General features: G+C 42.2%; 2 protein-coding genes across 3 annotated transcripts; both read right to left on the bottom strand.

Annotated features, from left to right (window-relative positions):
- Positions 1–12,665: 12,665 nt before the first annotated feature.
- ATG7 (autophagy related 7) lies at positions 12,666–114,476 on the bottom strand. Its single transcript, XM_035106218.3, has 18 exons — positions 114,033–114,476; positions 112,200–112,254; positions 110,220–110,337; positions 109,023–109,100; positions 108,288–108,404; positions 106,490–106,639; positions 104,637–104,725; positions 103,791–103,912; positions 102,312–102,402; positions 99,881–100,025; positions 98,751–98,909; positions 94,971–95,165; positions 93,437–93,640; positions 93,039–93,154; positions 92,827–92,902; positions 89,764–89,844; positions 68,677–68,799; positions 12,666–14,506 (listed from the first exon to the last, which is right to left on the bottom strand). Exons 1-18 carry the CDS (start codon positions 114,208–114,210, stop codon positions 14,474–14,476), a joined length of 2,130 nt encoding a protein of 709 aa, XP_034962109.2. The 5' UTR covers positions 114,211–114,476; the 3' UTR covers positions 12,666–14,473.
- A 4,074-nt stretch (positions 114,477–118,550) lies between these two features.
- HRH1 (histamine receptor H1) lies at positions 118,551–124,864 on the bottom strand. 2 transcript variants are annotated; one of them, XM_088662206.1, is made up of 2 exons: positions 124,734–124,864; positions 118,551–122,039 (listed from the first exon to the last, which is right to left on the bottom strand). In XM_088662206.1, the coding sequence occupies exon 2, from the start codon at positions 121,973–121,975 to the stop codon at positions 120,518–120,520; it is 1,458 nt and encodes a 485-aa protein (XP_088518332.1). In that variant the 5' UTR covers positions 121,976–122,039; positions 124,734–124,864; the 3' UTR covers positions 118,551–120,517. The 2 variants fall into 2 exon arrangements, with proteins under 2 accessions (XP_088518332.1, XP_088518331.1); XM_088662205.1 differs by having other exon boundaries at positions 124,726–124,856.
- Between the last annotated feature and the right edge of the window lie 2,386 nt (positions 124,865–127,250).

Below are 127,250 nucleotides of genomic sequence, written 5' to 3'. Positions count from 1 at the left end.
TTTCAAATACTGAAATGGCTTTCTCTTAATCACTCCATAGCCAATCCTTCCCCTCAACCCTCATCCACAGACTTTCTTTGCTCTTACAGCTTCTCCCAAATGGGAAGCTTCAGGGATCCAGGTGACAAAAGGTTTCCTGCTACACTCATTCCTCTTCACAACAACCTTACCCCCAATCCTTAAACCCAAGCAACAAAGCCGCAGGCCACACTTAAGGGTTCGAACCATTGTGTGAAACCCACAAAAGGAAGCCAGTCTACCTGTTAGAAACTAGTTTATTTATTTTCCAACTGGTGTTCTTGTTGAAATACCTTGTGAGACAATAGTTTTGTGGCAGAGTTTGTTTCCCTTGAAATTTAGGAACTTTCCTACAGAAGGCAATTAGAAATTAATTATTTAGAAAGCTACGCAATAAGCTGAGGTTTATTGAAATGAAGAACCATACATGCATGCACATGTATTTTACCAGTATATAAACTGGCATAGAAATACTGGGGAAATGGTCTAACAAATACCGGTACCACATAGGACCTTTCAAGGAACAGGCTTAAGCCTACCTTGCTAGTCCACCTCTCTCTGCTGCATTTCTTCAAAGGCCTAGTTTCTCAGGTAGGATAAGCATGTGTCTGGATTCCACTGCTTGCATTATAGGTACAAGCTTACCAGACAGAATGATCTGCCACAGGGTAGAATAAACATGTTAGGCGAAAGATCAGATGCAAGGGAGAGTGTCATGTTTTCTATGCACAGGAAACTGTTTGCATGTCTCATTCCCTCACCTTCAGTTTGAAGTGGTAGAATCCAGGTACACAACTTCATTTACCATTTGTGAGAACTAGGGACTGAGGGAGAGAGTTTTGCAAGAGACAAAAATGGCAAAACTCATCCTATATATAATAAAGTGCAAGTGTCTCTGCGTCCAGTCCCTGTGTCCGTGGGATTGCGCTACTGCGCATGTGCCCCACGGACTGCCGTTGGGACTTGGAGCACAGAGACTTCGGACGGGATAAACCAGGACCGTGAGAGAGATTACATGCTTGCATATACACAACTATACAAAAAAAAAGTGTGCGGCTTCCCCTTGCCTCTGCTGCGCTGTGGAAGGATCTCTCTCTTCCCCTCGTTTCTTGTCCGTTAGAGGCGAAGGAGAGGAGGCAGGCGTGTGCCAGGGAAAGGGAGGGTAGGTGGGTGTGGATAGAGAGCGCGCGTGAGCTGCAAGTGATGCTGCTGCTGGGCTGAAGGATCATTTAGCCGTTACTGAGGGGCGAAAGCAGGAGAGCGGGCGCACCTACGGGGAAGGGGGAATGAGTCCCTGGAAGTGTGTGTGGATTTTTTTTGGGGGGGGGGTGGAAGGGCTGCTGCAACTGGGACCAGCGAGGGGAGAGAGAGAAAAGAGGAGTAGAAAAAAGAGGGTGGGAAATGGGGAGGGAGAGGGGAAGCTGAGGAGGCAGCTGGCTGGGGTGGGGGCCGGGGAAGGGACTGAGTGAGGTGGTGAGGTGGGTGAGTCACGGGGGGGGGCACCCCGCTAATTAATTCTAGCACCCGTTAATTTAACGGGCTTCATGATACTAGTTCTTCTATATTTTCCTACCCCCTTCCACTTTTGGGGTGCAAATATAAGAAACAGTGAAAAACAAAAGGGGAACATGAAGGATCCATTTCCTCAAACACTCCTTTTCTACTCAGAATGCTCTGGCATTGAATCATTTTTGCTTTATCCATCTGGCAAAACATGCCCCTTTCTTCCCCTGACTCAAATTGGCCAACTTGTATGATTGGTTGCCAGTCAGTGCCTTGATGCCTTGACCTTCCGTAAGTCTGTCCTGAACATTTGGTTAATTGTCTGCTTTGAATGCATACTATAAAAAAGATGAAGCACGGGATAACAGCACCTCTACTCCACAGACTCAAAAGCATAAACAGCAGTATTGCAGATGAACATGGAGATTGCAAAGAACATGGAGATGAGAGTACAAATCAGCACAGAATCATTTTGTTTTGTTTGAGACTCCCTAGACCTGTTGCAAGCTATCAAGGATCCATTTCTCGCAGAACACAATCTTCCAACTTTTTACCAACACAATCAGGAGGCCACTTCATAACATAATACTCTTCTAGAATTTCATAATTCGCTGACTTTGATTGAGTATTCATATCCAGCTAACAAATTTCTCTGTTAGCTGCACAGGCGTGGGAGGAATTCTAAACAGAGATTCTGGATGCTCACATAGAACTGAGGTGGAAAAATAGCATTTCTCCTACAATAGGCTACTTTTAATTTATGACAAAGCTGTTACTCAGTTCCAGAAAGTGCACATTGCATCCGATTAACACAACATCATTTCAGCCCCTCTCGTGATGGATGACGGGCTACACTCACTGTACATTGTTGGTCTGTTACTAAAACCGTCACATTGATTTTGATATAAAGCACCCTTCATAAGGGACATTTGTCATCTCATTTGCATGCTTCCTACATTTCTTATTTTTAAAAGCCCTTGCATCTGCACGCCCTGCTCTTTTTACATTCCCTTACTCTGGTTCTAAACATGTGATGCAGAACGTAGTTACTGACCTTTCCTCTCATGTAATTGTAATTTTGATACAAAAGCAACTATCTAGGATATCCAGTATACAAGGAAGACCGGGAGGACTCCAAGCAGGCTGATGTTATTAAGAGGTAAGGTTGCCATGGGAACAACATACTTGAACAGAGCTCTACTCCAGACATAGGGAACCTTTGGCCCTCCAGATATTGAACTACAACTCCCATCAGCCCTGCCCTGCGTGGCCCATGGTCAAGCCTGATACGAGTTTCATTATTTATTTAATACAATATACCACTTATCTGACATTTTTGTTTTGTTTTTTGTTTTACCAAGTTGTATTCTAGTAACATCAGGAGGAACAGAAGTTTCCTACGCCTGCTCTTTATTCAGGCTCATGGTGGTAGTGGCCAAACACTCACCAGACACATATAAATATGCATTCTTGATACCCTACGTTTGCAAAGGTGACTGCTGTTATAATGGAATACAAGAATGCTAAAAATGTGTCCTCGTTTCAATGATCCTTCCAAAACAAACAACAAACCCAAAAGTTAGCAACTTAAACCTCGTCATCTGGTGAACTGGGTTCGCATCTCACATGCAGCTGCTGGGTGACTTTGGGCTAGTCACACTTCTCTGAAGTCTCTCAGCCTCACTCACCTCACAGAGTGTTTGTTGTGGGGGAGGAAGGGAAATGAGAATGTTAGCCGTTTTGAGACTCCTTAGGGTAGTGATAAAGCGGGATATCAAATCCAAACTCCTCCTCCTCCTCCTCCTCCTCCTCCTCCTCCTTCTCTCTCTCTCTCTCTCACACACACACACCTGAAGTTTTGCTTCAGGACTCTGGACCTTTATTCTTAAAAAGAAGGTAAGCAACAGCTGTGTGTGAATAATCACAATAGTAATGGAGCACACACAAGCAAAAGTAGTACAAAAGAAAGAAAAGAAAAAGAAGATAAAAGTGACATAAACAGAATACACCACCCAATGCCAACTTGTGTGAACGAAGCAACCATCAAAATGGAAGAAGCTCACATTCAGGACTGTATACCTGCATATCTTAACACCTGCATTTATTAATATTTCAATCAATACATGAATATATGAATCAACAGCTCCACTGTGTCCGCAGCATAGCAGCCCTCTGAAGATGGACATTGAGTAGTCCTACTCAAAAGTATTTCAATCTACCCTGCACTGAAAACCAGGAGGAAAAAGACACTGGGGGTTGATGGAAAGTCATATGGAAGGGTGATTCAGATAATGATAAAACATACAGATATACCTCCATTTCCAAAATTAAGTTGCATTAGCACAACCTGGCGTTGTTAGGGGGAGGCTGGTGTTTTAGATATTAATTTATTACATTTTGATGACTTTTTAACAATTTTGATTGTCTAAATTTCACTGCAAGTCACCTAGTTGCCTAACACAGGCTGCTAATAGGCACCCTCTAACACTGGGGGTTTCAACCAGTGTGCCGCGACACACTGGGGTATCTTGAATGATAGTCGGGGTGTCCCTCTTTCATTCCCTCCCTCCTCTGATGCCCTCTTGCATTTCTGCCTCCCAAAGGCTTGCACAGCTGTTTGTTGCAGCTGCCCTGGCTACAAGCTCCCCTGCTGAATGGTGTCTCTGGGGCTGGTCAGGTGTGCTTCCCAGGCCCCTTTGGGGCAAGGGGGGCAGCTCACTGACCAGGGGCAGCAGCTTCAGCTGTCCAGAGGACTCTCACGGAGAGGGGAGAGGAGGCTGAGGGAAGACTCCATAAGGGAGGGTATTTGAAAAGGGGTGAGGGGCTGCCAGCTCTGCAGGCAAGGGATGATATAACTGGGCTCCTGAGCCCCACAGGGGTGCCACAGGAAGAATGTAGTTGTTAAAGGGAACCGTGGACCCCAAAACGTTGAAAAACCTCTGCTCTAACAAATCACCACGACTACCAACAAACAGAACCTGGAATGATGATGAATTGGCCAAAGTGCAAAGAAGCACACTCAGGTTGTTGGGGCAGACAGTGGCCTTCGTCTGCATCCAACTGATGTTCCCTAAGTGCCCAACTTTACTTTCTTATTAAAAACTGGTTGACATTCACTTCTACAGGGGAGAATAAAAGGGTCGCTCTTACTTGAGGTGGGAGGAAAGTACATCTCTTGCTGCATCTTCACCCTTGTCCTGCCTGTCCTAAGTGGCAGTATTTTTATTTATTGTGCTTGAACAGCAGCATATCACTTCCTTTGAAGTCCAGGCATAGTTACTGACATTTTTAATCTAGCCATTTGATGCTATTTTTCATCGTAGTCTTAATCATAAGAGAGCCAACTGCTGTCATTCCGTGAGGCAGCTAAATTAAGCCACAGCTATCAATTCTTGGCACCGGTGCTGGAACTTCAGCAGCAACAAAGACAATCTGCCCTTGTACACAGTATTTTATCGCATGATGCTGTTTGTTCCACTCCTCTCTCTCGCTCCCACCCCCACCCCACCCCCATTGCCAGCAAGCCAGTGGTTAAAGTCTCTTGAGCACAATCACAATTGGAATTTATTGTTGCAAATGTATTCCCAGTCAGCAAATAACAGTAAAGTCTGAAGCTGTTAATAGCCTTGCTCTTCAAAACAAAGTCACAGACATGATCTTCCCCTGAATTTTTAAGCCAAACAATTTCACCCACAGTGCTATCTAATGTTTGCATTATCAAAGGGAATGGAGTCTACCTCAACCTTGTCACACAGGACCTTGGTCTCTTGGTCCCACCATTTCTATAAGACAAACTGTAGGGTATCTTCCTCCTGTTCTCTTCAAATGCAAAAAGAGTACTTGAGATGCCCACATGAAGAACCTGACCACATTGGTCAGAGGTCACTCCTGCAAAAGAGAGGGGAAGGGCTAGGTTTTAAAGTCATTGGGCTGTGTTTTGTTATAGTATTTCTGTTGGACCTTGCCCTCTTCCTAATATATTCTTAATACAGTCTCATCATTGGATTAGTGGAGCTTCTGTGTGTTTGCCAGTCTCAGGATCTGGGAATCCCCACGTGCCTAAATAGCTATGGGTTCCACGTTATTGGAAGGCCAAAACCAGAGTCAGTAAAGCTAGGAATGTGCTCTATTGTCAGGGAGAAGCAGAGGCCCAGAGAGCTGGCTCTATACACAGCATAAATTGCAAGGCTGAAGCCGCAAGGGGTGTTAAGTCTGGGATACCAGGATTTAACAATTAATCATGTCTGGCCATTCCCCACCCCCCTTGTTTTTGGGGCTGTAGGTCACAAAAAGTGTGGTGGTGGCAGTAACCACCGGATAGTAAGACTCACTGGAAACACTGCATGGCTGTCGTGTTGCAGTTGGACAAGGAAAGTAGGGCGAGTGGCTTCCTCTTCGCCACAAACACAAGGCCTCTTAAAACATTTGTACTTTTCTGCACTGTGTTTACAACATACTGTTGTGCAACTGTGAAGAACAGGCATTCTTGCCTCTATATGCCACTCTTAAGTCAAGCACTGGTAAGAAACCCAGGCCTGCACACAGTTTACCCGATGGCTCAAAAATGTAAGTGGAAATAGTCAAGTTTTCTTTTAAATCTGCTTGGCACTGACCCAGTGACAGGGGCTTCTTGATGCTGGTGCCTCCTTTTATGGAAAGGCCTTCCTACTGAGGTGTGCCTCCCTCTCATTAACATTCAGGAGGAATATAAAAACATTTCTTTGTGCAGATGGTTAAGGTACTGTTCCCACAATCTTTAAAATATTAGCATTGAGAGTATGTGACCATTTCAAAATATTTTAAAAGTTTTAAAATGTTTTTAATTATGTGTGTGTGTGTGTGTGTATGTGTACAGTTTAACTACGCACTGTATGAAGTACCAGTACTTTTGAGCAGCAACCAGCTTCCTGTCCTTGTGTCCTCATTCTTACATAACGGCACCACATCGCTTTTCAGCTCCTCATTCACCAGGTCGGCGGTTCAAATCCCCGCAACGGGGGGAGCTCCTGTTGCTCAGTCCCAGCTCCTGCCAACCTAGCAGTTCGAAAGCACATCAAAGTGCAAGTAGATAAATAGGGAAGGTAAACGGCGTTTCCGTGTGCTGCTCTGGTTTGCCAGAAGCAGCTTTGTCATGCTGGCTACATGACCTGGAAGCTGTACGCTGGCTCCCTCGGCTAATAATGCGAGATGAGCGCCACAACCCCAGAGTCGGTCATGACTGGACCTAATGGGTCAGGAGTCCCTTTACCTTTACTATCTGATAGCACAAGCAGTTGCTGCTCTTCTCACACCCCACTGCAGCCTTGGATCATCAGATATGGCTTTGAGGAAATGAAGCAGGCCCAAGCACAGCTTCCCTATGGCAAGAATTCAGGTGCTTCATCTGACTGGTTGGCAACAGAAATTCTGAGAGTGAGCTGCTCTAGTCTGTCGCAACTATTCTTTTCTGCTCCTCTGCATATCCAAAATTCCCCAACCCCTTCTTAGCCATTATTTCAAATACCTTGCAATTTGAGTTGCTTTCCTCACCAAGTCCTTTCCCAACTTTGGCAAGGAAAGGGCATTTAAAAAATACTTATCTGCCAATGAATAGGCCTCTGCCTCTCTTTATATCTCAGGATCACACACGCAAATGCATAAGCACACACACACACACACACACACACACGCACACACAGCTAGTCACATATTTATCTCACAAATAACTAAAATAATTGCATTAGAAATATAACTTCGGCACCGAAGTGCACGTTGGCAAACAATGAGCCCAAGGTTAATTTCCACAGAGAGTGAGCTGGCTTTAAAAATACGTTTGCCATATATTAAGCATGTTTCCACTAGCAGTTCTTAATTTGCTGCTCCACACCCATAGCTAGACCATACTGGTTTGATTTCAAAACCATTCTAGCAGTGAGATGCCCTCCCTGTCCTCAGGTTATGCCAACCTAGAATCTTGTGGCCCTGTCTGCTGGTGCTAGGAAAGCACATGTTCTGTGCCTGGGAACACTTCTCCAGTGATGAATTCTTAGCACCTTTACAAAATTATTATCCTTGAGGATAATCTTTGTGGCAAGTTACAGGAGTTGGCCTGATTTCAAAGTAGTTTACATTTGTACCGTAGGCATGGGTCATCTCTCGAAAAGGACACTAACAGCTTTCAAAACAGTTTTCCAGTATTTACAGATATGGTTGACGTATTATGGGGAAGCATGCAATCAAAACATGACTCTCATCTAACGGTGAAAGTTGAAAGATAAATGACCAATAACTTTCTATAGACCTTAAAGTACAAGATACATGAACCGAATATGGGCAGAGGTGTGGCTCACTCCTGACTTCAATTCGCATTTGAAGGATATAGTGGCAATGCAACGCCATGGTCATAGTGGGACAAAGGCACAAACAGTGGTTAGTTGTGGACCTAGGCGATGTGGGGGTGCCCACACAATGATACATTAAGACGTAGGACAACAATTCTGAGATTAAATCAGGCTTCGACTTTATTGACTACAGAAGGTTTCAGCATGTACTGAGAAATCAACTAGCCCAATTGCTGACTGGTGGTTGGTAGGGGTTGACCAAGGCTCAGGGTCACCCTACGATGTGCATCATATCTGCACAACCCTTATGATCTCGGACACGTCAGGCCTGAGCTGGCCGTCTGGACATGCAGCACCCCATCAAGGTCTTTTACAGCGATGCCCCATAACTACAGAGCAAGAAACTGCACTGGCCAAGATTCGGCCATGTGGTGCCACAGTCCAATGTTAACTCTTAAATATCATTTACTGGAATGTATTTATTCGTTTGCTCTGCCTGGACCTCCTTCCAAGGAGTTCAGTGGCTTACATACAATTCAAAGCTAGGCAGCTCTTAAGCCTGAGTCATTTATCAGGAGAACTGCTGCATATGCTTTGAGACTGGGGTGGCTAACATGCAGTCCTCCAGATAGAAATAACACAAGCTCCCATCAGCCTCTTTATGCATGGCCAGTGGCCAAGAATGAGGAGAGCTGTAAGTTCAGCAACAGAGGGGGGCAGGTGTTGCTGGACTACTGTGTTATACCATTCTTGTGCCCTGGTACAAACTGAGTCAAATTTGATGGCTAGAGATTTGAGCTGTAGACCAGCTGCTCCGCTATTCTTTCAAGTTAGGTTTTAGTTTGTCCCTGAAATTATATTTATGGATGCCCTCCTTCCCATTGCTTGAACTATTGAGAGCTAGAGGCCACCATGCCATATATATTATGGAGAAATTGTATACTGTAAGTTATGCAGAAAGAGTCCTCAGCATCAACTACCTTCAGAAAAAAAAATGGGAAAAAAGGATATTGGAAAGGAGAGGTGTGTGCATATGTATGTATGTATGTATGTATGTATGTATGTATGTATGTATGCATGCATATACTTGAATGTAAGGTAAAGGTAAAGGGACCCCTGACCATTAGGTCCAGTCGTGACCGACTCTGGGGTTGCGCGCTCATCTCGCATTATTAGCCAAGGGAGCCGGCGTATAGCTTCCAGGTCATGTGGCCAGCATGACAAAGCCGCTTCTGGCAAACCAGAGCAGCACATGGAAACGCCGTTTACCTTCCCGCTGTAGCGGTTCCTATTTATCTACTTGCATTTTGACGTGCTTTTGAACTGCTAGGTTGGCAGGAGCTGGGACCAAGCAACGGGAGCTCACCCCGTCACAGGGATTCGAACCGCCGACCTTCTGATCAGCAAGCCCTAGGCTCAGTGGTTTAACCCACCGCACCACCTGGGTCCCTCACTACTTGAATGTAGTGAGATCCTAATGGCAAATTGGATATCTGCCTTCTACTCATTTTATGGCCAAACTGTTTATTTTGGGAGAGGAGAGGAAGAGGCAAGGAAAGAAAAATCCTGCATCTTTAGCCTAGTTAAAAAGTGCTCAATATATAATCTAGCAGAGTCCCTATTTTGAAACAAATAAAGTAAACACCGAGAGAGAGCTATAACAGAGTTGTAAATGCACTGTGTATTGAATGGCTGCCAGAAAATCCCAACTTGTTTGTTTTTAGAGGCCCCTTGTTACATAAGAAACCACTTGGTAAAAGTTACGGCAACCTTGATTCAACCAATGAAGAAGAACTACGCATATATGCCAAGCAATCTGCATCCACACAGCAGCCAAATTGGGGAGGCCAACAACCTTCTCAGTGAAAGTGCTCTGTAAATACTATCAGTAACAGAAGTAACCTTGATTTGTACAATGCATTAAGTGAGAGTTCACCGAGATATGCTGAATGAGCCTATTTATTGTGTGTGTGTGGGGGGGGGTGTGCAGTATTTTTTGGGAATCCATATCTATAGAAAATGGTTCCGCTTTAGCTTCTACCCCAAACATAAAGGTAAAGGGACCCCTGACCATTAGGTCCAGTCGTGACCGACTCTTGGGTTGCGCGCTCATCTCGCATTATTGGCCGAGGGAGCCGGCGTATAGCTTCCAGGTCATGTGGCCAGCATGACAAAGCTGCTTCTGGCAAACCAGAGCAGCACATGGAAACGCCGTTTACCTTCCTGCTGTAGCGGTACCTATTTATCTACTTGCATTTTGACGTGCTTTCGAACTGCTAGGTTGGCAGGAGCTGGGTCCAAGCAACGGGAGCTCACCCCGTCATAGGGATTCGAACCTCCGACCTTCTGATCAGCAAGCCCTAGGCTCAGTGGTTTAACCACAGCGCCACCTGGGTCCCACCCCAAACATACCTAAGGGCTAATTCACACACTGAGGGAGTAGTTATAGTCAGTGCATATAATACACGTTCACGTTAGCAGGGATGCAAAGCAGCAGCTAAATGCATATGGTAGGAAGTCCCACATCGAGACTCACCTGAGCCACAGACAAACTTTGTTACCTGGCCTCAGGCCACTGTCTGAAAGATGAGGATAACACTACTAATCAACCTTACAGGCCTACTTTAAGAATAACTGAATTAATGGTTAGGAACAACACTCAAAAGTGCCAATGCCAAGGATGCTGAAACTCCAGTCATTTCACACAATTATTTTGTTGTTGCGCGACACAGTTTATCAACTTGGCTGACCTAGACAAAGGACTTAAAAGTATTAGGCAATATTCTGCCCTCTGTGACACTTGTGCAACTGCAGTATTATTACAGTCTGAGTAATATCACTGTGTAGTTTAGCCTTTGTTCTACAGGTACCCTATGGAGATATTGCCTTTGGGCTTGCCCAACAGTCTGTGCACACATGTGTAGCAGTAATGTCTACCTAAGATAAATATTGAGGATGTTAGAAATGACTCCTATCACATCCTAAATCCTTTCCAGTATGCACAGCACTCATGGTGTACGAAAAATAACCACCTTGTCTTGGAAAAGACATATAACTGCAAAAAAAACCAAACCAAACAAAAATAGAGAGCTGTGAGAGCTCTTAGCAACTGAATTCAATCCACTCCTGTATAAGAGTGCTTGAAACAACAAAAGTTGTCTGAATGTCCCCCCAAAAGTTTGGGTGGGACAGCATCTACCTAGAGAAGCATTATGTTTTAAGTTTTAAGGTTCCCTGCCTTGCTCCCACATCAACAGTGGTGTCAGCAATCACGCCAATGCCAGCTTCTTCTCACTTGCTTCCCTGAGATGCAGGGAGCAGTTTAATGCGAAACTGGTTGCTTAAATCTCACCCGCTGCTCTTGCAGGAACAACAATGCCCCTCTCCCCACCTGAATTCATGCCTGATTACAGAACTGAAGCAGCTCTGGTCACCTTGATGGATGACCTTTATTGAGAGAGGGATGGGGGAGAGCAACTCTGCTAATTCTCTCAACGGCATTCAGTACCATTGACCATGATATCCTTCTGGAGTGGCTCAGTGGGCTAGGAGTCTATGGTGAGACAGTCATTCTGCTTCTACCTCTCCAGAAATCAGAGTTGGATGGCTTTTCCTTAACACCACTGAAGTTCTGCTGTAGGGTTGCCCATAATTCTTTCTTGTTATTTTAACATACTTTATGAAACTTACATAAATGGCTGTCAACTATTAAGACCTTTGGCGGGGAGGCCTTCTTGAGTATACAGCAGTTGGCCAGTTTTTGGTATGCAGCAACACGAGACAGGGCCTTCACAACAGTGCCCCCACCATTATGGAGTTCCCTCCCTTCCTGAATTTTTTATGTCAGCCAAGAATGAATCTGTGTGCCCGGGCCTTTCTTATCTTGCTGGTTTTAGCTGATTTTGTATTTCTGGATGTGTTTGAAAATGCTATTGTGTATTGCGAACTTGAAAGCACGTCAAAGTGCAAGTAGATAAATAGGTACCGCTCCAGCGGGAAGGTAAACGACGTTTCGGTGCGCTGCTCTGGTTCGCCAGAAGTGGCTTTGTCATGCTGGCCACATGACCTGGAAGCTGTACGCGTGCTCCCTCGGCCAATAATGCGAGATGAGCGTGCAACCCCAGAGTCGGTCACGACTGGACCTAATGGTCATAGAATCATAGAATAGAATCATAGAATCATAGAGTCATAGAATCAGGGGTCCCTATACCTTACCTATTGCGAACTTGAAATTTTATTGTGACCTGCTCAGGCAGGAAAGAACACGTTAAGTAATACTTATTAAAATGATAATTAAATGAAGACACAATTAACTTGGCAACACTAGTGCAGACTGATGCAGAGTATGAAGGCCTTTGGTCTAGGGCAGGGATGTCCAACAGGTCAATTGAGAGGTTTCGGTAGGGGCTTTCATTCTCCCTAAAAAAAGCTCAATAACTTTGACCTGAACCCAAAAAAAAGTGTTGGGGGGGGGTAGATCATTGCCAGATTTTAATTCTGAAAGTAGATCGCAGTCTCTTGGGAGTTGGCCACCCCTGGTCTAGGGCAAATAACTTAATGTGGGAGCGGAGGATAACTAAAAAAGACTCCTCCTTTTGGCTGTCCTGAATCCCCTACCTTTCAGCTTAATTGTATGACTTCTGGTTCCATTGTTATGACAATATAATAATAATAATCAAGACTTTTACTTTTGGGCAATCATGCCAGCAAAAACACACCCATTCATTCCCCAGAGCTCAAATTTCAAGTTCCTCCACAATCAAACTACAACAGTAGATGGTGGTGCCAGAAGTCTGTCTATGCAAAGAAGGCAGTGAGTAAAAGTACTTGGAAGTTCTTTTAATGTACATTTCATTCATTAGAATAAAATCTTTCATTATGTTTTCCTCAATTAAGTGCTTAAAACATTTTACAAAGGGGGGGGGGACACCTAGAAGCAAGCGTACAAGCAAGCAAGCAAGAGCGCCATTCTGGTTTGTAAGGGGAGAGGAAAACACAATAAAGTTAAACAACAGAAGGTTTTCTAAGTCACAGTGGAGTACTTCTGCACAGCACAGACATCTGGGAAGCATATGTACAGGAAGCAAGCTCAGTCTTATACAACTCTAAGTTACTGGAATTACTAAGCAAGGAAACATCGTATTACCCTGTGCTTAAAATGTCATATATAGCTAAAACTCTCGGAGGGGAAAAACAATTGACAAATTCAATCTTGATAATCCAAGCGTCAAGACAGACATTCATTGGAGAGTATTCCTGGGACCCCGAGCTGTTTTGGACTCTCAGCTAATCAAGACTGTAGAATTTCAAAACAGAGTTTCCTGTTTCACTATCTACAAATGACGTCTGTGCTGGTGACTCAGTGCAATCTGTGGAGTACTAAATTTTCCCAGTGTTGAGTTCTAGTCTGTCATCAGAGATGCTTAATTTCCTCAGCAAGTAGTGCCTGAAGGCCATTATGCAATTTCATTATTTTAAATTAAAAGATTGCACTTGCATACACATGAGAACCTGTACTTCCTATTTCTGCTATTGCTAACGTACAGATTCTAAGTGTTGAGATTTTTAAAAAATGCACACCCCTTCCCAAGAGCTAGATTAACTCACTAGATAGAAAAATGTAAGACGAAATAAACAGGGGTTTTGTAATTAGTAGAAATAAGAAATCAAGTAGAGACAAGATTCAGTGAGCAATGTACAGATTAAAAGTATGCTGTTAACATGATATGCCATAATCTGGCTACTTTGAGCCTCTCCAGATTTGTGACTGTAACCAGATACAATTTGAGAAAGTAGTCCAATGGCAAAGGGCACAAAATGCTAGCATGAAGATTCTGCACAGCTGTTTCATTGTTTATGTGCTGACAAAGAAGATAAAATAATACTTGAATTAAAAACAGTAAATAACATAGATTCCCTTATTATTATTTAATTTCGTTATACTTTAGAGGCTCGTGGCATAGATTTGGTGTTGGTGGGCAATCACCTCGCTATGGAGCAGCAGAGATGAACTATTAGTATTGGAAGGAAGAAAATCATACGCTATCAACTACCATTTTTAAAAAAGGCACTAAAAGTTGATAATATATATAGTGTTGTCATATACAGAAAGGACAAGGTTGGAAGCAGAATAACCAGAGGAAATGTCTTTTTGAGAGACTAAACATGTGTACCCCATCATTCTATTTATTCTCAATGTGACTAATTTCTTATTGTCTACCTCAGAGACAAGGATACATTGGCCATAAATCCCTGAAGTGTCTCAAAAGGCATAATTTGTTCAGAATGTTTACTTAAAAGAAAAAGTCAAACTGGGAGAAAAATAAACAAAGAAGTTTTCTTCAGAGGTATTTTAAATATAAGCTATATTTAGAAGCTGAAAAAATAGAGAGATTTTAATTTCAACTCTCTTATATATATTTCACACACAATAGAAAGAGAAATTACACTCACGGTACAAGTGGCTTGAATTGCAATACTGTCCCATCCCAATAAAAGTTGTGCACCGTAAGTGTTTCTATTTACAACAGCCACAGTTAAGTAAGCAATCATTAATTTGTCATATGACTGACAAAAAAACCCACACCAACACACCCTGAAGTGGGTCATCTTTCACTTCATTCACTGAGCTTTCAGAGTGTTTCATCATCGCTCATGTCCCAGATCTGAAATGGAAAAAGGAAGAAAAATGCTGTTCAGTATCTTCAGTGCTCTTTCATATCATTCATACAATTGGCAATTTCAGGTGTGGCATAACATAGAGAGCCTTTCTTACATTAAATTATGAGGCAGCAAACGCCAGAACTTTTACGTTACTACTACTACTACTATTGCTACTACTACTAACTTTTTTACCCAACCATCACCAGGGAGTTACAACAATTTACAATTAAAACTTTAAACAGGAGTTAAAATACAGTACGGATGAACAGGAATAGGGTGGGCCCTGAAAACACACATCTCAGGTATCAAAGGCCAGGGTAAAGAGGTGTCTCTTCAGCATCTGTTGGAGGTTATACAGGGAAGAAGCCAGAAGTACCTCTGAGGTGGGAGAATCCCACCATTTCAGGACTGCCACAGAGAACATTTGACCCTAAACTTCTGAGGGAAGCGAAACTACCATGAGGCACTATTTTTTTTTAAAAAAAAGACTGGGTGGGGAAGCTACTTGCAGGCTATCCAATATACCATGCTTGGGCATGCTATGAGAACGATACATAAACCAAGCTGAAACACAAAACAATATTTTTCTAAATTCAAGGTAAACCAGTCTGAAGATTTATTAGAAAAGAGGCAGGTGGAGAATCATCCTGTCCAACATGTAAGATAAATATGCCAACTCACAAACAATAAGAAAGAAGTAATCCATTAAGAAAGAAGTAATCCAAATGTAATCCATTTTTGAAAAATTGACAGAATCTAAAACATGTATTCTCCTCTTCATATGGAAACTTATTAGATCTGTAATGTTATTTCAAACAAGTAGCTTGGTAATTAAAGGTGTTATATTGAAAATCCTTCAAATTAGTTTTTTTTTAAATCTACAGCACATACACCCCCCAAAAAGGCAGAGCTTCCCAAACTGTTCATACTGTATCTATATCTATATCTATATCTATATCTATCTATCTATCTATCTATCTACCTATCTACCTATCTATCTATCTAATCTATCTATATATATAAATGTAAACTGGCCATGTGGGTGTGTCTCCACTTTTCTCCGAAACTGCTTGACCGCTTGAGTTCAAATTTGGACACAACATCCCATGCGAATATGAGAGTGACCCCATACTGTTTCCTTATACAGATGTCACACCTACGCCATGTAAAACCCAAAAAACCCAGTGTTCCAGAACTCACAACTCACCCTAAAGTGCATGCTGGGAAAAAGAAGTCAGAAGCTGTGTCTCCGAGGGCAGGGCCAAATCATGACATCACCCCCAGACATGCTATAACCACCAAAACGGCCAATACCCCTCAAAGGCCGACCACAGGAGAAAGCCCTAACCCCACCACCGTCGCACCCACCCCATGAGCTAACCCACCCCCCTGTTTCAAACCCCCTGTTTCCGCCACCACAAACCGGACCTGCACTTCAACAACCCTGCAAGGCAGGCCAGGCCACTGACGCAGGCCGAACCCCACCCGTCCACGACACAGCAACCCCGAGCCAGCTGCCGCCACAAACCGCACCTTGCTGCCGTTGCAAAAACCAAGCAAGGCAACCCAGGCCCCACAGTCGGTGCTGCCGCCGCTGCCACAAACTGGACCTCGCTGTCACTGCAACAACCCCACGAGGCACACCAAGCCCCGAAGGCGCCGCTGCCTCCCCCGACACAGGCCGCCCCCTGCCCCACCAGGGGAGTCACAGGGATGAGCCGAGGGGTGAGGGGAGGGGGGGTCCAGGGAGGGGGTGGGGCCAGTCACAGGGATGTGCTGGGGGATGGGGGGAGGAGGGGTCCCGATACCTCATGGGTCGGGACAGAGTGGGGGGGGAGTCACAGTGATGAGCCACAGCAACGCGTGACTGGGCCAGCTAGTGAATTAATATAACTGATGAAATGCAAGTAGATATTTCACGCTCACTTTGCCTGGACATTTATTTGCCAGTTATGCCTGCTGCCTTGGAAATTATGGGGCTTGGAGGCAGTGAGGCTCATAATCCATAAGGAATCCTCCTCCCTCCAGTCTTGTTGAAAGTACGAGTAGCTAACTTTCCTTTCTAGAATGGAACTGATCCGGATGAACAATGTGCTCTCTTACAATATACTTGATTCCACCTCATCTCATGGCAACACATACCCAGCTGGAAATACTGTGTGGAAGCCAAAAAGGAATGGAAAAGAAAGATTGTATTTTTCTTGTGCTTAATATTTTAGTTCCATGCTTTGATCATTTGCAGGCGGGAATTTTGTTAGCTGTACACCCCCAAGCTATGCTTTATACAGTATAAATATGATTTTTTAAAAAAAAAATATGGTTAAGTAAGGAAGCACAAAGAAATCAACATAACGCATACAACCGTTTTTTCAAGAGCAAAAGAAGATGTGCTCAAAAGGGAGCTTGTACTTACTAAACCACAGTGCTACTTTACTATTACACTACATGCATGTATCAATTGTAGAGGGAGTATTCAGAATTACGTGTGCTTCAACTTTGGTGCCAAAGCTGGGCTCTCTTGGAATTTGAATGAAATTCCTTGGATGGGAATGTTATTCAATTTTGAAGAACTGGTTTTAAAAAGCTGTATTTTGAGAGGCTGAACCTAGACAAACCTCTCGATTTAAAAGACTGTTGCCTTTTCAATTATCAGATTCTGCAGCAGCCTACCTCAATCTAGTGCCTTCAAAATGTTTTGAACTGGTTCCGGTTTCCGCCTGCAGGAATGGCGGACCTGTTTTCCATCTCTCTGACCTTCGTAAGGAATTTGGCGGTTGCTAGGGGAGTAAATGGCAACCCCCTACCCTCTCCGGGGGTTACGGAGAGGGGCCGCTGGCCCGCGATGCCCCCAGACCCACTCCGACTGTTTTTGGAGTGGGGGGAGCTTGGGCTGAGCACTTACGACGGCCAGGACTCCCGGACGCTAATCTGCATGGCGGGGATTTCCATGGTTAAAGAAGATAATTAGGCTTAAATCTATGGACATACTTCAGAAGGAGGGGAAGAAGCGCTGTTTACTGCTGAGAATTTTATGCTGCTGAGCGAGAGGAGTCAAAGAATGTACGGCATCTGGAAGAAGGATTGATGGGGACGGAGCGATAAGGGAAGCAAGTTTTTATTTTTTCTTCATATTGTTGCCTCGTATCTTCCCGGACGCGATGTCCTGGCTTGTTTGGAGTGAAAGAGAAGCAAAAGACTGTGTGAGTTGAACTTTGTTAGCTGTTGTTACTGAGCATATTTCTTAAAGATGTGAAGTTGCCGATGAGAAAAGCCCCCCCCTAGTCAGACGGAAGGAGTTCTGGACGCGTTCGGAGGATTTATGAGCTGTGACGCACTTTAAATTGGAGCAGCGACCTGAAGCTAAGTTCAGCTATAGGGCAAGGAGATCCATTAATTTACCAAGAGTTCATGGTTGGATGTTTGGGTCTCCTGCCTGAAAAAGCTGTAAATTCTATAAAGATAAATAAATCGTAAATCTTCATGGCTATGAGAGAAAATGAAAGTGATTTGAGCCTTTTAAGATGGCGCTGCTACTCCGTCGCAACAGGGAGCTCCACTAAGAAGATTTATGGGGAGGCTGGACTGATTAACTCACACAGGAGAAAGAACATCTGTGAAACTTCGTTTGACATTTATCTCAGCAGCTGGAACAATCGGATGAAAGTGGAAAACATCTAGGTGACTGTAAGGGGAAGATTTGGAATATTATGAGCTTGGAGGACGATTTGAACTTTAGAAATAAGACGGCAGTGGACAGTTGCGAGGAATTCCCAATTTCTTGAAGCATGGGAACCCAAAAATAAATTATTTAGATGATTTGGCATAACATTCGGTTTGATTGATATATATATGTGTATAATTTGAAATATTGAATGTGATATAATTGGTTTTAATTGGAAAATTAATAAAAATATTTTTTAAAAAAAAACAAAAACAAAATGTTTTGAACTGGAACTCCCATCAGCTCCAGCCAGCATGACCATTTGGAAGGCACTAGGAAAGGCTTGCCCTACAGTAACCAAAGAATTTAAACTAGGTATGTAGAGACTTTGCAAATAGAACAAATACTCAAGGCTGACCTTGCAATCTGCCAACACTGCCGTTCTCTAATGTGGAGATAGCCACCATGGTGCTCCCCAGATTTTGCTGGATTACAGCTGCCATGTTGGGGTTCAGTTGGTAGTTTGCAAGAGGCAGTTAAACTGATGCTTATTGCTCAAGACTATGTAACTTGCGAGGTTTCAGTTACAACAATTTGCTGTCACATTTGGCTTTTATATGATTCAGTAAAATACGAAAAGGTCAAAATATAGCAGATCATTTTGTGGGACATTCCATTCAAATTTATTGGTCCATAGTTCTAGGCCAATGGGGTTCATCATATTAGTGAGAATGTGGCAACTGGTTGGAGAGAATAAAAGGGCAGGATAAGCACCGTAAAAGGGTTAGTCTTTGATATACACAGTATCTCTTCACTGTCTCAAACAACTTAAGCAGCAGCAAGATTCCAGAGATGGGATAGGAACTGAGAAATCACTAGATTGCTATAGGCAACAGATGAAGCAGCAAACAACTTAAAGCTGAAATAACAGAAGGCAGAAGCTAAGAAGGATCCCAAGTGGGGAAGAAGAGTCCAGCAGCTGTCATTTTGAAGACCAGAAGTCAGTGTGTCAGTGGTTGGCAACTGACATCTGGTAAAGACTTCAGTAAAGCTTGTAAGGTAACTGTGGCGAAGAAAACCTGATCAGAGAAAGAACTAATAATAATAATAATAATAATAATAATAATAATAATAATAATAATTTATTTATACCCCACCCATCTGGCTGGGTTTCCCCAGCCACTCTGGGCGGCTTCCAACAGAAAAATAAAACACAATAATATATTAAACATTAAAAGCCTCCCTGAACAGGGCTGTCTTCAGATGTCTTCTAAAAGTCTGGTAGTTGTTTTCCTCTTTGACATCTGTTGGGAGGGCGTTCCACAGGGCAGGTGCCACCACCGAGAAGGCCCTCTGCCTGGTTCCCTGCAACTTGGCATCTTGCAATGAGGGAACCGCCAGAAGGCCCTCGGTGCTGGACCTCAGTGTCCGGGCAGAATAATGGAGGTGGAGACGCTCCTTCAGGTATACTGGACCGAGGCCATTTAGGGCTTTAAAGGTAAGCACCAACACTTTGAATTGTGCTCGGAAACATACTGGGAACTGAGGCAAAGCTATACATAATTTCAGGAGAGATCATGAACAGGGAAATCATAAGCTCGATGCCAAATTAAAGCTAGTCTGTAAGAAAAGAATACACTTGAGCAGAATACATGAATGTTCCAGTTAGGTACAGGCTTTTAAATATTAACTTGGGGTTTAAATTTCAGGTTCATATTAAGCTCATGCAGGACTACATATGTATCTACTACCCCCGTATGTGTGAAATTATCTTGTACAACAGGAAGGAGATAAAAACAGGGCTTTGCCCTTTCTTTTCCTATTCATTCACAGCTAAAAACAATTCTAGGTGAACCAAATGTTTTTATGCGGAACAATGAAGACTTTTCACCTGCTTCCTGCAACAAAGCTGCCTGAAAACAATTACTAACTAAAGCAGAAGTGGGAAAACATATATCTTTTTTTTTTTTTTTTCCCATTTAAAAAGTAAACTTTATTGAATCATTTTTAAAAGCATGTACAATAAAATTATATGTTCACAAAATCCAAACAACAAATATGAAAATAAAACCACTTCCCAACTCTTAACGTGTCGCTTATTTCTCCTATTCACTATATTCTTGCGTTGTCATTTCTCCATTTATATCATATTAATATAAATCCCTTTCCTTTTCACTTGATTCTTTTAACAAAAAACCCCTATTCTCTTCTAACCTAAACAGACCCTTAACTCCGTTTGGATATTCTTCTTCCTAAAATATTCTTCCACATATTCCCACTTTTTAATCAGTTTCTGTTTCGATACATTTCTAATTACGGCAGTCATTTTGTCAAGATTCATAAATTCAACTAGCTTTATCTGCCAATCTGCTACCCCTGGTGCCTCTTCCTTTTTCCAATTCTGACCTATCAATAATCGTGCTGCTGCACATCCATAAAGAAAAATGTCTCTTCTATCCTTAGGGAGGTTTTCTGGAAGCAAACTTAATAAAAAATATTCCGGTTTTCTTTTAAAAGTGACTTTCACTATTTTTTTTAATTCCTCATAGACCTCCCCCCAAAATTTTTTAATTTTTATGCAACCCCACCAGCAATGCATATAATCCCCTATCCTGTTACTGCACTTCCAACAATTTTTATCGGTATTTTTATATATTTTGGCAATCTTATCCGGAGTGAGGTGCCAACGATAAAGCATTTTCAGCATATTTTCTTTGATTCCTTCGCAGGCCGTGAATTTCATTGTTCTCTTAAACAAATTTTCCCATTGTACTTTATAGATTGGTTTGCCCAGATCCTGTGCCCATTTAATCATAACACACTTTATTTCCTCATCTTTTAATTCCCATTCCAAAAGATATTTATAAATTTTGGATAATAATTTGGTCTTATTGTCAATTATTAATTCCTGAATCTTGGATTTCCCTTTAGGGAACCCTTTGACTTTATGCTCCTTAAAAAGGCTTTGAACTTGGATATATTGCAGCCAACTAGCACAATTTGACCTAATCTGCTCATATGATTTCAATATTAATTGGTCTCCTTTCTTTTCTAATACGTCTTGATAAGTTAGACAATTTCTCTTTTGGATTTTCCCTCCCACTGCTGTCATTTCTAGTGGGGAAGCCCACCACGGGATTTGAGGTTCCAATAGATTCCTGAACTCCAACCAATTTTTAAATAAAGTTTTCTTTAAAACATGATCTGAAAATTGTTTAAATTTATTTCCCTCTCCCTGAACCAGGTAAGTATGCCAACCAGATGTATTTCTAAATCCCTCCACCGTCAATATTTCCTCATCTTCCAATACAAACCATTCCTTGAGCCAGCAAAGGCAGGCGGATGCATGGTAAAGCCTAAGATCTGGAACCCCCCAACCCCCTCTTTCTTTAATATCCGTAAGCAATTTGTACTGTATCCTTGGTTTTTTCCCCATCCAAATGAAATTACTTAAATCCCTCCTCCAATTATCGAAAATTTCCTTTTTACCTACTATAGGCAGCATCTGAAATAAGAACAGCATCTTTGGGAGTATTGACATTTTAATTGCCGCAATTCTTCCTGAAAATGAGAGTTTCAAATCTTTCCATCGGTCAATATCCTTTTTAATCTCCTTCCAAACTCTTCCATAATTATTTTCAAATAAATTTATATTATTTATGCCAATTACAATGCCCAAATATTTGAATTTTTTTACTATCTCCCATCCTAAAGATTTCTCCAAATTATCCAATTCATTTCCCTTTATATTTTTGACCATCACCTTAGTTTTTTTCCCATTGATTCTAAGCCCCGATATCTCCTCAAAATTTTTTAGAACTTCCCTCAAGCCTTTAATCGTTTCCTCTGGATCTTCTACCATTACCAACATATCATCCGCGAAAGCGCTGATCTTATATTCTTTCCCCTTAACTTTAATTCCTTTAATTTCTTTGTCTTCCTTGATATCAATTAACAGGAATTCAATTGACAGGACAAACAGCAACGGGGAGAGGGGGCACCCCTGCCTCGTTCCTCTTCCTATCTCAAATTCCTCCAACACCTCCCCGTTTAAAATTAACTTTGCAAATTGTTTACTATATATCGAATTGATTCCTTCAAAAAATCTCCCATTTATGCCATATGTCTCTAGCGATTTCTTCATAAACGTCCAACATAATGAATCAAAGGCTTTTTCGATATCAAGGAAGACAAAGCCCGCTTTTTTCCCCGGGGTCCAGTCTAGGTATTCTATCAGATCCAAAAGGATTCTTATATTTCTAGACATCATTCTTCCTGGTAAAAATCCTTGCTGATTCTTCCCTATGATTCTGACCAAAATCTTTTTTAATCTACTAGCCAAGATATCCGCATAAATTTTGTAATCTGTATTAAGAAGAGAAATCGGCCTGAAATTTCCTACCTGCTTAAATTCCTCCTCATCTTTCGGAATCAAAGTCACATATGCCTCCTGCCACGTCCTTGGCACCGAGCCTCCTTCTAAGATACCATTCACCAATTTTTGATATACCCCTCCTAATTCTTCTTTAAAAATTTTATAATGCTGGCTTGAAATGCCATCTGTCCCAGGGGACTTGCCTGATTTAGCTTTATTAATAGCATCATGTATTTCCTGTAATGTCACAGGGTTATTAAGTGCTTCTCTTTCTTCCTCCGTGATTATTTCTCTCCTCCTTTCCCTGAAATAATTATTTAATTTTTCTTCATTTATCCTGCCTTTATCATATAATTTTTTATAATATTTAATAAAGCATTTTTGAATATCTTCTATTTTTGTTAACCTTACCTCACCATCCTTAATCCCACTAACTATCCTTTCCTTTTGGATCTTTCTTAATTTCCATCCTAATAGTTTCCCCGTCTTATCTCCCCACTCAAAATTTCTTTGTTTAGCCCATTTAATCTTGTTTTCTATTTCCTGGCCTATCAATGCAGAGAGCTCCTTCTGTAATATTTTAATTCTCACCCCCAACTCTTTATTATTTGGATCGTCAACTAATTCTTCCTCTTTCTTACCAATTTCTTTCTTTATCTCTTCTATGTTTTTCTCTCTTTCTCTTTTTATTCTGCTCTTTTGTTGGATATACAGTCCCCTAACAAAGGCCTTCCCCGCATCCCATACTGTTGTTATATCTACTTCTTCTGAAATATTATTTTTATAGAATTCTTTTAACAGTTCTTTCATTTTTTTTACAAATGCCTCATCGTTTAAAATCCTCTCATCCATCCTCCACCTATTAAATTTCATATTTTTCCCTTTAATTTTTGTCATAATTGGGTTATGATCAGTTATTGATTTAATCATTATTGCGCATTTATTTGCTTTCTGAATTAAGCCAGGTGTTAGCCAAATCATATCAATTCTAGATGCTGATCTTTTAGCATGGGAAAAATAAGTAAATTTCTTCTCAGTCGGGTTATCCCTTCTCCAGATATCTACAAATTCATAATTCTTAATCAGATTTAGAAAATTTTCTGGTAACTTCCCTCTATCCTTTTTCCTTTCCCTTCTATTTGATCTATCTAGTTCTGGTTGTGTTACCCCGTTAAAATCTCCTAATAAGATTATTTCCTCATCCATAATATACTCTCCCATCTTTTCTCCCAATTTTTTAAAGAAATCTTTTTTACAACCGTTTGGCGCGTAGATATTTATCACTACTACATTCTTATCTGGGATAGTTAGTCTCACTCCCACCATCCTACCCTCCTCATCCTGAAATAATTTCTCCGATTTGATATTTTGTCTGACATAGATTACTACCCCCTTTTTCTTTTTCTTATTGCATGAAAAAAATTCCGTTCCTAATCTTTTATTGACTAATATTCTCTCGTGTTTTTTAGAAATATGGGTTTCTTGGAGCGCAATAACATTCCAATTATTCTTTTTCAATATGCGTTCTATCTTGTTACGTTTACACTTATTATTTAACCCGTTGGTATTCCAAGAAACAATATTAAGATCCATTACTTTATTAAATTTCACACAAAAAAGATTTCTAAAAAATATTTCTACATAGGCAGATTATTCTCTCGAAACAGCTTTAATACAAAGTAGAATGAATTTTTCTAAAGAAGAGGTTATGATCCAGTTTGGCACTTCTGCTATTACTCTCAGGGTTACTTGTACACCTAAACTTACAAAGAAGAAAATTCAACAGATCAGATTATCAGTTCAGACTATTTTTGCTAATCTCCCATTCAATCATTCAAGTTCGTCTCCCCCTTCCTCCCCTTCCTTAAAGAGCTCTTTCCTGTTTCTATTACAGAATCTCTCCGCTTCTTCCACCGATCGGAATGTTCTTTTTCTACCTTTAAATACAAAGGTGAGCCCCTCGGGATACTCCCAAGCAAACCAAATACCCTGTTTTGTTAGGGCCTCTGTCAAGTCTTTGTAAGCCTGTCTTTTCATTCTGAACCTTCTGGGTATCTCCCTAAATATAGCTATTGTCCTTCCTTCTATAGTTAGATTTTCCTGTTTTTTCTTTTGGAAGATTTTATCTTTCAGAAATATGGAATTCAAAATTAACATGCAGTCTCCTGGCCCCTTAATATTCTTTGCTCTATCAATTCTTATTCTGTACACTTTCTCAATATCCATTGCTAAGTCCTCCTCCTTCACTTGCAGCCATTCAGCCAGTCCTTTAATTATCTTCTCTTCTACTTGTTCACCCGCAGTCTCCGGTACGCCTCTCATCCTCAGATGCAGTTCTTTTTGCTTCATCTCCAGAAGCGCAATTTGGTCCGCTAAGTCCTCCTGTATCTTCTTTCTCTTTTTTTCCTCTTCTTCGTCTTTTTCTCTTGCGGCCTTCATTTCTTTGTTTTCCATTGTCACTTTCTTTATGGCTTCCTCCTGTTTGTTCATTTTAACACTTAAGTCCTTAACCGCTTTATCCAGCTCTTTGTTTTTCCCATGCAGTTCCTTTATTTGGCCAGACAGATCTGCGATCATTTTAGAATTTCCTTCAATTTTAGATTGGAGATTGTATTCCACAGCGTCTAATTTCTCATTTATAGACTTATTCATTTCTGTTATAAGCTCCTTTATGTCCGACAGAGCATCGTTGTCACCTGGTGTAGTCATAGATTGTCTCCTTTGTTGACTTCCTGCCATTGTTGTCGCAGACCCTTGCTGTTCTTTATATTTTTTCAAAGGCATGCTCTGCTGTACAATCTCCTTCCTTTAAGTCTATCTCTCAAATGCTTTCTGCTAGTTTAAGTCCCTTAGTTTGACAGATTCCCCTTTATTCTCTTCCTTGGGAGTCCCCTCTCCCACCTTTAGAAAATCATTCTCTTTGCTTCAGTCTGCTTCAGAAGGGATCAGCGACAAGAGTGGGGGGGGGAGCTCTCCAGCGACACAGATCTTTTTTCTTTTATGGCAGCTTGCCAACAGTTCAGGTCACAGCGTTCCCTCCCACACCTCTCAGCTGTAATCCTAGCTGTGCAAGCCGTGTGAGTTGTCACGTCGCCTTCGCTTTCCCCCCTCTCCTCCTCCTCTTTCTCTCCGTTCTTCCCCCTCCTCTTCTCTGCTCAATGAGAGTCTTTTTAGCAGAGCCTGGCACTCCTCCAAGTCTCCATTTTGAAACAAGTTAAAACAAAGATCTTGGCTCAGTTATTTGGGGGTTATTCCTTTTATATTATATATTTCCTCGCTCTTCTGTTACCCCCCGTAATCAGTCCGTGGTCTGAAGCACAATTTTACTAACGATCCGCAGGGCTATCGATCGCAAGTCTCTAGCGACACATTAAAAAAGTTCCTTCGACTCTTCCCCCCGACCCGTGCAGTAATTATAGCCCTTTTAAAATGTTCTCCTCCAACTCACGGGACGGAATTTCCTATTTTTCCTTCAGCCGAAGAGCTCTGGTGCTTGCTAGGTGGATCTCTGGGGCGCCGCGTCTGCAGTTACTTTGTAGCGATCGCTGCTCTTACCGCCGCTACCGCCGAAGTCGCGTCTGGCTCCTCTCCGCCGCTTTCACCTTTTAGGGGTGCCGCGACAGAGTTCCGCCACTCTACGCCGCTTTTGTTATCTCGGCAGGGGCCCCGTACCTCTGCCTTTCTATGTGGGGGGTTTTCGGGCGCCAAACGCCCGTGGGAAAACATATATCAAGAGTAAGAAAACTTTAGCAATTCAGCACAAAGAACTAAATGTAAGGTTAAGGGCATGTGTATATTACAAAATTATTTATTAATGTAGAATACATCTATAATAAGCATTTTCTTCTCTTCATGCATTACATGTTCCTATAACTTTGTGTATAGGAACTTCTGAAGTAAGATGATAAGGAGTGCATTCCTGGGTCTGGCGAAGGTCAACAGAATTCTGCATCTCCAACCACAGCCAGCTCAAGGCCGCTCACTGTCCAGACTGTATGGGTAAAAATGACTACACTGAATATATAAAGAATGAAATGATAAAGAGAAAGGTATGTTAGATTGTTACCAGGTGCACTAATTGCCCAGAGTAGCATTCATATTAAAGGCAATGTCAGAAAAGACTTCGTGAAGAGTCTGCAGGTTTTTAACAGCACAGCAGCTAACAAGATTACAGTATTGTGCCTTTCCTGAACTTGTTAAGCTTCTGTCCATCTTTCACTGCATCAGTTTACTCCCAAGTTTACAAATTTCCTTACTCCAAATTCAACATTTGTTCCCTTTATCTCACATCTTCCTCCTTTCCCCTTATTTTTTTTAAAGATTCTTTCATTTGGAATTTTTGCAGCTAAACATGCAGACCTTGTTTCTCCACATTCAAAATATCCTGTGGGGAGCTGGCAGAGCAGTTTGACTTTACCTCCCAAAGCCATACTCCACTGCCTCTTGAGGCAGAAGGATGCCAGCAATACTTGGGTGAATATGGAATGTTAAGCCAAACCATGGGAAAGTGTGAGTGCCTAAGTATGTGAATACTCACAGTCAGAGGCACTAACTCCTGAAAAAGATTGTGTGGGGCCCAACATGGCATCCTGACACCACGTGTGCAACATCACAAGGAGCCGGAGGGAGGAATCGAATGGGGTGGTCCCCATCCCCCCCCCTCCCGCTGCCATGCAAGAAAAGGACAAGGAAGTTGCCCCAGCCAGTGGTGGTGAGATGTCAGTCACCGAAGCAGCACCATGCCCTCTTCTGCTCTCGGAACAATGGGGGGCAGCCACCTCAAAAAAACATTGGGGGTCCCAAAGTGCCTCAGCCCCTAGGAGTTGGCACCTATGCTCACAGTAAAAGCAGCAGGTGCTTCTCTGTCCACCAGTCCTCCTGCTGCTGCAATGCTACTCTGAGCAAAGTCATGGTGTGGCTTAGTGTTAATCCCATTTTACTGTGAGTGCCTGTGCATTCCTATTTAGTCTTGGTTTGGCTTAGTGTTATGTGCAAACCAGGCCATCATCTGCTGGGTTTTAATTATTACCTGGATGACAATTGCATACATCCAATTGTATCTTTATTTACAATCTTTTTAATCTAACTACAACACAAAATCAACTTTTCTTTTATGGAAGTGCATCTGTCACTTGAAGCATGTTGCTATGTGCACTTTGCACAATCTGCATTATAATAGGCCTTGCCTAAAGAATCATAAAATCATAGAACGGAAGGGGCCATGACGACCATCTAGTTCAGGGGTCCCCAAACTTATGTCGCCGAGGGCCGGTGCCGCCAGCGCCAATCGCCCTTTGGGCCGGAGCACGTGGGAGCATGCACCCATAAGCATGTGCACACGTGATTTCCAGCACACTTCCGGGTCACCGGAACACCAGAAATAGCTTGTGCGCATGCACATGGGCTTCCTTTGACCCAGGAGCGCGCCGGAAATGACGCTTGTGCATGCACACAAGCTATTTTCGACGCTCCAGCGACCCGGAAGTGGGCAGCCACGCCGTTAAGAGCAGGAGGCAGCAGTGGGCGGCGGGGGGTGCCGGGGACCGCATAAAAGTGCCTCACGGGCCGCATCCGGACCCCGGGCCTTAGTTTGGGGAAGCCTGATCTAGTTCAACCACCTGCAATATAGGAATCTTTCACTCAATGTGGAGCTCAAACCCAGAACCCTGAAAGTAAGAGTCTCATGCTCTACTGACTGAGCCATCCTTCAGGAGTATAAATGGTTTGTCCCACTTATACATATATACTGAGTCATGACACTCTCATTTATCTTATAAAGGCTGCATTTATGGCTCTCTGCTGCTCACTTAACTGTATCAATGCTAATTCTATGTTCAAGACACATTTGCTAGCAAGATTATTCAACTGATGCTTATTCAAGCAGAAAACATTCCTGCTAGATAGAAGTCAACTCCTGAGCATTATAGTTTATCTTTTTTTAAAAAAAGGTCTGAATGAATGACATATTAAAAGTTTCATACCTTCCTTTTGTATATGAAGTGCTAGGTGTCTGTTGATGATGAACTAAACTTAGGGTAGCCAAGATTGTGCTCTCCATAAGCAATATCTGCATAATTCTAATCTATACAACATTTAAAAATGGAATTAATCCTGAAATGTTTTCCTTTAGAGAGAAGTGAACAAAGCTTGAAGATTTCCTTGAGTGTCAAGTAATATTTAGATGTATTTATGAGAAAACTGTAAATGTTGCAAAATATTTTCCCACAAAGGAAAACTTATCATAAAACAAGGGAGGTGTCCAGTGCTGGTTATTGTGATTTCAAGACGAAATCATGCACAGTACAATTCTAAAGATCTGAGAGGAGGAGATGAAGGCGTTGGTATTTAAAGGATCTGACGTTTCCTCTCTTCAACTCACCGAAGCAGAAATGACTTCTTCAGCAACATGTGCTATAACATATGCTATAGAGCAGTCAGAACTGCAGAGTATGCTGCAGATGTGAGTCAGTACCTTAAAGGCTTCCAAATTGCTTACAAGCCAAACAGCTTGTTTTGGCTCTCAACACTGTCTCCCCTTATGGGACCTACTTTGATCTTTCTAAGCTATTATACAAATGCAATTACATTCATTTTATGGGATCAACAGGGACTAGAGAAAGAGCACACTAATCCCAGTGTGAGTGATGGTGTGAGAAGCTACTTTTTGTAATATGAATCGAGGGCTGCAAATATCTTTAGCGCGTTCCCAAAATGGGACTGTGCCGCAAAGCTGCAAAATGAATTCTCTCCATAAAGCATCTTAATACAGCCAGCAGATATATAGTACAAGTAAGATTCCTGGCCCCTTCTTTCATAAATGCCCTCAATTTCTTTCTTAAATTTGCTCCAAACCTTTACAAAAATAAAGAACCTAATGTTCAGAAAAATGTGCTCTTATGACTATATCTCTTTCCTAAGAGTTGAAATTGTTACGTTTATTTATCTGAACACAACCCACCAAAAGCCAGGCAACAGAAGATAATGCAGACAATGTGATTTATATGAGTGATTAGAAGGCATAGCTGTGGTTTATCATAGTGCTACTTACTGGAAGGCTAACAACACAACATTCACCTTTTAATAATGCTGCAGAATTGCCATTTTGAATAACCTAAGGTTTTTAAAAGAACTTTCTCTATTATTATTTTTTACGTACTACAACCACCATTTAATGTTTAAGGACATGGCATCCTGTTGCACAACTTTGAAGCCCAACAATGGCTGGAGGCCCACAGGTTCCTCCTCACTGCTGCTCTTAAAGCAGGTATCGTCAGCCTCTTCAGACCCAGAACCCTCTTTTCATCCAAACTTGCACTTGGAGATCATATATTCACCATATATTTGCATGGTGGTAGTGCTCCTGTTGTAACCCACCTTGGATCAGGCTTTGAGCCACTGTTGAAGACCAGCTGAAGACCAGTACTCTAAAGCAGTCAGGGATCATCTCCAGCCCACTCTTCAGCTCCAAGCAAAGAAGACGGACAAGGGAAACCTATCTGTCGTGCTGCAATTTGAAGGTGCTGTCTAAAGAGCTATGCCACCTGGAAGGAAAACCTCTTGCTGTCCTCTGAAGCCTGGAGCCAAGGAGACACCACATGGTGGCTGCTGCTTCTACCAACCAATTCAATCCACTAATGGGGTCTGAAGTGAAAGTTACTGAGCAGGAAAATATCTTGGGAGTAGTAGTGGGTGGCTCAATGCAAATATCAACCCACTGTGCAGAAACCTGTGGATTATTATTGATGATGATGATGATGATGAATAATCTTATTAGTTGCTCACTTCCTAAGTCTGTGTCTCAAAGTAGAGGAGGGAGAAAGATTGTTTTCTGCTGCTCCAGAGAAGTGGACAAGGAGGAATGGATTCAAACTACAAGAAAGAAGATTCCACCTAAACATTAGGAAGAACTTCCTGACAGTAAGAGCTGTTTGGCAGTGGAATTTGCTACCAAGGAGTGTGGTGGAGTCTCCTTCTTTGGAGGTCTTTAAGCAGAGGCTTGACAGGCATATGTCAAGAATGCTTTGATGGTGTTTCCTGCTTGGCAGGGGGTTGGACTGGATGGCCCATGTGGTCTCTTCCAACTCTATGATTCTATGAAAGTAGTGAGGCCTTGAGTGGTTGTCCTTAATTTGAGGGTACTAAATAGAATAACAGGCAGCAATAATGGATGCTCTGTCTTGGTTGGCACCATGATTCAGGACCCAATTTCTAAATTCACACCTACTAAAGGAGATTATAAGCCCTAGGTTTATCTTGACACTTTTGTGCCCAATCTCCTATCCTTAGTTGCTCCAACTAGCAGAGCTAGGTGAGAATATGGTCCCTCAAAGGTATTTAGTCTATGCCATTATCTAAACTAGATCAATTCTGACTGCTATTGAGGGGATACCCTACTGAGCACTAAGATGAGCCGACTGAGTCCCAGGAGGAAGCCCCCCATAAATTAATTCTTCCCCAAATTTCAGCACCGTAAAGCATTTGTGCAATATTCTTTGACACATAGATCTTAAGGGCAGATCTTAAGCTGTCCCCTCTCAACTGGAAAAAACCTCTATAACTGCCCAGTAGAATGGGCAAGCTTGCAATATTAGGTAAAGGTAAAGGGATCCCTGACCATTAGGTCCAGTCGTGACCGACTCTGGGGTTGTGGCACTCATCTCGCATTATTGGCCGAGGGAGCTGGCGAGCTTCCAGGTCATGTGGCCAGCGTGACAAAGCTGTTTCTGGCGAACTAGAGAAGCACACGGAAATGGCGTTTACCTTCATGCTGTAGCGGTACCTATTTATCTACTTGCACTTTGACATGCTTCCGAACTGCTAGGTTGGCAGGAGCTGGGACCGAGCAACGGGAGCTCACCCTGTCGCGGGGATTCAAACCGCCGACCTTCTGATCGGCAAGCCCTAGGCTCTGTGGTTTAACCAACAGCGCCACCTCTATAACTGCCCAGTAGAATGGGCAAGCTTGCAATATTAGTGTCAGTCAAATTAGGAGTTAAAAATATTCTGGGCTGGGTTAATAAGGAATAAACTCATGCTCATCATGAAGGCCACCAGGGCCAAGAATTCCTAAGCCCTTTCCCCTAACTATAAGAAACTGGGGTTGCTAGAGGGGGATTTCTAAGCCCAACAACTAAAAAGTAAATGAGGCAGTGAAGTGGTCCAAAGATGTATTGCGTGTGGGGGGGAGGTGCCTATCTTCTGTTTTCACCCCCAGTGCATGTATGTACAAGAACTGTAAATTATCATTTGTGTTTTTTTGTTTTGCTCCATGTCATGAGCTTTTTCAGGAAGAAATTGTGAATGTGTTGGATTTAAATACAGGGAGACAAGATTGTACTGTATAGCTATAATACGAGGCCTTGGGCTGGCAAATTCCTCAGTCCAAAGTAAACAGACTACAAGAACAGCTCTGATCATCTCTCTCTTTACTTTGGCACCATTTAACTCACTTCCCTAAATATAGATCTTGTTTTGTGTAAACTGGCCAGTTCTTGCTACACTGTCCATTAAAAAGATATACTCTGCTGTTCAACTCCATATATGCGCATCTGATTCTAAGCCCATCTCAGCTACACACAACTATTTAGCCAAATGGTTTTTTTTTTTTTAAAAAAAAATCATTTTCATCTCTTGCTTAGGAAGAACTAAAAGTGCAGAATTCATTTCTCCAGGCCAGCTAACCATTTACAAAACAAGCCAAGGAAAATTGAAGTTTAGAGGTAAAAAAGAATACACAGTATTAATAGCATGAGGATGAAGAAAGTTTAGCTGTACTTGCCAGCCATTACAGAGTACACAAACTGGTCTCCCGAGATTCCACAGTGGCAACATTTTACTTTTAACCAGAGATTTAAAGAGACATTTAATTTTCTCTTTGGCATCGTAACTAGTTGAAAGATATTTTTAGGACACAGTCATCAACTGTACAACCTCCATTTATTTCAGCGTGGATTTTGAATTCATCTCACAGAAGTTAATGGATGTTCCAAATTAGCAAATCTCAAGAATATTTTGATACAAATATAAATATTCTTGCAAGAGGCATCTATTTTCACGAATCATAACAATACAGTATTTTTTTTAAAAATTAAGTCTTTGGGAAAAAAGCAAAATAATCAGTTTTGCAATGAGAATCCCTATGTACTGACATCTGCATCTGTAAGATAAATGGCTGCATTTATTCCTCTTTGAGCAACAAAGTCAATGTTAGGTGTATGGTTTTAAAACCTGAATAATTTGAGGCTGCTGTTTGGTTTATTCTAATTTTCCCCCACTAAGACTTCCTAACAGCTTGCAGGTGCAGTTATAAAGGCTTGTCCTTGGCTTGTCCAAGAACATTAAGAGATATTAGGGAACATCTTCCTGATATTTTGGGTGTTAACCAGCGAACAATTTTAAACAAAAATCCTGGAAGGATGGATGGCCAGATGGCTAATTAGGTGACAAGCAGTGGGAGCTCAGCTGAACAATTACAGGAAAATCAACAGTTGTCATTATGATAAAGGACGGCTTCAGAGTTCGTTATTGAAGTCATATTCCCAAAGGCTGTGTAGGGGGGAATTTACTTCTGAACATAGTCCTTTAATATTGCTGTGTCTGTTTTGGCCTGAAGCTACATATTAGAAATGATAAAAGAAGTTCTTTCATACAGTTTTAAAATCAGAGCAGTTGCACTGCCAGTATCAACATGACAGAATGCCTTTGGCTACAAAGAGAGAAAGCTCTGTAAGTAGTACCAGACAAGTGTGAACAGAAACTTTCCTAGCCAATCAAAGCACAAGCCTTATCTCATCTCTCACGGTTTTCTACCTTTTTAGATTTTAGGCGGATTTAGTAACTGTTGCTTTGGCAGCAATTACAGAACAAGTTCAGCACAATTATTCTATCGTCAGAAGATGGGAGTTTTGTTTTCAGGGCCTTTTCTTCGGTCAGTTCTGTGCCAATGTAACCAGCGCACTTGCTGCATAGTCTGCGAAAGGAAGTTACGCAGCAAGGGAACTCCGTAAATAATGTTTCCTTCAGATGGGAAAAGGTAACGTTTTTGCTGCACTGTGGATAAAAAACATTGTTCTCCATTTTCCTCCATTGAAACTTGAAAATAAGGGCTGAATATTAGGGGTAACAATTTTTTGCTGTAACAAAAAGGTAGACCATGTGCTGCATGGGCAATATTGGGACCTCTCTGAACATTTTTGCTGCACTATTTGCTTTCTCAGGTAAAAGAGGTTGGATATGATGAGGGTGAGCAAATTGTTCAAGCAGTGAATCCAAATACAGTATTTGCAAAGATTAGTTGCAGCTCTGCTACTTTTATGAAGATTGCAGCCTACAACTGGTAGGCATACTGCATTTATTGCACAATATTCTTATTATGAAATTAGTACACACAACTGAATCAGAATCATTATAATTATGAATAATTACACACACACACACACACACACATTAGTTCCACTGTTTCCCACCCTTCGGCAATTTTTTAATGCTTCATTTTCAAATTTTATATCTGCACTTATTCAGGTTAATCAACTCCTCTGCCCCATTGCCACAATGTAATAATAATAATAATAATAATAATAATAATAATAATAATAAACAGGGCTGCCTTCAGATGTCTTATAAAAGTCCGATAGTTGTTTATTTCTTTGACATCTGATGGGAGGGTGTTCCACAGGGCGGGTGCCACTACCGAGAAGGCCCTCTGCCTGGTTCCCTGTAACTTGGCTTCTTGCAGTGAGGGAACCGCCAGAAGACCCTTGGTGCTGGATCTCAGGGTCTGGGCTGAACGATGGAGGTGGAGACGCTCCTTCAGATATACTGGGCTGAGGCCGTTTAGGGCTTTAAAGGTCAGCACCAACACTTTGAATTGTGCTCGGAAACATACTGGGAGCCAATGTAGGTCTTTCAGGACCAGTGTTATTTGGTCTTGGCGGCCACTCCCAGTCACTAGTCTAGCTGCCGCATTCTGGATTGGTTGTGGTTTCCGGGTCACCTTCAAAGGTAGCCCCGTGTAGAGTGCATTGCAGTAGTCCAAGTGGGAGATAACCAGAGCATGCACCACTCTGGCAAAACAGTCCATGGGCAGGTACGGTCTCAGCCTGCATACCAGATGGAGCTGGTAGACAGCTGCCCTGGACACAGAAATGACCTACTGTGAGTCCAATGGACAGCTGTGAGTCCAAAATGACTCCCAGGCTGCACACCTGCTCCTTCAGGGCTACAGTTGCTCCATTCAGGACCATGGAGTCCCCCACACTCGCCTGCCCCCTGTCCCCCAGAAACAGTACTTCTGTCTTCTCAGGATTCAACCTCAATCTGTTAGCCGCCATCCATCCTCCAACCGCCTCAAGACACTCACACAGGACCTTCACTGCCTTTACTGGTTCTGATTTAAAAGAGAGGTAGAGCTGGGTATCATCCGCATACTGAAGAACACCCAGTCCAAACCCCCTGATGATCTCTCCCAGCGGCTTCATGTATATGTTAAAAAGCATGGGGGAGAGGACAGAACCCTGAGGTACCTCACAAGTGAGAACCCAGGGGTCACCCATCCCCCAACACCACTTTCTGAACACGGCCCAGGAGGAAGGAGCAGAACCACTGTATAACAGTGCCCCCAGCTCCCTGCTCCTCTAGACGGTCCAGAAGAATCTTATGGTCGATGATATCAAAGGCCGCTGAGAGATCCAGCAGAACTAGGAAACAGCTTTCACCTTTGTCCCTAGCGTGACGGCAGTTTCAGTCCCAGGATGAGGCCTGAATCCCAACTGGAAGGGATCCAAATGGTCCGCATCCTCCAGGTGTGCTTGGAGTTGTTCAGCAACCACCCACTCAATCACTTTGCCCAAGATTGGAAGATTTGAGACTGGGCAATAGTTGGCCATAATGGCCGGGTCTAAAGATTTTTTTAAAAAAGAAGCGGTTTAACAACCGCCTCTTTCAAAGGGTCTGGGAAGGCTCCCTCACAGAGAGAAGCATTCACCACCCCACGGAGCCGATAGCTCAGCCCTTCCCGGCTCGCTTTTATTAGGCAGGATGGGCAAGGATCAAGGAGACAGGTGGTCGGTTTCACTTGTCCAAGCAGCCTGTCCACATCCTTGGAGGTAACAGATTGGAGCTGATCCCATGCAAATTCCCCAGCCATGGTGTAATCCTGGGTTATTTCAATAAACCGTTTTGTAAATCGGGGTAGTTAATTTGCTGAACAACTTCCTCCTCCCACACCAGCCTGCTTGCCCAGTAAAGTTGGTTGGGACAAAAAGGAAGGCCTTCCTTGGCAGCTGCACCAGTTTTATGGAACATCTTGCCCTGTGAGATTCAGATAGCTCCATCTTCAACTCTCAGACTTTTTCAATTCCTCAAGGCTTTTAATTTGTCAGGCTGAGTTTGTGGAGAACGGTGTTTTATCTGATGTGCCTGCTCTTTTAAGTTTGATAATACTGTTGTTAAAGTTTTAATTTGGGGTTGTTATTGTGTGATGTTTATCTCACCAGTAGAATTTTACATTGTGCTTTCAATTGATGGAAGTCAGCCTGGTGTACTACATGCATATCATATAAAAATAGAAGCTTTTCTTTTGAGGGGGGAAGGATGGGGAAGGATTAACTCTGCTCTGCCAATCCGATTTCCACCCCCTATTTGAGATTTTTTTCATACCAAAAGGTGGGGGGGGTAGTCCTTTGTTAGGACATTCAGAGTTGAGAAGTTTCATCCCAAACTAAACATTTTAAAATCTTGCCCATCAATGTAATGAAAAGGATGAAAAAAACAAAACCACAAACTACCATTAATACAATCTTCAATTTAAATAATTCTATTTTACACAGTTGAATACCACCACCACCACATGTACAATTTTATCCCAACAACACTACTTAACAGCAACTGATTTATAAAAACAGACTTCATAAAAGAGGTTTGTTAGTGACAAGACCATGCCATGTATTCTAGTTTTCATATACAGTGGTACCTCGGTTTATGAACACAATTGGTTCCGGAAGTCTGTTCATAAACTGAAGCGTTCATAAACTGAAGCGAACTTTTCCATTGAAAGTAATGGAAAGTGGATTAATCCGTTCCAGACAGTCCGCGGGGTACTTAAACTGAAGCGTTCATAAACTGAAGCGAAATTTCCCATTGAAAGTAATGGAAAGTGGATTAATCCGTTCCAGACGGGTCCGCGGAGTACTCAACCTGAAGCGTACTTAACCCGAAGCATGGGTGTAATTGGTTCCGGAAGTCTGTTCATAAACTGAAGCGTTCATAAACTGAAGCGAACTTTCCCATTGAAAGTAATGGAAAGTGAATTAATCCGTTCCAGATGGGTCCGCGGTGTTCATAAACCGAAAATTCATAAACCGAGGTGTTCATAAACCGAGGTTCCACTGTATTCCTTTGCTCTGGCAGATGTTTTGTTGGGTGTGGGTCACCCTGCAGTTTTTAATATTCTTTAAAGTCTCGTTTCAACATGTTTATGAAGAATTAAAGTTGTACTTTCCTTATAATCTCTCTTCCTCTGTGATCTCAATGAATGAATGATGTGTGACTTAATTTGCCAAGCTTTTGATTTCCATCATCTTGGATGAGATCATAGCTTTCTGATCATAACATTTATTTCCAAGTTTACAGGTGAAAAAACTACCAGCCAGTATTGAAATATTCTCATATGTGATAAAATCCTACCTTTTGAAAAGCCTTTTCCTTCACAAATTGTTTCACCTCAAATTACATACCGATATATCCCGTAGAATGCAATTAGTTCTATGACTTCATTATGGACACTTTAAAAAGTAAAAAGTTATGAAGGTGATGATTTTATGCTCCAGCTTTCTATAAAAGTACACTAGGTGGCTACAACGCTGAACAGTCTAGAAGGCAGCATGTCAAAAAAGGAAACAATGTGAATAGGATTTGATAATGCAAGTTACTTATGGCATCTCATAGACTCAGAATTGTACAATTGGAATGCCAACCCCCTGCAATATTTTGAGTACAGTGGTACCTCGGGTTGCGGACCCGATCTGTTCCGAGGTGCCATTCGCATGTGTGAAAGCGCGATAGAGCACTTCTGCGCTTGTGCGCAGAACACTTCTACGCATGTGCAAAGCGCGCAGAACACTTCTGCGCATGCATGCGCGACGGAACCCAGAAGTAAACATTTCTGGGTCCGCCATGTTCGCAACCCAGAAAAACACAACCCGCAGCGGACACAACCCGAGGTATGACTGTACCAGTGATTGCAACGCAGTCTGCCTACTTCCTGTTCAATATCACTGAATTCCAGTACAAGCAATTAAAATGGTTCATGGGAATCAGACTACAGGCGACCCCCGTTTTGTGTGCACTCAAAAACCGTGCAACCATGCATGCACAGGTTGTTTTCAGACCCGGAAGACGATGTAACGGGTTTATTTACGCAATGACCCAGAATGCAGCCCCCATGCAAATCAGGAGGTGCCTGTATGCTTTTTGAAAAAACAAACTACCGTATTTTTCCATGTATAAGATGTTCCCTATTTTTTTGAACCCAAAATTAAGAAAATGAAACCCTAAAATAAAGGATGATTGGCGGTGGCAAGTTGTTGATCTTTTTGGGGGCAATCGCCCTCAAAGTTTCCAGCGTGAGGTGCATGCAGTGCACTGTGGTGCAAAAGCAAAGGCGGTGACTGGGGCACCACACGCTCCCCCTTGGTGGCAGCTGCTGCCGCGGGGAATCAGGCTCCCAGGCAGGATGCCAAGGAAGAGCCGGGGGAAAGCAGCGGCCGCTCTGCGTTGGGCCATGCCACTGAGCAAACTGAGTTGAGGAAGGTGGCGAATGGGCTGGGGGCAGGGTGTGAGTTTGAGAGGGGAAGAGGAAGAAAAGGAAAGGAGGGCAAAGGAGAGGTAACTGAGGCAGCTGCTCTCGATCTGGTGGTCAAGCCAGAGGGGCTTCAGGAGGTGAGCCAGTTGCCAGCATGCAGCCCGGGGGGGGGGAGGCAGTAGAAGGGACTGCCTCAGACCGTCAAAGCCAAAATCCTGGGCATATGTTTAAATATTATAAACATTAAACATTCCCCCAGAGGCCCATGTTCATGTACAAGATGACCCCCATTTTTAATTTTTTAAAATCTTTTGCAAAAAAAACACCTTGTCTCATACACAGTATTTAGCATTCTAGACTGCTTTTCAAATGCTCAAAACTGGCTTAGTTACATTAATAATCCTTATAAAAGTAGGTCAGGTATTGTATTACCTTCCATAGTGTATGGCAAAATGGACGAGAGGGATACATAGTGATTTGTTATAAGGTTACCTGGCAAGCTTATGGCTGAAGTGAGATTTGAGCTAGGAACTTCCAGGCTCACATGTCATTTTCTTAGCTACATGAATTTTCAAACCTATTTAGTTCTTAAAACAACAACATTTGTACCACATTTTTCCAAATCTGCTCAAGGAAAGGAATGTGGAGCAGAGCCCTTGATGGTGATAATCTCAGCCGGCAGTTAGTCACATGGTGGGAGAAATGTCATTCTGAGCTATGTTCACATCTGAGTCATGAAGAGCTTTAAGGATCAATACCTGTGCCTTGAATTGAGTTTGGAGCCTCATGGGGAAGTTGGCACAGGACTTCTGCCTGTCTATGTCAGGCTGTACTAACTGCAGCTTCTGAAAGTCTTCCAAGGCAATCTCATGCAGAGCGAATTGGAGTAGCCATCCCTTCAGGTTGCAGAGACACAGGGAACTATGCAAGGATTGGGTATTGACTTGGAACAAAGGTATGCCAGTTCAACTGAAGGAAAGCACCGCAGGTTAACACTGCCACCTGCTTATCCTGCAAAAAGGAATGGACTTGGGAGTTTTGAGTCACTACCGGTATGTACCTGTTCCAAGAAGTGGCAAACGTACACAGCTGAACAGTGCACATTCATCTGACCACAGCCTCCAGGCACTGATTCAGGGCTGCTCCGGGCTAATCAGATATGAAATACAGAGCTTGATGTCATCAGCATATTGTAGTTAACAACGGTAATCTCCATATTTTGTAAATCCCATATTATAAATATATGTATATTTTCCCCAAGTACTGTACACATTTTTGAATCTACAAATTTAAATTGCTCCCTTCCTTCGTGAAGCCGTTATTCCGGTCGACACCACAATTTTTCAATTAAATTAGGTCATGTGCACAAGGGCTTGGAAACAATAGAGGGTGGCGTTTCCTGGAATAGGGTGTTGCATGACACAGTTGGAAGCACCAAGCCCATGTACACTCTCCCCCTCATTGCAGTGTTAAATCACACAGCTCAACCTTCAGAGAAGAACTAGGAGCAGACACAATTATGTTAGAACTGGGTCACAGGGAATGGAAAGTTCATTTTGGAGCCCAAATAATATAGTTTAATATAGCCAATTTCAATTGTATCAAACTTTAGTATGTTAAACTACACTAAATTAGCTACAGAATTGTTCAGATGGTTACATAATTAGAAGTTACTGATGTTTTTCAGAATGCCATAAGAGTACAAGCCAATATCTTGACAAATGAAGACGTAAACCTTTTTATATGTTATATTTATAAATGTATTAGATCCTGAGTTGCACTTCTGAAGACAAAAGGGACCCTTTGAAATCCCTGCTAACAAAAGCAGGAGATACAGTTTTCACAATCTGCATCCCATGTCATTCCCCAGGTTTTCTCGGATGAGAAATATCATCTTAGTCCAATTTCAATCCAGATCTAGCAATAGAATGGAGGCAGCTCTGTCAGCCCCCCTATGCTAAGAACTGAACAAGTGGTGCAATTTCTGTTGGCTCATGACTTCTGATATCAATCGACCATTGGGATGAGAGTTGGACGTTGGGGGAAAAAAGGAGGTGCCCTGGGCACCTTATAGCTGTCCTTTGGCATAAGTCTTGAAGTTTCCAGAAAGGAGGACTGGTAGATAATAACACATCACTATTACACTATTAAACTTTTTTGTTTTGTTTTGCCAATTTCAAATTTCACTTCAAAGCTACTAGTAATATATTAATACAAAGCTTGCCATATCAAGCATCACCTTACAAATGATGTTCACAAGATTGTGTGTTCTGGAAATGGGCAGAGACTTCCTGTGGTGCGGTTAAGTAATATTAGCTCTTGCTCTTAACCGTTTTACAGCAACTCCCCTCCCTCATCTTCAGCAACAAGTTTGTCTCTTATTTCCAGTTCCAGAGAAGTCACTGCCTCCACCCTTTAGGGACTTCCCTAGAAAAGGCAGACACCTCCTGCTCATATGCAATACTAGCATAGACAACATTATATCTCAGCAGACGAATGGCCTAAGCCAATACACACAGACCAGAAATATATAAGGAAATTTCCACCTAGGGATTTATCAGTGCAGTGCTATCCAAAGGGTGGGTTTTCATAGATCTGCATCCTACAAGGACACTACTTTCTGCAAACACTCCTTCCTACCAAAGGCTGCTGAGGCAGAGGAAGGTTCGTCAGTCTTTCAATGACAAGTGGAAGCTCTGCAAATATCTTGGAAGGCTGCAGAGGTCACTAGTGCCTATGGGGAATGGGGCTGCAATTCCTCCTGGGAGTGATCTCCACAATATCTGGTAGGCCTCAATAACATTTCTTAAATCAACATGAGATTGAAGATGTTGAAACCCTGCATCCCTGGAATTTACTTTCAAAGGAAAATATGGTTCCTTATTAATATTAATTGCTGACCATCTGAGAGGCTGTCCATCATAGAGGACCTTAGAACAGACATAGCCAATGTGGCTTCAGATGTTGTTGGGCTACAATTCCCATCTTCCTTGACTACTGATCCTGTCAGCTGGGAAGATGGGAGGTACAGTCCAGCAACCTATGGAGGTCACCACTGTGCCATTCCTTAAGAGCAGGCATCCCCAAACTTCGGCCCTCCAGATGTTTTGTACTACAATTCCCATCTTCCCCAACCACTGGTCCTGTTAGCTAGGGATCATGGGAGTTGTAGGCCAAAACATCTGGAGGACCGCAGTTTGGGGATGCCTGCTTAAGAGACTTCTCTCATCTTGAAAATTTTATCTTGTCCTTTTAATCTGAAAGACACACACATCTGCTCCACTGGGGTAGATTTGATTGGTATCCTTGGCCAAGACTATTTTTACAAGGAGATGGTTCTGCAATGATTTCCAACTTCCATTCTTCTGGCAGACCTCCATTCTTCTGTAACAATTATATCATTGTTTTCATGATATACCAATTTATAGAATTTAACTGCAGAATTATCTGAGTTGGGTATTGATTGCAAACAGATTAAACCTTCCTCAATAAGAGTCCTTTAAAGAGTTTGCCTTTAAAGAATTATTCTTTTTACATCTTGATCCTAATTAGAAATTGAACTGTAGTGCAGCTGTTCCAAGATTTGATTAATCTACAAATTGGAAGAAACAACAAGAGACTGTAATAAAGAGAAGAATAATGAGCAGGTATAAATAAATTGTTTCTGTTAGCAATGCAAAATGAAATCAAGACCACTGCCTGGAAGGTTATTTAATTTAATTAAACTGAAGGCCAAACATTCTTAATATAAGCTCATAAAATGCAACATTAAATTTTTCCTTTAAGCAGGGAAAAATAAAACTGTTTCAAAGCCAAAGGAAATGGGAATTTTCTGATCCAAATATCAATGACATCCAAGATATTTAATTAGGAAATTCTATATAAAGGAAAGTTGCAAGCAAGAAAAACAACTACCCCCAGATTTTTAGCTTTCCTTCTACTTAAGGCAACTGAAATAAAAGTCTTCAAAATTCAGCCTAGTATGTGCCTTGCTCAGAGCTTAAAAGGAGATTGGTTTGAACTCATGTTTAGTTCTCCTGTCATAAAATATCATTACAGACTCTGTTAATGCAAAAGGCTGAAACTCAATGCACTTCAGGAATATTATAAACATGCAGAAATTCTAGCATCTCTCTTCAAGTTTGGATATGGGCTCTTTCTTGATGGTTTATTTTTTGCGGGGAGACATTTGTGAACAACAAATATCCTCACGGAGTTACATTATCCAAACTGCATCTTAATGAGGGATTGCAGACATCCCATATTTTACTAGACTGCCCTACACTCAGGGCCGGCTCTAGGTAGACCCCCGGTGGCGCGGTGTGGTAGGGCGCCGGGCCGGTAGGCAGGGTGCCGCACGGCGAAGCCGCGTGGAAACCATGCTGCACCCTGCGAGGGCGGGGACGCCGGAGCGATCTCTGCCCCTCAGCACCAGGGCGTGTGACCTGCTCGAGACTGCCCTGCCTACACTGGAACCTTTGCAGGAAACAGTGTCCCATCTCACAAGGGACAAGAATAGTCCTACAGGCCAAGGAAGTAGAAAGTATCATACCAACCAAAGTGATAGAAGCTGTGCCAGAATGCTGCAACACTTCAGTCTATGTACCGGTAGTTACTGGTTTTAAATTGCAAAGATATTGTACACAGCTTCCATACCCTCCTTTGTCTATTTCTTTCTCTTAGGCTATACCGCCTCCCTCCTGTACTGTTTTAGAAAGAAAATAAGATCCAGTTTACTACTTGATTTATAATTTACAAAGAAGTCAGCAACATTGCCAGTAGCTCTGCGTTTCCATTCATGCTTTTCCAAAGCAAAGACATAAAACTGTATGTCTCTGAATAATAGTTGCTTGGGTTGAGAGCCAGTGTGGTTAAAAGCGGTAGACTTGTAATCTGGGGAACCGGGTTCGTGTCTCCGCTCCTCCACATGCAGCTGCTGGGTGACCTTGGGCTAGTCACACTTCTCTGAAGTCTCTCAGCCCCACCCACCTCACAGGGTGTCTGTTGTGGGGGAGGAGGGGAAAGGAGATTGTTAGCCGCTTTGAAACTCCTTCGGGTAGCGATAAAGCGGGATATCAAATCCAAACTCTTCTTCTTCTTCTTGGGTTCATGAGCAGGAGAGTGCTATTCCCCTCATGTCTTGTTTCACATCAGCATCTGGTTGGCCACTGTGAGAATGCTCAACTCAATGGGCTTTTGGTCCGATCAAGCAGGATCTTTCATTCTTTTCTGTTCAGGGCTTGCAACAGCTAGATCAGGGGTAGGAAAATTAAGGCCAGGGGGCCAGATGTGGCCCAATTGCCTTCTCAATCCAGCCCATGGACGGTCCGGAATCAGCGAGTTTTTACATGAGTAGAATGTGTCCTTTTATTTAAAATGCATCTCTGGGTTATTGGTGGGGCATAAATATTCGTTCATATTCCCCCCCCCCCAAAAAAATAGTCCGCCCCCACACAAGGTCTGAGGGACAGTGGACTGGCCCCCTCCTGAAAAAGATTGCTGACCCCTGACCCAGATCAACGTCAGCATAAGATTTGTCTAATCTAGTTGTTCAAACTGGAAAACCATGGAACTGAACAAATACCATGTTGGCGACATGTAAATATATATAAATGTCTGTATATCACATATATATAAATATATAATAAATGCCTGTATATCACAGAAAAACTGCAGCATCCGCTGGGTGGAAGAAGCCCTCAATTAGCCCATAGTCGTCTTTGAAAGCAGGCATAAATAATAAGTAATGTCTGGGATATGAGATTTCATTCTTCTTGGATTCACTGGCTATTTATTTAGTTTTTGATGACATCCTACCACTATATTTGCTTCAAAGTCTTTCTGAAAGTTTGGGTTCATGCTTCCACAGTGACCTCAGTTTTCTTCACATTGCTGTCTACTTTGTAGTTTCAAATCAAAAGCAGCCTTACATTATGATTTCTTGTATCTGCTCATTTGGCGTATATTATTTCCCCCAGCCATTTGATATGATTCAAATTTTCCAAAGGAAAAAAAATTAAGTGAAGGAAAATCGTAACATTAAGGCTTAATAAATGCCCATATCTTAAGCAGCACAAAAGAAGGCTGAGTAGACCAAGCTCTTGGCAGACTGCGATGTTCCCTGCACCCACTGTCAACAGCAGTCTCTCCAGCTTTCAGTATTATGTACTTTAAATGTGTTTATCTTCCATTTCTTTTGGGAGGAAAGGATGGTTATAGCGCAGCGAAACAAATGGCCATATTCAATAAACGTATCACAATACAAAAGCCTAAAAATATTAGAAATATAGATTAAACTACAATAGAGTCTGAAAACACTGGCCTAAATAAAAATGACTCATTCCTAAACCCTTTGAAGATGTTATTTACTGACTTCCTTGTGGAAGTATCTGCATTGTACCTAACACAGGACTTGAAGGTTAAGACTAGCACTTGCAGTAGTTTCAGGTTAGATCTCACTTGGCATAAGAAGACGGGTCACAACTTGCAATGAAGGCTGTCCCACACATAGGAAATATTACTTGTAGTGGTTACAAAATTTTCTGGGCTACCTTAGTGAGCACATTTGAAATTTTGACATGTGGGGAGGAACAACTCCTAAGGTTCCCAGTTGTTAAGGGCTTTATCAGTTAAGGTCAGCACCTTGAATTGACTCTGGAAACTCACCAGCACCCAGTGCAAATCATGTAGAACCAGTGTGGCACATTTACCTTTTCATACAAATCAGAGAATACCTTTGACTTACATAGAATTCAGTGCTTACTCCAACTTCAACAGAAAATAGTTTATAACAAATATCCTCTTCACAAGGATGTCAGTAGACTGCTTCAATATAATACTCTAAAGTAAAGTTTCTGAAAAATGTAGTCTGCTTAATTTTGGACTGCTTGCTAATGATGAAGGGGCTCAACAGGTATAAGCTAATATGAAGGACCAAGGCAGGGCAAGCATTGCGAGTATTTTTCCCTTTTTATCTTGGCTTCTGGACAAGGGACAAAGCTTCCCTAGAATCAGAGAAAACCATGGCGAGGAAAATCACAGAGAAAACAAATGTGGGCATACTGAGGGTGATGGCATACTAATTTCTGATTCCAGAAGCCAGGATAAAAAGGAAAAAATACTAGAACGAAGGTTTGCTGTGAAATGAGAAAGAAAAGAAAAGAAGCATGTTGAAGTGAACCATCATTATTGTACCATCACAAGTATTAATAAACTGTTTATGCAGAACAATTTAAAGGAATGGCAGATATCACAAACGGTAGAAATTGTGATTCTGTGCCCAGTAATGCTACTCCCCATTGATTTGTTGGGGTTCATAATAAATATGTGTCACAATTAATAGAAACTGGGGGATAAAAAACTATCATAGAAATTACTTCATATCTAAAATTAATCGTGAACACTAAAATAATGAAAATATTAGATATGAGTAGAAGTAGGCAATGGTTCAGTACAGTTAACTGTACTGTAATTTTGAAGTAATATCAGTTACTACATCTTCAACATATGGAAAACATCCCGCTATATATTTCCATTTCCTCTGACCTGACAGTACAGCTGAAAAACTCATCAACAAACAATAACGGCAAAGAGCCTGAATGGAAAGGTACGTAAGTGAAGCTTAAACTAGAGTAGAGGAATAGTAAAACTTCTAGCTTGCAAATAGAAGTGTGTATGCAGTAAGGGATAGGTATTCTGGCTAGACTTAGTGGAGAAAATGTATGAACAATTTGCTGTATAAAAAGGTTTTCAATCTATTAGTCCTTCTAGCAATATAGAATATCTGGAGCCATAAATGCATACCTCCCATTCAATCTAAGAATGATTACTATGAAAAACTTTTTAAATAACAGATTTTCCTTCTCCCTGCTCTTTTAGATTCTTCCAACGAAAGCAGTCTATAGCTACCGTACTATAGTGGTAGGAAGTTACTCAACGATACACTAGAACCCATCATGCTTGTGGGTTGATTTTGCGTGGGTGCTTTGTTCTAGGTACCAGACAAGATACAATACATAGTAGTATCACTCCCGTGTTACCTTGGTGCTAGGTCTGAATGGCCATGGACTGCATGTTGATTTGAGAAACATGTACTCCTGCTTCCGCTTCTTAAGACAATGCCTGCACGCTGATACTTATGAAGAGGAGTATTTCCCATGACCCATTTTCAAGGGGTACTCAGTTCACGGTAGTTTGCTTTAAAGGATCATCATGTACACAAAAGAGAAAAGGAGACGGCTTATCCAAGAATGAAACAATAATTAAAGTGCCTTCAAAGAATTCATAAGCCTGTGGCCAGTTCTGAGCACCAGTTTCAGAAAAGGGGTATTGATAAAACTAGAATGTTTCCAGAGAAGGACAATGAAAAAGGTGAGGAACCTGGAGACAAAGTCCTATGGGAGAAAGGTTGAAGGAGTTGGGTGCCTTCAATCTAGAGAACATGCAATAAGATTGCCATATTCAAATATTTGAAAGTGGGTTGGACAGTAGGATTCTAAAGCATAGCAGTCAGATTGTACCAAAAGGATTTTATAAAGAAAATAAAAAATTAAAAGCATTTGAGAAAACAATAGTGCAATCCCATCTGAAGGTATTATGCACTAAATGGTGGCCTTTAAGAGGGGCGACCTATCTTATATCCCATTCCAGTTTGAAACGTGAACTAAAAACACACCCTGGAATATTATTTCCATGATCCAAGTTAAAATAGCAACGGCATGTAGAAAGGCACTTTCAATGGTTGCCCCACCAACTATAGAACTATTCCCTATTTGTAACTAAGAATGAAGCAGTTATCAGAACATTCCCAAGGTATCGCTTGATGGCCAGGGCTATGGTCACCCAAGTTGTTTGCCACCATTCATTTCTTCAAACAAAGAACCCAAAATTGAATGGATATTTTAACATTTGTATCTCCTCTTCAACCCCTGTGGCAGAGCTGTCTAAGACCAGGATAAAAGGATAGCATTCAACATCGCACAAGGCTTCCACCTGTGCTACAGAACTTCCCCTTCTTTCTCCCTAATTTGCTCTGGAGGGACCCTCAACGCTCTGGAGCATATCGGAATGGGTGCAGGGGGAGGAGGGAGAGGAGGGGGAAGTTATGCTGAGCAGGCTGAAGCCAGTTCTGCTTGCACACGGACACCACTAGTTAAAATTCAAAATCCTGTAAATATACTGAAGCAATAAAAACACCACAGCTGTTTGGAACTGGCTGCAAATAAATCCTTGGGTGGGCAGCAGAAGAGGTCATAAGAGCTTTGGGGATCTTCAACGCAATCTTATTCTTTTAGTGTTGTTTTCTTTTCTGTTATTAAGGGAATAACTTTGATAAACAAAGTTTAAGCAGAAAGCTTACTAACCTAAACTACTAAATTTAACTTCTGCTGTAGATTGCATCTTCTCTGCATATTTGTTTGATGTGGCTAAACGTTTTGAAGAGGTTATGCAAGTGGCAAGTATTTTTTTTAAAATACATACAGCAAGCCAGTTATTTGTTACAGAACATTAACATGAGAGTCATTCTGTAAGATACCCTACTGTGAAGGGGCACTAAAGGAGTTCCACTAAACAAACTTTGAATAAAGACTTTTCTGTTCTCTTCTATGAGAGGGAACTGATAAACCTCTAGTCATTGGAAATGACTGCGCAATGCTTGAATTACACACACATGCATGTACTGTGATGCATTATCACATGATACTTTACTTTTCCAAGAATAACCTAATAAAATGAAAATACTTCATAACCATGAACTTTTGAGTCTTAAAAGTTAGTTATTTGGCAGTCTCTAATGAGATTTAAAATCTTAATTGTTTACTGAAGGAGATTATTAAATAAGCTGTTTTCCTTTAATGCCAACACTTTTCCAAAAATATATTTTTAAAAACCTACTATATGTATTTTATTTACTATGGGCCAAATGAATTTCGCATATGTGAGAAGAAAATTGGCATCAACCACATGTGAAATAAACTCTTGGCAGGCAAAGTACAACTGCTTGCCATTTAGAAGATTGGATTCAGGAGAAATGCCTTTTATTTTTTCTCAAATCAGGAAACTTAGCAGAAGTAAAACGGAAGTGACTTTTCAGGTAATGCTCTGTAGCAAAGTTGTATCATCCTGAAGGCCTCATTTACTTAACTTTACTCCAATCATCAGCTCACTGTGAAGATTCTATGCCAGCTTAAATACAAAGAGAGGAAATCGTGAAACATCGCTCTCATTGATGGAGCATTTGCAAATTGAGGGTTGCCCTTCCCATTTGTCAGTAAAAACAATGATTCACAACATCCCAACAGACGATTATATTGTCATGCCTTCCCCAATTCCAAGAAGTGGGGAGTTTAAGGGGTTTCCTTTGTCTGGGTTTTGTTTCCTTTGTAAGGAGTTCATGTGAGTATATATTAGGAGAAGAAAGTACCTTTTTAAAAATTACTCAAAACAGTATATGGTTTAGTTATTTAATTATTTATTGTTACAGTTCTCCAACAACTTCTGAGAATCGGCCAATCTCAGTCAGAAGTAAACTAGAAGAAAAGCTTTAATAGTGCACGTAACAGAGGGAGAGTATATAACTGTGCACCTTTAGAGGCAAGCAGTTCAGCAGTTACTTTTTGCCATGGTAACCTAGAGCCAAAGCAAAATTGTGTGCATAAACCTGTATATCTCACTTTTCCTTTTCCTTGCTGTTTTCATTAACTTTTTAAGGTCCTGGCAGATTGTCAGGCAGATGTTTTCACTTTGCATTGCTATTTCAGCACCAACCACGCAATCCAGAACAGTTAAGACTAAAAAATTTATGAAAACTACCTTGCATTTGATTTTCTGCATCTTCCAAGGTAGATTGTTTAGGGCAGGTAAGAACAAGGGCATGACAACAGCTAATGGTGGCTAGTTGGATTATAGGAATTGTCTACTAAAACTTTCATTCTGATTTGCATTCATTGACTTTTACTGAAACCTGCTTTTCAGTTGCAACACACATTCAAAACAAAGCATGCTTGTAAAAGCTTAAAAAGAAAAACTGCATCCCTTAATGCTCACTTTCCAGCAAAGTGTTCAAGTGGCAGAATGCCAGGAGAAATCCTGAATCCTTTTGCTCCTCTGCACACGATCCCTCCTGACCATTTCCAATAGGGAAATTTGATGTGTGAACTAGCAGTTGTTGCTACATACTGTATATGCACTGAAATATACACTGCTGAAATGTTCATAGTGATTCCAATGCCTTAAGAGTGACCCTGGCAATCTGAAGAGAAGTAGCAGATTGTGCCAGCGTCTTATTACATCAGTAAGTGTGTGCCAATGGAACAAAAAAGGACGATGCCACAAGCAAGAGGGGAAAATCTAGGGAGAGAAAAGGAATTCTTCAAAACTGGTATAAGGCCCCCCAAAAAGCTGAAGGCTCAGTGTGTGTGTGTGTGTGTGTGTGTGTGTGTGTGTGTGTGTGTGTGAGAGAGAGAGAGAGAGAGAGAGAGAGAGAGAGAGGGGGAGAGGGAGAGAGAGAGAGAAAACAGGAGGCTGGGGAATTAGGGCGTGTAGAATTTTTCAACTTTCAAAAATAAGGAGTGAAGAAATTTGCAAAAATTAAGTTTCACCCCCTAAAATGACACACCCTACTGGGGGATGTCCAAATTAGCTACCCCAACTTAAGAAGAGGCACCCCTTTGAATAGATGCTGTATTTAATGCAAGGATACCCCACTTGTAATCCAACAACATCTGGTGGGCCACAATTTCCAACCCCTCTCAGAACTAGTGATGCTGGCTGGCACTGATGGGAATTGGAGTCCAACAACGACAACTCAAGGACTATTGACTCTCCTCTCCTGTTTTATGAGGATGAAACAAAACTGTTTTAGGTGAAGTATTCATTGAACATGGGTGCTAATGTTACTTCTTCTTTTAAAAAAACCACCCTTGCCACCTGAAATTTATGCTCAAAAGTATGTTACAGAGAAAGAGGGGAAAAACTTGCACAGCACAAAAGCCAAACTAAAAATGAACACAAACCCATTTACAACACACTTACTACAAAGATAAGAAAGCATATAGTGGAACCTCGGTTTAAGAACACCTCGGTTTACGAATTTTCGGTTTACGAACGCTGCGGACCCATCTGGAACGGATTAATTCACTTTCCATTACTTTCAATTGGAAAGTTCGCTTCAGTTTATGAACGCTTCAGTTTATGAACAGACTTCCGGAACCAATTACACCCATGCTTCGGGTTAAGTACGCTTCAGGTTGAGTACTCCGCGGACCGGTCTGGAACGGATTAATCCACTTTCCATTACTTTCAATGGGAAAGTTCGCTTCACTTTATAAACGCTTCAGTTTATGAACAGACTTTCGGAACCAATTGTGTTCATAAAGCGAGGTACCACTGTATATAATTTAACCAGAAGATGTCAAGAGTTAAATTCCATCAAGAAACAGAAAACTTGGTCAGTGACAAGAAAATATTTAAGGAGGCATTCCAAACTCAAGGTGCCGTATATTCCGGCGTGTAAGACGACTGGGCGTATAAGGCGACACCCCCCCTTTCCAGTTAAAATAGAGTTTGGGATATATTCGCTGTATAAGAAATACAATCCGCCGTATAAGACGACCCCCAACTTTTGAGAAGATTTTCCTGGGTAAAAGAGTAGTCTTATACGCAGGAATATACAGTACCACACTAGAGCCTAGTAACTATCCTCTTAACTTCTGAAGTTGGGGTTTCTTGAATAAAGATTTTGTTGCTGATCCCATATATACTTGCCTACACATTGAGAAGATTGTTCTTCACGTAACAAGGTCATATATAGGACAACACCAGCACTTTGACTTGCGTACAAGTGTTTTTAAACAATACACACCAGAATTTGATTGTCACATTCCTACCTAGAGGTAGCTTATACATTCCGTTCATAGGTTGCATACACAACATAAAATACATGGTGGCAGTCTTCCTTGAACAATACCAAGGCATGGGATGAAACGCACATCCCCACACTAAATCTGCCCAGAAAGGTCTCCTAATCCTGCATGGGAGACTGCAGCGGAAGGGGAAGCCAACCGAGGGGATATAGCTTCCAAAACTTAAGAACATAAGAGCTTTACTGAATCAGACCAAACCTGTCCAAACCTGTCCAGCATTCTGCCTTTTACAGTGGCCAACCAGAAGCCTCTGGACATCTCAGGGGCAGGACATGAAGGCAAAAGCCCTTTCCTACTGTTGCTCTCCAGCAACTCCCTGAACCTGGAGGTAGCAGATAGCCATCAGAATTAGTAGCCATTGGTTAGGGTGGTCAGGTGTCCCCCTACTACACCAGAAAACCTGCTATGTCCTGTCCTGGTGTTCTCTTTTGCTATTTGCCTAGTATTGAAAGGGGGCCAGTGGGAGGTAGTCTTGTTTGTCTGTCTCTAATTGCTTTACAAATGGAAGCAGGTGGCGCTGTGGGTTAAACCACTGAGCCTAGGGCTTGCTGATCAGAAGGTCGGTGGTTCGAATCCCTGTGACGGGGTGAGCTCCCGTTGCTCGGTCCCAGCTCCTGCCAACCTAGCAGTTCGAAAGCACGTCAAAGTGCAAGTTGATGATACATGTTTATCATCTCACTTTAATGGCCGAGGGAGCCGGCATACAGCTTCCAGGTCATGTGGCCAGCATGACTAAGCTGCTTCTGGCAAACCAGAGCAGTGCACGGAAATGCCGTTTATCTTCCCACCGGAGCGGTACTTATTTATCTGCTTGCACTTTGACGTGCTTTCAAACTGCTAGGTTGGTAGGAATATACAGAAATATATGTGCTGTGTAATACATTTATATGGATTCAACCTTCTGTTTAAGTAAGTGTTCAAAGGAACTTATACTGACCAAAACTTAAAATTCCCCTCTGGTCATATACAAGTTTAATAATAATTAGAGCTGCTAATTTGAGACTGAAGATGTTGAATGATATAATTAGAGCAGAATTCACTGGGTTATCTTGAAGACAAATAGTGTAGTAACACTTTTGACATATTAAAGCATTTTTTGGGGGGAAGAGGCTTTTTCGTTTCTTTCACAATCTGAATTGCCAACATTCCTTCACCCAGAAACAAGACCTTTCATGAACATCACAGTGAATGAGGGAAGGGAGATGGGGCAGGATTACTGCAACACAGTAAATTGCTGCAATTACCGTAGCATGTTTTCTAAAAGGTCAGGGATATTAACATTAGTATACAGCATGATGCCTTTGGGCTTACCTTGGAAAAGAGTAGCTGACAAATTATTTAAAATAAAATAGAAAAATTCCTTCCAGTTGCACCTTAGAGACCAACTAAGTTTGTCATTGGTATGAGCTTTCGTGTGCATGCACACTTCTTCAGATACACTGAAACAGAAGCCACCAGACCCTTATACATAGTGGGAAGTGGGAGGGTGGGGAGGGGTATTACTCAGAAGGGTGGTGGGAATGGGTGATTGGCTGATAGGTGTGGTAAACCTGTGGACGACTGTTAACGACTGCAATTGGTCTTGCAGGAAAAAGCAAGGGGTGAGATGGCTAAAAATAGCTTTATCATTTATAATGATAAAAGAATCCAATGTCTCTATTTAGACCAGGTCTCTCCATGGTTTTAAGTTGGTAATAAGTTGCAATTCACCAACTTCTCTTTCTAGTCTATTTCTGAAATTCTTTTGTAACAAGACAGCTACTTTGAGATCTTGTGTAGAATGTTCTGAAATCAGGAATCACAAGACAGAGAAACCAGTAGGAGAACACTTCAATCTCCCAAGACATTCTATACAAGATCTCAAAGTAGCTGTCTTATTACAAAAAAATTCAGAAAATCCGCCTCTCGTCTGTCCCCTCACCAGCAGAAGCTGCCAATCACCCGCCCAATTGCCGCAGCGTCAGCAAATCAACAGCACCCATTGACGCACCAACCAATAACACACACAATAGCTGCTAACGGCTACGGCAGCAACCAATCAAATGCACTACCATGTATAAGACAACCCCCATTGTTTAGCATGATTTTTAAAGAAACAAACCTAGTCTTATACACGGAAAAGTACGGTACTTTATTTTATCTGTTGTGAATCCTCCAGCATCCAGCTTCAGGGGATGGCCAAAAGTTCAAGTACTATGTAAGAGAGAGGCCGATCTTTCTCCACGCCCCTTGCATAATTTTATAAATCGCCTTACTTTCCGGCTTTCCACAGCCAGAAATAACTCCACAGGACTATTTCGGCTTGGAAAGGTAGCTGTCATTGCAATGCAGTTCTTTTTCCAGCTGTCAGAGATAGGAGAGAGGTGGGTCAGAAAGTAAAAGGTGAAGTTGACATAAAAGTATCCCAGGTGCCTAAAGGGTGCTCTCTCCCCTTCTCCCTCCCCTCTCCAGAGGGTACCAAATTTTACCAGTTTTATTTTAGAAGTAAAAACAGTATCTTAAATATGATTTTTCCCCATCTCCTGGCTCAGTGTTAGGAAGCATCCTGTGAGTTGTGAAAGATACACAAACATGGTTATGCAAAATCAGGTATTTGTAAAATAAAAAAGGACAGTAAATGAGCACAGTAAATGAACTATTGCAATGCTTTATCAATTTGTGAAGCACAATATTGAGGCCTAAAATCAAACATCATCAAAATAAGAAAAAGCCTAAAAAAAGAGAGCTGAAAGACAACTTTGCCATCTCCAGGCACTAAAAAGCGGTGGTGGGGAATCTGTGATATGTGGGTCTAATTCAACCCACCAAGTCCCTCCATGAAGCCATTTCTAGCAAACTTCATCCACCCACCAGCCACATGACATCTTCTGAATCATTTGTTAAGCATTTTGTTCTGCCTCACCACTTTCCACACTTTTCCTAGGAGTAGACATATTTTACACACAATTTCCCCTAAAACTAAACATAAAATAGAAATATAAAATATATTGATTTTGTAAATATAATCCATAATATTTACATCTGTAAGTATTTAATGTTAATGTAAAATATGTACAACTCCCCCCCCCCCAAAAAAACACCAATTGCCTCTTGCCATGCCCCTAGAAAGTTGGCCAGGTTTAATTCCTCAGGCTGGAAGTGGTTTCCCACCCCTGTTTTAAAGCCACTGGCAAAAAAAGAGAAGGCAATTATATAAGGAACTCCGGAAGACGTAATAATAGGATTTCTACAGCTTCTTTTGAAACCATAAAGCTGCCAGTTAGTTACGGAATAAGTCAATGCAAATAAAAGTCTTTATAGGCTTGTTCTAAGTCTTGCACAATGACATTTCAAAATAGTCTTCTTATGCATGCTCTCACAAGTTTTTGTGCTTTTCTTTTTGCAGGAAGGAGAGAGGCAGATGGATGGCAGGTCTAAAACAACCTCTCCACAGCAAACTTCAGTGAGTGCTGATGAAAGAATTTAATGCAAATAAAATAAAATAAAAATCTTTTAGAGTGCCTTCTAAACTATGGTCCCAATCCAAAAACTTGTAAGGACAGCTGCAGACGCAGGAGCAGCAGAGAAAGTGGACTGCAGGGTGTGTGTGGAGGGGAGAGGAAGGAAAGCTCCATCTCACATTTAATATTTAATATGGTATATGACATGATATAAACAGAAACAAGTTCATATCCACATTCAGACATGGTGGGCTAACAGACTGTCAGGCTATTTTTAGGGTGGGCATTTGCTCAGTCTTGGCCCCTTGGTACCACCTATCCTATCCTATAGCCAAGGGGTCCCCTTTCATCTGTTCCCAGTGCTAGCAATTTGAAACTATTCAGAGCATTGGCTCACACTAGAGAGGAGGATGAAAATGAATTCTCTCAAATGGCTGTGCAGAAAGTAAATACAGGGGGCTTTCTCCCTTTGCAGCAGGTTGTTGTGGCAACAGTGCAGTCTTACACACACACACACACACACACACACACACACACACACACACACACACACACACACCTGCCACTGGATGTCTGAATTTCCTTCCAAGAGAAGGCAGGAGTGACTTGATTTCCCTCAGATTCAGCAGCTGCATTTGTATTGTCGTGTTTGATTCTTTCAATAAAGCAAGGCAAGGCAACCCCCACCCCACACAAAACAGAAACCTAACATACATCACAGCTCTGCCCAATAAGATACTGCATAAATGTGAGAGCTAAACTACAGTGGCTGCTGGGGTGTGTGTGTGTGTGCGAGCTGGGGGTAGGAGATAGACAGAGGTGCGGATGGACTCTAATAGCAACAATGATAATTGTATTATTTATACCCCGCCCATCTGGCTGGGTATCCCCAGCCACTCTGGGCGGCTTACAGTGCAAATAAAAACATAGTACCGTGTTTCTCATATTATAAGACATGTCTTATATTTATTTTTTCCTCAAAAAAACACACCATGGCTTATTTTCAAGGGATGTCTTATTTTTTTCCTCCTTCTCCTGCCGCGGCCAGCATTGCTGCTGCACCTATCACTATGTCTTATTTTCGGGGTATGGCTTATATTCCTTGAATGCTTAAAAATCCTGCTATGGCTTATTTTATGGGTATGTCTTAAAATATGAGAAACAGGGTAAAATGTCAAACATTTAAAACTTCCTGATACCAGGACTGCCTTCAGATGTCTTCTAGAAGATGTGTGGCTCTTTATCTCCTTGACATCTGATGGGAGGGCGTTCCACAGGGAGGTCGCCACTGCCAAGAAGCTCCTCTGCCTCATTCCCTGTGACCTCACTTCTCACAGCGAGGGACCTTCCATAAGGCCTTCGGTGCTGGACCTCAGTGTCCAGGCTGAGTGATGGGGGTGGAGACGCTCCTTTAGGTATACTGAGCCCAGGCATGAAATGAGCAAAACAGCAGCGACCCTTTACAAGTATTACAAGCCGGGAGTGATAACTCACTGGAGGAAAATCATTCCATGCTGTTATCGTGCTTCTGTCCCTTCATGTCTCTCTATTAAAACACAGGCCACATTTAAACATTCTCCATCGACCGAGACTCATTTGATTTCTCGTGTGACTTGTGCGTTTTGCACTGCTGCTGGGCTCTGCTCCATTTGGCTTCCAAACCAAACACTGTCTGCCATGGTTCTGGGCTGCCACTCTCTCCCTGTCTTTTTAGTTCCCAACAGTGGTTTCTACAGTCTCGTTTTATTTCAAGTTCAATAGTCTTCCAGAAGAATTGCTCAACTTAGCTTTGCTAACCACAAACAAACTACATGGGCTGTCCCCAAAGGCTCGGCATAAACTGAATAGGCTAACTTCTCCCAACCCAATAATTTTAGAACCAGGAATAAAAGTGTCGCCTCTCTGAAATACTGGAACCTATTGAAAGCTGTTTAGTTCTCAGGACAGGTTTTTCTTGCTGAAACCGAAATGAGAATATTTATATAGTCTACTTTGCAGCTTCAGAACCAAACTACATATTATGAGAAACCTGTGGCTTCTACCAGCAGCTCAGAGTTTCCTTGCTTCTGCCCACTTTATTGGTTATAGCTTGCAAGGGGCAGGGAAACTCTAAGCCCGATGGTTCTGTGTGATGCATTAAGGCAGGCACATGTTCCTTGTGTAACCTGCAGTTTGGGTCTTATACCATCACTTTGATAATTTGTTTCATAGTTGCCAAACAGGGATTTTTATTATTTTCATTTGGTGTTTTTTTATAAAAAAAATAGAGTTACAAGCTTGGTGGATCAGGGGAATGCTGTGGATGCAGTGAATCTCGATTACAATAAGACTTTTGAGAAAGTACCCCATGAGCTTCTTGCAGAGAGGTTAGTAAAATGTGGGCTTGAAGAGGTAACTGTTAGGTGGATTTATAACTGGTTGACTGACCAAAACCAGACAATGTTCACTAATGGTTCCTCACTATTCTGGTAAAAAGGGACAAAGGGGGTGCCTCACTGCCTCAGGGTTCTGTCTTAGGGCCTGTTGTTGTTCAACATCTTTATAAACAACTTGGATAAAGGACTTTGATGAAGTTGCTCTGGAGGACTGGGAAAGCTTCCTAACCTCATGGCATCGGAGTGAGTGTGTGGTGTGTGTGTGTGTGTGTGTGTGTGTGTGTGTGTGCGCGCGCGCAGAAATGTGTGAAAATTACCTCTCCCCCTTTCCTCCAGCAAGAATGTCTCCTGGATCAAACTCTCTTGCACAAATGAATGGAAGGAGCCTTTGAATTAACAGAAGGACATGTTTAGACCCAGTCCTATGTGTACAAAATTTGCAGCTGGCAATTGTGAGGTATGGCCCAAAGTGCATCTACATCACCATCAAAATGGAACCACCCTCCCATTTTTTACTCTAACATGAACACCTAAAGTAACTTATTTGTGTTGCTTTAGGTGTTCACATGTGTTCACATATTATGTAAACACATTTGGGTCATAAGTTTACAAGCATAGATGTCAACTATTAACAGGGCCATCTTTACCCGGGGGTGCAAGGGGTGCAGGGCACCCGGGTGCTGAATTCTGGGAGCCGCCATATGTATACCTACTGTATACCGTTCCCTCTCGATCGGCAGCAGCGAAAAGCAATGGAGCAAAAGTCCCCACCCCACCCTCCGTCGCTCTGTTACTCCGTAGTGTCAAATATTCCTGATGAGTCAGGAAACAAAAGCAGGTTTTTTCCACTGCGTCATTGTTGCAGGTTTTTAACCTTGCATTTTTCCCTTTCCTTTCCCTTTCCTCATTGCTAATCTGAACGAGACCGTAGTTCAATCTCATTTCCTCTGAAGTGTCGTGACTGACACCATTTACTTGCAGGCGGCTTTGTGTTGTGTGATTTGCATACTGTATTAAAAAGTGGGGGGATTGAAGTGCTGAGAAACCTGAGGAAAAGAGCTGCTGACAGGAGGACCACTCACACCGGGCAACGAGGCCACCAACGCCGTTTAGAACCCCCAGGCCTGGGCGAGCGAGAGGTGGGTCCTCCTACACCGCCCCTGAAGGGGCCACAGGGTGTGTGGGTTAATAACTACCAGGACCCGGCGGTGCTTGGGCACAGGAGAGGGGCCAGCCGAGCCGTTTCTGTGAGGTGCTGCTGAGGCAAAAGCTGGCGCCCAGGCTGCCTTCTCCCTGCCCTGTTCCCATCGTGCGAGGGTGGCAGCAGCGAGGCCCATCCGCCTCAGGCCACCATGGCTGCGCCTGCACAGCCCAACAACCTGAGATGGGACTTCAGCACCCAGCAGGTACCCGTGGCAAAAAAAGATGCGGCGGTAGAGCCGGAGGCTGCAGCCACGGAGCAGAGCCTCCCCCTCCATCCTCCCTCGCTTCGCATCCCTGCTGTGGGGAAGGGTCTGCATACACACAGCCACTCGCGTGAGCGACCCCCCCCCCAAAAAAAGGTCAGCAACTTTGGCTTCCCCCCTCACCAAAAAGCTCAATTAAAGTGAATTTGGGGGCAGCTAAACTAAATTTGGGGGCACTGGGTGGATATTTGCACCCCGGCGCCGCATATGCTAAAGACGGCCCTGACTATTAAAATACAATAGTCTTAAAAAGTCATCCTATTGGAAAAGCCCTGAAACATTCAGCATTAAGCGATTGCATTCACACAGGATACAGTGACTTCATTAGTATTCAAATACTCAACAGTTTACTAGATGCAGACTTGTCTCAAGAAATTTATAGCACCTTCGGGTAAAGCAACAACACTATGTGTTTATTGAAATCTACATCTGGATGTAATTTGTACAACTGCAACCAAATTTTTCTCTTCCAACTCCAAATACCTACAGGGGCCTATATACCAGGGAAGTGTTTGTCTGTATGTGGACATAGCATGCTATTATTTATGTTCTTAAATATAGCAAAAGGTTTATCTGCATGTAGTTTTGTCTTATTCATCACACGAGAATGACCAGTGTTAGAAACTGAAATCTGAAAGCTAGGAGCTAAATGGCACATTAAACCTAGGTTTGGGCGCTGCAATGGAATGTCTACGCACGCTTTTTAATAGCAAGAATACAAAGCTGAAAATGAATGGACTGCAGCTAAAATCTTATATTCATTTTTCACATGGTCTAGTCCTTATCTGAAGACTGCAAAAAACAAAGCCATGCTTTCCCTGCCCGCCCCCCTAATATTCTTATGAGGGTCCCTTCTGCAGTCCTCAGAGAGTGGCTAGAAGTGGGAAAGACAGAAAAAGATCCTCCTTTCATTCCAGCAGTGGCAATTTTAATCTGAAATCTTAGGCGCAGTACTGCTTCCAGAGCTCAGAAACTGCTTGCATTAATGAAATTCCCTGTCGCAAAGCGTGCCTAGAACAATGGGAGTTTCGAACGCTAAGAATAGCAGAAAGTGTCTCAAATGGCCTATTTAGTCTTCATTGCCCTGGAACATACTGAAAGAAGTAGAATACAATTTGCATGGAAAAGCTCAAACTCTACATCAGGAAAAATATTTTAAGTAAACTATCTATTTGGCAACCAATCCGAAAGGAATTTTAAAAGCCCAGGTGTAATAGTGTGTGTATAAGACCTAATAAAAATTTAAAGAAGAATAAAATTTAAATTATCTTGCTACCTAAGCAATAGCTGCGGTCTATCCCAAAGGCTAAAAATTGGTGGATATTCTGAAACTCAAAACTACTCAAAAGATTTATAGATTTTGCTTGCAGGCAAATAAAAATGCCGAATTTACATAGATTTAAAATCAGTGATCCCCAAAACACTTCAAACAGTTAAAAATGTATGAGACACAACATGGTTGATGCAAATATTATTATGACCAGAAAAGCATAAAGAAAGTAATTAAGTTTTTCAGAACATTTTACAACAACTTGAGAACTATAGCCTACAGTCCTACCCTGGTTTTTGAACAGCCTTGTTCTTGAACATTTTGGCTCCCAAACGCCACAAACCAGGAAGTGACTGTTCCGGTTTGTGAACTATTTTTTTGGAAGCCAAACATCCGATGGGGCTTCCACGGCTTCCTGCAGCCAATCAGAAGCTGCGCTTTGGAAATCGAATGGACTTCCGGAACGGATTCCGTTTGACTTCCAAGGTACGACTGTATTCTCCTTTGTTCTACATTTCTGATCCCCAATGGCTGATGCTTCCAAAAGGTTTTAGACTACAGCACCTGTCTAGTCATCTCAGTACTCACAACTTACGCAGGGCGCACTAGTTCACCTGCCTTTTTCTCTAGCACTCTTAAACCTCTTTCTGGGTGGCTTGTACTAACACCAAGCCTGCCTCCCTCCTCCACTAGCAGCCTCTCTTTAGAGACCAACAGTAAGCATGCTGTCCATTTCATGAAATGTCTGCATGCCCTAGGTAAAGGTAAAGGGACCCCTGACCATTAGGTCCAGTCGTGACCGACTCTGGGGTTGCGGTGCTTATCTCGCATTATTGGCCGAGGGAGCCGGCGTACAGCTTCCAGGTCATGTGGCCAGCATGACAAAGCCGCTTCTGGCGAACCAGAGCAACGCACGGAAACGCTGTTTACCTTCCCGCCGGAGCGGTCCCTATTTATCTACTTGCACTTTGATGTGCTTTCGAACTGCTAGGTGGGCAGGAGCTGGGACTGAGCAACGGGAGCTCACCCCATTGCAGGGATTCGAACCGCCAACCTTCTGATCAGCAAGCCCTAGACTGTGTGGTTTAACCCACAGCGCCGCCTGGGTCCCAATGCTATCCAGACCGAATGACTCCTTTTGGCTAATGTATCTTCTACACAATTTTTCAGGCAAACAAGTAGGTGACCCAGGAAGTAGGGATTCTTCAAGTTGTGTCAGGCTATGCCAACAAGAGTAAAACTAGTTCTGAAAATGCTGGGCAGATGCTTGAATGCCAGGCACCACTAGGCACATGCATAAAGTGGTTCACATTTTAATCTAGAATGAGTCTATCTTCTTTAAAACAGGACAAAGAAGTACCTGCAGCTAGCAGTTGTCTCCCATGAGAGTGGGAAGTTATGGGGTGGAGTATGAAGCTGGCCTCCGTCATGTTGATTCTTATAGACAAGCTGACACAGGTTCGATGAGCTCATGTACTTTTGTAAGGTGCCTGACAGGGACTGGCAGGGCTCTGAAGAGTGTGGCAAGGAGATGATTCCGGGGCAGTCGGAAAAGGAGGAGGAGGGCACACAGGTATGGGGCAGAAGAAGAAGGGGCTGTCACTAGACTCCCCACCTTCCTCTGCCCCGCTGTCTCCTAGAACCAGGAGGGGCTTGAAGTGGGAAGAACAGCAACAACCTGTCCCGAGAGGACATATAAGCTGGCAGAGGGCAGGGGCTCACCGTTGCTGCAACTGCTCCACAGGGTGAAGATCTGAGGGACAGCTGCCTAGTGGCTAGAAGTGCGTGTTCATGAGCATCTGAAGCACCTTGGGATTTGCTGTAAGTGCTTCTTTTGTCGATAAAGACATGACTCTCAGACATGTGTCTGCCTTAGCTGGGGTGGGCCAGGACAGTGGAACATGGAGCTGGCAGTGTAAAAGTTCAGTTCAAACAGGCACTCAAACCATTTGCAAAAGCTAGAAACCACCCATTATTGATCAGCTTCTATAATTTTATAGTACTTTATTACTCTTTTCAATGTATGTGGAAGCTTGCATAGAATCATAATGTAAGAAGCAGGTACTGTTTCCTGCAACATAATAAAATACTCCCGGTAAAACTACATTCCATCTTTAAAAGACAGTTTATTTTTACCGTTATAAAACGTGATGGGATAAGAACGCTATTGCTCCATGCTTCTTGCAGCATCATCTCTATAATTTTCCACTTCAGTTCTACCATCACAAGCCATAGTTACATTATCCGAAATGTGATTGTTAAAGCTTATGTTTCATTACGCTTGCAAGAGAATTTTTTTTCCTGACCAATTACCCCCTTGTGATTAGTTAGCTGTTTTATATCTTAGACGTGGGGTTATATGTCTAGGATACAAGTGACCTAGGAGGAAGGGAGGAAATACAATTAACAGCACTGCATGGTGGTTTGAGACTGTACAAAGGGTTTTACATTCTCCATATCCATTGTTTGTTTATTCCAGAAGGGCTAATTTCCTGGGAATGAACCCACAACATACATAATGCCTGCAGGGGCTTTTAAATAACTTTTGAACTACACACCATATGAAGCTAGCATTCTTTGGACTTACAGGCTTCTTGTGTATAAAAATTAAAGACAAAGCCTCAGAATTATATTTGTTTCAAGTACAATAGGAAACTTTTGTACCTTTGCTTGATAAGGAATTGTTTAGTGGGTTTTCTGAATTGATTGCAGAGTCAAGAAAATGTAAGATAATTAGAGATTAAAATGGTCTTTATTCAGAGTCAATAAGAGGTGGCAGTGATTGGTACAAATATTTAATATATGGGTAAAACTGAAGAACGAGATACTGGTAAATACAGATACCCATGTCTCAAAATGACAGCACTCACAGTATGTAGCCCAGCCTAGCAAAGCTATGATTGAGTCACACTGCTTTTAAAACCATGGGTGGGTTGGTCAAGAAAGCAAATAGAAACAACATTAAACAAGAGCTTTGTAGGATAGGAAACTATGGTTGGAGAGTTGGTTTGGTTGATAAATCAGTACTCGTGGTCTGTTCACATCTCATTTTTGCTAGTTTCAAAATAGATTCAAAAACCTGCAACTCTTATCTGGAGAGAGGTGACAGTGGGACAAAAAGAGAATGGGCTTCATGAGAATGGATGCCTCCCGCTAGATCAGGCATCCCCAAACTGCGGCCCTCCAGATGTTTTGGCCTACAACTCCCATGATCCCTAGCTAACAGGACCAGTGGTTGGGGAAGATGGGAATTGTAGTCCAAAACATCTGGAGGGCTGAAGTTTGGGGATGCCTGCTCTAGATTATTTCAGCTTCCATAAAAACTACTGGCTGTCTCCAGTTCAAACAGAAATTTTCCAGAGGAAAGAATCAACAGTGCAACATGTGAGCCCCAAGGGGCAAGATACTGGGCTCAGCGAAGCAAAAGTCTGGCTCCTGTTGCAGAGAAAAGTGTAGTAGGAGGGCATAATGCAGAGGTCTGTCCCAAAGGAAAGAATGGGAGGGTGAGGGGCTATCAGGATTTGGATATGCAGCTCTCAGGTTTAGAAATGTGGGCAGGCCCTTCGCATACAGATTAGTCACTTTTTTCGTAACTGCAATTCACTTTCATAGAGCCAAGACACAGAAAGAGGTTAAAACCATATCCCTGTAGGGTGCTTCACAACTAAGGAACAAAATTGCAAGGAATTTACAGCTCTTTAAAAGTGCCATTTATTACTCCTTCACTTTTTATATGCAAGACTGGAAAGCAGTATGCCACAACTGGCAACTGCTCGCAACATATAGCAGGTATAATAATTACACAATATATATGAGGTGAGGTGTCCACAGACGAAATAGTTTTGTGTTCTGAAAGGTGCATGAAAACTCAGAACTTTGCTAGTATGAAGAGCCTGAATTCTTCAAGGGCATTTTTAAATGCAGATTTCCTATGATTCCTTCTCTTAACATGTTTAATTATTAAAGCCTACTTTATATTATATCACTACTACTACTGCTACTATTACTATTATTATTTTAAACTCTCAAGCATCACCCAAAGCAAATCACATGTCATCAAGTGACCAAATCTTTTTCGAAGATTTGAATGGCTGACTTCCGCCCTCCAGATGTTTTGGACTACAATTCCCATAATCCCTGACCGCTGGTTCTCTTAGCTAGGGATCATGGGAGCTGTAGGCCAAAACCTCTGGAGGACCGCAGGGCTTGCCGATCAGAAGGTCGGTGGTTCGAATCCCTGTGACGGGATGAGCTCCTGTTGCTTGGTCCCAGCTCCTGCCAACCTAGCAGTTCAAAAGCACATCAAAGTGCAAGTAGATAAATACAGTGGGAAGGTAAACGGCGTTTCCGTGTGCTGCTCTGGTTCGCCAGAAGCGGCTTTGTCATGCTGGCCACATGACCTGGAAGCTGTATGCCAGCTCCCTTGGCCAATAATGCGAGATGAGGGCCGCAACCCCAGAGTAGGTCATGACTGGTCCTAATGGTCAGGGGTCCTTTACCTTTACCAACCCTAAGATTCCAAAAAAAACCCAGCCACATTACTTCCTGTAGCAATCAAACCTAGAACACAATTCTTAAGGGAAGATCAGTGTTCTGAATCAAAACTGTCAGTACTGTATTTAAATTATTGTTGATAGTGGATTTTGTTATTTTTTGTTATTAATTAATTAATTAATTAAATTTAAAATGCCCAATCTGTGTGCAGACATGTTGTGGTTGTCTTGATAACCGAGTTCTGTATCTGACGTTTATGGTCTCTAGACCAAATTAACTAAACTAAGCTAAACTATTGCTACTACTGCAAAAGCAATGTAACTTTTAAAAATGCAAACATAAATTTCAGAGAGGAGGCCATGTCTGATATACAGTAGTTGAAAGACGGGTGGGTAGGGATTTGTTGTGGTTCTTTTAAAAATAGCCATGATTGACAAATTGCAGATGTGATATTTATTTTTTCACATATTTTCAATTAACATTCCTTACTTGCTTTAAAAAGTCTCAGCACAGATTGCACATTTGAAGTTTCTCTGCACTGAAAATACACATCAGAAGACAGACTAAGCTAGAACACTTCCCCCCCCCCACTGACATGCTAATTTCCCATGTATAGGAAGGCCTCTTAAAAAAGTGGAGACACCTGATCATGTGGATCACATACATTTTAATCACACACTGACGAGGCAACAGAGGACATGGGAGAGGGGCGGGCAAAGCCAATTGTTTAAATAACAGAGTTGTAGAGGGAAGAAATATTGTTCAAAATAATAAACAACATACCAAAGTGACAGAAATAAGGAAGGGCACAAAGCATATCTCAGTAATTTTGGCCCTAGAGCAAGTTGTCTCTGTGATTTATTAGCAATACAATAATAATAATAATAATTTATTATTTATACCCTGCCCATCTGGCTGGGTTTCCCCAGCCACTCTGTTACAAATGCAACATATGGTGTTAGTGCAAAAATAGAAAAATGCACTTTGTTCCATAAATGATCAACGCAGTTATGAGATAGCAAGATGGTACATCAGAATCTCACCAATGAAATGGGGGCATATTTTTTTGTTATGTTAGGTATTAGGTATTTTGTGTTTTTATACTGTAAACAGCCGTAACAGATTTAACATACCAATTGTAAGACAAGCATAAAGATAAGCAGAATCAGACCAAAGGACTATCCAGCCCAGCATTCTGTTCCCCCAAAGGCCAACCAGATGTCTATGGAATGGCCACAGGCAGGAGATGAGGGCAATTGCCCCCTCTTGCTAGTAAAATTATATATGGCACCTTTGCCATAGACATTCTGATCTGATTATCACTTCTGAGGAAGCTACAATCCTACTGAATTGGATGAAAATGAACTGCAGCTCTACTGACAAGGATGTATCATGCATAGCTGCCAAGTTATCCCTTTTTTTCAGGGATTTTCCATTATGCTGAATAGGCTTCCTCGCGAGAAAAGGGAAAACTTGGCAGCTATGGTATCATGATCAAATTTCAAAGGAATCCAGGTGGGGGTGGTAGGTGGCTGCATTAGCAAGATTGTATTATAGTGAAGTGAAATGAAAATTCAAAATGAAACTCAATGGTAAAGAGTTGCAATATACCACATATTGATTATATGGGCACTGAAACACATTCTCTGCTGCACACACCACACCTTGCAGAACAGACGTTTTACTAGAAGGAAAATACAAGAAACTTTCTAATTACTTTTCCAGAAACAGATTTCAAGCAGCTTACTCTCAATTACTGTTCCCAACAGTTTAAATGGATTTATTCATTTCAGAGAGTTTGCAAGTTTTCTTGTTTTGTTCTTTAGTTTACGGAGAAGAGGCAGTTGGAGGGCCAAAGAAGAGGATACTATCATAAACTAAATAAGATGCCATTAGCAGAAACATGAGGGTTTTAGCAAAGAGGAAATACAATCATTTTGGAGGAAGAAATGGAGGGATGCAGAAGTAGAAAGGAGAACAGAACAAACCCAAAGACTTATACATTCATAAGTACTGATTTATATATGATATTATTACACACATGCACACTCCCTCCAACACTTTTAATATGTAAAGAATTTTAAGTCTGTTTCAAAAGTCAGATTGCATGATTCGCACAATGTGAATCTAGACAGTCTTAACCCATCTCAGCATCCTGACTAGAGACTATTACGTAATATGCTTTCTCTCTGAACTAGCTATAAACCGTAGGTATACATGGAGACAGACCACCACATCAGCTAAGGACTGGGAGAAAGCAGAAGAAGGTCCCCAAGTGAACAGCCTTCAATGCAAACAAGGCCTCTTGGGATGAAGTGGGAGTTGACCTCAACACAGCTATTGCATTATAAAGCCATGATGAAGATACAATAAAATTCCCTAGCTTTTTTTTTGTAATGACTTCCTGCTGGATTAAAACCAGATGTGAGGATAAGACATATTTACTGGCATTTTTAGGATACCTTGTCATTTCTAAACCCCTAATATAAACTTTTGGGGTTGTGGCCTTCCATTTGCACAAGGAGTTCTGCTTGCACAGCAGAACTTCCCCTTCCTCTTCTTTCTTTATACACTCCCAAAATCTGTCCCCTCAACCCCCCAATCCTCTGAAAGAAGATTTGGGGGGGCTAGGGGGGAACAGGTGGAGAGGTTCCATTGAACATGCAGAAGTCCTTACATGAATGGCTATGTTAGCAACAACCCTTGCTTGTTTCACTCGGTCAATGAATAAACTGCCATTTCAAGTTTTTGCATGCAGCCTAATCAAAAGTTATGCAAATATGTAATGGTGACCGAGAGCTCCTTTGTAAGTAGACAGGCTATTGTTTTTCACTTTAAATTGCTGGAGTAGCTCACCAAGGGGAATGCCTTGCAGAGTGGGCTAAAAAATTTGAGCAGGCAGCAACCTTGTAAATCAGAGGCATGCCTAGTTTACAATAAGTTGCTTGATCATGGTGTATCTGTAATGTTGAATCTACACAGTGAATTCTACATCTGTGATTCAGATAACTCTTCGTCTATTTCCTTTGTTGTTTCTCCTTTCCCCCCCCCTTTTACTAGCCATTTCCAAAGAAAGAGGGCTGGAGGGCCATTTCACTGGCTCTGCTAGGAAGACCAGCTCCATCAGGCTGGTCCCTCCACTGATTTTTCACCTAACAGCAGCCATTCCATCAGGCTAGAATAGAGAGAGATGGAAGCAGGGCTATTTCATTGGCTCTGTTGAGAGAACAGCTGTTTCTAGCAGAGTACTACCTTTGTCCTTTTTCTGTTTATCCATTTTATTTATTCTTAAATTTCTATCCCAGCTTTCTCTAAGGTGGGGTACATGGTTCCCCCCCTCCCCATTTAATCCTCACAACAACCCTGTGGGGTATTGTTTCTCCTGTCACATTCTCTCAGCCCCAGGTCAACCAGCAAGCTTCATGGTCAAGGGAAACCAGGCCCTAGTCCAACACTCTAACCCAGGCATCCCCAAACTTCGGCCCTCCAGATGTTTTGGACTACAATTCTCATCATCCCTGACCACTGGTCCTCTTAGCTAGGGATCATGGGAGTTGTAGGCCAAAACATCTGGAGGGCCGCAGTTTGGGGATGCCTGCTCTAAACCACTACATCACACTGGCTGATTGTAGTAGTAATGCCTCCAGACACATCTAGAGAAACTAACTGGCTGATACTTGACCCATCTCTTTTCTCAGGGGAAATAATATTTCTTTTACAGCACATTTTGAAGCTACATAGACAAAGTAGTTCTTGAGTCATGCAACAGTGGAAAAAGTTGTGGTTATCCATATTTTGAGGAGATAAATTGCACTCTAATAACTGTTCTCGGGCCATAACTTCAAACTAATTTCCTGTTACAAAAAATGTCAGACTTCAACATTAATCCACAGTTGAAAAGAGCTTTCTAAAATCATACCAAAAAAATTGAAGTTTATAATGGTCAACAGCAAAGTCAAATGCGACGTCGAATAATAAAACTGCAGCAACTACACCAGGCCAGTGTTGCCACCTGGCATTCTTAAGCAGCTGCCATGGGCCTAGCACCCAGGTAGGACGCAATGCTGATACTTGCCCTGATTCCCTTCTTCATTTTTTACCTGGCTTGACATTCCAAGCAACGCCAGACTAAGGATCAGCTTCACCATCCCATTTCCAATACTGGGCGCCAAGTACATGTTTCTGGGAAGCTTACAGCCAGGTGATGAAATAAACAACCTTCCTCCATTGTATTTTCCTTACGATTTCAAAGGAACTCTTGTGGTGGAACAGCAACTGCTACTTAATTCTCACGGTTGGTGTACACACACACACAGAGACCAGCATAAGAGTTTTTGAGTGATAGGTGTATGTATTTGAAGCACCTTACCTCAGCAGCTTGGGTCTCCTGATGCAACAGAGTCAGACCTGTGAGATCTTCCAAGAAGGAATGTGAGGAATTAAAAACCTTTGCTAAGAAATTAAAGCCTTCTCTTTCATACTGCTCAAGGACCTGCAAAACGAAAGACAAGAGGGACAGATGTTACTCCTTTTTTGTTGTTGTTCCAGAATTAAATCCCAAAACAAACTTTAACAAAACAGAACAAAACACATGGCTGTTACTAAAAGATGGACAAAATAATAAACATATAAACCACAGCCTCCTAATTTAATCTTCTATACTGTACAATATAGAAATACTTTTGCCTATGCCAAAAGTGAACAATAAAATTAATTTAGGTAAAGGGACCCCTGACCATTAGGTCCAGTCGTGACCGACTCTGGGGTTGCGCGCTCATCTCGCATTATTGGCCGCATTATTTAACACAACCTAAATACATATTGCAGTACTCGGCTTTTCAAGGATAGGCACATCACAAATGAATAATGGCGATATTCACAGCCACGTGTGAAACTCAGCATCTCCCTTGCAACCAGTGCAATTTATATACAGCTGCAGTTTGTGAAAACAACAAACATTATCTCAGTTAACTTCTGAATGAAGCAAGCCCAGAGAACAGCTCACATACAGGATATTTTACTTTAAAAAACAACAAAATTTAGGCTTCAATACATGAAGTATAAGTCTTCAAACAGTCATATACCTCCTGTTGCTTGCTTATCTCTTCATAAGTATCCAGCTAGGCCTTCCATTGCTAAAGGAGGAAACTCAGAGGAATCTCTCTCAGCTGCAACCATTCATTTGCAAATCTGCAGCCAATGTTGATTGTTTTTAGCTGACAGCATTATACAGCTAATTACACAAGGAGTCCAGCATCCTGAATCAAATCAAATGCCAGGTGTCCATCTTGTAGCACAGCTACGTAGTCAAATTGGTATTCCAGGTAACATGCATTGTAAGAATGGGGAGGCAGAAAATTGCAGTAAAATTTCCAAAGAAATAGCAGCAAGTTTTTGTGCTGCATATAAAAGCAGACACTATTGTCAGAGGTTTTCTTTGAAAGGGAGCGGGGAGGCAAATCAGTATTGACTTAAGTGTTGCTGGTTACAGGTAGGTAGCCGTGTTGGTCTGGATCGAAGTAAAATAAAAAAAATTCCTTCAGTAGCACCTTAAAGACCAACTAAGTTTTTATTTTGGTATGAGCTTTCGTGTGCATGCACACTTCTTCAGATACAGTGAAATGGAAGTTTCCAGGCACTTATGTAGAGAAGGGGTGGGGAGGGGTGGGGATGGGGAGGGGGGATCACTCAGAAGGGTGGTGGAAATGGGTGATTGACTGACTGATAGCTGTTGATGACCGCAAACGACTGCAAATGGTTTTGCATGAAAAAGCAAGGGTTGAGATGGCTGAAGATCGCTTATCATGTATAATGAGATAAGAATCCGATATCTCTGTTCAAACCAGGTCCCTCCATGGTTTTGAGCTTGGTGATAAGTTGCAATTCAGCAACTTCTCTTTCCAGTCTATTTCTGAAATTCTTTTGTAGTAAGACAGCTACTTTGAGATCTTGTATAGAATGTCCTGGGAGATTGAAGTGTTCTCCTACTGGTTTTTCTGTCTTCTGGTTCCTGATGTCAGATTTATGTCCATTTATCCTTTGGCGTAGGGTTTGGCCTGTTTGTCCAATATAGAGAGCTGAAGGGCACTGTTGGCATTTGATGGCATACACAATGTTAGAGGATGAGCAATTAAATAGTCCTGAGATGGTATGTTGGATGTTGTTGGGGCCAGTAATGGTGTTGTCTGGGTGTATGTGGCAGCAAAGTTGGCATCTGGGTTTATTGCAGGCTCTGGTACCAGTGTCCATGTTAAGTCTGGTGGTTGTATTATTGTGGGTGAGGAGTTGTTTAAGATTGGGTGGCTGTCTGTAGGCAATGAAAGGTCTTCCTCCCAGAGCTTGAGAAAGGGAGCTGTCATTGTCCAGGAGAGGCTGTAGATCTCTGATGATGCGTTGTACTGTTTTAGCTTGGGAGCTGTATGTGATGACTAGTGGTGTTCTGTTATTTTCTTTTTTGGGTCTGTCTTGCAGCAGGTTCTCTCTAGGTATCTGTCTGGCTCTGTTGATCTGTTGTTTAACTTCATCAGGTGGATATTTTAGTTCTAAAAAGGTTTGCTGTAGATCTCTTAGGTGAGATTCTCTGTCTGTAGAGTTGGAACAGATGCGGTTGTAACGTAAGGCCTGGCTGTATACGATGGATTGTTTGGTATGTTTGGGATGGTAGCTAGAAGCATGTAGATATGTTTGTCGGTCAGTTGGTTTTCTGTATAAGGTGGTGTCTATATGTCCATCCTGTATTTTTATAGTAGTGTCCAAAAAATGTATTTCTTGCATAGATTGGTTCATTGTTAGGTTGAACCAATAAGTGTTGCTGTTATCCTGTCCAGCGCTGAAGCTAAGCAGGTCTACCATTCTAAAGTGCCTGGGGGGAATGCTTGGGAACCATATGCAAGCTGCTCTCAGCATCATCAATAAATGGCCCAAAATTTGAATAAATTGTGAAAAGTTCAAGTACCACCACTATTACCTAATGTTAATTTAAAATATAATTTATCCTACCTTCAGTCATAGAAGGTGGAGTTGATTTGATCATTCCATCAATACAAACGTTTCTGATTCCCAGATGGAACAATCTCCCTTGTTTCCCCTCTGTGCACTGCTGTGAAGGTTCTCTTGAAGCCCCAGAGCAGATATGGGGGTGGGGATGGGGAAAGCTTCTGCTAGCGCACAGCGTTAGTTGAATCTGGCCCAGGGCCTCCAAGGTGACTTACAAAAGTAATCAGATGGGCACTAGGGGATTTGATCCGGGAGCAAATTCCTTAAATGCAATGCCACCATAGAGAAGGCCCTATCCCTTGTAGCCAGGGCTGTCTTAACCGTTGTCTCTAGTGGTGCACAGCGCCAGAGCCGACAAGCGGAGCAGAGCCTGTCCGAGCACCGCAGGCTCTCTTGCTGTGGGCTCTGCGCGAGTTCAGGGCCAAGTGAGGCGCTGAGGCGGCCACCTGGCTCCTCCCAGCGTGCCTGGGATTGGCATAGGGCTGTCAAGCAGCCCACTCAGCAGCCTCCATCGTTGTTGGTGCTGTGCTGAGAGAGGCTTTCTCCAGCTTCCAGTGGGGCTCCGGGGCTCCGCCCTATCCTGAAAGGAGGAGGAGGAGACAAAGGTGGCTGCAGGTGGTGGGAGGAGCCAAGGACAGTGTCCCTCCCAGCCCCACATCCCCTTTTGCTGCCTCCTGGACAGATCCTATTGCCTGGGCGGGGATCGCCGCTGATTGCACCCCCTGCCGCGCATGCCGTCCCTATGGGCGCAGTGTGCATGCCCCGCTCTATATGGGCCGCCGAGAGGCTCCTCCGCCACTGTGCCTGCCCCCCCCCACTGCTTGGCAAGAGGGATTTTTAATAGTCAGGTATGTGGTGGGATAAGATTTCTACTGAGTGCGGCTGATGAGGGTCCCCTGCTCCCCCCCCCCGCCATGAAATTAAAATGGGAGGGCGAGCCGTTTCTGTGATGTGGACTGGATGAAGCATCGGTAGTTTGTGCATCGCCAGCCATCTGTCTGCACCCTTCACCCCTTGCCTATGGTACCACTTTTATATTCAGTATTTCTGAACTTCCAACGCAGCCTTGCGATTTCATTTTGCAAAGGTCACCTTCCTGGGGCAGGTGATAATTAAAAGCAATATAAAGGTATAATTCCTGCAGCAATGATAATCCTATGTAAATGCACCTGAGAGTAAGCCCCACTGTATACAGAGTCAGATTTACGTCTGAGTAGTGCTGCAGGAAGGCATAGGACAGGCACCCCCAAACTTCGGCCCTCCAGATGTTTTGGACCACAATTCCCATCTTCCCTGACCACTTGTCCTGTTAGCTAGGGATCATGGGAGTTGTAGGCAAAACATTTGGAGGGCTGCGATTTGGGGATGCCTGGCATAGGATATGGGAGGGGGTGTCTGTCTCTCTTCTCTCACTGCTACCTCTCTCCTTCCCACTTCTGGTTTTATCTATTTATGCTAGTTGAAAGAAAGCTGGTGCAAAACATGCCAGTGTAAAGGGGCATGTGGATGGTGGGAAGTGGGATTATTATTATTATTATTATTATTATTATTATTATTAATTGAATTCATATACTGCCCTATACCCCAAGGTCTCGGGACACTTCACTGAATAAAATCAAAATATAAAACCACAAACTACATAATCAAAATAAAAACAACAACCCTAATAACCCCCAACTTCCAAAAATCACATTTTAAAAGGGCATAGGATCACCACAACATTTAAAGTAAGACAATTAACAAAGCCACTCATTGGAAATACCATGATCTCAGAAATGTCTGCAGGAATATTTATTGGCAACCAAATTGGCTGGGTGCCTTTCTGATACAGTAAAGTTGCATCCTAACTGTTTACTGGTTCTTTGTTTATCTTTCCTGTTTTCTTTTCCTAAGCAGAGATAATGTGTAAGCATGGTGTCAGCTCCCTAAAAAGAAGGTCAACAACTCTGGGGAACCTTTCCTAAAAAAGGTCAACAACTTTGGGATCCCCCCACCTTAAAAAAGGTTGACAACTCTGGGAAACTAGGTGTATGTGTGTGCCGGAGGGATCTTTGCACCACGGCGCCGGATATGCTTAAGACGGCCCTGCTTGTAGTGACCCAGAGCCGTGCCAACAGCTCGATACATGTTATTCAAAACACAGAAATAAGACTGCCCTTGCCTTGATTAGTTAGAAATGGATAAAACAGGAATAAATAGCAAGCTCAGGCTGGATTTTTTTGGGGGTGGGGGGTGAGGCCAATATCAGGTGGAAAGAAGGATAGTATGAGGCCAGGAAAGCTCAGGAAATGCTTCAATAAAACTTCATTGGGTGTTGAAAAAAAGGCTTGAAGGAAAATTGGCTCTGTAAATTGAGTGAAAGAGCTAGGTATGAGGAAAAGACAGATGAATGGAACAGAGAGTTAAGGCCCACAGGAGGTATAATGCTAAGGCACTGCTAAAGCAGGGACTTTGAAATATATAGAAGGATTAGGAAATATATATGCATAAAAGTTTTGTGGAGATGAATAGCAATGCTCAGCCTTCCCGGATGGCTTACAAGAGCCACAACCTCTCCACACAACTGCAGTGCCTGGAGACATCTTAATTGTTGCTTGAATTGAAAGAATGGTGATAAGGATAAAGCAGAACCCAAAGGTGCAAACAATGGAAGAGAAAAGGTAACAGGCTCCCACCCACTGGAATGTTATGATGGTATAATGTGCACAAAGCAAATTAATTCTACTAACTTAGAAAGGCAGTATGTGGACCGAGAATTCCCAGAAGTGCAAGCTGGATTTCGAGGGGCAGAGGAACCAGAGACCAAATTGCAAACATGCACTGGATTATGGAGAAAGCTAGAGAGTTCCAGAAAAACATCTACTTCTGCTTCATTGACCATGCAAAAGCATTTGACTGGGTCAACCACAGCAAACTATGGCAAGTTCTTAAAGAAATGGGAGTGCCTGATCACCTCATCTGTCTCCTGAGAAATCTCTATGTGGGAGAAGATGCTACAGTTAGAACTGGATATGGAACAACTGATTGGTTCAAAATTGGGAAAGGAGTACGACAAGGTTGTATATTGTCTCCCTGCTTATTTAACATATATGCAGAATTCATCATGCAAAAGGCTGGGCTGGATGAATCCCAAGCTGGAATTAAGATTGCCGGAAGAAATAGCAACAACCTCAGATATGCAGATGACACAACCTTGATGGCAGAAAGTGCGGAGGAATTAAAGAACCTTTTAATGAGGGTGAAAGAGGAGAGCGCAAAATATGGTCTGAAGCTCAAAAAAACCAAGATCATGGCCACTGGCCCCATCACCTCCTGGCAAATAGGAGGGGCAACCGGCAGAGACCAGCGGAACACAAAGGGCTGTAGCGCGGGAAGAAGGGGGGGAGAAGTGGAGGAACTGATCCGTTCCCCCACTACTCCTCCCACCACCACACCACGGACACCAGGGAGCATCGGACGGGGCTTTGGAGAAGCACTGCGCCTCTCTGAAGCCCCGTCCGATGTCGGTTTTGTGCCAGGCGGCAGTGGGAGAAGCGGAGGAGCCGCTTCTCCCACACCGCCTGGCACACAGCTGCTTGCCTCGGCAACCGCTGTCTGGCTTCAGGCGGCGGCTGCCGAGGCAAGCTGGCTTTGTGCCGGGCGGCGGCGGGAAAAGCGGCTCCTCTGCTTATGTTCATAGCATAATATATTTGTTTTGGACATTTACTGAATCTGGAAGTGGAAGAATTCATTTAGACAACTCAGCTAATTTTTGCCTTCTGGGCTTTTTTTTTTTTTAGTTTAACCACAACATAAAAATGCAACTTTGGAACTTCTAGCTCCTCTTGGGAGTGCAGTCTCAAGACTCAGAGGCTCCTCATTACTGAGTAAAGGTAAAGGGACCCCTGACCATTAGGTCCAGTCGTGACCGACTCTGGGGTTGCGCATTCATCTCACATTATTGGCCGAGGGAGCTGGTGTACAGCTTCCAGGTCATGTGGCCAGCATGACAAAGCCACTTCTGGCGAACCAGAGCTGCGCACGGAAACACTGTTTACCTTCCCGCTGTAGCGGTCCCTATTTATCTACTTCAAACTGCTAGGTAGTATCTGGACCAAATTCCAAATGGAGAAGCTCTATACAGTCAGCAAAAACAAGACCTGGAGCTGACTGTAACTCAGATCATCAGCTTCTTATAGCAAAATTCCAGCTTAAACTGAAGAAAGTAGGAAAAACCACTGGGCCAGTAAGATACAATCTGGATCAAATCCCTTATGAATACACAGTGGAAGTGAGGAACAGGTTTAAGGATTTAGATTTGGTGGACAGAGTGCCTGAAGAACTATGGATGGAGGCTCGTAACATTATACAGGAGGCAGCAACGAAAACCATCCCAAGGAAAAGGAAATGCAAGAAAGCAAAATGGCTATCCAACGAGGCCTTACAAATAGCGGAGGAGAGGAGGCAAGCAAAATGCAAGGGAGATAGGGAAAGATACAGGAAACTGAATGCAGATTTCCAAAAAACAGCAAGGAGAGACAAGAGGGTCTTCTTAAATGAGCAATGCAAAGAAATAGAGGAAAACAATAGAATGGGGAAAACCAGAGATCTGTTCAAGAAAATTGGAGATATGAAAGGAACATTTCGTACAAAGATTACCATAATCAAGGACAAAAGTGGTAAGGACCTAACAGAAGCAGAAGACATCAAGAAGAGGTGGCAAGAATACACAGAGGAATTATACCAGAAAGATATGGAGGTCTCGTACACCCCAGGTAGTGTGGTTGCTGACCTTGAGCCAGACATCTTGGAGAGTGAAGTCAAATGGGCCTTAGAAAGCACTGCTAATAACAAGGCCAGTGGAAGTGATGATATTCCAGCTGAACTATTTAAAATTTTAAAAGATGATGCTGTTAAAGTGCTACACCCAATATGCCAGCAAGTTTGGAAAACTCAGCAATGGCCAGAGGATTGGAGAAGATCAGTCTACATCCCAATTCCAAAGAAGGGCAGTGCCAAAGAATGCTCCAACTACCGCACAATTGCGCTCATTTCACACGCTAGCAAGGTTATGCTTAAAATTCTACAAGGCAGGCTTAGGCAGTATGTGGATCGAGAACTCCCAGAAGTGCAAGCTGGATTTCGAAAGGGCAGAGGAACCAGAGACCAAATAGCAAACATGCGCTGGATTATGGAGAAAGCTAGAGAGTTCCAGAAAAACGTCTACTTCTGCTTCATTGACTATGCAAAAGCCTTTGACTGTGTCGACCACAGCAAACTATGGCAAGTTCTTAAAGAAATGGGAGTGCCTGATCACCTCATCTGTCTCCTGAGAAATCTCTATGTGGGACAAGAAGCTACAGTTAGAACTGGATATGGAACAACTGATTGGTTCAAAATTGGGAAAGGAGTACGACAAGGTTGTATATTGTCTCCCTGCTTATTTAACTTATATGCAGAATTCATCATGCGAAAGGCTGGACTAGATGAATCCCAAGACGGAATTAAGATTGCCGGAAGAAATATCAACAACCTCAGATATGCAGATGACACAACCTTGATGGCAGAAAGTGAGGAGGAATTAAAGAACCTTTTAATGAGGGTGAAAGAGGAGAGCGCAAAATATGGTCTGAAGCTCAACATCAAAAAAACCAAGATCATGGCCACTGGTCCCATCACCTCCTGGCAAATAGAAGGGGAAGAAATGGAGGCAGTGAGAGATTTTACTTTCTTGGGCTCCTTGATCACTGCAGATGGTGACAGCAGTCACGAAATTAAAAGACGTCTGCTTCTTGGGAGAAAAGCAATGACAAACCTAGACAGCATCTTAAAAAGCAGAGACATCACCTTGCCGACAAAGGTCCGTATAGTTAAAGCTATGGTTTTCCCAGTAGTGATGTATGGAAGTGAGAGCTGGACCATAAAGAAGGCTGATCGCCGAAGAATTGATGCTTTTGAATTGTGGTGCTGGAGGAGACTCTTGAGAGTCCCATGGACTGCAAGAAGATCAAACCTATCCATTCTTAAGGAAATCAGCCCTGAGTGCTCCCTGGAAGGACTGAGGCTCCAATACTTTGGCCACCTCATGAGAAGAGAAGAATCCTTGGAAAAGACCTTGATGCTGGGAAAGATGGAGGGCACAAGGAGAAGGGGACGACAGAGGACAAGATGGTTGGACAGTGTTCTCGAAGCTACGAACATGAGTTTGACCAAACTGCGGGAGGCAGTGCAAGACAGGAGTGCCTGGCGTGCTATGGTCCATGGGGTCACGAAGAGTCGGACACGACTAAACGACTAAACAACAACAACAACAATCTGGACCAAATTACAATTGAGGTTAAATGCATCTTTACATTTTTAATGGGCAGGTTTTAGAACATTCATGCTGTATCTGCTGCAATGGTGGTGCTGATAACTGATGAGATCAGAGCAAACACAGAGGTGTAATTTAAACTATTCCTCCCCTGTTGAAATTTTGAAGGAAATACCTACTAGTGTGAATTGGGAATTTCTCCTAAAGCAGGGATGGGAAAACTACAGCCTTCTGGATGTTGTTAGACTCCAACTCTCAGCACCACTGAGCACTGGTCATGCTGGCTGGGGATTATGGAAGCTGAGAGGCCACTCGCTTCAGAGGGGGAAAATTTTCATTACCTAGATAGCAGAGAAGGCGATCTCTCAGACCACATGGAACTGCTTCCCTCAAATACAACCCTGCTTCCCTGTGCACCATGCAGCTTCCCCAAATCTGCTCCATAGGGTTGGGGAAACCTCCAGAACAGAATTAGCGGAAGGGGAAAAGAAATTCTGTTACACAGCCAAAATACATTGCACTGACGGAAGGAGTGCACCAAATACTACACAGAATGCTTTACCATATATGTCCAGTACGTATATCAAAGTAGTTGAGGAACTGGAGAATAAGTGAGGTGATTCAATCTAGCATCTGAATGAAGAAGCTATGAAAATGAAACACTATATTTAATCAAAACACACAGGAAGCAATACCTCCTGCTGGAAAATATGGGATAGTGATATTTCACAATCTCAAGGCTAATGAGGAGATGAGACTCTTCCTAGCTGAATATTGAAAAGGTAAAGGGGCCCCTGACCATCAGGTCCAGTCGTGTCCGACTCTGGGGTTGCGGCGCTCATCTCGCTCTATAGGCCGAGGGAGCCGGCGTTTGTCCGCAGACAGCATGACAAAGCTGCTTCTGGCGAACCAGAGCAGCGCACGGAAACACCGTTTACCTTCCCACCAGAGAGGTCCCTATTTATCTACTTGCACTATGACATGCTTTCGAACTGCTAGGTGGGTAGGAGCTGGGACCGAGCAACGGGAGCTCACCCCGTCGCAGGGATTCGAACCACCAACCTTCTGATCAGCATTTCCCCCAAAAAAATACTTCCACAATATGTCAGGTCAATAAAGAATCCAGTTGCCCTTTTGGCACCTAATCAATCATACCGGTGTGCCCCTAATACACCAACAGCATGACGGGGGGTGGGGGGAGGTGGTAGATAAGGCTACTATGAAGGTAAGTGGCCATGTTTCAAGGTTTCACTCTCTTCAAGGGAAAGAAGACATTATCACTATCATTGGATAAGCTAAATTGGTAAAGGATGAGACTCTTAATCTCAGGGTCATGGGTTCGAGTCACAAAATATTCATGCACTGCAGGGGGGTTGGTCTAGATGGCCCTCGTGGTCCCTTCCAACTCTGCAGTTCTATGACTGATAGGATCTAGCTTGCAAGGTCTGTAATCCAGAACCTAGTTCTCTTAGGGCAGGCATCCCCAAACTCAGCCCTCCAGATATTTTGGGACCACAACTCCCATCATCCCTAGCTAACAGGACCATTGGTCAGGGATGATGGGAACTGTGGTCCCAAAACAGCTGGAGGGCTGAGTTTGGGGATGCCTGTCTTAGAGGATGTGTTCTTGAAAATTACTCTTATTATGTAGAAGACAGCATCAGAATCAAAGCCAGCTGTGGTAATTTCCACATGCCTGTATACTTTTGTTCTAGATTTATGCTCAATCTGCTTGTTAAAAGCTGATCAGTTTTACTTGTTTATGCCACACACCACACGGTGTACTAAGGGATTTGTTGACAAGGCAATTATTCCGCCCAACATATGTGGGCAAATACAAACCAATGTTGTTTTCTGAGCAATTATTAAGCATTCGGAATTATGACAGACCCAGATGCCATGGGGAAAAGAGTATATACGCTAGGAGGAGACTGGAGCAGTGACAGGCACAGGAAGAATCACAGGCGGAATGAGTGACACAGCCAGCAAAAGCTCCTGATGGCTAGGCCAAATCTCAACAGACCACGCCCTCTGCCTCAGAAACAATTTGAAAAATTTAAATCTGGCAACTGACTTGTTGGATTCACTGTTAATGATTATGAGAATACGCAAGTGCAGAAATGAAATTGCATCTATGTTTATTGTAGTTATAAATGTACTACATAGCTTTATGACCGCAATAATAAAAATAAAGCTTGTGAAACAGACTGCAGGCCAGGTGCAAACAGGAAATAGGGGAGCAGGAGGGAAAGAGGATGGGGAGGTCTATGTTGAAATACTTGGAGAGTTACCAACCACAAGTCAGCTATGGCATCATTTTTGGCTGCAGTACCCAAACCTGTGGATGTAGAACTGTCTCCTCACTTTCCTGCAGTAACTATTTTAAATAAAAACAATCAGTGTGTGGAAGAAAATGCCCTTGGATGTGGCAACTATAAAAGCTTCCTGTTATGAATCCATCTATATGAAAGACTTGTTTTGATATCAGTAAGAAGATCTGCAGTGATATGAAAGTGTTTGGTCTATTCCCTAGTGACAGTAAAAGTGCTCATAAATGCCAATACTGAAGTGCATGGCGGATTATTTTTGCACTGTGATTGATGGCAAGCAGAAATATCTGCCTACTGTATGGCGTGCTCAGAAAGGTATCTGGCCAAGTTACTGAGGCTTCTCTCCTCCATCTTGTTTCATTTCAGTTTCCACTTTTGGATTGAAAGGCTTTTATAAGTTTCAAGTATCACTCATTTGTGTCATTCTGGCTTGCAACACTCTCAAGAGAGCCATATGCTGGCCCTACTTCCTGGCAGGGCTATTTTGTTCATTATTCTTATGGAAAAAGAGTTTCATGCCATCCACGCTGGGTGGATTAAAAGCATGCAGCACTAACTTTAGCAGCTCTGCCTATACAAGTCCACAAGAAGTGTGAGGGTCTCGCAAGCAAAGCTCTCAACATTTCCTCAGGATTCTGCAGCACTAGGTCCACTTTAATTTTTTATTAATGTTCACTCTTCCTGTTGATTAAAACAAAAAGCAACTGTGAAAAGCTTCAAAAGGATCTCTCCAAACTGAGTGAATGGGCAGTAAAATGGCAGATGTCATTCAATGTAAACAAGTACAGTGGTAAGTTGGGCTACAAACACTTTGGGTTACAGACTCCGCTAAGCCAGAAGTACTGTAGTACCTCGGGTTAAGAACTTTATCTTAGGATGAGAACAGAAATTGCACGGCGGCAGCAGCAGGAGGCCCCATTTAGCTAAAGTGGTACCTCAGGTTAGGAATGGTTTCAGGTTAAGAACGGACCTCCAGAATGAATTACGTTTGTAACCAGAAGTACCACTGTACAAAGCGACCCCCCCCTTCTTCAGCCCAAAATATTCCACTCCCATCACAGTTCCCCTTCCTTCACTATAAGTTAACCAAAGTGTTATCACAAAAAAGCCTCAGGAGAGGTCTATTTTCTTGTTATTGTATCATAATGGTATATGCAATACTTTGGAGGGCTCCCCCCCCCTTTATCTATAGGAAGAACAATGCTAGTGATTTTTACCCAACACCTCTAAGTTTTCCCCTAATGGAACACCACTTTCCAAAGCCTGAAATGAAACCTTTCCTGGCTTTAATTAAAGAGAATTAGATTACACGTTCCTAACAACGTAAGGATGTTAATGTAACATTGTGCCAGAAAAAGATTTATCAAAGGATTTGCTCCTTTAAAAAAAAAGAACAGAGGAGAACAGAGAGGAAAGAATTGTGATCTTCCCCTTTCAAAGTTCTTAAAAGAAAGCCCTAAGTGACAAATACCTTCCAAATTAGAAATGTGGAAAAATATATATATATAAGCTAAAGCAGCCAAATTCTCAATCCCAGGTTTAACTTTCATAATCTCTATCTCTGTACGTTTGCCAACAACATAAATGATTTATCTAATTTACGTATCTGAAAGCTTTTTAAAGTCTCAGAACTAAATAAATAAATAAACTGCTTTAAAGTTCTGTGGAGCAGAAGTGTGTTACTCATCTGCTAAAACTGAATTCTTTGTTTAGCTGTTCCGCTCCTTGAAGTGTCACACTCAACAATGGCTTGGAGCCTAACTTTCTTTCCATGAATGGAACAGGGCTTCCCCACAATGCTGTTCTGTCTGCAGCCCTTGAAAAGCTGTTCTTCTTGGCTAGAAGACCCTTGGGAATTTTACAGGTTTTTTTAAAAAAACAAAATACAGTCAAGAGAATAGGAGGGACCCAAAATCTCTTTGACTTCCAGGGCCATGGTAAAGACGTACACTATCAGCGTACGATAAGAGCTACTGTACATAATGAAGTTGCCAGCCAGTTACACCTTTGAGGAGAGGGAATTCCACAGCTTAGGGGCTGCCATGGGGAAGACTACCATCTGCTATAAGAGAGTTCTTAGGCTTAGAAATCCTATTTAAACCTGGCAGAGTTGAAAAGAAGGGGTTACACATTTCAGCTTCCAGGCACCCAGCAAATTCTGAAGGAAGCATCCCTGGCAGAACTCTCACTAGTCCTTAAACTGTAAGGCTCTCTTATGCCAAACATACATGTCCTGATTCCTTCCGAGCCTCCTTGTGAGTGTCAGTTCATTCAAGGCCAGAATCGCTCACTTGGTTTCAGTTCTAGAATCATCTCAGTCCTTCTAGTACAGCTGCCATATTTCCAGTTCTCCAATTCTAGGCACCCTAATTTCCGTATTTTTCAGATTTCTTGATGATGACAATAATCAGATGTTGAATTAGAAACTTCCACCTACTTCTTTTCTGGGCCAAACTGTCTTCTCCCAATGCTGCTTTGCAGTAAAGCAATGTTGGTCATTGTGCTTCTCCTGTGCACTTTTGCATGTAGCATGTATTTATTTATAACATTTCTACCCTGCCTTTCACTATAAATTGGTCTCAATGTATCTTCCAACTATACAAACACTCAAAGGCTAAATAGAGACAAAGACACCATAATGTAAGACGTCAAAGTTCAATATATTAATTCCCTATTACCTTTCATAGGCTACAGTGTCCTTCATAATATGCCATTTTATTAAGCATAGGAGCTCCTAACTATATTCCTTGCTCTATATAGTTTGGTCGTAATGCTAAACCATAGTTTATTAACTGTGAACAAACCTGAGTGAGCCCCTGGATTGCATCACAGCTGCCAAGTTTTCCCTTTTCTTGCGAGGAAGCCTATTCAGCATAAGGGAATTTCCCTTAAAAAAAGGGAGAACTTGGCAGCTATGGATTGCATGATCCCCTCCCTCCCAGGTGCAAGGAGATGAGAAACATATATTTACTACCGTATATTCCGGCGTATAAGACGACTGGCGTATAATACAACCCCCAACTTTTCCAGTTAAAATATAGAGTTTGGGATACATTCACCGTATAAGAAATATGACCCGGCGTATAAGACAATCCCTGACTTTTGAGAAGATTTTCCTGGGTTAAAAAGTAGTCTTATACGCAGGAATATGCAGTAGTTTAAATTAACTGCTGTTTGTTGTCATGTCTGAACGCGATCAAATGTGGTTACTGATCTGGGCTTGTTTCAATAAAGCACAGTTTAAATTTACCACAGATCCCAGTTTAGATGTAATATCAAAGTGTGGTTAAGCTTAAACAAGAAAGCAGATGCTTCCGATTTTTCCCTCATGGCCTCACTGGAGAAAAATGTGATTTTCCCCCCCACATAGTGCTAAACTACAGTTTAGCGTTACAGCCAAACCAGGACTATTGTTCCTATTTACAAGTAAAACTCATTATTGTATGAGCCAAGGTGATGTTCTTGCTTAGGATAAGATTACCAGTTTAAAATTATGTGACCAGCTTTCGTGTCCCAGACTGGGGACCAGGCCATATTGTGCCATACATAAGATTACACTGCAAACAGACCTTTTATATATATATAAACTGCAGACTAAGATGGCTATCAACAACCAGGTCCCAGTAGTTCCCGCAAGGTCTTAAAAAGGACAGCCAATTTTTTTAAACATGATGAAAGCACTCAAATTAATGTCTTCACTGTGAAACAAAGCTAGGCTTGCATTGTGTGGATAAGTGGCTAGATGCCCAGAGTGAAGAACCAAATCTATTTGTTAGATAGTTCAGCTGTGCAAAATGACACATGATCGAGAGTTGTCAAGGACCATTTTTCAGAGAATTCATTTTAAACCAAGGCTTTTAAAATAAATCTGTGTTTCTTTTCAAAAAAAGCATAGGCAATCTCCCCCCCCCCCCCGCCCCCAACTGACTAGAATGAGAGTACAGTATGGGATAACAGTTCCTTTTCTTTCAGGCTGCAAAGCCTTTGTTCTCTTAAGTGGCTTTGTATGAGTAATTCAGTTCTCATGTTACATTTGAAATCCATGGAGGAAGTAACTTCATGTATTTGCTAGATCTTTATTTTGGTTATAAGAGCTACAAAAAACATCAGTATTGGTCTGTGGAAGGTGAAAAGTGACCTTCCAGTATTTTAAACTTGGCTAGCCTTTTTCTGCCTATCAACAAATTTGGATGGCCTTAAATTGGAAGGCAAAATCGTTTTGATGTACATGCCGCTTTTTCTTCCACCTTCACTCATGTAGGCACAAAGAAGCATTAACTCTTCTTTTGTCCCACTAAATGCTGGATAAATGCATCTTGAGCACCACAAAAATTGTGCCTCACAAACAGGCTGCCAATATTTCCAAGTCCCCTGCAAATGGGAACATTACCAATACTGTTCCATTTACAGAAACAGCCTCCATGTCCTAAGCTGTGGAAAATTTTCAAGCAACCTTTGCAGTACTCTAAAAAATGAACTATAGAGCCTTCAACTTATAAGCACAGTATTAATTGGTAATTCCCAATGTTTTATGCACAATAAATCAAGCATGCTATAGAAGACATCACACCTCAGTTCTGAACGCATTTACTTGGAAGTATGCACCCCTAATTTCAACTGAACTTACATGCAAACAGCTATGTTTAGAATCGTAGCTTAAGAATTAAGAATTCCCTCAAATAAACCCTACAGTCCCTTGTCCCATCACTGATATTTCATAAGGAGCCAAATAAATTTCAAAGCACTATAAATATTGAAGCACTGTGAAATGGTGCTCTACTTTTTACTATTCACATTTTCAGAAATGTGATATCACAGTTTCTTTTATGATTGACAGTTGTAATCTCCGTATCTCTTTGGTGTAGTGTTTTTTGTAATAACTACTTTAAATAAGCAAACCAGACTGTAGTGATTCCATTTGCGTTGTATCTCTGCCTACTGATTCACAAGACATCAGTATAGATACATGTTGATTCTTTTGCCTGTGTAAAACCACTCTTTTTAAATCACATTTTCTTTTTAAAAAGAAACTAGTACTGAATTCAGGATGTACCTTTAAAAAAAGAGAGGAAAGGATGCCTTCAGTTAGCTTTAGTTACTCTATGGTGGCGATGTATATATGGTTGGTTAAGCAGCTGAGATTAAGCTGCAGTTATTCCCGGTGAACCGTCCAGAAACTCTCTTCAGCATTAGCACAAATGAAGCTTGGGTATACTTACTACAGTGGTACCTCGGGTTACAGACGCTTCGGGTTACGTGATTTCAGGTTGCGTACAGTGGTACCTCGGGTTACAAACGCTTCAGGTTACAAACTCTGCTAACCCAGAAATAGTACCTCAGGTTAAGAACTTTGCTTCAGGGTGAGAACAGAAATAGCGTGGTGGCGGCCTGGTGGAAGCAGGAACCCCCATTAACTAAAGTCAAATGGTCAAAGGCCTGGAAATGATGCCTTATGAGGAACGGCTTAGGGAGCTGGGTATGTTTAGCCTGGAGAAGAGCAGGTTAAGGGGTGATATGATAGCCATGTTCAAATATATAAAAGGATGTCATATAGAGGAGGGAGAAAGGTTGTTTTCTGCTGCTCCAGAGAAGCGGACACGGAGCAATGGATTCAAACTACAAGAAAGAAGATTCCACCTAAACATTAGGAAGAACTTCCAGACAGTAAGAGCTGTTCGGCAGTGGAATTTGCTGCCAAGGAGTGTGGTGGAGTCTCCTTCTTTGGAGGTCTTTAAGCAGAGGCTTGACAGGCATATGTCAAGAATGCTTTGATGGTGTTTCCTGCTCAGCAGGGGGTTGGACTGGATGGCCCTTGTGGTCTCTTCCAACTCTACGATTCTATGATTCTATGAAAGTGGTGCTTCAGGTTAAGGTTAAGAACAGACCTCCAGAATGAATTAAGTTCTTAACCAGAGGTACGGTACCACTGTACTATGGGAAACCTGGAAGTACCAGAAAGGGTTACTTCTGGGTTTCGCCGCTTGCGCATGCGCAGAAGCTCCAAATCGCATCACGCGCGTGTGCAGACGCAGCACTGCAGAATATGAACACTGTGGGTTGCGGACATGCCTCTGCCACAGATTACATCCGCAACCCAAGGTTCCACTGTACACTGTTTTGCATCACCAAAGTGGCTGCACATGATCACTAATCTTAGAGGCAGCTGTTTGTCATTCCAGTCATAACAGTTGTACTGCTAATAAGGGTGGTGATTATGGAAGACAATTTCAGGCCCAAATTAAGGAACTGGCTTCACAGGGGCCATCTTCAAATTCCTCATTGGCTACCTTATGGAGCTGAAAATCTATCTGACAGAAGTGTAACTTGGACCTTGATTGTTCAGTTCTCTTTCTGACACAGTTGCAACATGAATACCAAAAGAAACATGGCAATCTCTGGAACTGAATAAGTATGAAATGGAATCTCTTAAAATGCCTATACAGGTTCTTTTGTATCTTCTCGGTTGTATATCTATACTGAAAAAATGGATGCAAGATTTAAAAAGAAATCACATCATTTTTTAAAAAAAGTTTTAAGAAATTATTCGTAGTTTCAAGCACCAAGAAACTTTCAGACAGAAACATGAGAATGCCGATGTTGAAATTATAACAATTTAATGATTTTGGAGAGGGAAAAGCATACAGAACTGAGCTACTGTAGTTGTATTTGTTATTGGCATCAGAAATCTTGATTTTATGAGGCAACATAGCACATTTTTATGCTAAAAATCCGAGCTGGACATGTAAATAAATGTTACATTTATACTGTAAGGAAATACATGTACCCTTGAAGCAACCTTTTCAGCAGAAAAAGTAATTTAATATTCTCACCACATGAAAAGTGATCACTATGGGAATAGCACAGCTGTTAAAACCCAAGTCAGATTTTATTAAATCATCAAACCTGTTTATGTAAAGCAGGGCTCTTAAAATGACCACAATGAGGAAATCATTTCCTAACACATCTCTCCCCATCCCTCCCAATTTTTTTTTCAGAAACTTGAAACAGGGAAAAGGTTCCATCTGCATTTTACTTCCACACTTCGGGCACGGGCATGGAAAAGAAAGTCAAAGCATTTCTATCGTTTCAGTTGTATCAGTCATGTCAGCTAATTCTCACATAGCAGAAGGGGGAGGCACCGGGACTGAGGCAATGGGGGCTTGCCTGAAGCCTCTTAATATGTTCACAGATGAAGTAATATTTGAACCAGAGGCTTCCTGGCTCACAGCTCATGCTCTCATACATTATGAGGAATTTGAAGAGCAAATGTCAGGAAGGTTCTTGTAGTCTTGACAAAGTACAGCAGTTATATTAGCAAGACTGACTGGCATTCCATTGCAAGAGGCGAATTTATAGCAAGAAAGGCTCCTTGTTTTTATAAGGCCTTTCTTATACTATGTCCCTGACCCCAACCCAATCCCCAAAACCACCTTGGAAGGCCTTAGATATTTAAAATTGGCGTATGAAGGATGCGCTGTTGTTTTCTGGAATTAAAGAGAAATGCCGGCAATGAATCTGGCATGACTGAAATAATAGCACTTAACGTGTGAGCCAGATTATGAGTCAGGCCTACTCAGCATTCACAGCAATATATCCCAGTCCAGGTGATTGCTTAAACATGGACTTACCCCAGAAAACTGCTGTAGAACTGAAAAGGCCTCAAAGGCTGATTGTGAACGTATGTTTGATTTAGTCTATACTAAATGTCAAACTTCTGAGTAAGAAGAAGCCAAATGATGAGAATAATTCATTACACTGGTGCATGTTTGCATAGTGTACTCTGGTTAGCATGTATGTGTCATTTGCCAAAGTATGATAGAGAAGGATTAAGGAAGAAGAAAAGGAATGGGCTTCTGGGTGTGAGGGGAGAAAATGAATACAGGGCAGCTAAAGAGTTCATTTGGGGCCAGCCAGCTGTAAGGGTCAATCAGCCTCCTTCGGGGGCACAATCAGAAGGAGCGAGTGATAGATAAAGGCAGAAATTGATACCTGAAAGTTGCAATAAGATTTTAAAAAACGGCCTTGGTCCAGCATACCTGAAGGAGCGTCTCCACCCCATCATTCTGCCCAGACACTGAGATTCAGCGCTGAGGGGCCTTCTGGCGGTTCCCTCCCTGCGAGGTTACAGGGAACCAGGCAGAGGGCCTTCTCGGTAGTGGCACCCGCCCTGTGGAACGCCCTCCCATCAGATGTCAAAGAGATAAACAACTACCTGACGTTTAGAAAACATCTGAAGGCAGCCCTGTTTAGGGAAGTTTTTAATGTTTGATGCTGTGTTGTTTTTAATATTCGGTTGGAAGCTGCCCAGAGTGGCTGGGGAAACCCAGCCAGATGGGCGGGGTATAAATAATAAAAGTATTAGCCCTAGCAAGTGGGCAGTGGATTTGGGTTCCACCTCAGACAGAAAAATATTTTGGCTAGTACTGAGCTCATATTCACCCTGAGCTTGAGGCTAGGCCAATAGGGGAAAGTGGCAGATTTCAGCAAACAGAATGAGGGCTTTTTTGGAGAATATCTTAGAAGTGCAGAAACTGCCGTAGTGCATGATCTCCCCAATGCTTTTCCAGAAACAATAGAAGCATAGGACCAAGGGGAGTCCATTAGAGCTCCTTTCCACACTAACATTTGCTCTGCTAGGAACTAGAACAAAATGAGCAGGGAAAGAAGCTATGGGGTGGGTTCTTTCCAGCCAACACTGAATGTCTGCCATTTCCAGAGTGATAAGGAAAGGATCCATGCTACAGAGGTTTCCACATTCCTAAGCCTATCCAAAGTGGCTTAGCAACAAACCAGACAATTATTACTTAGCTGCAAGCACTATCAATCACTGGAAAGGAGTGGAAGAAGATACATGTTACATCAACTGAGACATGGAAGTCAGAGAAGGGCCCACTTCTATAAAATGAAAAGAGTGACGGACCATGGATCCTGATCTATTACGGTGAAGGGAGCACCAACAATCTCACCTGTCTGCCTTCTTGCTTGCAAACAATCCAGGGGGGGTCGCATGGCCTGTCAGCTTCTTTCTCCTACAAGTGCTGCCCTCAGTGGTGAGGAAGGTGGCTTCAAAACTAGAATTAGTTGGCTTTTGCCTGGCTTTGACTCTGGCTACTTTTGCCTGGCTTTGACTCTGGCTACTTTTGGTCTTCCTGCCTTCCACACTCCCACTTGCCACCACTGCCAACACAAATTCTGGGTTTGGAAGGAGGAGAGATGGTGGTAATGAGGCAGGCCACCTCCGTTGACAGCTGGACTCACCTCCATTAGAAAGACTTTGTGAAGGACACACACACACACACACACACACACACATATATATATATAATCTCACATTTCTTTTTAAAAAATTGTAAATGACTGCCTGTAACAATGGTGACAGCGTCAGGGTTATTTTCGTTCAATGCAGAGCTAAAAAATGAAGATATTATTCACCACCATGGTAGAACAAATCACGTCAAAGTGCAAGTAGATAAATAGGTACCGCTACAGCGGGAAGGTAAACAGCGTTTCCGTGTGCTGCTCTGGTTCGCCAGAAGTGGCTTTGTCATGCTGGCCACATGACCCGGAAGCTGTACGCCGGCTCCCTCGGCCAATAATGCGAGATGAGTGCCGCAACCGCAGAGTCAGTCGCGACTGGACCTAATGGTCAGGGGTCCCTTTACCTTTACCTTTAGAACATTACTTAAGATTATTAGTTAGTAGCACAATGCTCAACACTTACATAAAGTACATATCTCAAAATAAATAAAGGAAAGGCTTGCATGTAAAAAAATGCAACGGTGACAAAGCAGAAGCATTGTTTTGAGAAAAAACACTTTACGTTAAAAACCAAACTTACTCTGGGGGAACAGGCAGTGCATTTGTCAAAAGCCAGGCTGACGGGAAGGACGTTATCAAATCTTGATAAAAACCCTCGAATCTGCAAGTCAAAAAGATAGGCAGCAATATGATATGAATTATTTTGCTGGCTGAGTTTTGCAAGCACCATTTTTTGAAAAAAAAAGTACAGCCAAGATGCCCATTATTTGTGGTACAAGTACGGTACACAGACTTCAGCAGGCCTTTCTGCTGAAACGGACTTGGCACATGATATGTTTTGATTTGTGCAGGTAGAAGGACTAGCGAGCATTTTTATCTCACTGTACTGTATACAGAAACAGCACCACCTGGAGTCGAAACCTCTTGACTGCAGCAAGCAACAATTGAGAGAAGAAAGCATGATGACTATTGCTACTGAATGTATTGTTCAGGTTCTTGCTCTGCAGCCATTCTGAAATGGAAAAGGTGCACACACGCCTGTTTCCTGCTGCTTGATACTAACCAATTCTGTGTATTACAGAAGTTTTGTGTGCAACTGAAATTTCCAGTCAGCCAGCCAGCTTTAATAAGCCCTTTAGGAGAAACAAAGAAGGTAATGTGATCCTGTGGACCAATAAAAGGGATCACCTTTCCTAGTTTTATCTCTTTCCTCCTCAGTGGCTAAAACAGTAATCGCACTGAAGCAAGTTTTGTGGCCGACATCTGTGTGTTCTTAAAAGCAGGGTTTCATTTTCTTTAAAAAACAAAGAAACCATGATTGAGCAGAATCATTAATCCACAATGGAGCACCGGACCAGTTATTACAGGTATTTGTTTACAGTAGTTCAATTGCTACTCTGATTGTGAATACGGCATCCACAGATCTATCAAATCCTTTTCCAATCCTATAAGAGTAAAGGATCAAACACTTCAATTCTAAATGTCTTTTTTTGGGGGGGGCGGGGTGTGTGTAACCGTATTTGAATATTTTAACTGCATGATGCAAACCATAGTACCTTCCCAAACTCACTAGTTACATTGCACATTGTTATTTAAATTATGGTATCCTTAGTCAGATTCTTTTGCAACTGGAACAATATTCTAGTACTATTATATAAACCAGCTTATTTTAAGAATACACTTATATAAACAGTAACAGACTGAACATGACTGTGTTAAAGTATATATTCAGAAAATCAGCCTATATGAATTTGACATATGCCTTCTTACTTCAATCAGTATTTGATATAGTGCTACTGTTTATGTGACTTACATCTTACCCTGCACCAATATGGCCAGTGCAAGAGGGATGTCCCCTTTTAATTTTGAAGTGTCTTTAAAGGAAACAAATTTATTGAACTGGTTCTTTAATTAGGTACTATCTATCTTGTTTTGTAATCTTTTTTTAAAAAAAACATTATCAAAACAACAGTGGGTATTTTATTCTGAAGCAAAAACTGTGGGCAAATAATGAACTGAGCTGATATTAAGATGTTGAAGAGGGCATGTAGTAAGAAAAAGAAAAATTAAATACTAAATTACGGTAAAACCCATCCAGGCTTTGAAAGCTAGGTGACTCTGGGCTGCTCAATGCTTCTCCGCCTAACCTACAACCACAGGGTTGTACTGAGCATTAAAGGGGGGGGGGGGACACACACCATATATGCCACCTTGAGCTCTTTGGAGGAAAAGGTGGGATATAAATGAAATAAATAAAGAATATAAACAAATGAAATCAATCAACAAATTAAATAAATAGATAGATAGGTGATAGATAGATAAAATCTCTGCCACAGAAGGTTCAGAGTTACAACCCTTAAGAATTTCTCTGCTAAAAAGGAAATAATTTTACTAATAATTTTTGTGATATAGTTCTGTGTGTTTGTGTCCAGTTTGCGAAACATTCAGAGAAGATGACTGCTTCGCAGCAAGAAGACCTTAAAGGACAAAAAGAAAAATACTACTATGAGAGGGGAAAAATCGAATTAATTAGCTTCTGGTCCACCACCTACATTTGCCCTGATTCAGATAAGCATAAGAAGAGAGAGATCTGGCCCAAAGAAAGCTCTCCCTCCTAATTCTAAATGGATATGCCAGCAGGAAAGCATTTGTGAAAACAATGAGGAAAAAAGAAAACTGACCATAAAGGATAACATGTTGCATTATTGTACAATCAACTCTTGAAAACGCGCGCACACACAAACCCTGATGGTTTCTTAGTACTTTGCACAACTTAGCTTTTACAAGCTAGTCCTATCTCAATCTATTTCCTTGCTGAAAAGAGCAAAAGGGTAGTTTTGAAAACTTTAACAGCACTAACAAGTAACAGGAGAATTGTCAGGGCCACTTAAGAGGCAGCATCCATTGGCGACTTTAAAAACCAATAGTAATTCCACTTTTTAAAAAACCCCAAAACTAGTCTTTGTAGTAATAATTAGTTCAATTATCAAGAATTAAAAAGGAAAGCTCTTGCATACACTGGATGTCATAGCAAGTGGATTTAACTAGTTAACAATATTGGGTTACATCCAACTAAATCATTGCATGCCCAGAACGTCTCCTGGAAGTACAGCAGAACTTAACCCTCCACCTCAATGCTCTTCAAATCTGCTTTGTGGGGTGTGCCTTCCAACCCTCTGAAGCAGATTTAGGGACAGCTGAGGGGGCTCAAATAAGGCAAAGGAGGAGGAGGAAGTTATATTGCAGATGCAACATTTATTCTCCTTGTGCAATAATTGAGCTGGATATCATCTTTAGTAAGGGGATGGGGCGAACCTCAGGCTCAAGGGCAGCCCTAGCCCTCAAAACCCTCCACAGACCACATCCCCTCTCCTCTCCCTACTTCCAGGGGAGACATACCACATACCAACCTGGATTCGCACTGGGAAGGCAACTTATCATGGCTTAGCTCCAGGCGGCGCAGCAGCAGCAGCAGCCAGATCAAGAGAGGTGCAAAGAAACCAGAACTTTTACTGTGAGTACTGTCATGGTCGCAAACTCATGCTTAGCCATGGGTTCAGTGTTATATGCCAAGTGGGTCTATTTGACACATATCTATATCAGGACATAGCAAGTCAATGGCATTTATTTCTGGTTTACTAACCTGATGTGGCACAAGCCCAAGAGAGGTGGGAGGTTCATTCATTCTGTCATCGCTACTGCTGGCAATGGCATAGCCACTAACAAAAGGGGGGGGGAATGAGATGTATTCAGTTATTTTATTCCATTTATTAATCATCTAAATTATTATTTTGATTAACTAATTTTATTAATGTTTTGTGAAAACATGACTCCACCCACACAATTATGACTTACCCTTCTGGGTGCTGCAAAATGGATACCATTAATTCCACAGCAAGGGCTCCTGCTATCATGGCTAATCCTGGTCGACTCACTGTGCACTGCTGATCTAATGTCCGATCCCTGGTGGACTACAAAAGAATGCAGCTCTCACAATGTTATACTTCCAAGTTCTTTTTATCTGCATAATTGCGCGAAATGTTTTAAAGGCTATCTTTTAAAACGAATGCTAACAAATGGACCACTGTGCTCTCAGGGGAAATATGTATATATATATAATGATTTTAAAGTAATATTCTTGATAATAATAATTAAAAAAACACTGAAAGGTTGCAGAGACAGATTGTATTAAAAATCAAGAACTATAAAATACAATAACACCATAAGTTGCAATTCACATCAATTATACTTACATCTCCTGGTGCCACAACGTCATTGCAGAAGTAGCAACCGAGTTTGTAACCAGGGATATTTGAAAAGAGCGATGATCCCAGAAGATCGGCTGAAGCTGAAGGATTATTGCAGGGAGAATCGCCCACCTCTTGACACTTTGGCTTCTTCAGTCCATGTCTCATCACAACAAAGGTGTCAAATCCCAGGGCAGCATTGATTACCAGCTGTACAAAGCAATGAAAAGTATAGAAAGTGATAATCAAATTAAATGCAGTTGAACAAGCGAAAACCTATTTATTATGGGGTAAAAATTACAGAAATGAATTACAGACATATGACAATACTGTATATTATAAATATTGTTTACAAAATAAGTTATTGATCGACAAAATAAGGCAGGGGTCCCCAAACTAAGGCCCGGGGGCCGGATGCAGCCCAATCGCCTTCTAAATCCGGCCCGCGGACGGTCTGGGAATCAGCATGTTTTTACATGAGTAGAATGTGTCCTTTTATTTAAAATGCATCTCTGGGTTATTTGTAGGGCATAGGAATACGTTCATATTTTTTTCCAAAATATAGTCCGGCCCCCCCTAAGGTCTGAGGGACAGTGGACCGGCCCCCTGCTGAAAAAGTTTGCTGACCCCTGAAATAAGTTATTGATAATGCTACTACATTATGGGTAGCCAACATGGCACCCAGATGTTTTGACTCTAACTCTTACCTGCCACAGCCAGGATGACCAGTGATCAGGGATGATGGGAGCTGGAGGCCAACAACATCTGGAGAACACATTGGCTGCCCCTGTGTTATATGAAGGAGCCTTGGACATATACCCTTAGGCTATTAGCAGAAGTACTGTATATTCTTGCGTATAAGACTACTTTTTAACCCAGGGAAATCTTCTCAAAAGTTGGGGGTCGTCTTATACGCTGGGTCGTATTTCTTATAAGGCGAGTATATCCCAAACTCTATATTTTAAACTGGAAAAGTTGGGGGTCGTCTTATACGCCCAGTCGTCTTATATGCCGAATATACAGTACATAAATACCTTAAGAAATTATTAATATTTATTCAATTTTTACAAGCCAAATTAAAGTTATGAAAACAAAATTAAAAGAGGAAAAAACTGGAAGCAGCAGAAGACCAGATCAAAACTCTAAGCTATATATTTTAATAAAATACAATCCATATTATCCTTTGCCAGGCAAGTATGCAGAGATATGTTCCTGGATACCACTCCTCTTCAAAATATTGGGATATATATAGAGGGTCTTGCCATAAAAGCCAGCCAGAAATGTGATTATAATAGTCTGAAAACTTCTAATGCACAAATGGAACTGAGCATGTCACACTATTTTTTAACACTGACAACCAAGCTGTTTCAGTCTGAGGGAGATTCCAAGCAGAAGATAAGAGCATTAAGTCACTGGGAAATGTTTACAGTTGAAGGGTTTGATTCGTGTTAAAACAGCAACTGCAAATGCTTTTGAATGGCCACCACATACAATGCGCCACTTACATCATGGCCTCTGGGATACTAATGAAGTAGGATACCTTTCTCTTGCTGGCTGCAATAACAGCAGGAAGCCACCGGCTTTCCCTGGTGTCCATTAACAAAAAGATGACATCATGGGCATCAATGAGCTCCTCCAGCTGTGTCACATCCTTGCGGGCCTGCTCCAAGGTGACGTCAGAAAAATTTACTGGGTGACCTGGCATTGGGATACTCATATTAAAACCTTCAGCATTCTAAAAAATGAAGTGGAAAGAAAAGAGTAACATAGATATCTTCACACAGAATACAACTTTTAACCATAATTAGGTAAACTCACGTTAGTATGTTTGGTTATTTCATGTAATTAAGCCAGCAGGCGCCAGCAAAATTGCAATACAGAGGAGGATAGAACCATTTTAATCATCATAACATAGAATATTTCATCTGCATTTAGAATCGCACCCGGGTTGCAGTTGTGGCTGCTTTAAAGAGAGTGAGGGCCATTTCATAAAGGTCCCCTATTATTGGACAGCTGTTTTAAGAATAATTAACGAAGAGTTGATTGTGCCTTCACAAAACAAAACAAAAAAGCAAGCCATACATTTGTGTAAACATTAAGAGCCTTCCTGGAGACTATAGTTTTCCTGATGGAATTCTCTGCTGTCACTAATCTACCCAGATGATGTTACCCCCTGTATGCACTCCTCATTGTCAGGAAATCCTCATTTTCCTTCCAGAAGAAAATAGTCATTCTCACACCAGCAAGCCTGGCTCTTTTGTATGCTATACTACAGCATCACTATCAAGGACATTAACAGGATGGTGCCCGTGACATTACTAGCTACATACCTCCGCTATTTTGAATGGCCTGCCCATTTTTCACTGTGTTCTGCTTGTCTCCCACTACCCACCACATACCTAACTCTATCCAGGACACAAACACATGCCCTCCGCAGGGAGCAAAGCAGCCAGCAAAAACCAGAGTAGGGCCTCAGCAGAAGCATCAACACTATCAACAAGAAAATCCCCCACAGCATTCAAGAACTGCTGGATTCCGTATGTCTCTGGAGGCAGAGAACAGCCCTGTTGTCACAGCACACTGGAGGTAGCGCCACGGTGAAGATATTCTCCAAAACCACCTCCAAGAGCACCTCTGTCAGCTTGGCCAGGAAAGCTGATGGGCAATGGGTTGGGAGGTACACCAGCAGCATCCATACTCAGGTTCAGTGAATTACGGCACATGTCAAAACAGTATTTTAGTACACAGAGCACACTCTGATTTGCTAGTTAAAAGAAGATAGTATTTCAAAAATAACCTTGTTATTCGTGTGTACAAGCAGGCAAATGGGTTTCATTTTAAAATAACACATTTTAAAACGCAGGGTGACCTAAGACTGCATATAAGATATTGTTAATGCAAAGCTCAGATTTGTTGTGTAGTTGAGCTTATTGACCAGTAGATGGCATAAGAAAAACATATTACAGTGGTACCTCGACTTACGAAGACGATCCGTACCGCGGCAGTCTTCGTAAGTCGAGGTTTTCGGATGTCGAAGCGCCGCTACGGCGCATGCGCAAAGTGTGATTTCGCGCTTCTGCGCATGCGCAGAACGTGCGCACCAGGTGCGCGCTACAAAAGAACTTCCGGGGGTTGTCGACTTTGGAAGTCGAAACCTTCGGAAGTCGAAGCATTCGGATGTCAAGGTATGACTGTACTGTATTTCAAATCGCAGAGAACCTTTCAGTAGCATGGAAAAGTACCTTTAAAAAAACCACAGGTGGTTTTATCCAACACAGTGCTTCTGAAAGATGGGCAAAGTAGATCTACTAAGGATTGTTGCCCACAGAAGTGGGGGGCGTTTAGTGTGGTTAAGAAGTTTGAGTAAGGTTAAAAAAAAAAAGGTAAAGGACCCCTGGACGGTTAAGGCCAGTCAAAGGCCATTACCAGAATTTCCTGCATGCAAAGGGAACACCTAAGCCCACAGCATACTCCTAATACTCCAACCATGATTAGGAGATTTAGGGAAGTTACAGTATGATGGTCCCTCCAAAATGGAGCAGCCAGATCCCAAAAGCAGAGCACAAATAAGGCTGTTGATTACACAACAAAACCCAGGCACAGGGAGTGAGTTGGAGGATTCACAAGGCTGGGAAATTCAGTTCCGTTGAGTAAAAGCTGCCAATAATTACGAATGGAGAAATATTTTGTATAAGTGAGACGGTTGTGAGACTAATTAAAAAGCTCCAACTGCAATGAAAACCAATAATGAAACTGTTAAATCGAAACAGCTTCCATATGTCTAGTGCAGACAGAGCCTAATTATGACTGGTTTTATTATTCATTTTATTGTTCTTGCCACCCAGAGGAGTGAACTGATGGGGCAGAAATGTTTATATAAATAAAGCCTTGTGTCCAACAGTTCAGCTTGTGCAACCGGCTTCCACTTGCATAATGGAGCTTCCCTCTCCTCTCCAGCCCCGTGTGCACCCCGAAAATCTACTCCAAAGGGTTGGGGATCCTCTAGAGCAGATTTTGGCAGCAGACAGGGAGAGCAGAGGAAGGGCAAGTCCTGTTACACAGCAGAACTTCGTGCAAGCAGTGTTGAATAAAACCCAAAATACACGGTGCAGTCTTTCAGACAACACCTGTAGGGCTACTTTTCTTCCATCTTTCCATGGCTGCCTACTGTTTATGTGGTTGGACCTCATCCTGGTACCGTGTTTCTCATATTATAAGACACGTCTTATATTTATTTTTTCCTCAAAAAAACACACTATGGCTTATTTTCAAGGGATGTCTTATTTTTTTCCTCCTCCTCCTGCCGCGGCTGGCATTGCTGCTGCTCCTATCACTATGTCTTATTTTCGGGGTATGGCTTATATTCCTTGAATGCTTAAAAATCCTGCTATGGCTTATTTTATGGGGATGCCTTAAAATATGAGAAACAGGGTATAATCTTCTGATAAAGGGCGAGTTAGAAATGTAAATATACAAATAAATAAAACTGAGGAAGGTGCTGAATTTTCTACTTCATACTGCATGGCATCCTGGTTTAACAACTCCAGTTCCAGGTTTTCTCTGAGGAAAGTTGATGCTTGGATTAAAAGGCTTTCGGTCCAAGAAGAGGCAACAGTTAACGGGGAGGCATGCTATTCTTGCCAATTCCCATCTCAGCTGCAGCCCTGTCCCCCAAAATCTGTTCTAGACAGTTCCTGAGTCCCCAACATATCTTTTGGGGTATGTGTGCATGCGCTTGAAGAAGCAATTAGCAGATGCCTTTGTTGCAGCAGTCATACTAGAAAGATCAACTGGATTCCGCCAACATGTAATATTATTTTCCTGCAATTGCTGTCTGAAATAGTAAGCTGGTATGTCTACTCTCAAGCAAACATAATTAGAATTATCAGTCTGCAATTAAATGCATTCCAAGTAAGAGTCTCTAATAAGGCAGATATACCCTATATTTGCTATAAAGGGTATGGTGGTAGAGATTATTTTTATGTCTGTGTGAACAACACTCTGTGCTAAGTGACACTTTTCCTCTGTCACTTTATTTTGACGAAGAACTAAGCACAGCTAAATAGTGCTCAGTTTACTTTTCCTAAACTCTTCCTTTGTGCCTCGTTTTTCTTTTGATTGCTTCAAGCAGGTTTAATTTCAGTTCTTTTTCCGTGTAAATGACTAGCTGTCAAAGCTAGTCAGTCACTGTAACATCAGAATCATTTCCTTGTGGCTTAGTTCACTTTTGAAGAATGGGCTCGAGAAGAAATCCTAGGCCGTTATTGAAACTAATAGAGTGTTTTGATCATTAAATCACATCTCAATGCATTTTACTCACCACTCCTGGGAATATTTTTTGGAGTCTGTCTGCTGCTGCAAGTGCTTTGGACTTCCCTCCCCCGAGGCAGTCTTCAAATTCATAGAGTGGTTGCCGCACAGGGTTGGAATAAGAAATCTTTGCGTTGTCCACAAATGTGATCTTCCTGACTCCCCATCCCTGAGTGGAAAACCACAAGCAATGAAATAGTTCTTTGAGTAAGGCAAAAATTAGCACTAATCTATTTTAAAAAAAACATTTTATTTGTAAATTTGTATATCGCCTTTTATCCAAAGACACAGGGTGATTCACAACAAAAAAAAATTACAAAATGAGAACACAAAATACATAATATACAAAAACAAAACAAATAACCCTTCTCCCACAAACACATTTAAAAGGCTATAGAATGTTAATTGCCCAAAGGCCTAGTTATAAACGTTTTTGCCTCATGCCTAAAGATATGTAATGAAGGCCCCAGGCAAGCCTCCCTGGGGAGAGCACTCCACCAACAGGGAGCCACCACAGAAAAGGCCCGTTCTTGTGTTGCCATCTTCTGGACACACACTAAGTGTGGTCAGTACTGTAGTGTGCTCATTCCATATTCAATGACTCCTCAGAGAAATCCATCTCACACTTTGAGAACAATTATGCTATTTCAACTAATAGCAAATGTAAAACAGAAGAGCAGAATGGAATATATGCACTAATCACAGTTTATGTGTTATTTCTGTTAATCCCAGGAGTTAATACTCAGGACTCAGGTTGATATTTCACAAGCTGCACTACGCCACTAAAATTGCAGCTAAAAAACAAATAATGCAGCCAACTGAAAGAAACCATTTCCCTTCCAAACCCCTGCAGAAGGGTCATATGCACCTTAATCAGATAGTGTTTGTTTGTTAAGGTATAGTTTGGCAAATTTTGTACATCTCATTGCGAAGGATACGACGGCCCAGTCAGCTTCCTGCATGTTAACAACTCTTGCGTGAGCACACTTTTGAGCCTCCAGGGTAGGGGCTGTCAAAGAGAGAATCCCATGAACAGGAAGAAGAAAGGAGGACTCTTATCGGACACCTATTTTGCTTCATAGATACTTATACAAAATAATGGGACACCGTTTGAATATGTAGAGTAGCTTCAGTACTTGCCATCAAAGTTCTGGCTACACTACAACCCAGCGTACCAGCTCCTAGGAGAAGACACTTCACAGACACAACTTTTTCCAGGTCAAGAGTAGGCACTAACCGCCAACACATCAATTTAAGGTTAAGATCCACCGATGATTCAGCTAACCTATGAATTAAAATAGAACAGGAAGTTAAAGACTGGTTATGCTCGCCCCCTTCGGTTGAAATATCAGTACACCACTGACGCCCTTCATCTCCTCTCAGTAGCACCTTAGAGACCAACTAGGTTTGTCATTGGTATGAGCTTTCGTGTGCACGCACACTTCTTCAGATACACTGAAACAGAAGTCACCAGACCCTTATATATACCAGTAGTTGCTCTTCTATTCTTCATATTTAAAAATAGTTATTGTAAAATTGTTTAAGCTCTTCTGCAGGAATTAATTAAAAATTAAGGTCAAATTAGAATTTTTAATTATTATAAAGTTAATTAATATTATTTGAGCCAGTGGCTGGAATCCTTTCCTCACAAACATACCACTGACAGAGTCAATACTGGAAGGATTGTAAATTATGCCAATATTAAAGGGGAAACATAAAATGTATCCATACAATATCCGAATATGACCCTGTTGTAACACTATCTGATGCAATCTAGAGAAAAGAATGCTAATCTAAAATATTTATAAACAATTTTATAAAATCAAACTTGAAATAAAACTACTACCCAGCTAACTTGAATTCTTCAGCTGTCTGCAAAAATATTTTGCTACATACTCCAGCAAACTTCTGCAGGCCATTTTTTTCAGATTTCATGTATTTATTTAAAACTTAATTTAGCTTTTCATCTAAATATGAAAGCAGAATTTGGCATCAAAATTTATGAAAGTATCAGAATAATTGGAAGAGAAGCCCCAAATGGCTATGTTTAAGCTCTCCTCACAATTAGGGTGAAAATGTAGCAGGGAAACAGAACAGGCCATTTTTCAGCTGCAGATTTCCTGCTTGTTGTAACATAGAAGCCCTTATGATACTTTTCTAGTCTACAAAACCTCAAGTCTCCCAAGAACCCACAACTTTAATTTAAAAAGAAGGCTTTAAATCTCACCATCTAAGAAGGGAGGAAGAAAAACTTGAAAATGCATTGGTAAAATTGGTAAAATGCTGAAAGATCAGAAACAATGAACTATGAGGGGAAAGCCTTTCATCTTTTGGCATTTCTATAATTCTCTCTGTGCACAGTTTCCAGAGGCTGATGGGAGTTTCTCTCTACTAGCAGGAAACTATTTCAAAATTTAAATGCTGTAAAACGGCCAACCTTTTCATGACCTGCAGCTTGGCATCTGTTACGTTATGCAAATTATGTTCCTTTAAGTTAATGTAATAAACAAGTAGTTAACTGTGGTCTTCTGGCTCTGGGTTATATTTCCAATCTGACTCTCAAGGGAAGCTGCAATTGATGCTTCAGAGCCCCAAATACAAGGGAGGGAGGTAACAAATGATGAGAGATTTTCTGTTCCTAAAGCCAGATTGCATTTCCTACACAAGACTCATAAAACTTAATCAGCAGAATGTAATAGATGCTGTTATGTGAACTCAACTCAAGCCTCGCTGAAACAGAGCATGTCCACCATGTGTTCGCGGGCAGGATGTGGCCGAAGGATTGTGCTGAGTGTGCTCTAAGGTGCCCTCCCAGCTCATGGAAGACACCGATTAAGCAAAAAATGCCTTGCCAGTGCCCAGTGTGAGCTGAATGTACCCAGAATCCTTTGTAACAGGTAGGCCTCAAAAACCAATTGTGGAATGGATTCATTGAAGTTTGAAAGCCACCAGCACAGCTGTTGCACATAGCTCCCTTGCTAATACACAGGAGAACGTCTACTTACGTCCCACTCTACTTAGGCCCATTCCAAGTCGTGACCGCGGCAAACCCGGAAGTAAACACCGGGTTTGCAGCGATTCACGCACGTAAAGAAGCGGCTTCTGCCGTTTGCATATGCGCAGAAGGGGCTGCCGCCATCTGCACATGCACAGAAGCGGGCTGCCACTGAATGCGCCTGCGCACAACGGCGCTTCTACTATTGACCCATTTCGCCATAAGGACGGGGCTCCGGAACAGATCGTGGACGTGAGTAAAGGTTCTACTGAACTCCTTTTTCACATCTAGAGGCTTCTGTAGTTAGGAAGACTGCAATCCACAAGGTAATCAAGAACCAAGAGTCCTCAAACTGTCAAAGAAATGGGTATTGATAAGTAAGTACACAGAGTGACCTAACGGCGAAGAGATTCTTTAGGAAAAAATAAAAACAATTCTGTAGACAGTGAGTAAATAGTGAATGAGTCCATAATGCTAAGAGCTGGCTTCCTCAGCTACTTAAGTGGTATTCCCAACTTGTATTTCTTATCTTGCAAAGCTGCCTTTCAGAGTGTGAAGCCTTGTAATGTCACGTACCTTTTCGGGTCCATGCACTCGCTGAGATTGACCATTCTTGGGCCCATGCCTCCTTTTTGGTTTTTCTCCCATCCAACAGCTTTTGGACAACCTGCCTCAACATAGAAAAATAATTGTGTTGAAGAATACAAATGTTGCTCGAGACAGCAAAATTCCACTCATCTTAAGTGGCAAATTGTTAAAAGTTTGAGTAGTGGAGAACTACAGTTACATGACGTCACTACTGTAATTCCAAAGGTGTCCCATGTCAGTCTAGTGGCAACCTTGCAAAAAAGAAAAAAAGATATCGGCTGTTCTAGAATATATTGAAAAGTATTGCCAGACAATCCAAATGACAAGAATCCAGATTTCACTAGAACTTGCCATAAAAGTGAGTCTTTGGATGACAGAATATTTTATTGTGCAGCTGAGGACTTTATAGAGTAGCAATCTATAAAATAAATTTTAGCAAGCTTTACATTCTGAATCCAACACATGAGTGCAGATTAAGCTTTCATAATGCAGCAATTGACTGGCATTGTTACTAGTGGCAGCTATTTCATTTTTTTTTAGCAGTGCCTTATTTTAAAAGCTCAGTTGGGAGCCACTGTAGAAAAGGGGATACACAAAGAAGGGCCTCAGATGATGATCGTAGGGTCCAGGTTGGTTCATATGGGGAGAGGCGGTCATTGAGGCACTGCGGTCCTGAATCTTACTTCAGCACTGATGTGTCAGCATGCTCCACCATACCTGAGCTTAGAGGATGCAGGGCAGGCCATGGAACCCACACATCTTTGTTCTTCAGCACTGCATCACTGTTGCCTACTCCCAGTATCTGCTGCCTGACTCAGCTGCCTTCACTGCCCAACAGTAGGGTTGGCCTGGCTTAAAGAACTAAGACCCTGAATTATCCTTGGAACTGGCCTGGCAGCTAATATATAATTGGAGAACAGGACTTGCTGATGCTCCTGAAGCAAATAAAAAGGACTCTTAATGAAGTGATGGGTTCAGAAGGTTGTGTATAAATGGCAGGTGTGCCTTTTTCAGACAATAAAGCACAAGAAAGAAGGTAACTATGAAGTCAAACGAACGGCCCAAAACAAATTAAGAATCCTAGTAGGTGGTTGCCTCTAGCATGATCCCTGGCAATTAATGCCATAGAAACAAGGCTACCTTCACCTTCCTCTTGAACAGCTTTTTGTGAAAAGCTACGTTGATGAGTACACCATAATGGAAACAACAGAGGCATAAATGGTTTGCAAGTACAGGAAACACTTTCAAAACTGGCATATGATTTAGAGAGGGTAGGAACCTTCCAAGGACTTTTCACTGCAGAGGCCTTTACTGATAGCAGCTTTTAACATACAAAGTCAGGGATGAGTACCACACAGTTTTCATCATCACAGCATGATGGAGAGAGAGAGAGAGAAGAATCTGCCAAGGAGGAATATTTACTACATTACACTAGACACAGAGCCCCACCCGTCCAAAATGGATTACCTGAATTCTGTGTCACTTGCGGAAGCTTTATTTCAAAAAGGGTGCTGTGTGAAATGTCTCTTGCTCCCTGCATGGTCCTGTCTCGGAAGCAGAGCACTTGAACAGAATGAAGGTGGCTGCCCCTGTCAGAAATAAAGAACTCTGTAACAGCAGCAAAGCCAGAAAGCCAGGATTAACAATAGGTAATTATCTGAATGCGATGCCAAGGAAAATTTCCCAACGGGATTTGATTTGGATACAGCCCAACAGGCCAAATACATTTTCGAGACACAAACCTATTCACTGTAATGACGAACAGCAAGATGAACAAGTGCACCAGAAGCAATCTGCGAGAGCAATGTGCTCTGCTAAACCACATAGCAGAAGAATCGCCTCTGTTTCAACAGACGGAACCTACGGGAGGGCTCTTAAGAACTGCAACGTTCATTGGAGAATTCTTGGAATGCATTGTACAAATGGCTCAGCCAAAGTTCAGTTCTGGGTTATCACACAAAATTGAAATTTGAAGGAGGAGCCCTTTGCCCTGACAATACTGGAGAAAATCCCAAAGCTCATAAATCATTACCACGTTATAGATAATCTTTCCAGAGAATGCTACCAATCCTAACCATAGCCAAGGGTGCTATGCAGTGCAATTCATCTTCTGATGAAAGGATTCCATCAGCATACTGGAAGTGGAATGCAATTTTTGGTGATTCCCTGCCCCCCTGCAGCCCCCACTTTATCCAATCCAGAGGGCTGGATGACCGTCTGGAAATGAAGGGGGCTATGGGACTTGCTTCAAGGTAAATGGGTTTAGGTTTGTAGCCACGGGGAAAGCCACATTGAAGGAATCATAATAAATACCATCTGTGTGCTGCCAGGACCAATATGTTTCTCAGTGGCCAACCAGGATACTGGGCAAAATTACAGGGATCGTAAACACCAATTGTCACCTGCAAAGATAAAAAAGATACCATTAACAGTTAATACAAGATGATTAGCACTTACTGAATTCTATTGATATGTACTGTATGCTAATTTAATTTGATCACAGTACAAATGCAAGAGACACAGAGCTGAACATATACAATTGTAACCTTGCAGCACATTGGTTTTACATTTACATTTTAACATTCATCAGTTTGCAAGACAAGAAGAAGAAGAAGAAGAGTTTGGATTTGATATCCCGCTTTATCACTACCCGAACATTCTCCTTTCCCCTCCTCCCCCACAACAGACACCCTGTGAGGTGGGTGGGGCTGAGAGACTTCAGAGAAGTGTGACTAGCCCAAGATCACCCAGCAGCTGCATGTGGAGGAAGGGAGACACGAACCCGGTCCACCAGATTACGAGTCTGCCGCTCTTAACCACTACACCACACTGGCTCTCAAGTACCATCAAGGAACACACAAGCTCTACATGTAGCATCTTGGATAAAACAAGCAGATCTGCTGGCAGGAGAGGGAAGAAACCTGATGTGTGGTGAAACCCCTACTCACCAGCAGGTACACAAGTAGCTGCCCCAGTCAAAAGGCTAAATTAACGGAGTTGGCCAGGCATAGGCCCTCCAGATGTTTTGGGACTACAATTACCATCATCCCTGACCACTGGTCCTGTTATCATGGGAGTTGTAGTCCCAAAACATCTGGATGGCCAAGTTTGCCTATGCCTGGAGTTGGCTAATGACTATGGGCCAACTAGAGGAGCCTGTGTTATTAAACATGCCTTCCCTTTTGGGAGTGAGGTCTACTTCCTAGTGTGCAAGAGAAATGAGCAAAATCCGGCCTCTTCTCATCTCGCAACATTCAATTGTTTCGAGCCATTTTACTCCAGAAGCTGGTTCACTTATGGCATCAGACAGGGCCGGATTTAGGTTTGATGAGGCCCAAACTACTGAAGGTAATGGGGCCCTTTATAGGTCCAGCTGTCCTTTGTCAACAACAAATTGTCACTGTTTTTTGTGTTGAATATATGCTATATGGTAATTTATGGACCTAATAGTTATCTAAAGCCATTTGCACATAGCAAAATATGTATTTTATCAAAGTAATTGTTGAACTTATATTTTGGAAAAGTACATCCAGTTTATTTTTCCTTTAAAAAATTTTGGGGCCCCAAGAGAGTGGGGCCCTAAGCTATAGCTCATGGGTAGGCAAACCAGGGGCCAGGGGCCAGATCCAGCCCAATCGCCTTCTAAATCTGGCCTGCAGATGGTCCGGGAATCAGCGTGTTTTTACATGAGTAGAATGTGTCCTTTTATTAAAATGCATATCTGGGTTATTTGTGGAGCATAGGAATTCGTTCATCCACCCCCTCCCAAATATAGTCCGGCCCCCCACAAGGTCTGAGAGACAGTGGACCGTGGACCGGCCCCTGCTGAAAAAGTTTGCTGGCCCCTGCTATAGCTTGTTTAGCTTATATGTAAATCCAGCACTGGAAAGCTAGGTTGAAGAAAAACCATAAAGTATCTGAGCACAGCAAGGTAAAGTAAGTGACCTTCAGCACTTAGAAAAGTTTGACACCCAACTACCCTATGTAAAATCCTCTTTCAGATATCCAACTAACCTATGTCATTTCTGCTCTCCTCTCCCACCCTCATCAAGAAAAAGCTTAGGGATCTAGGAATTATTTTCATGTCCTGTGAAGCCAGTAAATGGAGTCAAAGGTGTAGATGAGAATTGCAATAGAGAATCTTGTGTTCAATATAAGGGTTTTACCTGCTCCCCGGGATCAGAAAAGAAGTTGTCCCAGTTTCTGAGCAAGGAGACAAGAACAGAATCGTCGTGGTACTTGATTAGAAAAAAGGGCAGAGCTGTAAGGCCTTCTTTCTGACAAAGCTCATCATATGCATTCTGGAGAGCTTCGATCTAAAACAAAGACAGAACAATAGATGGTACATTACACCAGTAAAAATGGGGGAAAATGTACAAAACTGGGTTAAATAAATGTTGGAAATGTAAAGAAAAAGAAGGTACTTTTTATTATATGTGGTGGGAACGCAGAGAAGTTAAAAAAATTGGGAGATGATATATAATGAACTGGAAAAAATGTTTAAAATGACATTTGCAAAAAAAAACCAGAAGATTTTTTGTTAGGGATTTTAGGACAAGACCTGCCAAGGAAAACAAAGAACCTATTTATGTATGCTACAACAGTGGCAAGAGTCTTGTTAGCACAAGGACTGAAGAATGAGGAAGTCCCAATGAAAGAACAATGGCAAGAAAAACTGATGAGTTATGCGGAACTGGCAAAGCTAACACACAAACTACAAGAGAAGGACAATCGTGATTTTAAAGAAGAATGGGAACTTTTTACAATCTATTTAAAAAGACAACAAAAGAATTTGGATTCCTTGGCAGGTTTTGAATAAACATTCACAATTTACTAGGAGAACAGAGGATAGATAAGGTAAAGGTATGTACACTTTTATAACATGCAGAGAATAACATGTGCAAATAAACCAGAGTGGGAGGCTGAGGGAAGTCTTAGGAGGGTGGGAGGGGGAGGGAGGGGAGGGGGGAAACAGGGGGATATAATTGGCTATACTAATTGTTGATTTGTTTTGTTAAATTTGTTTAATCATTTTTTAAAAAAACAAAAACAAAACAAAGACAGAACACAGACTTATTCAATTCAGAGTTGTTTCTTAAATGCTACTTAGTTGAGTGAGATTCACACCACCCGAGGTCTAGCCACCAATGCATATCACCACAGCAGGTCACTAGTGTACCAAGGCCACCAATGTGCTCAACAGCAATGACAAAGGCACTCAGGAACAATATTGTCATCTGCTCTACACATTGCAACCACACAGAGGGCCCTATGTGCACGCATCCCTCTCTCCACTTTCCATCCAGGAAAACGAGGTATTTTCACAGTTTAAGGATGCATTGCAGCCCAGCAGGACTGAAGGACATGAAGCAGTGTTGGCGAAGGTTCTCGTCGCCTGGGGCGAAGGAATGTGGCCTTAGGAAACCCAGAGGTTCTCCTTCTAAGTACCATATACAGAAACAGAATCATAGAGTTGGAAGAGACCACAAGGGCCATCCAGTCCAACCCCCTGCCGAGCAGGAAACACCATCAAAGCATTCTTGACATATGCCTGTCAAGCCTCTGCTTAAAGACCTCCAAAGGAGGAGACTCCATCATATTTATTTATTTATGGAAATGGTGTCCCATAAATAAAGAAATAATGGGTGGGATTAAATAATGGGTGGGATTAAAGTCGTTGCGTGGAGGGAACAAGGTTCGATCATGCCGTGGGACTTCCCTCCTTTCCTTTGCATGCCCCTTCCCTGCCTCTAAAGCAGTTCTGGAGGATTGGAGGGAAACCCAAAACAGGTTTAGGAGGTACATGGGAGGAGAATGGGGGTAAATCCCATCGAATGAACAGACTTTGTTCCACGTACGCGTACCCCACTGAGTGCTACAATGAATAAACCATTCTGACAACGATAAAGTCCTAAAAGCTTTAGGTTAGTAGTGTTGTTGTTGTTTTTTTTAAAAAAATAATACCTGAGTAGCTGAGAACTTTGCACCTAGGCACACAGGCTGCTGAATCAAAGGGATACCTTCTGGGAGACAAAGCGCAGGGTAACAAAACCAGTAGTAGAAACGATATCTCTTCAAATCCTAAGGAGGAAATTGTATAAGCACGTTAGAACATTTTAAAACTACAATAATGAAATAACTGCAAAATGTAATAGCTTGGAAAGAGTTGTTTGATCCAATTATTACTATTCAAATTAGACATTTAGCGACTGCATAATGCAGTATTCCCAATGTACCCATGCAACGTCACACAACTGAGTACTGCCATTAACTGCACTTCACTGACATGCACAGAAAGAATAGCAGAGGGGAAGCATATAAAACTTTTAGGCCATCATAGGCTACAAAATGCCAATTAGGAAGAGGATTCTAGGAACCAAATTCTGTAAGATCAAAATTAGGAGCCATCACATTCACTGTGGCATTGCTTTTACAGTGACACACAACATTTTCTTATACAGTACAAAACTAGGTCCTTAATAAATTAGAAGTACCACTTGCTCTCATTTTTCTATATGTCAGGGATAGCAAGGGATATTTCCAGACACAGAAGATTCCTTTCCAGGAATCACAGACGATTGCAGTGTAAACCTGACATTTCAGCCTGGGCGCATTAGATTCATGACCCATCAGCTAGTCTTCACTGAGATGTGAATCATCTAGAATTTTTTTAAAATTAAAAAAACACAATTTACTCACAGCAAATGTTAATAGGATAAATCTGTTCAGTAAGACAGGATTCTCAACAGCAGTCCCTGATGTTATTGCATCCCATATCTAACAGTAGAAAAGAAGAAGAAAATCATCAGTAAAGGAAAGTATTAGAATTTGTCTCATCATTGCAACAATATTAATATATACTGTTATTATATGTTTTATGCCACCAAGTCAGAATAGATTCACTTAAATAAATGGACAAGTGTTAGCTTAGTCTGAGCATGCAGGTGGACGATAATCATACATAATGCTGAACAAAGAATAATTCATTTTGGATGGTGAGAACACATGTAATTCTGTGGACGGCTCTCTTTCCTTCTTTGTGCATTTGAATTTTTCCCATGGAGAGCCTTCACTTTCATGCAAAGGCCTAGAGAGACCCCCTGATCTCTCCCAACAGCATATGCTAGAAATATAAAAGGTATTTCGAAAACTGTGTAACAGTAATCTACGTTCTTTACAAGGCCAAATACATGAAGGGCATTCCTACACTGCAAATTTAAACAGCATTAACAGTCAAGGTTTCATTCCAATATTGCCATTAGAATTCTCAGCATTCTCACAAAGCTACAAATGATGCTATTTCAGAAAAAAACTTGAGAATTAAACCAGCTTATGAGTACAGCACAGGCATAACATTTGCATCAATTAGGCCACAATCCTTGATTGAGCCCAATGAACTCAGTGAGAAGGCACTAAACACTTAAATAGTGGGTGTATTGGTTAATATATTTGCTTCCCAATGATATAATATCTGCCATATAAGAGGACAGAGAGCAATAAACTCAATAAAGCAATCTGTGTTGAGATTTGTCATCTTAGCCTTTATTTTCCTACTCCTTGGATAGCATCAAAACAGGTCACCAAAGCCAATACCACTCCACACGACATACAATTTTCTGCCAATATATGGCACTGAAGTTGCTTAATCTCATTCCTTAAGCGAGCCTGAGAAACAAATAATGAAATCCTGCACACACTCAATTTGAGAGTAAGTACTCTGGAACTCAGCAGAGCTCTCTTCAAAACAAACATGCACAGGATCACATTGCAAATGGCTTCCCAAAACAGGATCACAACTTCAAGTCATAGTTACATATTCCTAGGTCCTTTTCACCATTGCCACAGTTTCAATACTGTTTTAAAAAGCGGCTTCTAATAGTAACACTTTTATCTTGCCTTATTTGCGGCTTGCTCAAGAAGAAGCTTCTTATCACAGGATTTGAATGCTTCCAAAGTATTGGTGTTATACAACATTCCAATAGCAGGGCAGCAATGTGCTGGTGTTGGGGCATTCCTAAGGAAAAAGACAAAAACTCTTCCAACTATATTCCAGTATTTGTTATGGTGTTAACACAAACCAGAGCTATTGGTACTCTGCACATTTGCCCCCAAACATCTGGAAATAAACTATGAAAAACTGGATATTTTATTCAGTTATGCAAGGCTGCTACATAGGGGTGGGTGGTGGAAAACCCATGGACCACTCAGATGCTATTGAACTACAACTCCCATCATCCCTGATCACTGGCCATACTGGCTGAAGCTGATGGCAGCTGTGTGTCCCACAATATCTGGAGGACCACAGGTTCCCCACCCCGATCAATATACCTTGCATATCCAAACCAGAACAATTTCAAACTCATCTAGCATTTATTTGCATGAATCTCACCTGCAGAGGGGAAAGGAATTGAAGTTGGATTAGATGTCTCATAAAAATATAGCTATGGGAGAAGTGAGGCACATTCCCAACCAGAAGCAGAATGCAAATAGTTATGCCTATGGCCACTGCTCTTCGGTTTTGCAGAATCTCCACCTGGTTTGTCAAACTATGTCAAAAAGAGGAATAGGATCATGGATCCTCTTTCACAAGTAGAGATGCGTGTCCTCTTTTTACAGCTGGGCTGGGGCTTTAAAAACCACATCTGACAAGTTAAAAGGCATGCATTCGAAGTTCATGCTAATCTACTGGAAGTCACAAAATCCATAGATCATTTTATCTCTAGAATGCCACACTCATAACATAGTAAAGGTAAAGGGACCCCTGACCATTAGGTCCAGTTGCGGACAACTCTGGTGTTGCGTGCTCATCTCGCTCTACAGGCCGAGGGAGCTGGCGTTTTTCCGTAGACAGCTTCCGGGTCATGTGGCCAGCATGACTAAGCCACTTCTGGCAAACCAGAGCAGCGGACAGAAACGCTGTTTACCTTCCTGCCAGAGCAGTACCTATTTATCTACTTGCCCTTTGACGTGCTTTCAAACTGCTAGGTGGGAAGGAGCTGGGACCAATCAACGGGAGCTCACCCTGTCACAGGGATTCGAACCGCTGACCTTCTGATCGGCAAGCCCTAGGCTGAGTAGTTTAGACCACAGCACCACCCGCATCCCGTTCATTACATAGTATTGCTCATCCAACATTTGTGTTTTCCTACTGACCATTTGAAGTGACTCCCCCTGCTCCCCTGACAATGTTCAAGGATCTTGCTTGAGTTTACAGGGCTCTTAACAATCTGGGTCCAGGATACCTCAAGGACACCTGTTCCTTTATATCCCTGCCTGATCACTGAAGTCCCCCATCACTTGGATGCACAGCTTGTATCTAGCAGGAACCATGCATTCAATTCAGGGACCCGTTTTATGGAACACTTGTCATGTCACACCTCCTCTCCACAAATTCATTCCACCTTCATGAGCATGTGAAAAGGTACTGACAGTCCTTTGTTTTATGTTTATATATTAAAATTTCATTCAGAATTCCAATGCCGAGAAACATTTTCCCACCATGCTACCAAATGATAGGATGGGATGTAGTAAAAGTGAAAAGGACAACACCTATGCATCATTAAAACTAGTAAATGAGGAATGGTGTGCAAAAAAGCATTCTCACTTAAACGTTTTTGCAGGGCCATTCTGGTTTCCAAAAAAAGGGTGGAGTCTTGATTTTTGGGTACTAGGAGGCAAAGTAGGATGGTGTGGGAGAAATGGAATAGCTCTAATGCAATGTCACCATTGTGAGGATCCAGAATGGAAAAAAATCTAAAAAGAACAGCACAGATATTGCTACATATGAAAGCCTATGTCAAGCCATAGTGGCTGCTTGCAAGTGGAAAAATAAAGTGGAGAAATAAAGATAACATAGGAGCCATTTAAGTTACTTACATATCAAAAGCACTAAATTCCAGCGTTAAACGAGCTGGCATACCAGCAGGATCTCCTAGAACAACAACAACAGGTTTTTTTTTAGAATGGCTGTATATATGGGTATATGTATTATTATACATTTTCCCCATAAGGGAAGCAACATTGTGTGTGCTAGACAAGGAACAATCTTAATATACTCCCTCATAAGATTGCTTAATGACTGAGCATATATATGTGCTTTCCTCACAAGATATTCTTTCCTCATATGGTGGTTTCATAACTGGTTCCCCATTTCACAGAACTATTGTATGAAGGACAGTGTGATTGAAAAGGATGTATTTCTGCTTCCTTCCCCCCTCCTCCACCCACCCACCTACCACTATAGCCTATAGATAGCCTGGATAAATAATTTGAGGTTGTACATTTTCCCTGTTCAATTTGAAGAGCCAGTGGTATGCAGTCAGTGGGCTCCTTCATACATATTAATGGAGGAAGAGTGAAACACCAGCTGTTCAAGAAAGAGGACAGGAGTTAACAGAGAATAACTATGAAGTGCTTCCTATTTCTCTGTTCCGGAAACAGAAATAAATTTGTCTATCAGTACCCACAGGCTCCTGTCATCCAGAGCAAGCTAGGCTCCTAAGCTTAGATAAAATGTAAGGGTCTTAAGTTTGAGTGCAAAAAGACTTTCACAGACTTGACTTGGGACTGTGTTGTTGCACTGCAGGGACATGGAACTGCTAGCTAGAATAAGTTCTCAAGTGTTTAGGGTCAGTGTATTTGAAGGATCACTTTACTCTCCCTATATGCCCAACAGACTGCTTCAATCTGCAGAACAGACAGTTTCACAAGGGCCACGTCATGTTTGCTCCATGCTTCCAAGAAACAGATCTTTCAGTGCGCCAACACCTACACTCTGGAACTCCCTGCCCATTGATATTAGTCAAACACCTTTATTGCTTCTGGTGTCTTCTAAAAGCTTTAATTATTGCATGAATTTCAACATACCATTTTATTTTGTATATTTTCAAACCGCCAGTTTTACTTATACAGTGGTACCTCAGTTTACGAACTTAATCTGTTCCGGAAGTCCGTTCTTAAACTGAAACCGTTCTTAAACCGAGGCGCGCTTTCCCTAATGAGGCCTCCCACCGCCAGTGCCCTTCCACCGTTCGACTTCCATTCTTAGACCTAGGTAAAGTTCGCAAACCGGGACACTACCTCCGGTTCTAGGGAGTTCGTAAACCGAATAGTTCGAAATAGGGCTGTTCTTAAACCGAGGAACCACTGTAATTTGGGGAAAACATAGGGGAGCTTGTTTTTAACATTTGATCTTATCAGTATTTTGATGTATATTTTATATTGCTTTATATAAACTGCTCAGAAGTCTTGATGATCAAACAATATACAGTACTGTACAACGTAAATATAAACGAGTACATTTTTTTAGTGTCATGGACACTGAAGTTGAAGCCTCTGCAGGGGGGGCCACAAAGCATCAGCATCAAACCCCCAGATCCTATGCACGTTTGGCTCAAAAGGTAACTGCCGCTCAGTTCAGTGGGTCTTACTCCAAATGAAATGTGTGGGGTTGGCAACAATATCCTACGCCGCGGAATTCGAGAGCGGCGCTTACCGTCGAGGAAACATGCGCAGCAGGAGCAGGTTACACTTCGCGTGGTGAAGCAATGCTGTATAATTGTTTCATTTTGCCACCATACACCTCAGCATCGTGAGAATCTGCCTTTAATCTGCGCAGGGCGTGATCCAGCATCATGAACCACTATTACTGGGGTCAACAATCCCTCCCACCCACCCCCGGAAAAGAGAAATGGCCCACGGTGTACTTGCCATTATAGTAATAGCCTCTGATCGCCTTGGGGGTCTCGTCGAGCTTGTACTCGTTGAGCTTCTTCTGGGTCAGCTCATGCCAAAAGCCAGCATCCAAGGCGCTGCTGAAGGGGACAAACTGCAGTTTAGGGGGTCCACCTTCCGCGGGATTCCGCGTTTCGGTACCCTCGCTCGTCATGCTGCTGCTGCTGCTGCTGTTGCTGTTGCTGCTGCTGCTGCTTCAGCGACGTCTCTGGAACTCACCGCGCAAGAGTGAACACAGCACAGAGTTCGAGAGCTGCGCAAGGCAAGAAACAGAGCTAACTTCTCACCCGAGGGAGCAGCCTTCCTCCGGAACTATCTTCCTCGCTTCGCCCATTCAGCGGATCGCCGGACACCGGAAGCCGCCGTCGCCGCAGAGCGCCGCCATCTTCGTCCCGCCTCTTGACATGCGCGCAGGGCCACGGAAGTTTAGAACCTTTGAAGCGGAAAGGCCGTGAGGGAGCTTTCTTTATCTCTATGAACGCGGGGCGGACGCCAGTGCAGAACAAACATAGAGATAGGGCAAGCGAAGGCTAGTCACGCTTCTTCTCCCACTTCCGGTTCCGTTTGGAAGCCGCTGTAGAGAGGGAAGAGGAGCTTCCCAAAATTACAACGATCACGCGTAAATTAGTACAATTCCAAGTTTCTAGTTATATGAGTTGGTTGGCTGCTGCGGAAATTCCGCGAGGGACTGGAAGTGTTGATATAGTTTTAGGGCGTGAGTGGGTGGCTGGCAGGTCCCCCTTGGGACAGCCGAGCGCATTGGAGACGACAGTCTGGGGCGGGGCAAGACCCGCTGACATTTGTCGGAGTTGTGTTGTCCCGCATGCCCAACGTGGGAACCAGTAAGGATTCGAGGGAGGGCGCTGCGCGGCATTTTCAAGCCTCGCCTCTCTCTGCTGTGTATAGTCGAGCTCGACATCACGTTAGCCTCCCCTTCGGAAGGTTTGTCAAGCAGCAGCGGCTGCAGCTTGCATAGCCACCAGTTACCTCCGCAGGGAGTTCGCCTGCTGCCTTCCACCTGCGGGAAGGTTTTTGCTGGCGCCGCAGCCAGTAGCGCCTTTTTTTCGTGTGATTGTAATATGTGCCTCCATTTACCACAACAACCACCTTGCGGGTTTCTAAGTGACCCAAAGACAAATTCGTAGTATCGCAACCCCGAAAGCTCAGCAAACCACCCGCTTTCTCCTCCTCAGGGTTTTTATAAGCAGACACACACCAGCTCGGGCAGAAACGACGCCGTGGGAACTGGGAATAGGCATCCTCCAGACCACAAAAAGGAGAAGGCACGACGCTCTTAGCCTAAATCACCCGTGGGATCCCAGTACGATAAATTTGACCATAGGACTGTGATAGATGTCCTGCCCTCCCCCCCAATCCTTTCCCAGAAGCTGCACTGTCTGGAAGGAAATCTCATTGGGATCAGGGGAGGCTTCCCTTGAAGTGAAAGGAACTTCTGAGGAGACTTTTGTCAGGATGTTGACAGGGAGAGAAAGTTGGTAATTGCCCCCCCCTCCTTGCAGCTGCTATTTACTTAACAAAAGCTGCGCTTCACCTTGTTTCATGGACCTCTGTTTGCTGGGATGGTGGTGAACCCCTGCCCTACTTCGCATTCCATAACTATGTCAATCATGGCTGCTCATGGGTCACAGGTGCCTGCCAGGTTGTGCCTGCTGTGACACCCTGCAACAATAGGTGACACAGCTTCTCATCAGTACCTCTTCTAAGTTCTGTACCGTTTAAAAGATGGATTGTTTAGAAGCTGAATGTTACCGCCCCTGCTTTTGTACTACCCATGCGTTAGAAGCATTCATGTAGTAGCCCTTTCAATAAACAGTTGCAAATGCGAGCAGTGCTACTCTCTTGGCTCCCTTGGCATAATGGACCACAGATCTCTTCTTCTCTTTGAAACAGATGGTGCAGGTGGTTTCACTCCTGAATGTCATTCCAACTCTGAGTGCGTCACATACATGTTTTGCTCAAGTGTCCACATTTTAAAAATACACTCCAGCCTTTCTCTTAAGTATCCAGACATTTGATCTCTACCATATGGCCGTAGCTTAGTGTCTGGGTGAAAGCATTCATCTGTTTGCTTTCTTCCTATTTTCTTTTTGAAACAATTGGCTTTTTTAGATCTTTGGAATTAATGAGACTGTGGCTGCTGACAAAGGAAAATGTTACGTTTGACGTGAATGAAGCTGTAGAGGCATTTGCTTGGAACATACTCTAGTGCAGAGGTAGACAGACTTCCCTGTAAGATCTACAACCCCAGGTCCACCACCTGAAGCCAGGTGTAAAATAGCGGCTCAGGAAGGCAGACACAATTGCAGGACAAGTTTGCCTCTGAGCACATGCTGAGCCCAGGAAGGTGTGTTCAGTACCAAAACAGGTGTTCTCGGACATAAATCCTTTCTATTCCTGTTTTCCCAAGCTTTCTAGATTTCAGCAGCTTAATTAGGAGGTGGGGGGGATCTTTCTGTTGTCTATATTGTTAAACCACTGAGAGTCACAAACTCTTGATGATCAGGATTTGGTAGTAGACCCTGATCCACCTTCTGCCCACCCCTGCGTTAGTTGCTTGGCACAATATGGCTTAGCTAGTGCCATGTCTGTGTGCCCACCTGAATGCCAAATAAGATAAGACATTTTAGCTCTTTGTTTAACGAAAACAAAGCTCTACAATATAGCATTTTCCTACCTGTCCCTCAAGGGACTGAGTGTCAAATTAGAAGAAATAAATTGTGCAGGGTGGTGGGTTGGGGCAAGTATTGCGAGACTATTTAGCTAAGCCCACAAAGATGCTAGTGGCATCTCATACCTGAGGTACTGCAAGGGAAGGTGGGATTTAGATGCACATAAATACTAGGTAGCCTATTTAATAATATCAGCTTTATTCCAAGTTTTGGTTCTACGGTTTTATCAAACAACTGTCAGGATCTTCTGTATGTTGGTGGAGCTTTTGGAATCATAGTTCAAATACAGATTGAAGCCCCTTTGCATTTATGGCTTAACTTTTCCTTAACACTTTATCAGATTACTTCACACTGAAAAGGGACATTTTAAAAATAGCAGCCAGCATGCTATCCAGCTTTGAAAATGGAAAGCACTCAGAAGACAGATGTACTTGCTACATCCTTATCTTACAAAAGCATTAAATCCCTAGGCTTGGGGAGTGGAAAAAATTCCCTTTAGTCATTTATCTCAAAAAAGTTCACTAGATACCATGTTTAGATTGCTTATTTTGGAAATATAACAGACGTTATGGTCTAGCTGGGGACTAGGGTCAGGGAAATCACGGGGACAATAACCCAATACCTTCATTAGAACCAACCAGTGTTTACAATATGTATGGCATAGGTGAGCTATCATTTTACACAGAATTCTTCCTAAGGCCAGATATTAAAAAAAATGCATAGCAGAGTTGAAGAAGGGGAAACATGCTCTTCCTGTTCCCCTGCAGTCCTGGGCCACACAGCTGCCAATGGCACAGCATGCTACGTACCTGGATTCAAATAAACTATCTGTGCTAAACTTAAACTTATTTTTCAAAATACTTGTACAATTTAGGAACTTGCATTTCCCAGGAAAATTGACATCAAACAGTGTCTTAGGGCATTTAATAGAAACTTAGAATTAATTTGCTCCTAGGCAACTGGGTCCTGCCAATTGGTTTATGAAAATGATGATAGCAGTCTGAAATGTATGATGTGTTTTCCTAATTAAATATCTCATTGTAACCTCAGGAATTAGAGTTAGGAGGCAATATACAACATTTTGTATGGGTGACGCAACATGGGTGAAACGATTTTTGATTTCTGGAATCTTGCCATATTACAGGATTGCGGAAAGCATTCAGAACATGAAGAATAAGAGTAGCCTTCATCAAAAAGATTTAGCCAGATGTCACCATAGGCAAAGTAAGAGTCTTATTGAAAAATAAAGGTAAAGGTAAAGGGACCCCTGACCATTAGGTCCAGTCGTGACCGACTCTGGGGTTGCGCGCTCATCTCGCATTATTGGCCGAGGGAGCCGGCGTATAGCTTCCAGGTCATGTGGCCAGCATGACAAAGCCGCTTCTGGCGAACCAGAGCAGCACATGGAAACACCGTTTACCTTCCCGCTGTAGTGGTTCCTATTTATCTACTTGCATTTTTGATGTGCTTTCGAACTGCTAGGTTGGCAGGAGCTGGGACCAAGCAATGGGAGCTCACCCCGTCGCAGGGATTCGAACCGCTGACCTTCTGATCAGCAAGCCCTAGGCTCAGTGGTTTAACCACAGCGCCACCTGATGCTAATTCATAAGAATAACATCGAGGAATAACCCTTTGAGACAAAAGCACCCTCTAGTTCTGTGAACCTATATTAAAATCATAATTAGGCAGCTGAGAGGTTTGCATATCAGGAATTAAGTGTTTTACCACAATAGATGCAAGTTGAGGGAGAGTTGCTCTTGCTGGGTGTTTGGATGCACAGTAAAATATTGTTTTAAAACAATAGTTCAAGAACATTTGCTAGGTACTTTTAATTTTTTAAAATGAGTTCAACATTAAAACCATTTACAATTTCACATTAATATATTAAAATATACAGAAGACAAAGCATTTATTCCTGTGTTCTATAAAACAAACATAGTTCTTTACATGGTTTCACTTGTGTTTTCTCTAATTTTCAGTCCAGTCTTACTAACTTTTTCCTAACCTTCCAAAAAGTTTGTCACAGTTCTATTACTACTCAAAAGTACTGTGGTAATAGCTGTTTGCACATGATCAATTCATTCATACTTTCCTAAACCATTCATCAGTTTATCGTTTCCTATTACTTTTCCAGTTCTTCACAAGGATGATTTGCTAATTAACTGTCCACTTCTGTCCTATGTTTCCTTTTCACACAGTTTCTCAAATCACTTAATAATATAATGTAAACAGGCACATCTCTCATAATTTCTTTAATAACATTCAAGAAGTTGCAATACCCTAACAGAATTTTTAATTACAGGTAGGTAGCCATGTTGGTCTGCCATAGTCGAAACAAAATAAAAAAAAATTCCTTCCAGTAGCACCTTAGAGACCAACTAAGTTTGTCATTGGTATGAGCTTTCGTGTGCATGCACACCTCTTCAGATACCATTTTTCAGATACCATTTTTAATGGTATATTTGCTTTTACATCTCAAACAACTGCTTGAGGTGGAACTAGACATTTTAAAAATTCTTTTAGTAGTACCACTACAGCAAATTTCATAGAATGCTTCCATTGTTTAACTATAGAATCCATAATATAAATATATTTCCACCGTGCAAGAGATATATGTCTGTAAATCTACCCAGTACTCCTTCCCAAAGCTTAGTTAGTGATTTCCCAGCAGTGCGAGGCCGGGGGATGCTGGCCTTACAAAGGGTGCCATAATACCCAAGTCTGACACTGTCCTGTTCTCACAGTGGCCAAATAGATGCCTGTGGGAAACCTGCAAGCAGAAACCAAGCACAAGAGCACTCTTTCCTCCTGTGGTTTCCAGAAACCGGTATTCAGAAGCACTGCTGCCTAATTTCTTTAATAAAACTCCAATGGTTTTACTCTGCAGCTGGTGTTTTATGGAATGCTGCTCTGTTATTTATAAAAAGTAATGTTTACAGAGAGCTGAAGAGAGAAGGCAGCAATGTGTCAATTGCAGGTAGCTATTAGATGGGGCGTGTGGATGGTTTCTGGGCAAGTGACTTTGATTTACTGTGAGAACTACGGAACATTGTGAATACTGAAGCACTGCCTTGACATTGAGCTGTATGTGAGTGTGAATATGTGGGTGGTGGTGGGGAGGAATTGTATGTATCTCTCTTACACACACACGCATACACACCAGTAGTGTGCACCGTGCTTTATTGAGTGTAGAAGGACACGTCCCAACCCCAAGGAGCTTACAATCTGCAGTTCAACAGAGGTGGGTATACCAACCACTAAGTATTTGAAACATGTTGCAACCAATATTGTGTGCGGTAAAACTGATTGCTATAATTATCCATCAAATCATTCTCATTGCTCTGGGAACCAGGGAGCATCTAATAATATCAAGAGACAAGTGACAATAGTAAACTGGCCACTGAAGTGAAGAAACATCTGTTTCGGCTTTAGAAACTAGGTGAAGTGCTAACATACTTAATTTTGTCTCAGTTTTGTTACAAAGAATAGAACTGGAAAATAAAAATACAATGAAAATATTTTCAAAACAAAAACAACCCTGAGGCTAAAACTTGGGAGTGTTTAATTAATAAAGCACAATATTTTACTTAAATCTCTCCTTTTCGTTTTTCACTCTTTTCAATTTCTTCAGTTCCCAAGGATCTTCTAAAAGAATTTGCTGCGTTTGCAATTATTCTCTATAGTACCGGTACTAGAAAGTCAATTTTTCCTTCCACCATGATACTGAGGATCCCCTCCCTCACTCCACCCCAGAATATTCCAAAAAAGAAGCTAGGGTTTCATATGAAAGATCTTCTTGAAAGCCTTTCTGAAGTTCTCATTACAGAGTGGATATATAAATGGATTTAAAGTAGAATTTACATAGCCAAGCCAAATAGTAAACATATGAACTGGCCGATTGTAGCAGCTTTCACAATAGGCCATGACCATGAAGAAAACAAAATATGGACTCCAGCACAGCATAAATGCCGCCATTATGAATCCCAATTGTTTGGCTGCCTTTCTGTCTCTGTTCATACGCAACCCTTGATTAACACTCATGGAATGGCTGCGTAGCTTCTCCCATGTCTTTTTCAACTGACGGAGACTTGTGCTGTCTTTTTTGTTGGTATACTGAGGGAAACACCCTTCGATATAAGGATGATCCTCTAGAGTGAAATCAGAGTAATTTCTGCAGGGAGGCTGCTCTGTGTAAATCTTCTCATCCAAAGTCTTGCTTAACTCAAAGTCTTGGGGGCAAAGGTTCTCTGTAATCCGAGTGCTTTTATCGGCACAGTCATACCTCATGTCTTCAGTGCCTGTTTTCATGTCACTCTGTGCAAGGGCTAGAGGAAAACAGCTAAGCTTCACTACTTCATGGTTACTGCAATGAACATCCTTGGGGGCATTAACAAAATTGCTTGCTGGATATTTGGCTGCCGTTCTTTTGTTCTGGTCACAGCTGCTCTCATTTGAGACTTGTCCAATATCTTTACTTGCACTTCGGAAACAAATCTTTTGCACTTCTTGCAGCCTTCCACTGTACATACCTGATTTTTCCGAGGATGATATAAAAGACCCATGTATGCGCTCCCGGTGCCGATAATGCCGCTGGACTGCCTTGTATATTTTTGCATAGAACCAAAGCATCAGCAGTGATGGCACATAAAAGTTTATCATGGCTGTCAAAACTTTAAACCACACAATATTGCAAAAATCTGTTTCACATATATTTCCATTATCAGCCCCATTGCTAACAGTTGTGTTGCTGTCCTTATAAAAATTGCGCCAGCCAAGGATTGGGATTACCCACATACAAGAGAGCAGCCAAGCTACTGATATCATAACAGAGGCTCTCGTTTTGGTCCGGTACTTGAGATATTTTAGTGGCTGCTGGACAGAACGGTAACGATCTATGCAAAGTATGAAGAGACTGAATATGGAGGCTGTGCTAGCAACATAATCCATTGACAGCCAAAACAGGCAAGCATTTCTATTCCAGATCCATTTATCCTTCAGCAAGTACACAATGTTTAGTGGCATGACAGCTGCACCAACTATAACATCTGCACATGATAGACTGACAATATAAAGATTGCCAACTGTCTGCAGTTTCTTTTCTGTTCTCACTGCATACAGGACCAAAATATTCATTACAACTGTGATCAGGGAGATGCTACCCAAGACCAGTCCTAGAACAGGTTGAGCCTCTGTAGAATTCTTGTTTGTGGTTCTTTCAGTCACACACATCTCTTCACTAAAGTTAGAAGAAAAGAATCAGTTGGTCAGTTGTTTTCTCCCTGCCTTTGTGAATCTGTAAATGAAAAAGAAAATGTTCCAACAACAGGCTAAGTTTTCCAACAATATTGACAGATATAAGAAGCAACGAATGAGTTGACTGAGGTAAAAAAGATTACAAAGAAACTATACTGCAAAAATTTGCAAAAGCACCTGGATTTCCAGTCCACATCTCTTGTGCTGTATCATTAAAGGCCTTTTAAACAATTACAATTCATTTTATACATATTTGTATGTATATATCTTTTTATCTTTATGTGCCAATTATCTTCCCTCAGAAAAAGTGAAAAGGGCAGTTATATGGCAGTTATGGCAGTTATATGAAGTATAGGGCAGATGGGGTGGCATCCAATGAAGTCCCATTAGCGCAAGGACTTCTGCATGTGCAATAGGACTTTTCTTCCCTCTCCTTGCGCCCCTTGTTGCCCACCAGTCTGCTCTAGAAGGATAGGCAATGTAGTCCCCTGCAAACATTGCTGAACTACAGCTTCCATCATCCCTGACCATCATTCCCTGCTGGCTGGGAAGAATAGGTGCTTTGGTCTAAAACATCTGGCAGGCACTGCAATGGCTACCCCTGCTCTACAAAACCATAAATTGTAATCCAGTTACTGCACACTGTATATGTGCTTTGGACTGTTTAGGGAATGTGCCTGATCCATTGCTTCCTATTAGTTATATTAGAAGTAGTATAAACACACTTTCAGATATATATATATTTAACTTGTCAGCAAATAAATTAATAACAGTCCAACCTTGCTGCTTCTGCAAGGTTCTCATTGCTGTACGGTCACTGGAAAGAATGGCTGTCAAAAATACATAAAATGGTCAGCAACTAATAACAGGAAGCTGAAATAAAACTCTATTTCTTCCTGAACTCTTAAAGGCGGAGAGATTTTTGCTTTGTGGTAAATGCTAATATGGTAAATGTATACCCTACCATTCTTACCAAGGGCAGCCTTTTGATATCCTGTAGTGTGATTCTCCTAAAGGAATATCAGTGATGCACCCCTTCATCATCCACTCATATATTTAATCACATTCTCTAACTTAGTAACTCTCCCAACGAAGTCATTTTGGTTTGCTATCAGTGGAAATGATCAGTGAATCATATGGATGGTGTCTCTTGACTTCCTCCTCTGTCCTTTTTTATTAGAAAGCAAAGAATGGGGGGCTAATTTTTGAACAGCTAGCAGTCAGCATATTTCAGCTTTTAATTTTAAGTTCGGAAAGTACATTTTGATCGGCCTCTGATTTTTTGCTGACAGTTTGTCGTTGCCAGGGAATTGCATATTCATTCATCAACAATTCCTCATATGAACCAAGGGACAACTGAGGAAACAGTCCTTCACATGCCACTCACACTTAAGAAAGGTGTAAATCTGCAAAATGGTGCAAAGTTCTATGTTTATTTTTTATGCATTGCAAAACATTTTGTTGATGTTGGGACCAGGTGTTTTAAGTTTCTAATAAAATGAAAATAAATGAATGTATGACTTCTGAATAAATATCAGCATAACCATGTTTTTTCTGCAAATAATAATAATAATAATAATAATAAATTTATTTATACCCCGCCCTCCCCAACCAAAGCCGGGCTCAGAGCGGCTAACACCAAATATAAAACAACTGGTTAAAATACAACAACAAGACTAAATACATAAAAATTAAATTAAAAATTAAAAATGCAGCCTCATACAAAAGGGGGAAAGGGAAAATGGGGGAGGGAATCAGGTTGACTCCAGGCCAAATGCCAGGTGGAACAACTCTGTCTTACAGGCCCTGTGGAAAGAAATCAGATCCCGCAGGGCCCTGGTCTCACCAGGTCGGGGCCAGTGTTGAGAAGGCCGTGGTTCTATTAGAGGCTAATCTGATTTCCTTCAGGCCCGGGACCTCTAAGGTATTATTGTTTATGGACCTTAAGGTCCTCCACGAGGCATACCGGGAGAGACAGTCCAGTAAGTATGAGGGTCCTAGGCTGTAAAGGGCTTTAAAGGTCAAAACCAGCACCTTAAATCTGACCCCGTACTCCATCGGGAGCCAGTGCAGCTGGAAAAGCACTGGGTGAATATGCTCCCATGGCAGGGACCCCGTGAGGAGCCTCGCTGCAGCATTCTGCACCCACTGGAGTTTCTGAGACAGCTCCAAGGGCAGCCCCACGTAGAGCGAATTACAGTAGTCAAACCTGGAGGTGACCATCAGCGCCGCATGGATCACTGTGGCTAGGTCAGGGCGGGAAAGGTAAGGGACCAACTAATTAATGCGGAGAAGGTGGAAAAATGTCGCCTTAGCTGTTGTAGTAACCTGCACCTACATAGAAAGGGAGGCGTCAAGGATTACACCCAAGCTCTTAACGGAAGGCAATGGCACTAATTGGGCCCCCACAAGAGAAGGGACCATGATTCAGAATTCATGTGAAAGAAAAGGCTATTGTCCTCTTTAGAAAAATAGATTTCCGTTAAACAAATAGGCAAACACTTGTAGTTGATGGACTTGTTTGGGGATCCTTTCTTCTTTAAGCACATTTGTTCATAAACTTAACTGGAATAAGAGCAGCCAAAATTAATGTCGGCAGAAGTAAAACTCCTTAAATTGATGAGCCCAAGTGACAGAATCTATCCTGCTTTCATCAGCCCCAATGCATTCAAAATGGTAACAATAGTTATTTAATTATGCAGATTAATCAGTACTTGAATGGATACCATAATACCAGGTGCATGCCTTGTAGTGTTCATGGGATTATTGGCAACCACTTCTTTGGCATCCATCAGAGATGGAGAGGGGTTTGTCATTCAGTCCTGGAATCCTCGTCACTGTATCGGGTTAATATCAACAGTTTCAAAAACTCTGTAGAAAAAAACGTGAACAGCACATGGATGGATAGCATATAGAGGATCATATAACAATTGCATCGGGGGGGGGGGCACACATATTATGCTCAGATTATGCATTTGAATGTGCTGTGTTGCTATCAAAAATGAAATACTGGTAGTGGTTTCAAAATTGGAATGCTAGTTTCAGAAAGCTTAATCATGTAAAAGACAATGCAGGGACTTGAGGTTCTCAGTCTCACACCCGTTCACTGTTTAGCTTCAGCAAGACTACTGTATCATGTGTAGATACCAGGACTGGCCCAAGTCATCTTGGCACCTGAGGCGAACCACAAAATAGTTGTTCCGCACACCAGGGGGAAAAAGGTCAGTGAAGATCTATATCAGAAACAAGGGGAGGGGGAAATAACCATCTACACTGGGAACAGGGGTAGGAGGAACAAGGGTGCCCCCACATCCCCAACACTAGCATCGCTGCAGCACCTACTGGGGCATGACAGTGGTGAGGTCAGAGCTATGCAAACCTGCTGGTGGGAGTACTGGATTAGCTCTGTAGGTGCATCACACAGCTCTGACCTCACTGAAGCCCTGCCCCACCCCAGCACTATCCAGCTGAAAGGCAGCAATGCCAACCGTCGAACTCACTGTAACTATGTAATAGATACCGTAACCGGCCGTTTTTCTACTGACCTGAAATACTGTTGTGTTTTAAAAAGGCTGCAAACTAAGAATTTTCTAAGCAAATGTGTTGTTTTTGCTTATCCGGCTTTATCATGCACTCTAATATATAACTTTAGGATAGTCAAAAAATAATTTCAATCATCACGGCACCAGGGAAACTTCTCTATCCTGCGCATGTTTAAATAATCTGTATTAAGGCACGATGCAGTGTGGTCAGCTATGTGTAGGCTGCTTTGCATAGTATGAACAGTTCCCCATAGGATTTTTACAATGCAAAATCTTACAATGAACAATGCAAATTTAAAATTAAAACCACAAAAAGAGGGATGGCAGCATCCTGGTGAAAATGGTGAGAACTGCATGGCGAGACCCAAGCCTTCTCATAGAATATTCTAGTTCACTAACACAGCTTCCATATCACAGACTGAGATCACTGAGCTGGAATAGAAATAAGCTTTCATGCACTGACCTATATTTTCTATATACAGTATACTATAATTACTTTTATGCCTGTGACGTACTGAATATAGGTAAACCAATTTGTTTAAACCCTCTCCTTCCCTGCCCTTTCACTTCCTTTCATCTGCTTACCTGGTTTCAACCCAGCATGTCTATCTGACTTTCATTCAGTTTTCCAGCCACTGCAGATGATACCTAAAGTTTAGAAGGGGAAAACCAAACTTTCAGCACAGCAGAGTTTACATGGCAAAAATAGTTAGCTAATAGAATGTTAGCTGAATATTAAAGTGCTACAGACTGAGGGGGTGGTGGGTAGCAGCAAAACAAATGAATAGAAAGGTTTTTATTTGGAGCAGAGAGTGAACAAGTAATAAGAGAGCCAGTGAGGTGTAGTGGTTAAGAGCGGTAGACTCGTAATCTGGGGAACTGGGTTCGCGTCTCCACTCCTCCACATGCAGCTGCTGGGTGACCTTTGGCTAGTCACACTTCTTTGAAGTCTCTCAGCCCCACCTGTGGGAATAATGCAGCCACATCCTAAAGCCATGAAATGGTGCTTCTGCGCTCCACTCTCCAAGTGGTATGCAGGCACCATGGCAAGATCGGCTAGGCATAACGAGCCGGATGTAGAGTCTGTACTTCTCCCCATACCACAAGATAGATGGTCCTAGGAAGCCAAGCCAGCCATGAGGAACATCTCACATACATCACAAGTTATCCATTCCTGAGGTCATGCCAGTCCTGGGAACGTCTTCATCCATCTTTAATTATTCATTCCCCAGGAGCTCAAACTTCCCATGGGAAACATGCATACTATGGAGAACAATAGGGTCTGAGCATATATGGGCATAAGAGTGTTCTGCTGATATTATTGGCTATTGCTATATAGGTGTATTGTAATGATTGGTTTATGGCTATTGCATATGCATTTATTATACCTAATAAATATGTGGTCACGAGAGAGCTCGGGGCTCTCGTCCCACAACTGGTTGACTCTATCAGCTGTCTGTCGTCCTTCACGAAAGCCCACCATTTGTAAAAGCCTCGGTGCTATCCTTTGCTGCTACTTCTGGCTGTCAGTACCTGGCTGTTACTTTGTAACAAGCCTGGCTGCTGCACTCCTAGCTGCTCCCAGCTGCAAAGACTCTGGCTGTTACATCTGGTGACCCCCGACGGGATCTTCGGATACGTCCTTGGGCCTCCCCTGCTCATCGCCTGGAACAGGCTCGGTGCACCCGATCTCGCTGCTGGCAGCCGTG

This window comes from Zootoca vivipara, chromosome 2, assembly GCF_965207765.1.
Source record: "Zootoca vivipara chromosome 2, rZooViv2.hap1.1, whole genome shotgun sequence".
Classification (NCBI taxonomy): Eukaryota; Metazoa; Chordata; class Lepidosauria; order Squamata; family Lacertidae; genus Zootoca; species Zootoca vivipara.
This window is presented reverse-complemented; position numbering and strand designations above follow the sequence as displayed.

Excerpts from the sequence above, each read along its gene's own strand:
- HRH1 (XM_088662206.1), bottom strand. The coding sequence starts at position 121,975 with ATGTGTGTGACTGAAAGAACCACAAACAAGAATTCTACAGAGGCTCAA.
- ATG7 (XM_035106218.3), bottom strand. The coding sequence starts at position 114,210 with ATGACGAGCGAGGGTACCGAAACGCGGAATCCCGCGGAAGGTGGACCC. Across the intron at positions 103,913-104,636 it reads GTCCTGGCAGCACACAGATG|GGGCAGCCACCTTCATTCTG; the intron begins GTATTTATTATG and ends TATTTCTGACAG. Across the intron at positions 95,166-98,750 it reads AAAAAATATTCCCAGGAGTG|AATGCTGAAGGTTTTAATAT; the intron begins GTGAGTAAAATG and ends TTCATTTTTTAG.